This window comes from Rhinolophus sinicus, chromosome 1 (genome assembly GCF_057876585.1).
Source record: "Rhinolophus sinicus isolate RSI-liver-muscle chromosome 1, RSI-T2T, whole genome shotgun sequence".
Classification (NCBI taxonomy): Eukaryota; Metazoa; Chordata; class Mammalia; order Chiroptera; family Rhinolophidae; genus Rhinolophus; species Rhinolophus sinicus.
Genome location: NC_142501.1, coordinates 26,476,991 through 26,621,169, shown reverse-complemented (window position 1 = coordinate 26,621,169; position 144,179 = coordinate 26,476,991). Strand labels below are relative to the sequence as shown.

The window sequence follows — 144,179 nt, the reverse complement described above, 5'->3', positions numbered from 1 at the left end:
AGATTGTAGGAACACTGTGTAGGTAAGGAAAACGTTTTCTTGACCCTGTTAAAGTCCCTGGCTGGGTCTGAAAATTAAACTGACAAAGACAAATTAGTAGGAGAAAAACATACAAATCTATTTAATGTGAGTTTTACATGACACAGCAGTCTTCATAAGGAACCGAAGACCTGAGAAAATGGTTAAACCAGAGTGTTTCAATGCTAGGTGTGTGTTTTTTTAATTAAATTTATTGGGGTGACAACTGTTAGTAAAATTACATAGATTTCAGGTGTACAATTCTGTAATACATCATCTATAAATCCCATTGTGTGTTCACCACCCAGAGTCAATTCTCCTTCCATCACCATATATTTGACAATGCTAGGTTTGATGAAGAATGGAAAGTCGTGGAAAGATGATAGGACAAAGAGTATGCACTAAGTACAGAAAACTGGAAAACTGAGCAAGGCTGGTCCATTCCAATTCTTTTCAGTGTCCCTGTCTTGGAGATAAGCATCCTTCCTTTTAGATATAGAGAGGGTTTTATGATATGCCTCAGGGGGAAAAGGTGGGGAGGAAGGTCAGAAGAAGATCAGAGAGACTTTCCTGCTTCAGCTGTTTTCTCAAACTCCTCAGCTTAAAATATTCAATGTGCCAAGGTACCACATTTTAGGGTAGCAAGTCTTGAACCCTATCAACTGCATATCACTTTAACTTGGGAAGTAAGATCCACCTAGCTTGTATCCTATTCTCAAATATCAAAATTCAACTGACTAAATTTAAAAGATCTTATTGGCTTTATTCAATGATTCATGAATCGGGCAACACCCAATCTTGCAGATAGAAAAGAGCTCAGTAGAGCTATATAACAAGAGATTTTATAGGCAGAATGGAGCAGGAATAAGGAAATTGTACTGGACCCAAAAAAGCAGATTGTTTATGGCAAGTTTACTTGCCCTTATGGCATAGCTGGGGTCCACCAGACAGATTATCTAACTGGTGCTGATCAGGATAATCCTGATTGGTTTAAGATTCCGTTTCCAGGAGAACTGAAACTGTAATTAAGTCTAGGTTTGGTGACATGAAGCTTAGCATAAACAACTCCATTTTGGGCTTGTTGTCTTGTTTTTAACATTCTAAATCTGTTAGATTACCCCATTCCTTTCCCCTTGCTTTTCGCTCTGTGTTTTAAATTGACTTTAAAAACTGAGTGATACGAATTTTTTAATATAATCTCTGAGCCTTTCTGTTTGAAGACCTTTGGAATAGCTTCCCTGGTCATGTTCCTTTATCAAGTTAATTTGCTACCAGACAAAGGAATCTATGTAGGTAGTGACATTCTTGAGAAATTGAATGTCTAAAAATGTTCCACATTTGCTCAATAGTTTGGCTGAATACAGAATTCTAGGTTGGAAATCATTTTCCTTTAGAAATTGGAAGGTATTTCTCCATTATCTTCTAGTATCCACTGTTATTGTTTATGAATCTGAAGCCATTATATTTCCTGATCTTAGATTCTCATTGTCTTATATTTTATCTCCTGTTTTACATCTGCTTGTGGTTTCGCTTTACTTATTAAGGGACTATCTTTGATTTTATTTTCAAACCCTTTTTTTGTTTGTTTCTAATTTCAAACTTCTAATCTCCAGGTACTCTTTTTTTTTGCTCTCTGAGTTTTCCTTTTTTAAAAAGAGCATATGTTTATTTCAAAAATATGATTTTATAATCTCTGGAGAAATTAATGATTGTTTTCTTGACATGTTCTTTTATACTCTGTTTTTTTCATGTTGCTTCAATCTAGTTTGGCTTTTTAATCTAATCTTTCACACTGAAAAGGAAAAACACGGTAACCAGAAAGGTGTTATCATTTTTTTTTTTATTCATCTTCTAAAGCATATTTAGGGATTGTGTTTCTCAATCATCCTCTCAGTATTATTTTTACCTTCTGTTGCTTTGAGATCAGCTTTCATCATGTTTAAGCAAACTGAAACTCCACCACCTGCATACCACACCTTCCTATAGCTATGGTGCTCTCACCTTTTCTTAAATCTGCATTTCTTGAGTGAAAGTTTATGTCAGTCCTTTTTACTATCTCACCTCTTTTTTAAAAAATTAGTTTCAAGTGTACAAAAGAATGTAACAGACATTTACTACCCCTCTGATATCGTATATACGTGACTCCACTGATTCTATTTCCTATGCTGTACTCCACATCCCGTGACCATATATATATAATTGTAGTTGACATTCTATATTATTCAGCTTCAGCTTCGGGTATACAGCACAGTGGTCAGACATGTACACAGTCCATGAAATGGTCTCCCTAATCACTGTCTTACCTTGATACTTGCCTTCACTTCTCCAATGGGAGTCTCAGAGACTGTTGTAGGAGAGGGTCCCAGGGCGAAAAGAAGAACAGCTGAGAGACGAACAACAGAAGTGGAAAATTAACAGAGCTGTAAAGCAGAGCTTCTTAAACTTCAGCACATATCAGAACCACCAGGGAACCTTATTAAAACTATAATTGGGTGCCCAGTGTTTGATTCAAGAGGTCTGGGTTGGAGCTCAATAGTTTCTAATCACATCTAAAGTGACCAGATGCTGTTGATGCTGCCTGTCTGGAGGCCACACTTCTGAGAACCACTTGAATAAAGCGTTATGTCATGATATATATTTATGGCTACTCCTCATCCCCTACAAAATTTATGTTTGTTTGTTTCTTCTACAAAAATATTTCTTAATCATAACTTCAACTCTTGCTTTTTACTAAAAACAAACAAGAATGCCTTTGAGTATTTTCTTGTAGTTTCCAGCTAAAATGGGATGAGGGAGGATGCGCAATGAATAGGAGATGGGAAACAAGTCTGGGCAGCTGGGGACTTTTTCTACTGCCTGTAGGAAATCAGCAGTTAATGTTAGTGCTCTTTGTTAGAATTCAACACAAGTATTGGGGGGAGTAGCAATAAATTTAATTTACTTCAGTTGCTTACAAATGCTAAGTGCATTTAAATTTAGTCTATAAAGCTAACTAAAATTACAGATCCAAAATACACATCCATAAAATATCAAGCAATTAAGCTGTTTATAACAGACACTTATTTCTCCTCTACTTGTCCTTACTAGGAGACTTCCCCTTACAAGCATCCAAAGGTTTAAGATGAATCAGGCAAGGAAAACTTTAAGGAAACTTTCTCAGTTAACTTAATTGGGAGTTAATCCAAAATGGAGGAGAAACTGCCCTTCTCTCTGCATTAGAACACTTCAAATCCCGTTCCAGTAGCATCTCCAGAAATAGAGCTTGAAAAAAACAACAAAAAACTGAATTTTAAGGCAGCCTTAGAGAGCCACAGCCACAGAGCCTCTTTATAAATTTTCCAGCCTACTTGACAGAGGGCATGATTATTTTAATGCAGAGCAGATGAAGAATTATCCTATTACTCCACTAATAGGACTACTCCCACTCACCTCATTCCTTTAATCATCAGCATTTACATTAAAATAGGCTGGCTGACGGGCTTATCTGTACTTTTTAAGAGGAAACCAGACCTAAACGTTTAGGTTAGCTCTTTCTTTCACCACGTTTCGTCGGAATTGGGGGTTTTCTCGCTATTTCTGGGCTCTACGGTTCTTTCCAGGCTACTTTGTAGCAACTTCAGAGTTTTGAGCGTCACCTTCCGCTCGAACCCTTTGGGGGATCTTGGAGGAGCTTCAGGCTGTGACTAGACTTCCAATGGACTCCCCAATGAAGCTTAACCGAACCTCCACCCCGGAGTCTCCTCAGATGCCCAGTGAAGAAGATTCAGGTAAGCCAGACTGTCCTTCCAAACTACAGGGGTTTCAGGAAGTGGAGGGGCTACACTCCTTTCTTATATTGACTTCAGTCTTTTAAAGAATACAGTTAAGTAGGCCTCTCCAGTGAAAAAACACAGGACCAGTAAGTAAAGGTGGGGAGGGGTAAATTGCGTTGCTTGCTTACTATGCTCAGGAATACTTCAATCTTTTAAGTCCCTTTTCTGGGGAAGAGAAACCGGAATTCCTCCTATAACCGTGGCTCATAGCGTCTTGTGATCAGTATTTCCGTCAGGAGTAATAAAAGCGAACAAAATACAAGAAACCTAAATTTCAGTTTAACCTAAAGGTTTTCTCAACCTCACCAACGTTTTCGGGATGGGCTTTCCAGCTGAATTTACCCTTTAGGAATGTTAATAAACAGGGAAATGGCTTTTCAGGAAATTGAAGGAAGGGGTGGGTCGATAAAAGCCAGTGAATATGCCGTATAATGTAAATTTAGTAGGACTTACTCTGGAGGGGCTGCTCCTGGAAGCAGTGCTCCTGGAATACTGCTAATCAAGGCTCCACCTTCCTGCGTTCTTTCTGTGGCCTAACTTTTCTTGGAGCCGCACCCACTCCCAGGTTCGGCCACGGAGAATTACGCACTCAGTTTGAAACCTTAATTACCCTAAGGGCGGGACTGAGTGGTGTAGGGTGGTGGTGGACGACCTGGAGCCAATACTTCCAACTACCCACTGGTGACGTCATCTCCCGATCCCCCAAGGTCCAGCCTGCCTCCCCTTGAATCTTGAGCAAAGAACCCTGGTTGATATATACAGGGGCGGGGGGGGGGGGAATTAATGAAGAGAGTATCTGTATAATATACCCAGTCTCTCCTTATCCTTGAATCTGCCCTATTACCTGACAGTTCCGCAGCTAGGGATCTTTATTTCTATGTGCACAATCCATAAAAGTTGAATGGATCTTGACTCAGTCGTTTCACATACAGGGAAAACTAATGTTAACTGCCTTGTTCTATGAGATATGAGAGCATGGGACATGCATAATGGTTTGGATGGGAAGAGGCAAGAATAAGTGGTTGTTTCCCATAATATTGGGTTAGAGTGGAAAGATTTAATACCATGAAAAAGCTGGGTATAAATGGAGAGGATAACAGCTGCGTCGACTTTCTACCTAGTTCTGCTTAAGAATGGGAATTGGGTTTCTTTGTGTATTTCACAGGCGTGGGGGTTTTTTTCCAGTAAATTTTAAGAAGTTTATTTTTAATTGTTATAAAGTTGAACTACTGAGACTTGTTCAATGACACATTTTGACTTGTTTTAATGAGTTATGTCCCCTCATTTAGATGAAAAATTCACACATTTACAAATGAAAATGGAAAAACTGCCCATACCTGATTTCTGTTCCATATTTTTCCATTTGGAATCATACACTTAACTACTTTTTGACCCCTCATGGAAAAAATTTTACATCTATCACATCAGAACTACTAATAACAGAAAAAGAAGGAAAGAAATTTTTTGAGAATGAAATGTTACCCGCAATAGTGGATTCTTATGCACCTTCTCAATGTATGCTCTTATCGCGAGCAGCGTGCTAGACTACCACAGTGGGTAATGCACAGTTCCTCCACCCTGAGCAACCTCTCATTGTCCATTATTCACCTGTTTAAGAGCGGACCTAGTTTAAGCCTGAGACTAGTGAGTTTCAGATGATGCAATTCACCCTAATGGATCTTAACTTTCTCTTCTTTCAGCTAGCTCTCAAGCTGTCTCAGAAGTACTAGCAAAGAACCTTAGTAACTTGACTCTCAGCCCTAGTACCAAATTCCCTTCCCTTCTACCAGAATGTTCACCCCAACCGCAGGACAGAGAAAAAAACTTACAGGGTCTTGGACTGGGGCTGGGTCAAGGCATAGTCCACAGGAGGAGACGTGGAGTAAGGACTCTGGCAACTGCCCGGAAAGAAAGGATGCAAAGGATGTTACAAGTTATTAGATACCGCACCCTGTCTCTGGTGAGTTCATGTGATCTGGGCACTGCCCAACCGGGGGGATGAGGGGGGCCCTCATAGATTAAGATGTAAGTAGTGATGAACAGCAGTCATTCCTCATTAACTGCACTCATGAGTACAGGACGTAAATAACACATTTAAGATTTTTCAACTTCTCTATGGCAAGCGTGTAACATTAGTAATCCTTGTGGGCAGTCTGTTAGTTCAGTTGGTTAGAGCACGGTGCTCTCAACAACAATTTTGCAGGTTCCATCCCCACAGTTTTGATCCCCACACAGGCCACTGTGAGCTGCACCCTCTACAACTACATTGAAACCACTACTTGACTTGGAGCTGATGGGTCCTGGAAACACACACTTAAAATAAATAAAACTTTTTAGAAAAATTAGTAATCCAACATTTAATAATTTTCAATAAATGTATGTATTTTTTTTCTTCCCATGAAGCTTCGAAAAGACCCACAGGAAAGGAAAATTGAGGTAAATAGAATTTTCTTACTATACATGTGTGTGGGTATCTGGTTTGGTTTTGGTTTGGTTATTTTTGAGAGAGGGAAAGGGAAATTGGCTTTCTGAATCTCCAAGAACTATGAAGAAATCAGTTCATTTTTGCACTTTTTAAAAAAAAACTGTTTTAGAGCAGTTTTAGTTTCACAACAAATTTGAGCAGAAAATACAGAGATTTCCCATATACCCCTTGACCTCACATGCTGACAGCTTCCTCCCCTGTCAACATCCCACACCAGAGTGGCACACTGTTACAGCCGATGAACCTACATTGACATATATCACCTAACGTGTGTAGTTTACATCAAGGTTCCCTCTTGGTGTTAATGTTTGTACTTTTTCATGTGCTGTCACAAACATGATGCTCAGGACATACTGTGTGGTACTGGACAAACAGCTGAGCAGTGTCCAGCAGCAGGATGAGTTGCATAATGCATTCAGAGAACTGACACTAGAATATATTTTTATTGATTGGCAATCAGCAGCTGTAACCATTGCAAAATGACCCACACTCTGGCATTCTTTGGTACCCATTCATTTCAATCCTGCCTCCTTCCCCCAAAAACAGTTTTGTTTTTTACTTTTTTTTTTAAGTGTGCCATGTTCCTAAAGCTATTCTTATTCTAGTAACATTAGATTTGAGGGTTGTTACATCTCTTTGGGATGCAATTAATCATTTCATTAATTTTATTAACTCAATCCATTTCATTATTTTTTAGATTGAATCACGATTCAGAAGATTTAGATGTAGCTGTCGTTATTGCCTATATCATGGAGATCCTTCTGATAATATTAGCATGGAGAATAATGATGACATGGAGTCCATTTAGCCAACAGTACCTTATTCTGGTACTGTTTTATTTCTTGCTAGTAATTTTAGGGTCATTATGCAGCAGCTAGGAAAAGCTGTTCTATGCCAGGACAGACTATACCAATATTTTGATAACCTAAGATATAAATTCTGAGATGTCTTTTTTCTTGCATTTTTTTCCTGTCTACTTTGATACCAGTAACTTCTAAGGAATCTATGTAGTTTGCATTTGAATGACTTCAATATACTTCAGTTCCACTTTTTTATTTGATCTAAAGAAGCACTAATAAGTCTTGTATTGCCTATGTATTTTCGAAGCCTGAAGTCAGTAAGATGAAACCCAACGTCAAGAATTAGAAGCAAGTAACTTTTGTGTGGAAAGAATGTGAAAAAGAAGGCATTGGGTGGTTTGGCTAGAGCGTGATTAAGGCAGGGTGCATTAGATGCTCTGGTTTTCAAAGTTTTGATTTGTAGCAAATTTTTTTGATGTGCTATTTCAATTTTCAGTAGCAAATAAATGTGTATAGGGGATTTTATTAAAATTTGAGGCATATTTGAGTAACTTTTACAATTGTTCTTTATTCTGAGTATTTTATGCTTGTTTTTGCTAGCAATGAACAATAATTCTTATCCTCATCACATTCCCAGGATGTAAATATCTGGCATTCTAATTTTGTGATACTTTCCTACTAGGAAGGAACTATATACACTTGGGTAAGTTTAGAAAACAAGGACACAGATATTTGCACGTCAATTTCCTGGAAGAGATGTCAAAAAATGGAGGTAGGAGGGAAGTGGAGCTTAAGAGGTTGTTGATTGGAGGGAACTGAATATGATAGTGGTATACAACACTAAGGGAAGATGCCATCCAATTGTGTTTTACTTAGGTTATTTTCTTTCATGACCCATCATCATCTACACAGACCTCAATTTCTTTGGGATAGAAAAGATACATAAAATTTGTCATTTACCCTGTAACTGTCATTTGTTTAAGTGTTCTTTTCACTTCGGTACCCAGTTCTTAGATTTTTTTTTTTTTCCCCTAAGAGAAAAGCAGCTAGAGACCTGGGGTTAAGAAATAAAAATGCCATGCTGATAATGAAGATAGGTAAGGAACAATAATCTGTTGGTATTCGGCATGGAGTTGAAACAGAAACAAAGCACAAACATGGAGGATTGGTTGCAACAGAAATGGCAAAGAAATTGAACAGTGATGTGCTGTAAAGGGATATAAAATATTAACATCCATTGCCAAGTTAGGTTTTCAAAGGTTGTTTTACTTAGAAACTACTGAAACCGTGGTCTACCGACATGGGTAAATGTGGGAGTAGTTTTGAGGTTGTTAAACTTGCAAGTTCCTAGTAGCACAGCCATCTCGACTACTTTCTGTGTGAATGTGAAAAATCATTGACTAGTTTTTAAAAAGCCAACTTTTATTGTAATGATGTTAAATTTATAAATTAATGAGATTTAATAATCCAAGAACATAGATGAACAAAATACATTCTGCCTGTCCTTTAGTGTCCTTCAGATGTATTTAAATTTTTTCTTCATAGTTTTACATTTATTGAATGCTAGGCATTATTCTTAAGTGTTTTATATGCGCCAGCTCATTTAATCCTCACTTAGAAAGCATTCTACTTTTAGTATCTTACAGAAAACCTATTCAAGGCTACACGAAAGTGGTTTATGAGATAGAAATTGAGTCAAGTCAGACTTTCAGCCAATATTCTCTATTTTGTACCTCTTAAGCTTTCCTCTTTAGTTCCTTTCTTAGATGGTGTTTTATTTCTATTGTATTTTTGAACTGGTTGCCTATCATTTTTCATTTTATGAACTTTGAAAATTTTAAACGACATATAATTTTCAAGATTAGCTGATTGGGGGGCCAGCCCAGTGGTTCAGGCAGTTGGAGCTCCGTGCTCTTAACGCTGAAGGCTGCCGGTTTTCGATTCCCACATGGGCCAGTGGGCTCTCAACCACAAGGTTGCCAGTTCAATTCCCCGACTCCTGCAAGGTATGGTGGGCTACGGACCCCTGCAACTAAGATTGAACACGGCACCTTGAGCTGAGCTGCTGCTGAGCTCCCAGATGGCTCAGTTGGTTGGAGTTCATCCTCTCTACCACAAGGTTGCCGGTTCGACTCCCACAAGGGATGGTGGGCTATGCCCCCTGCAACTAGAAAAACGGCAACTGAACTGGGAGCAGAGCTGCGCCCTTCACACAACTAAGATTAAAAGGACAACAACTTGACTTGGAAAAAGCCCTGGAAGTACATACACACTGTTACCCAATAAAGTCCTGTTCCCCTTCCCCAATTTAAATAAATAAATGATAAACGTCTAAGTATTACTTTGTCTTGTGTACCAGAAACTAATAAAAAAAATTTTTTTTTTTAATTAAAAAGATTAGTCCAATGGGCTTCTGTATACACCTTACCTAGAAAACACCAATTGTTAACATTAGCCACATTTACTTTAACACTATTTTTTACTGAGCTATTTGAGAGTAAATTTCAGATATAACCCTTTGTCCCCAAATACTTTAGTTTGTATTTTAGAACGTTCTCATAATAAAGGAATCCATTTCAAGAAATTGATGAAACTATATCTTTGCCTACTTTTTAAAACTTTCTGAATCACTTTTTTAAAATCACGATTTTATGTGTAACTCTTCTATATAGTAAATGTTTGAGTTTTGTTGTATAATACAATCTGAAAATATATCCATTTATCTCATATTTCATTACATGTCAGCTATGTTTGTATATATGTGTTCTTCAGGAAGTTAGGAAGAGTCACATTTTCTTCCTAATGGTAACTTTTATAAATTAAACCTCTTATCTTTAGTACCTATTTTCCTAATATGAACAAAGATTATATTGTCCCTCTTCACTCTTCAGTCTCCTACTTCTTAGTTTGAGTCAATAAATTTATCTTTTAGTGTTAAGCTTTGTAGTGCTGAACTGAATTTGAATTTTATTCTTTATACCCCAACTTATATATGAAATTATTCTATCTCCTAACATCTCTTCCCTTTTTCTTCTCAATTTTTTAGTTGTCATCTTTACATTATTAGATTAACATTATTTGTTACTATTGCATGCTTGCTTTTTATTTTTTTAGTTTCAGGTGTACAAAGTAATAGTTAGACATTTAAACCCCTCATAAAGTGATAACCCACCCACCCCCACGTTACTATCCCTCTGACATCTTATATAGCTGTTAAAATACCATCAACTAGGGCAACTGGTTGTCTCAGTTGGTTGAAGCGCAGTGCTCAGAACACTTAGGTTGCCGGTTCAATTCCCACATGGGCCAGTGAGCTGCGCCCTCCACAACTAGATTGAAAACTTGACTTGGAGCTCATGGGTCCTGGAAAAACACTGTTCACCAATAAAATTTATAAAAATAAAATACCATCGACTATCTTCCCTATGTTGTACTCCACATCTCGTGACTATACCTATATATTTAGTTATAGTTGACATTCAATATTCTACTTAAGCCCTTCAGGTGTATAGTGCATTGATCAGTCATATTGCATGCTTTTTAAAGTTTTTTTCTACAATTAAATATATTTAATGCTCATTGCCCTCTCTTGTTGTAGTTAACAAACCCTAGTTCTCAGTTTTCTTGTTTGTTCTCTAGTGCTTTCTTCAAAAGACTGTATGCCCTAAGTTCTTTCATGTCCAAAACTTCTCTTTTTTTCTTGATACACTGCTTGTGTCACTTTTTCCTCAAGGGTATTGTAAATAATGTTGTAAATGTTGAATGTTGAATATTAATGAGATCTGAGGCTAGCTTGCACATTCCCCCCACCCAAGTGTCGGCTATTCTGCCTGACTGCACAAGAGTCTATCTTTGAAGACCATTAAGTTTGCTAAAATAGCTTTGTTTTGACCATTCTGGGTCATTTCCTTTTGGAACATGGTGTATTCTTTTAGTTATTTTTCTTGAATGGTATTTTCAGAATTGTTCTTTTCCTTTTCTTTTTTTTTTTTTTGGAAGGTCTAACTGTGTATTTGAGATTGTTTTTTGCTTGTATTTTCTTTTCTCTTAAAATTACTTCCATTTTTCTGCTATTCTGCCTTCCATCTTCTATTTAGCGAGTTTTCCATAGTTTTCCCTTTTGCCTCCCACATTTTGTCATTTTTGCTGAGCTTTGCTAGCTCACATTTCCTTTACTCTTGTGCTCTTGGAGTCTCTCACCTTGGTCCCCACGTTTGATTTCTTTATAGTTAGGGGTCCTTCATGGTTTTGCATAATTATTTTGACACTTTTTTGCTTAGTGTTCATCCTTTCCTCATTTAAAAATCACATTTGGTAGTCTATTAGGGGGCAGTATATGGTGGTTAAAATGTGAACACCTGAGCTCTGCTGCTTACTAGTTGTGTGACCTTGGGCAAATCACTTCTCAGATATCTTTGTATTCCAATAGATTTGAGCTTAGTTCTAGGACATGGTTAAGTTACTTGGAAACAGTTTGATCCCATAGGCTTTTTTAGGTAGGATCAGAATAGCTTCTAATCTAGGGTTAATTATTCCCCACAACAGGGACAAAACCCTTCTAAGTCCTCTACCCTTAAGTTTTTGTTGTTTTTCATTTTGGCTGGTGGGAACAGGAACTGTTCTTGGCCTTCTGTGAGCACTGTGTACTGTTTCCTCTTTTTGTTTTCCCCCTTCTTCCATCTCCTCCCTCCCCAGTCCAGGTCAAGCCATTGTTTCTCAGTCTAGTTATTTAGGACACAGCTCTCTAGCCCATGCTGGTATTATGAAACTTGCACTCACCCCCCCCACCCCCCACCCCGCTGAGGCACTTGGTCACCAGTCGTCAGCCGGTGGCTCACGGCAGCAGCTCTCACTGGCTGCCAGCTACTCATGCTGCCTGTCATGCGGGAGACCCTGCTCGCTGCGCCATTTGTCGTGCGGGGCAGCCTTGGGGGTCTCTGCTCCCACTCCCCACATAAGAACGCAGGACATGGTGAGGCCAAAAAGGAACACCCACGGAGCCATAGGTAGGGGAGTCATACCACTATATTCTCTCTGGCGGCACTATACTCTCACTGGAGGCTGGATCCACACTGTCCGCAAACCGCCATCCACGGTTGCCAGCCCAGCCACTATCTTCTTGCTAGCCCCCATTTTTCTCCATTCTTTCTCTTTTCTCTTCTCTCTCTGCTAGCGTAGCCACAGCAGTTATATTAGTGGCCAATGGCTCACTGGTTACAGCTGACGGCCAACTAGCCACAGCTGATGGCCATGCAATCACAGTTGATGGCCATTTACTACCTGAGCCAGTACCTATCTATGTGAGGCTGAGAGCCTGGAAACTTCTTTCTGGGGCTCTGCCCCCACACTGCCACTCACGCTGGCTGCCAGCCACTCACGTGAGCTAGGTAGCCCAGGGCAGCACTCAGCAGCCCATCGCAGCTCACGCCAACCTCCGACTGCTCACCGCAACCCAGTTCCAGGAAGAACTCTTGTTCCCAATCTTAGCTGTAGAGGGCGCAGCTCACTGGCCCATTTAGGAATCACACTGGTGACCTCGGCGTTCATTAGGAGCACAGCGCTCCAAACACCTGAGCCACTGGGTCAGCCCCTGTTTATTTTCATAGTACCGTGTTTCCCTGAAAATAAGACCGGTCTTATATTAATTTTTGCTCCAAAAGATGCATTAGGGATTATTTTTCAGGGGATGTCTTATTTTTTCATGTACAACAATCTACATTTATTCAAACACAGTCATGTCAGCTTCTGGAACATTGTCATAACGTACTAAATGCGTCCATCTGGCTGGTATCTTAACAGGCTTATTTTCGGGGTAGATCTTATTTTTGGGGAAACATGGTAGGGTTATAAATAGGTTGGAGTCACAACAATGTGAATATTTTGGTAATTACCAGCATGATTGCTAACCAACTGAGCTAATTGGTCACCCTCAGCGTGAATATTCTTAACAGTACTGATCTGAATACTTAACAGTTAAAATGGTAAATTTTGTTACGTGTTTTTAACCACAAATGCATAATTTTTTTTAATTAAAATTTATTGTTGGGCTGGCCCGGTGGCTCAGGCGGTTAGAGCTCCGTGCGCCTAACTTCGAAGGCTGCCGGTTCGATCCCCACATGGGCCAGTGGGCTCTCAACCACAAGGTTGCCAGTTCAATTCCTCGAGTCCCGCAAGGGATGGTGGGCTCTGCCCCCTGCAACTAAAATTGAACACGGCACCTTGAGCTGAGCTGCCTTCCGGATGGCTCAGTTGTTGGTTGGAGCCCGGGCTCTCAACCACAAGGTTGCCAGTTCAATTCCTCAACTCCCGCAAGGGATGGTGGGCTGTGCCCCCTGCAACTAGCAACGGCAACGGAACCTGGAGCTGAGCTGTGCTGTCTACAACTAAAACTGAAAGAACAACAACTTGAAGCTGAACAGAACCCTCCACAACTAAGATTGAAAGGACAACAACTTGACTTGGAGAAAAGTCCTGGAAGTGCACACTGTTTCCCAATAAAGTCCTGTTCCTCTTCCCCAATAAAATCTTAAAAAAAAAAAAATTTATTGCGATGACAATGGTTTGTAAAATTACATAGGTTTCAAGTGTTAAAAAGAAATTAATGAGATGACAACACAATAAAACCAAAAAGTCAAAATTTGGTTCTTTAAAAGGACTAATAAAATTGATAAAATTCCAGAATGACTGTTAATTATATATGTATAAAACAACAAGGCAAAAATTCTGATTTTAGAAATGAAAACACATGACATTCCTATTCATTTTACAAGCTTAAATACAATAAGAAGCCCCCACCTGTTAGAATGAATATTATCAAAAAGACGAGATGAATTTTGGAAAGCATGTGGAGAAAAGGGCACCCTCATGCACTGTTGGTGAGAAGGTAAGTTGGTACAGCCACTATGGAAAACAGCGTGGAGTTTCCTCAAAAACTTGAAGATAGAACTAGCATGTGATCCAGCAGTTCCACTTATGGGTATTATTCAAAGGAAATGAAAACACTATCTCCAAAAGATCTGCACTCCCATGTTCATTGCACCATGATGTGCAATAGTCAAGACATGAAAACAACCTAAGTCCATTGACAGATGAATGGATAAAGAAAATGTGAGGGTCAGCCCAGTGGCTCAGTTGGTTGGAGCGCGGTGCTCCTAACCACCACAGCCAGTGTGAGTGGCCGGCTGCCAGTGAGAGCTGCTGAGAGTGGCCAGCCAATGACTGGCGACCAGCTGCCTCAGCCTGGGGGAACGCAAGGCTCATAATATCAGCATAGGCCAGGGAGCTGTGTCCTACACAACTAGAATGAGAAACAACAGCATGAACTGGATTGGGGGGGGGGGGGCGGGAGGCGGAAGAAAGGGGAAAAAAGAAAATATGAGACATAGATGTAGATATACAGTGGTACCTTGGTTTTCGAACATAATCCACGAGTTCTGAAACTTTCACAACAGCCAACAGCTAGACCTCAAGATCTTGCACTCAGCGGAAGCCTTTTGACATGTTCGATTTCTGAGTCGTGTTAGAAAACCGAAGCATTTACTTCCAGGTTTAAGGCATTCATAAACCAAAATGTTCGAAAACCGAGGTACCACTGTACATGAATATTATTCAGCCATAATAAAGGAGAAAACCCTGCCATTTGCAACAACATAGATGGACCTTGAAGGTATTATGCTAAATGAGATAAGGGAGACAGAGAAAGACAAATGCTGTATGATCTCACTTACATATGGAATCTAACAACGTACAATCTTAACAACTCATGGAAACAGAATAGTGGTTGCAAAGGGCTGGGAGAAATGGGGGTTGTTGGTCAAAGTGTACAAACTTATCAGATGAATAAGTTCTGGGAATTCATACAGCATGGTGACTATAGTTAACAATACCCTATGGTATACTTAAAAGTTGCTAAGAGAGTAGAACTTTAATGTTCTCACCATAACAGCAACAAACAAGAAAATGGTAGTTTTGTTGACACGAAGGATGTAACTAACCTTACGGTGATATTTTGCAATATATACATGTATCAAATCACATTGTACACCTTAAACTTATGCAACATTATATGTCAATTTTATCTCAATAAAGTTAAAAACTAAGAATATTATGTAAATCTTTACACTGATAACTTTGAAAACATAAAGATGAAAAAATTCTTAGGAAATCACAACATACCAATAAAGTCTGAAGATGGAAAAAATCTGAAGAGTTATATAGTATTTTCAGTTGACTCTAAGTAAAACCTTGTCACAGAAAAAATAGATTGGAGTATTATTACTATAATAGCAGCTACAGACTTAAAATATAAACAAACACTGAGCCACAAATGCTGCTCATTCCACAAAACAGGAGGATTCTGATTAAACAGCAGCAGCAGAAGGCAGATTCATACCGTATTTCCCTGAAAATAAGACCTAGCAGGACAATCAGCTGTAATGTGTCTTGGAGCAAAAATTAATATAAGACCCAGTCTTATTTGACTATAAGACTGGGTGTAATATAATATAACATAACATAATATAATGTAATAAAATATAGTACTGGGTCTTATATTAATTTTTGCCCCAAAAGACACATTAGAGCTGATCGTCCGGCTAAGTCTTATTTTGGGGGAAACAGGGTAGTTACTACTGATGGCTCTGTCCTAAAATGTGAAGGATGACGACATTCCATTCCTCTTCCTGGCAGCAGATGGAGCCATTGGGACACATACGACTTGCTAGAGCGAAAAAGCTAAACGCATTTTAAGAGATTCTTCTATGATTGATCTTAAAGAAGAATGCAAGGGATCCTTCATGATCGAAACTGTCACCATTTCTAATTCAAATGTGTCTAACCTAGTAAAAATTTTAAATCCTGGCTTCGGAGCTCCCAGGCAGGGAAAAGCTAGGGTAAGTTGTACATACTGTAGAGAAGCAGGAATTTCATTTAGGTTTCAGGAGCTGAACCCAGAGAAAACTTAACAGTGAAGCTTTCTTCGTGCCTCTGATATCTATCACTCCTATTCAGGAGAAACATAAAGAGTGGGCAGAGAGGCTTAAATGGCCAAGTGAAAATACAACTTTTAAGTAAAGAGACACGCTCCCACCACTACCTCCACCAGTGCTGCAAACCACCCATTGGAATCAGGGCTAAATTTTGCAAAAGAGAATGAAAACATCTGCTTCAAGTAAAGGAAAATCATCTAAAACACCTGTCTTTGAGTTGGGTAAAAATTCAAATATGAGTTGGAGGTGGCCGGATGGGTCAATTGGTTAGAATGCAAGCTCTCAACAACAAGGTTGCCGATTCAATTCCCACATGGGATGGTGGGCTGCACCCCCTGCAACTAAAGATTGAAAACGGTGACTGGACTTGGAGCTCAGCTGCGACCTCCACAACTAGATTGAAGGACAACTACTTGGAGCTGTTGGGCCCTGGAGAAACACACTGTCCCCCAATATTCCCCAATTTAAAAAATTAAAATAAAATGAAATAAAGAAATAATACAACTAATGTGTTTAATAAGTAGCTGTTTTACTTTAGACATAATCGTGTTTAAGTAAGATTGGTCTCCATAGATTGTAATTGTGAGAACATGACCTGAGATTTAGATTTTGCCAAGATTTTAAATCATGGTGTGGGGAGGGGAATTGGGGGTAGAGTGTAGGGGGATTATGTCAGTTTGGGACCTGGGCTGTAACCATGTCTTCTCTGACTTCAAAGCTGGGAAAGACAGGGGGCATAACTCCCCAGTCCCTTCTCTCACTAAAAGGTAAAGGAGAGTGTTAATCAAAGGGAAAAATCTATCAAAACTAACTAGGTGTCAGGAGCTTAGTCACTGAGAGGAGCAGGTGATAGGATCAGCCCCCGCTGGGAGCTGAAAAGTCAGGTGCACAATCTGTCAGTGTCCTTGTTCCTGTGATGCATAGCCCAGAATCAGTCACATCTGAAGGGACCACTAGAGAAATGGGGAGAAAGTCAGAGCTATCTGTGAAAAAAGCTGTGCCCTAAATGGGAGAGAGAGCATGCAAGCACAGAAGATGAGCTCCACAGGGGCTGGGCTAAACTCTGCCCCTAGACCCACTAAGTCAGGCCCAAGTGTCCTGGCCTCCCGACCTGGGGAGGTCAGCAGCCCTTCCCAAATTTGACAGTCAAATAATCTAAGAGTCCATCCACACAACATCCTCGGGTAATGGTGGTTTTTCTTCAAAAAAGGCCCTATTTAGACATGTAAAATGAGAACATCTAGTGTTACCTGCCTCTACCAAATTAATATAAACCAGTTAAATTCCTGGGAATCACTGGTTGCTTCTATACTGACAAACCTCAGGCCTGGAAAAAATAATTACTGATCCTAATCAGAGCCATACAGGAAACTAAGTGTTTAGACTGACTAAATTTTGGAAGAAGCATATCTTATAACTTCAGCTCATGTTCTAGGACTCTCTCCACCAGGTAAGTCAAAAACATTGGCTTTATGTTTCTATTTTGTGGGGCTGAGCAGATATCACAGACAGTCGAGAAGACTGAAGCCTTTTATAGCTATAACTTAATAGAGCCTCACCTAATTATGTGTGAAATAAAACCTCTGGGGATGGGCCAAAAATATCTGAAGGTTATTTTTAAAGTTGTTGGATGATTACAAAATATAATGAAAATACATAAGACAAATGAAATGTGCTAATTTCTTTTATGAAGTGGTTCTCAAGGTCCCTAGAACATGTTATAAAATGTGGACCTACAAAATTTGTTCCATTTAAAATTTGGTGCAAAGTTTAAAAGTATATGATGATTATTTGACAATTAATGTGGTGGCAGTTTTAATTGTCCTTAGGGTCAATTCTCTATTTAAATAATAATTAAAGGCACAGTTTAACAGTAAACCTACACTACTAAGTGACTAACAGGCGGGGAGCATATACCGCATGGATACATTGGACAAAAGGATGACTCACCTCTAGGGCAGGATGGTGAGCGACCATGAGAGAATTCATTGTGCTACTCAAAGCAATGCACAATTTAAAACATGAATTGTTTATTTTTGGAATTTTCCATTTAACATTTTCAGACCGCAGTTGACCTTGGGTAACTGAAACCATGGAAAGGGAAACCAAAGATAAAGGGAGAATTACTGTAGTTTAAAAAAAAAAAAAAAAAAAAAGCTTAATAATTTCTCACTGGAGACTGCCTTTTTTCATACCTAGGGCAGAAGAAAATGTCATAACTCAGTAAATTGTACTATACAATAATTTTTCCTCAACCTTTTTTTACTTCATGTACAGACGTTTGAGAAAAGCAAAAGGACACTAAAGAGCAAAATAGCTAAAATATGTAATAACACGAATGTAAATTGGCCCTTTTGAGAAAGGGGAGAATTTCCCCCTCTACTTTAGTTATTACAACTGTAGTAATAATAAAATAATAAAACTGACACAAGACCAGATTAACGGGAGAAAAAACAATTTAATATGTGTGCACAGGAGAATCACAATATGATACTCAGATCATAAAATGAGGTTCAGAGAAATGATTGAACCAGGCACCTTTTTATACTCTTTAGACAAAGAAACAATAAATTTTTGAGCAATGGACAAAACAAAAAAAAGTTAGTTCACGTTAAAAAGGAATGTAAGCAAAGTTTTGGTATTCGTTAGTGAGGAATTCAAACAAAGTTTGGGCTTGGTTAGTAAGTTAGTAAAGTCTTACAAGGCTTGTTCATACAAGTTTTTGACCCTGGAGTCTTTTAACTCTTGTGATAAGGTTATCTCTCAGACCTTCGGAGCAGGGAGGGCGCTTATCACATGGAGATTTATCTCGTTTTATGGGGACAGACAGGCCAGTGTTTTCCTCTTGTATGGGCAGTTTCTTAAGTAACTTTAATTCAATATAATCCATATGGCACATGGAATATCTTGGGATGACCTGCCCTGGGTCCCGAGGCTTAACTTTTGCATTAATGCTTGTGAGAGCCACACCAAATAGGAAAACGGGATTAACATATTCAATAATTATAGTCAGGCCCATGAAATTGTTTGCTCCTGCCCCATGACCTTCATCAAATTACAGTACAGGGAACCAGTGATAACATCACCTCATATTGTTGAGCTCTTAGATGTTGTCTTTACTCTTTTTCAGGACAAGTTCTCCTTCCTGTGGAGTTCCACACAATTGCGTCCCCATGTCTAACCGATCAGGGCTGATCAAAGCCTTTCTATAAACGCTGCTTGGGCAAGTGTTTATTATAATTCACACTACCCAAACTGCCAGGAATGACCATCTGGACAACATAAACACTTGTACCGAGAATAACCCAGTGGACTGCACCTTCTCAAAGCAAGAAGTCGTCATACTCCTACAGCCAACACACAGAGCACCCACAAAGGCCTGTGCACACTGACACCGCTGCTTCACGTGCACCTTCCTGGTCTCTGGTTTATAACTGGCTTTTCTGGTGTTTCAACTTACAAGCAAGGAGACAGGTGTGCAATGACGGGAGCTGCATATGAGCATTCCTGCTTGCTTTCCAAGCCAGTGCCGTGTGCTGCTGTGCCAGTTTAGACCATGTCTAGGGGAATGTGATGTTTAAGCCCAGGAATACTGTCTAAACCATAAGGCAACACCTCTCATTTGAATTATAAAGTGACATAGATAATAATGTATGTGATAGGTAATGATACTATGTATAAAAATAAAACATTGTAAATAACACTAATATCTTGAGGAACCGATGGATGAGTCTAGAGATTCACAGAATAGATTAATACACACCCATTAAAACTCATATATTTTGAAGAATATTCAGTAACAGGAAATATTCTTTTTTTTTTTAATTTATTGGGGTGACAATTGTTAGTAAAATTACATAGATTTCAGGTGTACAATTCTGTATTACATCATCTATAAATCCCATTGTGTGTTCACCACCCAGAGTCAGTTCTCCTTCCATCACGATATATTTGATCCCCCTTACCCTCATCTCTCACCCCCCACCCCCCTTACCCTCTGGTAATCACTAAACTATTGTCTGTGTCTATGAGTTTCTGTTTCTCATTTGTTTGTCTTGTTCTTTTGTTGTTTTTGGTTTATATACCACATATCAGTGAAATCACATGGTTCTCTGCTTTTTTTTTTTCTGATTTACAGGAAATATTCTTAATGTAATCTGTGAAAAAAATCAGAGAAAATTGCTAGAAGTTTTAAGAAGGTAAAGAAGTCAGGACTCAGTGGTATTCTCAAAACACAAATTTAAATATTTCCCAAAAAGCAGCACATAAGTCAGCATATATATGGTTTTCACAATTTTGTGTATATTGCACATATAAACAAATGCATACCTAATAAAAATAATGAAAAAAAGAAACCTCCAAATTAATATTTTTGTATCTGACTGGCGGGGCAAAAGTGATTATAATTTGCTTTTCCCTGTGTTCTCCCTATTTTCAAACCTCAATTCCTTCAATATGCATTTTTTTTTTTTTTTAATGTAGCAATGTTTGGTCTCTGGATAAACAGCTTTGACATTGCCTGGGAGCTTGTCAGACATGCAGATTTTTGAGCCTCACCTCCGAACTACTGCCTCAGAACTCTGGGGGTGGGCCCCAGGAACCTTGGTTTTACAAGGCCTCCTGGGGATTATTATGCATGCTAAAGGTTAAGAACCACTGGTGAGGTGGAGGGTAGAGGACTAGGGACTGGGAATGGAGAGTGGTAGAGTGTGTTGCCAGAGCAGTTTTGCTGGCCCCATTTCAATGATTCCATGTCTTATCATTCCACAATAACCCTTTGAAGCCCCCTGGGCACCTTACCTCATCCCTAACTCAGAATGTCTCATACCCATGTTCCCTTCTCATCTCTGAACGTCTCATACATGTAGGGTCTCTGCCTCTCTCATGTGTGGGGTTCCCATACATATGTATGTATTAAATTTGGTTATTTTCTCTTGCTAAAAATAATATAATAATTCCATGCCTGTTCCACTCTAATAGAATAGCTAAAGAAGCTTTTGTAAGAAAATGTACTAGCAAAAAACCTCTCTGCACAAAACTTCTACCACCCCCCTGTGCCCACCCTTAATCAGGCTGTTGTGAAGTAGATTTGTCCTTTGAATAAATGTGCCTCACAGAGTTCAGGTTTATTAATCTGCATTTTGGCAGCATTTCCCTACAGGCTGAAATGGTTCAGACACACCTCTTCTTTTTATCATTTACCTAGACTGTTCCTTTTCTTCCTGGCAGTGCAAAACCTTCTGTTGATATATTAAGTACAGAGGGTTATTATTCTCAAACAGCTAGGTAGATCAGAACAGAAATACCACGCATCACAATTCTTAGACACCCCCCCCACCACCAACCCATGATCTCTTTAGTTTTCCTGGGTGATATCAGGCTTACTTTTGGGATTTGGTGTCAGAAAGCCTTTCTTCCTCTCCAGGCTTTGCCACTTAACTAAGCTGTGACCTAAGACAAGTTACTGACAAGCTCTAAGCTTCAACTTCTTCATTCATAAAATGAATGACTGTAGTAGTTTCTATCTCACAGGGTTGTTTTAAGCATTAAATAAAATTATTTAATATCTTAATAGCATGTTATTAAATAGTAAATATTCAATAAACAGTTAATACTGTTATACATTAATCTTCATAGCACCCATGGAACCCAGGCGCCCTTTCTATAAACAGATATCCTCTTTCCTAACTCATTGAGAAAAACCAAAGCCATTATGTGTGATTTCCCTCAATCCCTTCCCCCTCCCATAAAGTTACCTTGTCCACTTGCATCCCGACCTGCTACGGTCTAACAGAAAGGCTGAGGGACTTCTCTTTTTCTTATCTCTGTTCAAGGTCAACCACTCACCTGGGCCTGAACTCTTTCCCTTTGTCTTCTGCCTGGTCTAGAGACTTTTTCTTTATTTCCTTCCTTCCTTTTTCTTCCTTTCTCTTAAACTTGCTTAAGTCTGTTCTAATAAAAGCTTCAGCCATCCCTCTCCTCCTCTTTGCATTCAAACTTCCTAAAGGATTACCTGTATTTTTTTGTCCATTTCCCCCCCAATGCCACAGAAAATATGTACATTAAAATTGCCAGTGATTATCTTCAAACAGACCGATTGATTTCCCCCCCCTTTAATGTTGTTGCTTCCAAAACATGCATCTTCTGATCACCGGTCTTGTCATTTCAAGCAGTTTCGTTGGTTGTTTCTCATCCAAACTAATCGGTTCAGTACCATGTTGATGACTTCCAAATTTACTATCCTGCTCCAACCTTTCCTGAAGTCTTTAAACTCATCTCCAACTGCCAGTGATGTGTCTTCATTTGTATCTGCAAATTTATGTCTGAAAGTAATTCACACACCCTCTTGCTTCTCCTACAAATTTGTGTTTCCATTGGTGGAACCAGCATGCATCAAGCTAAATACCAGAGAATTTCATCATTAGCCACACTGAGGTAGGACTATATGCAAATAACTAAGAGATGTGTCCCCTCCCCTGTATATCCCTTCAATACCAATTCATTTAGTTGTAGAGGGCCTTTATCTTCCAGCTCAGGCATGGCAAAACCAAAATCTTGGCTTCTTTTTTTCCTTTCTTTTTTTTTTTTTTAATTAGTTTCAGGTGTACAAAACAATGCAGTAGACATTTCACCCCTCACAAAGCGATAACCCCCCTCCCCAATCTATTGCCCCTCTGACATCGTATATATCTATTACAATTCCATTGAATCTATCCCCTATGCTCTACTCCATATCCTGTGACTATATATATTAAATTATAGTTGACATGCAGTATTATTCAACTTCAGCTTCAGGTATACAGTACAGTGGTCAAGAATCTACATCGTCCTTGAAGTGGTCTCCCTAATAAGACATGTTCCTATCTGACACCCTACAAAATCTTTACAACATTATTTATTATATTCCCCAAACTGTCTTTCATATCCCTGTGGCAATACTGTAGTTACCAATTTATGCTGTCTAATCCCTTCCCCTTCTTCCTCATCTCCACCTCTCTCTCTTCTAGCAACCATCAGTTTTTCTTCTATATCTCTGAGACTATTTCTGTTTACTTTGCTCATTTATTCAGTTCTTTAGATTCCACATATAAGTAAGATCTTATGGTATTTGTCTTTCTCCAACTGACTTATTTCACTTAGCATAATGTTCTCTAGGTTCACCCATATCGTTGCAAATGCTAAGATTTCATTCTTCTTTATAGCTGAGTAATACTCCATTGTATAAATGTACCACAGTTTCTTAATCCGGTTGTCTACCGATGGGCATTTTGGTTGTTCCCAAGTTTTGGCTATTGTAAATAGTGCTGCAATAAACATAGGGGTGCATATATTTTTTTCAAATTAACATCTTGGATTTCTCTGGATAGATACCTAACAGTGGAATAGCTGGGTCATAAGGTAGTTCAATTTCCAATTTTTTGAGATACCTCCATACTGCAAAATCTTGGCTTTTAAGTACACAACATGCAGTATCGTTTAAGATACAAAAGATTTTAAGTGAGATACAATTAAGTAGAACTAGCTTTGCCCACTCCTCTTCTCCACTACATATAGATCAAAGACCTTTGACATATGGAGGAGTTTGGAATCTAAGCAATAGAGTGTAGGAAAGGAAAAAGCTTTCCACAACTCTCTTAGTGTCCCTGGATAGCTCTAAAAATTAAACTTAACAAAGAGAGATTAACAGGAGTAAAGCATAAATTTATTTAATAAGTTTTATGTGACACCAGAGCCTTCATAAGGAAATGAAGACCAAAAGAAACAAAGCAGTGTATTTTATGCTGAGTTTGATGAAGAGTGGATAGTCGTGGAGGAATATCATGGGTTAAGGAGTATGAGGTAAGTGTAGTTAACTGGGGGAAACTGAGTAAGGCCTGTTTGGATTCTTCTACACATCCCTTGGTCTTCAGAGATAGACATGTTCCTTACCTCAATGTATAGAAAGGGCACCACTCACATGACTGTTTATGACCTGTTTCAGAGAAGAAAGGCCACGGTGGAGGGCAGGTCAGAGTGACCTTCTTGTTTCTGTTATTTTCTCAAACTCCTTCAGTTTAAAATATTTAATATGCTAAGGTACCATATTCTGGAGTACATTATACCCCATCAAGAGTATAATGTAAGTGAAGGGGACCTGACATCTTGACTCTGCCTCAGATAAAGTCTAAGATTTGGGAATATAAGAGTAATGCCCTCTTTGAAGAAATATGAGAGTAGAGACAATCCCATGCCCCTTTCTTTTTTTTCCTTTAAAGATTTTAATAGGGAAGGAGAACAGGACTTTATTGGGGAACAGTGTGTACTTCCAGGACTTTTTTCCAAGTCAAGTTTTTGTCCTTTCAATCTTAGTTGTGGAGGGTGCCGTTCAGCTTCAAATTGTTGTCCTTTCAGTCTTAGTTGTGGAGGGCGCAGCTCAGCTCCAGGTCCAGTTGCTGTTGCTAGTTGCAGGGGGCGCAGCCCACCATCCCTTGCGGGAGTCAAGGAATCAAAGTGTCAACCTTGTGGTTGAGAGCCCACTGATCCTTGTGGGAATTGAACTGGCAGCCTTCGGAGTTAGGAGCATGGAGCTCCAACCGCCTGAGCCACCGGGCCGGCCCTCCATGCCCCTTCCTAAGTAAGTTCTTAGATATGGCAAAACATTAAGTAGAACTGGGTCTATTCAATGTCTGTACCTTGGAGTACTAAAGTACGCATAGCCCCTGGAAGATCACAATCAATATTTCAAATTAAATTAATAGAAGACAATGCTCACGGTACCACTCCAGACTGCCTAATGCTCCCCCTCAATACAAGGTCAGCAAAACATAAACATCAGTTCATTGGAAACCACAGTTCTTCTAGGATGCCTATAAGTTCCAAGGGTCTCTAGCCAACTTTCATATTTTAATTGCAACAGTTCAGTTTTTATTAAGGTTTCATGGGTGGTTGGTGGGACAATATTTTGCTTGAAAATAACTGCCTATGTGGAAGAGGGGAAGAAAAAGGAAGACACTGGCCACAGGTCAAGATGGAAATGGTGATGATTAATCACCAGTTAGAAGTAACTCCTAAAAATCCAGAATTTCTGTTGGCTTTTATACTTTGTCAAAAGACAAATCTCAGCTTAATTAACAAAGGATAAAGTATGTAAAATATGTGAAGTTAGTTGATTCCTTAACCTTACTATGTAGCGGATATTGTGACATTGCAAGATTGCAAGGATGTGGGCAGGCCTGGAGAAGGGAATGGTGCCTGAATATGTTGTCTACTTGTGTTCCCAAAGATGTTGGACCTTAAAGATTGAACTTTTAAAGAACGTGCCATTTAAATCAGTGGCTTATTAAGATTGTCAAAAGAGTTCTTTGTTTAAGGTTCAACGTGTTCTTCAAATAACAGACTGGTCAGCCACAGAAAGAACTTTTATAATAAAAAACAGTTTCAAAAACATCACCATATCCTGGAAACTGTGAATGGCCAATAAAATTCTATGTATGATATTTTGTCAAATGGGTGAAAATACTCTGGAATTATGGAAACTGAGAATCCCAAAAGAAATCAATAATGTGTTTCCTTAAAAAAAAAAAAATCAATGGAAATGCATTTTAAAATTATGAGAGCACTTGTGCCTCCACATCCTGACAGGCAGCTGATAGGCAGATTAAAGAAAAAGGACAAAAATCTTACATTACTGGTATAATTGTAACTCTGACAAGCATGCCTTCCGGGGACGGCAGAAACCATGGCTCTGGATTGGTTTTCCCATAGCATTTTCTATGGTTTGATAAAATATCTCCCTCTTTGGTGCCTTTTCCATGAATTTTCTTTATAAGATCTATACCTTTTACATCTATTCTGTGGGACTCCCTCCTTAGCACCAGTCTTCTGGTAGTCAGTGTCACTCTCAAGAAAAGCTGCTAGGATGGATAATCTGGGAAGCCATCGGTAGTAGCCCTGTCATGACAGACCAAAGTTAACCCCTCTCAAATGGTTATACATCTGGTTTACCTACCCTTGCTCGGCCTGCTAAAGAAGCCATTGCGTACTGTAAGACCTTTTGTTCAGACTTAAGTACCATGGACAGCTCCCGATTGTCTCCCACGTTTAGATGTTGTCAGGCTTGTGCCAGTCCCTGTGCATCCCCAAACGCAAAAGTCAAGTTCTGTGAGTGATTCTGAGAAATTCTGCAATTGACTGAGATTGACCAAGTGGAGTTTAGGGCCCTGCACAGCGGCACATGGATACATTCTGGTTCCCTAACCTACAAGCTCTCTGAATGCCATCCTTTTGGGTTTTTATGGAGCCTTCATTATAGGCATAATTAATTGAGTCATTGGCCATTGGTAATTGAATTCAATCTTCAGCCCCACTTCCCTCCCTGGAGGTCAGTCAGGGTGGGACTGAAAGTTCCAAACCTCTAATCACATGGTTGATTTCCCTGGCAACAAGCCCATCTTCAGATTACCTAGGGACAGTCCAGTCACCTCAGTAACATAACAAAACAAAAGATGCCTTTACCATTCTCATCACTTTAGGATATTCCAAGGGTTTTAGGAGCTCTAGGGTAGGAACAGGATGAAGGCCAAATATATATTTCTTATTATAAATCACAATCTCATACATAGTTTTCTGCGAGACCAGAGCACCAGGTAGCAAAGGTGTCTGGCTCCTTTCAACAGAAGCAACTGAAAGCCCACATTTACCCTATGGTCCACTAGAATAGGAAGCAGAGTTGTGTCAGAAGAACCTTCTCAAAAGATTGACTCCTGACAGACATAGTTTTCTTTGGCTCATCTCTTCAATACCTTTAGGAGTGACAGAAAAAAAACACATGTTGGAAATCTAATGGACTTTTATACCAGTTTGCTATTTCAGCAATTTTGCCAACTACATGGTAAGTGGTCAATAAATATTTATTGAATTAATATAAATATATTTCTAAAAATTGCATAATACTTCAAATAACATTTTTCATATCAGTATACATACATCTCATTTAAGATTTAGTTTCCTTGCATCTTGATTAAACTGAACATCTGTCATATGCCTATTGGAAATATGTTCTTTTTGTGAACTTGTTCTTTATACTCTTTGCCCACTCTACCACTGGGTGCTCACTTCTGTGGCTCGCTGACATCCAAAATATGGATGACATCTACCTTCTGGTCACCACCATCTCTGTAACCTCCACTACCAGGGAAAAATTGGTCTGCCTCTAAATCTGCTTAATCCAATCTATTTTTCACCCTACAGTTTATCTCTCACTTACAACCCTTCAATGGAATCTAATAGTCTTAAATATTTAGTACAAAATCTTTAGTTTGAGTTGGAAAAATCTTCAGCCTCCTGACTGGTCTCCAATTTAGAAGAATCTAATCGATTCTACAATTTAAATTTTATCTGTTTACAATCCAGATTAAAATTTCCCAGTAGCTTCCATTTACCCTCAGACTCTAATCCAAAAACCCTAATTGTGTACTCAAATACTGACTCAAGCCTCATTTCTGGTCACTGCCTCACCAATAAATGTATATATTTGGAGAGTAACCTGAAGGTAAGAGAATAAGTCCTCCTTTTATCTGAAGAAATAACTTCCTAGGTAGAGCAAATACCGTGTTTCCCCGAAAATAAGACCAGGTCTTATATTAACTTTTGCTCCAAAAGACACATTATGTTCAGGAGATGTCATCCTGAAAAATCATGCTAGGGCTTATTTTCCAGTTAGGTCTTATTTTCCGGGAAACACGGTAGCAAGTTCAAAGGCCTTAATTAGGCCCATGCTTTGCTTGTTTACTAAAATGCAAGGTGACCAGAGGAGATGCAGCAAAGTGAGTGAAGGGAAGTGTTAGAAATCAGAGAGGTACCAGCAGACCCAATCCTATAGGATTTTGTAAGCCATTGTGAAGTCTTTGGCTTTTACTCTGAAAGAAATGGAAAGACACTGTCAAGACATGAAATGACATTATCTAATTTACGTTTTAAAATGACTACTGTCAAAAAAAAAGAAAAGAAAAGAATAGAAAAAGGACTACTGTCTGCTATGTTGCAAATAGACTGTGGGGTAGGAAGAACAAAGGCAAAAGCAGAGAGAGTTATGAAATATGTCTAGTTTAGAGATGATGAGGGTAAGAATTGGTAGTATTCTGGGTATATTTTGAAAAATGGAAAGCAAAGTTTTCTGACAAATTGAATTTGGGCTATGAGAAAAGGTGAGGAGTCAAAGACGCTGCCAAGGTTTCTGACTCAGTCAACTGGATTAACGGAGTTGGCGTTACTAAAACGGAAAGAACTAAAAGGGAGTGGATCAGAGTTCAATGAAGGGGATCATGACTGAGTTTGGGAATTTTAAGTTTGACTTAAATTACCTATTAGAAATCCAAGCAGTGATATTGAATTGAGAGTTTGATAGACAAGCCTGGAGATAAAAATCTGAAAATAATCACCATTTGAGTGGTATTAAAAACCTTGAGATTGGATTACTGAGGCTTGAACTATATATATATATGTACATAGTAGTGTGGAGGGATTTAGGGATTTAGTCTTGAGTGATTCAGTAAGACCAAGGTCAGGGAGAGGTAGGAAGAAAGAGAAGAAACAAGCAAAGAAAACTTTGAAGGATTGGCCATTGATATAGATGGAAACTCAGGAAAGGATGGTGTCCTGTAAACAATGAGAAGAAACTTTTTCAAGATGGAGAGAGCTCCTGATATTTCAAATGCTCCTGATACTTCAAGTAAGATGGAATTGGGAATTGATCATTATATTTTTGCAATGTTAAGTTAATTAATTTGTGTCTTTGATAAGAGGAGTGTCCATGGAGGTTGGATGTGAACATTGGATTGGGGTACATTCGAGAGAGAAAGGAAGGGGAAAATCACTAACATGGAGACAGCGAATATGGAGAACTCTTGAAAAGAGTTTTGCTGTAAAAGAAAATGAAGAAATGGAGGTAGTAACAGTAGAGGGATATGGGATTCAAGAGAGTATTTTTTAATAGCTTGATAATAATTACAGTGTGTTTATATTGTGGATGAAAATGATAGAAAGGGGGAAATGATGTAATTAATTAATAATTTGAACCCAACAAATCTGAAGTTGCAAATTTTAAGTAGAATTAGTAAACCTGAATTTAAATTTAAATAGTTTTTTTTATGTACCTAAGCAATTTAACTGTAGTGTGGTCTATACTCCTGTGCTCTGTGAGCACTTTTTAAAATTGAGATAAACTGTGGAAAACATTAAAATTCTGTTTTAAAGTGTAAAATTCAATAGGTTTTTAGCATATTCACAATGCTTTACAACCATCACAACTATTTAATTCCAGGATGTTTTCATCATCCTAAAAAGAAAATTATTAGCAGACACTCCCTATTCTGTCCTACCTCAGTCCCTGACAACCACTAACCTATTTGCTGTCTCTATAGATTTGCCTAGACTGGACATTTCATAAATGGAATCATACAGTATATGACCTTTTGTGTCTGGCCTCTTTCACTTAGCGTGTTTTCAAGATTTATGTTGAACATGAATTAGAAATTCATTCCCTTTTTGTGGCTAGATAATATCTCATTGCATGGATATGCCATACTTTGTTTATCCATTGATAAGTTGATGGATATTTGGGGTTTTTTTTTCACTTTTTGGCTACTATGAGTGATGTTGCTATGAACATTTACATAACAGATTTTTTATGTGGATGTGTGTTTTCATTTCTCTTGCCTATAGTACCTAAGAAAGGAATTACTAGGTTATATGGTAACTCTATGTTTAACTTTTAGAGAAATAGTATTTTCTGCCTCTGTTGAGATGATCATATGGTTTTTGTCCTTTATTTTATTGATATACTACACTGATTGATTTTCATGTATTAAACTAACCTCACATTCCTGGGATAAGTCTCATTGGTCATGGTGTATAATCTTTTTTATACGTTGCTGTATTTGGATTGCTAGTACTTTGTGGAAGATTTTTCCCTCTATATTCGTAAAGAATATTAATTAATAGTTTTTCTTTCTTGGAATATATCTGGTTTGGGCATCAGGGTGTGATGGTCAGTTTTATGTGCAACTTGGCTAGGCTATGGACACCAGTTATTCAAGCACTAATGTAGGTGCTACTAGTATTTTTAAGGTATTTATTTTTTAGATGTAATTAAAGTCCATGTCAATTGATTTAAAGGAGATTATCCTAGATAACCCAAATAAACCTGATCCAGGTGAGCTGAGGCTTCCCTGAAGAAAACAAATTCTGCTTATAGAAAGCAGCTTCAACCTGTGTGGAAAAATGCCAGCCTTCCTTTTCTGATGGCTGCCTTGAGGATTTCCAACTTGCCTGCACAGTTCCTAAAATCATGTAAGCCAATTCCTTATAATAAAGCTCTTAAAGGGCTGCCAGATAGGTCAGTTGGTTAGAGTGTGAGCTCTGAAAGACAGGGTTGCTGGTTCAATTCCCACATGGACCAGTGAGCTGCACCCCCTGCAACTAAAGATTGAAAACGGTGACTGGACTTGAAGCTGAGCTGTGCCCTCCACAACTAGACTGAAGGACAACGACCTGACTTAGAGCTGATGGACCTTGGAGAAACACACTGTCCCCCAATATTCCCCAATAACATATATATACATATATATAAAGCTCTTATGTATATTTCCTACTGGTTCTGTTTCTTTAGTTGAACCCTGTCTGATAACACAGGGTAATTAATCTGGCTTCATAGAATGAGTTGGGAAGTGTTCTTTTCTTAAGCAAAATTTTGAATGCATGGTTAACATTTAAAAATCAAGAGATTCAACACAATATAAAGAAAAGATGTCTGCTGCATTCTGCCCACAGCTGCCATTTTGTAACCTCTCACTTAGTGATCTCATCCATTTCATGGCTTCAATGATCTTCAAAGGTGAAGTAAATTCATTCTATCCATAATCAATAAATTTAGTGTTCACTATCTTCATGCGGCACTACTATTGATGCCCTTGGACAAAGCCGGGAACTTTTTATACTTTTTACGCTTAGTGTAAACTAGTTACGCTTCCTTCTCAGTCACAATTCTCCCCCAATTTTCAGATGTAACCTCAATCTCTCTCTATGCCATTTACTTCTCCATTTTCTCTATCACCCTCCCATTTCCTAAAACCTAAGTTCATTACCATTCTAACTAATACCTATCTAACTCATGCCCCCTTATCTGCTGTTACTCCCTTCTCAGCTATTCTCTCTTGGTAGCCAGAAGAGTCTCTTTAAAATACAAATTTATTGTACTCGCTTCGGCAGCACATATACTAAAACACAAATTTCTTTATGTTACTTTCTCTATTTAAAACCTTACAATGACTTACTATTGTCCTGAGATAAAAGACCAAATCCTCTAACTATATAGAGAATTGCCTGGCATGTGTACAACTGTTCAAATTATAGTGAAATTAATAAATATATAATAAAACAAAAATTATGAAATCAAGAAAAGAAAAATTCCAAATTGCATAGATTAAATGATGAAGAGGAATAGTGTATAAAAGTGCAAGTTATTTGATCTTAGTTACTAATTTTGAGTCAAAATTGATTCAGAATTATTGATTTGGGTCTCTTGATTGCTAAAGCTGAAAGGGACACATGATGAGTATATTGAAAGAATATATTAGTTTTCTGGAGAAAGTAAAGATTTTATACTTTGTTTTAAATAATATGCTTTTAATCTGATTATAAATTTAACATATGTTTGGTATAGACAAGCATTTTAATTAACCAATAAAACAATCTCTGAGACATAAAACTGAAATTACTTCAATTGTGTAGAGAAGAAACTTGTCTTCCTATTAACTATATAAGGAAAATGCATATATCTGCCTAAAAAAAAAATCAGTTTTAAGTACTAAAAACTTGAAAAGAAGGAGAAATAAAACCAAAATACTTTAGAGCAAAAGCTGGTGGTAATAATATTAATATTAGTAATTATGCCAGGAGATGGGCATATGCCAAAACAATCCTGGGAAAACTGAAACACATGGATAAATTTCTAAAAACTATCTATCTTACTAACACTCTCTCAAGAAGAAACAAAAAGCCTAGCTAGTCCTTTAAGTAAGGTCACTCGTAACTTACTCATTTCAAAGTAAGTTATTCTTTATGAATATTATAAGATGTATTAATTTAATATCCCTTTTCCTTAGTATGCATTTAAATCTATAAGTAAATTATTTTTAAATTGTTCTTTTCATGAAAATCTTTATTGATTTTGATTAACTGCACTTTTTCTTTCCTCTCTGCTTTCTACCAATGTGCAACATTGCTATTTCATGAAAATCAAATATATTGTCACACTGAAGAATGTTGAAATCTGGAAGTCAAATTTAGCTACAGTTTGATTTTATTCAACAGATCTTGCTGTACAGGAACAACCAGTTATGCCTTGTGATCAGAATCCAGAGCAATCAAGTAGGAATCATAGTGAAGATGAAAGAAGGGAAAAGAAAAAATGGGAAGAAAGAGGAAAAGAAGAAAAGGAAAATGAACTAGGAGAGAAACTGGAAGACGAACAAAAAAAAAGAAGGAGAAAAAGAAGAAAAAACAGAAAATGGGGAAGAATATCCAGAGAAAAGATTAGTCAGTAAACCCTTCATGGATACTCTCTGGGCAATATTTAAGTCAAACAAATGCCCCACAAAAGGAAGTAATTTATTGCTTGCATTTGAATTTAACATGACAAAAAGAAAACAGGTATGACAACGTATTTCACTTGTATAGTACTACTACCCGTATACATCAATATCCTTATTTTTGAATTGATCACTCCCTTACCTCATTTTTTTTTGCAGATAAATAAGTGTTTTTTTTAAAAAAAGAGGAAGAAATTCAATAAATAAAAGTATAAGTGGAAATATAAAGAGCAAAAGAGGTAAGAATGTTTTATATGTAGAACATTAAGTTTTAAGGAAGTAAAAAACTATATATGTTGACTTTTGGAGACAAATTGTATTCACATAGTTATTGGATATCCCATAAACATTTTCATGTTTCTAGCCAGTGGCAAAGAAACATTTACTGCCCTACTTTTCACTCTGCTTAACACAAAAATGCATATGCACACATAGACATGCCCTTATTTACCATGCAGTCATATTACCAAATATGCAACTACAGCCATTAGATTTTTATTAATTGCAGTGTAGAATTAATAATTTTATTTTTTTACTCCTTAAATGTTCAATATATTTGGTCTTTTCTTTTTATTGGCAGAACCTCACACAATTGAAAGGCATTAAGAAAAGAACATCAATCTTTTTAATAGCTGTATTCTATAATTTTTATATATTATTTATGTATGTTTATATACATATATTTATGTATTACCTCACTTGATCATCACTCTGAACCATAAATGAGAAAACTGAATTGCTGGGAAATAATGTGATTTCATCAAGTACCAGCTCCTAAATGTCTAAGCTTGAATTTGTACTTTCATCTCTCAGCTGCAAATGCTACATGTTTTTAGTTATAACCTGGGAAATAGTCTATGTTATATCAATTTGTGTTTCATATGTTTGTATACTCCCTATTACTTCTCTATTAAAATACCTACTGAAAATATTTCAAATTTCTTGTATTGTCACCTCTATAACTTCTTTACATCTTTGAATTTTTTAAATGTGTTTTGGGAAGATCCCCTTGTTTTTCACTGGAAATTGTTTTCAAAATTTAACATATTTTGATATATGTGAAACACGTGACTATGTTGTGAAACATTTTATATGACCCCATTCTCATGTAGAAATGGAGTTCTAGGAGGATAAACAAGAAAATATTAACAATTGTTAATTCTGCGGAGAACTGGATGAGGGGAATGCAAAGGAGTTTCTAAACATTCTGTTTTTACACTACTGTGGAAGTTTCTTTAATGTAAGTTCATTGATTTGTTTAAGAAAAAATCAATGAAGAAATTACTAACTTCTATAGCACTATTCAGAGAATGAAAGGGAAATCCACTGTAAAATATTATGGGTTTAGTGCATCCTGCAATCTGTCAATATATCTCTAACCTGTCCATTCTGTCTTTTGTCTACAAACCTGACTGTGCTCCCAGAAGAGTGATTTTTGTCTGTGTATGTTGACTGAATGAGAAGAGAGAGGTTAGTGTTTTGCAAGAGGGATTTAATGTATGGGCCATGGCTAAGGAGAGAAGTGAAGGCAAGAAAGTGATACCAATGGACATGAAAATAGGAGATAATAAGTTGGAGGTTAAATGGGAGTATGGAAAATGATTGATAAAGAAACATGATTGGGCAGATGGGTGGCTTAGTTAGAGTGCAAGCTCTGGGCAATGGGGCTGCCAGTTCGATTCCCACATGGGCCATCGAGCTGTGCCCTCCGCAACTAGAATGAAGTCAATGAGCTGCCGCTCAGCTCCTGGATGGCAGATGGCTCAGTTGGTTGGAGCGCTGGCTCTCAATCAAAAGTTCGACTCCTCGACTCCCACAAGGGATGGTAGACTCCCCCCATAACTAAGATTGAACAGGGCACCGTGAGCTGAGCTGCCCCTGAGCTCCCGGATGGCTCAGTTGGTTGGAGCCTATCCTCTCAACCTCAAGTTTGCCAGTTCCACTCCTGCAAGGGATGGTGGGCTGCGCCCCCTGCAACTAATAAGGGCAACTAGACCTGGAGCTGAGCTGTGCCCTCCACAACTAAGATTGAAAGGACAACAACTTGACTTGGAAAAAGTCCTGGAAGTAACACACTGTTCCCCAATAAAGTCCTCCTTCCCTTCCCCAATAAAATCTTTAAAAAAAAAAGAAAGAAAGAAAGAAAGAAGGAAGGAAGGAAGGAAGGAAGGAAGGAAGGAAGGAAGGAAGGAAGGAAGGAAGGAGGGAAGGAAGCAAAGAAAGAAAGAAAGAAAGAAAGAAAGAAAGAAAGAAAGAAAGAAAGAAAGAAAGAAAGAAAGAAAGAAAGAAAGAAAGAAAGAAAGAAAGAAATCCGATCGTTATCTATCACTACTCTGGTCATCAAAGATTTTGACAATTCATGTGGATGAACCATCTAACATCTAAGCCTTATAGTTTTTGAACTTTCTGAAACTCACTGACCTTCACCCACTTATGATCAACATCTAGACCTTGTTATCTAGTTTATTTCACACCAGAAATCTCAAACTCCAAAACCCTTTCCCTAACTTTTCTGTTCTTCCAGCTATTTCCTACTGCCTTTCCAGAGCTCCAGTGCAACCTCATAGAAACTTGTGATTTGAGACCTCAGTTTTCTCCTCCCAATCTCATTCCATTCTTTAAAGTCTGGATTATGTGGTTAATAATCTGAATTACCATCTTACTTCAGTTGTCTTGCCCTTTTGTTCTTCCACACACCTGGCAAAATTTTAGCCTTTTGTGAGTCTCAAAATGCCCCTGTACCAGGGTGGTTTAATACTGCTGGTAAAAATCTATTTTAAAAAATCACAGACAAGAAAGACAATATAATATAGGGCTTTCTGGCTGTCAACGCTAATGCCTTAAGGGTGGGATAGAGTTATAGATGAGGTCAGGGTTTCTTTTGTACATACACGTATTATTTGTAATTCAGAATAGTAGTTTTGTAGTTCATATTAAAAGTTATGAATATATCATTCTTCCATCTCTTGTTTTTTTAATCTCATTTTAACTCCTTTCATCATCTTATCTCCTTCAACTCAGACTTCATCAAAGTCCACCAAAGACTTTCTCCTCATATTCTCCTCTCAGTCTACAAACATGTTCAAGTCCCTCTGATCCTAAAAATTAAAAAAAAAAAAAAAACCTTGCCTTGCTCTACTACTCTGTTGGTTTGTAACCTTGGGGATTTCCTGGGTGAGATCTGAAACAAGGGGAAGGAGAGACTGAAGACAGACCACTCCAAATTGGTAGGTGGCAGGTTTATGAAGAAAGGAAACTCAACTTACACAGTTTTTTTTGTTATGACTGGCCACGAGACAAGTTGGTCTCTGCATCCATCCACCAGAATCTTAAAAGTTTATATAAAGGCCTTAACTGGGTTCAATCATGTACACTGTCCAGATCGTCTCAACAAACACATTGCTCTCTCAAGACATTGTCCTTGAAAATAGCTCCTACTGTGTGAACAGTGGGTATAGTATACATTCCAAGGACAAGGAAAGGGGTGAAGAACCTCTGATTACTCAAGTCCAGCTCAAGGGTCAACCAGCAGTCACGTCCTCTAATACTACCCTTCATGACTGGCTCTGATCATCTTATATGCACCACCTCTTCCAAAATGTGCCCTGAGTGGTCAGCAAGGGGGTTCAGTAGCATGGAGGTGGCTCATTTGGCCACTATCTGGCTGCACTGCATGCAGATACCACAGCAACAACTTAGGCACATGCAAGAGAAAACACAGATTAAGATGATTCCCAAAACAAGTAACAATTTTCTCTATCAAGAGCCACATGATACAAACCACTGATTTACTAAATCCCCTAGGTTAGGGGTCACTCAGGGCCTTTACTTGTATCCATCCTCATGTGATTTAGTAAAGATGACACATTAACAGACTCGTCAGGTATGAACACACAGCATTCCATTTGGATAATGGTGTCTCCTTGTGAGGTAGTAGTAATGTCCAAGGCCATCCTATTTTGGAGGACAGCTTTTCTCATGAGGGACATTTCAGTGTTAGCTAAGGACAGGCTTCATCACCTATCATTTAAAGCTTGCTGGGTGAATTTAGTAAGGGCTTCTCTGTGTGCTATAATGACCTCCAGGCAAACAGAGGGAAAAGGACAGTGGCCAAATGGCCACACCAGTGGAAAACAGAACATGGCCAACCTAGCCTTGAGGAGACGAGGTTGGAAACTTTAAGAACTTGATCTGGGGGCCGGCCCAGTGGCTCAGGCAGTTAGAGCTCCATGCTCCTAACTCTGAAGGCTGCCCGTTCGATTCCCACATGGGCCAGTGGGCTCTCTCTCAACCACAAGGTTGCCAGTTCAATTCCTCGACTCCCACAAGGGATGATGGGCTGTGCCCCCTGCAACTAGAAATGGCAACTGGATCTGGAGCTGAACTGCGCCCTCCACAACTAAGACTGAAAGGACAACAACTTGACTTGGAAAAAAGGCCTGGAAGTACACACTGTTCCCCAATAAAAAGTCCCCAATAAAAACAAAAAAACAAGAACTTGATCTGGTTGTGCATACCATCCATGCTGGCCAGGGGAGAGAGCACTGTCAGGAATGAGGAGATGGACTGGGGGCGGCATAGCCAGACCCCACCTTCTCCCCTCTTTCAATGGTGCATGTTCCATTGCAGGTGTAGTGCATTCCAACAGGTCCAGCGTAGAGCAGGACAGAGGGATCCCTGTGGAGATTGAGGGGTACAAAGTAACCCACCCATTTCAGTGGGATGTTCCATTGCAAATCCCAGTAGATAACGTGTCTCCCACGCCTGATGGGACTCAGTGTTCTCAGAAGCATAGCACGTTGATCCATGCTGGGACTTGAAGCAATGGCTGCTTCCCTCAACTTCCATACCTTCATGGAAGGTTCATGGCAGGGGTCCCCAGGCTGGCACGAGAGGGCAACAGGGCCTACTGGTTGATTATTCAAATGTATTAAAGCCCGGAATAGTACTTTAGTCCACCCGACCAAGGTGGTTTCCCCTGTTAGTAATTTGATCTGCTGCTTTAATATTCCATTTTTCCTTTCTACAAAACCTGCTGTTTGCAGGTTATAGGGGAGATAGACCTTTCATTTAATGTCAGGTTCTTTTGCTGTCTTGCATATCATGATATTTGAAATGTGACCCTCAATCTCTAAATATTCCATATGGGTACATAGTACTTAGCTTTTCTAATCCTCTAATGGTGGCAGTCTGATTCGCACTGTGACAGAAGAAAACATGGATTAGGCCAGATGCGGTATCTACAGAAATGAAGGCATATTTAGAACCTTCACTCAGAGGGAGGGGGCCAATATAATCAATTTGCCAATCCCTCATATGTTGGGAACTCTGGTGGATGGCCCCTGACTCCTTTGGCAGCCAATACTCTACAGGGCCTTATTGAGAAAACACAGGACATGCTATTACTTCATTAACCAAGCCACTGTGTTTCAAGGGCAATCTGGCATCATTGCCAAAATATGCCATTTCCACCGAGGCACTACAGCAGCCTCTATTCCCATGCACCCCACCTGCTGTATCTACTAAAGGGTCAGTTGGTCAGTGGCTTGGGCTCCTACCCCGGCTAAGGCATCAGCTTCCTGATTGCCAGGCGCTGTCAGTGCCTTATGAGCCAGTGAGGACAAGCGCAGGCTCTTGAGGGTGAACCCAAATGTCCCTCCATACACCCTGATCCCACTGGCTGCTGTGGTTCATTCCATCCAGAGGGTGTCAGTGTTGGGCTAAATAGTGACTACAGTCCTTGTGGATGGATTGCCCCAACTACTGTTTTCAATGTATTGAAACAGTATAAGACCAGGTCTTATATTAATTTTTGCTCCAAAAGACGTATTAGGGCTTATGTTCAGGGGATGTCATCCTGAAAAATCATGCTAGGTCTTATTTTCCGGTTAGGTCTTATTTTCGGGGAAACGCGGTAGACCCATCTGAATACCAGGCGTCAGTAGGAATTTTCCCCACTCCCTCTCTATAGGCTGCAAAGGCTGCCAAAGGAATAGGAGCAAGGGCATCTGGAGGGTCTACATACTCTACAGGGCCTAGTAGCACCCACATTTCTAAAGACAGTGGGCTGGAGGACAGAGTGATCTTCTGCTACAAATAGACGTGCCAGTTAGTCAAAGTGGGAGTATGAGCCATGGCAGAGATGGAACATATTCTCAATCCACCCCTTGAATGGAAAGGAAGTTCTTAACATGATATGCTCTTCATTCATGACAGGCTCTACACCGCTAGGAGCTATTGCTCTATGGGGGTATATTGGGTTTCTGTCCCCTTCCAGACCTGGGACCAAAATCCTAGGTATACTCTCTCCTTGTGTCATCTCTGCCACACTGCCCAACCGGTACCATCAAGAGTCACAGAAACATCTACCTCAAATGGCATTTCTGTGTGGGAGATGTCCAGAGCTTTAATCTGCTTCACTAGTATGTTTGTCTTCTCAGAGGCAGCTTGTTGCTCTGATCCCCAGTCCCACACATGCCCTTTCTTTGCCAGGCAGTATGAAGGATGAAGGCACTGTGTTAGGTGGGGAATAAAAGTTCTCCAAAACCCTACCATGACTTGCATCTCTTTCATGTTCATAGGAGTTGAATAGGCTTGCATTTTATCTATCAACTTCTGGGACAACATGCATCTTATGTGACCATGCGACTCCCTTTGCAATAACATGCCTCTTACCTGACCATGCGGCTGACCAAACTTTACAGTGGTGCGTGGGCCTTGAATTTTCTGTGGGTTTACCTCCCATTTTCTCCCTTACAGATGTTTCAGCAAATTCTACAGTGTCCTCAGCAGAAGCAAGTTTTCACATGTTAACATTATATCATCAATGCAATGGGCTCTTTTTACTGATGTGGGGAAGGAGAACAGGGACAGGCCTCAGGCTGCCATTCCATGACATATTGTGAGGCTGTGCAGGTAGCCTTGAGGAAGCACTTGAAAGGTCCGTTATTGCCTTATGCCCCTCCCACGTGAAGGCAAATTGATCTTGTGACTCAGTGGCCAGAATTATACCGAAAAAAGCATTTACTAAGTCCAGTACAGCATGGTATGCTCCTAGGACCATGGCCAAGGTATTTAAAATGGTGGCAATATTGGGCCCTGCCATATGGATGGGGGCACCACCTTGTTCAAGTCTCGGTAATCTATGGTTATCCACCATGAACCACCTGGCTTTTTTACTAGCCATACTGGGTTGTTGAAAGCATTGTGGGCAATGGGTACAGTACCCACTCAATAAAAGTCTTGGATAGTTTCTCTCATTTCCTTATGCCCACCAGGCAATTTATATAGTTTGACAGTTACCACTATTCTTGGGGGCAGTAGACATTAGTTTCCAGTTAGTATTTCCCCTCAGCAATGGTTTGATTACTCTCATCTGGAGGTAGAACTCACTGATGGAGGTTTGCAGAGTTTGATCTTGTAGGATATCAATGCCCAATATGTTCTCTGGTATTACAGAGATAAAAACCTCGTATTCTCAGGGGAGGCAGAGGAGAATTTCCAATTTTCAGTGTTAAAGGGTACTTCCTGATTATCATTTCTCTCCATAACCACTGATGGTACTGAGGGGACCAGAAAAATTCTGAGGGTCACCATGTATTAAAGTACATTCAGCTCCAGTGTCCCCAGAGCCATCACCTTTTATTTTGGGGGGACCAGTAAATAGTAAGCTCAACGTGAGGGCTCTGATCACCTCCACTGACCCTCACCTGGAGGCAATCTTGTCCTGCATCCTATACCTGGGATATGGGAGGCTCCCAACCCAAATAGGATTGTATCCCTGAGGCCTCTGCTGGAGCAGATGGAGTATCAGGGATGGTGGGGCAGGTGGGGCAGGTTTTGAGGTTTTTTAAGGCTTTCCACAGGCCAAACACAACTTTGGGTTGTTGGTCTATCTTTTCAGGTGGAGACCTAGCAGCAATGAGGTCAACCCACATATACTTTTGGGTTACTTTTACCGAACCCTTTACAGCCAATTGGGAGAGCATTTTGGCTTTTTAAGTTCTCTCTGTCTCAGGTTTTTCCTACAACCCATACCCATTCTTGGGATTTGTTTCCCCCAGGTCAGCAAGTAATTGCCCAACGTCATAAATGTCTTGTCCCACAAGTGGACTCTGCATGGACATGTCTGTCTGATACCAGGTGCTGGGGTAAACTAGAGTGTCTTGGCTTTCATTACTGCGGTGAATGTGGCCAAATCAGGGCCTTCGAAGACAGAGGCATCAATGGCCTGTCTCATTCCCAACTCCTTAAGGATTTGTCATACCTTCCTCTATAGATTTCCAGGGTTCCACATGCTCAGAGATTCCCCCTCATTGGGCCAAGCCTCCCTATAGGCTAGAATTATCCAATCTATAAGGCAGTGAGTACCTTGAACCCCTCAAGCACCATGCAGGTGCTGCCCGAGTGCAGGCTGTGTGGTGATGTTGCTCATTTTCTCTGCTTCCTGCCCAGTTAGAGAAATGCCATCGCTCCCCCCGACCCCATATCCCATAGCCACATTAACCATAACACTTTCTCTGGCCTTTTGCTGGAACTTGGCAGCTGTATCAATCAGCTCAGTGGGAGTATATTCTGTCATCATGAATGTTTTCTGAATTGGGGGCTGCCCGGCTGGCTGGGGTTGTTATTGCTGAGCTTTTGTTTTCCTTTGTATTAGGGATCGAGGACATGGGGCATTTCATCTGTCCCACTGTCGATCACCACAATATCCTCCTCTTTGCTCACCTCACTTTCCCAAGGATTCTACTTTTTAGTGTCCCAGTCAGGCTTTGTCACAGCACTTAGACCTTAATCCAAGGGATCTTGTGCCCTCCTACCTTTGTAAAACAGCACACTACGATCTCCAACTTATTATCCTGCTCTCCTATCTTGTCTGCCAGCCCCAAAGCTGGCAGACTAGTGGACATCCTTCTCTAACCTCAGCTCTTCTTCCAACCTTCTAATTCGAGCTTCAGCTTCTAGTTGGGCATCGGTGGCCAGCTGAACTGCCCACAGCAGAGGCCATCATTCGTTCCCCTTCTTTGCCACATGCAATCAAACATATTAGACCAGCTGGCATTTTCAGAGCATCTCCTTACGAGATGGTCCACAAGTGTTTAATATATGGGCCACTCCTCCTCACATAAAGGTGGATGATCACCTTAGGATTTCTCATGTGGAAGTCTCTTTCTCAAGACCCATTTCTTTGGTCACCTGGCTGGCTAGCCAATTGTTAGTTCATAAACTTGGGAATTTCCCAGGTGAAAACTGAAACTGGCCCCCATACACAGAAGTTAAGGAGAAATCAAAGAAAGAGGCAGAGCATTCCAGATTGGTAGGTGGCAGATTTAATAAGCAAGGGAATTTAAAGAAAAACCTTATCTTGAGTGGCCAGAAGACAAGTAGATCTCCACCAGGCCACCAAAATCTTAAAAGTTTATGTAGAGGTTAGTTTTAGTCATATACTGTCCACATGGTCTCAACAACACATTGCTCTTTAAAGGCTGCATCCTTGCAAACAACTCCCATTGTTTTTTATTTTAAGTAGATAATTTAATTATCTTTAACATTATTTCTCTACTTATAATTCAAAATTGAGTGACTGGCAACTCTATTCACTCAAAACTCTAGCTAGAAATGTGACCCCTGATCTCTACCTCTTTGATATGTCCTAGAGATCTCTTCTTCTTGCTTCCTATATTAAATGAGTAGCCAAGCCCTATCAATTCTATTAATGTAGTTCATATACATCCACTCCCACTCTTCTCTGCATGGTTCCCACTTTCATAGAGACTCTTGTCACTTTTGTCTAACTCCCAAGTTAGCAAATTTTATCTGCAAAGAACCAAGTAGTAAATATTTTAGGATTTGCAAATTATATGGTCTCTGATGACTACTAAATTCTGCTGTTGTAGTGTCGTGCGGGAGACCCTGCTCACTGCGCCATTTGTCGTGCGCGGAGGCCTGCTCGCCGCGCCATTTTTCAGGCGGGGCGGCCTGAGGGGTCTCTGCGCCTGCTCCCCACACAAGAACGCAGGATATGGTGAGGCCAAAAAGGAACACCCACGGAGCCATAGGTAGGGGAGTCATACCACTATGGTCTCACTGGAGGCTGGGCCCACCGGACGCGCGACCTGCCGTCCGCCTTTCCGCCGACCGACCGACCGACGACTCTCCTCCACTGTCTCGACTCTGTTCTTCTCCTCTCTTCCGCTCTCCTCGGCTCTCCTCTTCCGCTCTCCTCGGCTCTCCTCTTCCGCTCTCCTCGGCTCTGCTCGGCTCCTCGGCAATCCTCAGCAGTCCTCGGCAGTCCTCGGCTCTCCTCCGTAGCCGCAGCAGTTATACCAGCGGCCAATCGGCTAACCGGCCACAGCCAACAGCCAATCAGCCACAGTCGAGCCAGCACTTTTCCACGTGAGGCCGAGAGCCTGTAAACTACTTTCTGGGGCTCTGTCCCCACATGTAGCATGAAAGCAGCCATAGACAAAAACATAAACAAAGTATTGTGGTTAAATTCCAATAAAACTTTATTTAAAAAGCACTGGAATTTGAATTTCATATACTTTTCACAAGCCAGAAAAATGTTAATCTTTTGACTTTTTTCCCCTAATCATTTAAAGATGTAAAAATCATTCTTAGTTTTTGGACCATAAAGAACAGATAGACAGCCAGTTTGCCCACCCCTGGTCTAGTTTATTGTATTAATCTCTTTTTTTTTTTTTAGAAGTAATCTTTTTTTGTGGGGGGACAAACAGGACTTTATTGGGGAACAGTGGGTACTTCCAGTACTTTTTCCAAGTTAAGTTGTTGTCCTTTCAATTGTAGTTGTGGAGGGCTGAGCTCAGCTCCAGGTCCAGTTGCCGTTAGTTGCAGGGGGTGCGCAGCTCACCATCCCTTGCAGGAGTCGAACCGGCAACCTTGTGGTTGAGAGACGCGCTCCCAACAACTGAGCCATCTGGCACTGGCCCATGTGGGAATTGAACCAGCAGCCTTTGGCATTAGGAGCACGGAGCTTCAACTGCCTGAGCCACCGGGCTGGCTCCATGTATTAATCTCTTAATGGATCCTGCTCTATCTTCTTCCTCAGTTCCTCTATAGGTGTTCTTATAAGACTGATTATATCAGTCCCCATTAAACAACCCTTTAGTGGCTCCAATGCCTGTAGTACAAAACCCAAATTCTTTAGCATGGCATAGACCTGTATAAACTGGCTCGTACTATTAATAATTTTAGCATCATCTCTATCCATACCTGCACCAAACTGCATAATCCCCAGTAGATTTCAGGCTTCCTCATGCTTGATGCCTTTTTTCCTACTGGCTACTCATCTTTCAAGACCGAATTCAAGTACCATCTTTTTATGATGATATTTTTTTTCTAATTTCCCTCTGAGATAAAGTCCCTTCTTTGTACTCCTGCTTTATCTTACATATATTTATACCACAGTTCCAGCAACATTTTAATGCACTCATTTGTTTGCATGGCTTCTTCACACTACACTATAAAATACTTTGGTACATGAAACGTGCACAATTCATTTATTTCTAGCACGTGACACTTCAGAGATGCTTCATAAATATTTGTTGAGTGAATGAATGAATTCACTTTGAATGATTTCCCAAAATATAGCATACAAAGAGAATGTAATAACAGCTAACATTTATTGGACACTTACAATATGCCAAGTACGTTTCTGATCAGTTTGTGTGTATTACTTCATTTACTTGATTCTTACATGAAGGAAACTCATAGAAATGTGAAACTACTTGTCACATACTAGTGGGTAGAAAGGGGATTCAAATTCAGGTTGTCTGACTCCATGTCTGAAACACAAAAGAATTTGACAAAGGTCTAAGAAACCTGTATTTTAAGATTCCTGTCTTTAATAAAAATGCAAGCCGGCCTACAGAGGTGCTGGAAATGCCTGATCTGGATACTTGTTACTTGAGTTGTGTAAGTAAATAAAAATTTGTTAAGCTGTACACTTGAGATTTGTTCATTCAACGTATGCTATTTCTCAGGGGATTTTTTTTGTTTGTTTTTTATTGGGGAACAGTGTGTTTCTCCAGGTCCCACCTGCTCCAAGTCGTTTTGTCCTTCAATCTAGTTGCAGGGGGCGCAGCTCACCATCTCATGTGGGAATTGAACCGGCAACCTTATTGTTGGGAGCTCATGCTCTTACCAACTGAGCCATCCAGCCACCCCTCCAGAAGCTTAGCGTCAGCTCCTTGTCTTCAATCTAGTTGTGGAGGGTGCAGTTCATTGGCCCATGTGGGAGTCAAGCCAGCAACCCTGATGTTACAGAGCTGAGCCATCTGGTCACCCCGCTATTTCTCAGTTTTAATTAACAAAAAAAGACTTTGCCATACTTTCTCATCTTCTTGCCCTAACCTTTTCTAGTACATTCAACAAATGCTTTCTTAAATTTAAATTCCTTTTCCAACATCATGCTATTTGCCTTAGCTTTGAACTTTTTCTTTTACATGATTAAACTTACTTACTCCGGTGAGAGAGGAACCTCTTGCTACCTCTTCCTCTAATCCAGGGGTGTCCAAACTTTTTTCAACGTTTTTTACCAAGGGCCATATGCGGTAAAATACACAAACAGCTGGGCCACTCACTCGAGGTGACATACGTATTGCCTCACCTGGTTTATTTAGGTAAACTAAATATATTTTTGGAATTTGCTGCGGGCCAATTAAAAATGGATTACGGGCCGCAGTTGGCCCACGGTCTGCAGTTTGGACACCCCTGCTCTAATCCCTTAATAATATTAGAATGTTCTGGCATCCTGAAATATTTTAAGTACAATATTCAGATGCATTATTATTAGGATGAACAGCTTTACTTCGTCCTACTACCAGCAAATTAGAACAACTAAGGTGTTAGATTTTCCCCTTTATTCTCCCCACCACCACCATCACTTCACCTTACTCAACCCCCACAATAACCTACTTTTTGAAGTTCTTCTTCCACATTCTCTAGCACCTACTGAGAAACTGAAAAGTCTATTCTCTTCTGGGCCAATAATAACATCTTGTTCCAGAGCAATTTTAAATGTTTTGCTCGCCTTTGGTAGACTTTCCAAGATGATCTTCCCCTCCTGTGGGGTTAAACCTAATAAGGGGGAAAGAAATCCCTTTTTACATTGGGTCAAAGATGCCCCGAGGGTAGGGTGGGAAAGAGGGAGTGAGGCCCTGATATCTGGAATGTTGCTCAAGGTCAAGACTGACTGTTCATTCTGATGGTTTACTCTTCTGAACTCTCCACTAGGAGACCTAAGAACTTGGTACACATATAATTTAGTCCTTAAATATTAAAAACATTTAGCTAGAAGAAGATCTGACAAATCTAAAACTGAACCACAAGGGGGAAATTTGGGGTCATTTGTTTATTTTGGGGAGTTCTTATAATTCTCCAATTTTCAGAATATCAGTGTTTCAGCCACTGAAGCTGATTTAATTTAATGAATACGTATTGGCGTTTCCCTACAGTCTAGCCCATATTCCAGAGCAGTGCTTCTCAAAATTTAGGGTGCATAAGAATTAGAGATTCTTAAAAGACAGATTCCTGGGCCCCATTCCCAGAGATTCTGATTCAGTAAGTCTAGGGAAACACCTAGCCCAATAATTTGCATTTCAAACAAGCCCCGAAGTGATGCTGATGGTGTTGCCAAGAAAGTGGAATTCTGCAATGCTAACATTAGGTTATATTAATAAGCCAGGTCCTCAAGGAATTTTCATTCCAGCCAGGTATCCAAACACAAAAAAAAATGGATTAAAATGCCAAGTGATAACTGCTGTGGAAGGAGTTGGGCACACTAGAGGGACACCTAATTCATTGGGAGAAGGCAGACTATAGAAAGTGACACCTGATCTGTGTCTTGAAAAATAACTAAAATGAACTAAGCAAAGAGGGGGGAGGGGAGAAAAGCATTCAGGACGGAGGGGATTGCTTAGGAAGAACAGTTGGCCAAAGCTTGAAACCGGCCTGAGAACAGACTGTGAGCTTACTTAGAGAAGCCTTAAGCAGAGGGTAAATATTGCTGAATTTGGGGTAAATCACTCCGCGGAACAACTGGTTCAGTTTATTAAAGATTTATGAAAGCTACAGAGGTCTGGGCAAGAGATAATGCCTGAACAAGAGTAAAAGGATGGTATCAAACATCCAGGGGACAGACTGGAGAAGTATTAGGCAATAAAACTATCATGACATAGTTATTGATTAAGTAAAGATTTGGATGGTGGGAAAAAAAGAGTCAATAATGTCTCACATATTTTCCTGTTAGATGAAAATTTCTTTGAACTTCAGAACTTGTGCTTATGGTAAGGTCATTGATGAAAGAAGATTGGCCACAAGTAAATTACTAAATCTGGACAACATATTATGAAGGTTTATCATACTGTCAAATATGTAAGTTTGAAGTTTTTCATAATAGGAAGGTTGATTTGGGTGGGGGAAGTGTGTTTGGGCTCCTAAGGCTATAAAAAGCAAAATAAGTGAAGAATACGCTGTGTAGTTCCATTTATAATCTCTAAACCAGCAGTTGTGGTGGTTGGGTGGTTCATCTTTGTATCACAGGTAATTTGAGAGGAGTCTATCTCCTAGAGGAGCAAATTGGAAGGATTATTTGATGCAAATTAAAATGAACTCTTTTAAAACAGCTCCAGGCTCGTTGAATTCAGTTTAGGGGACCTGAGGCAAGGAGCATTGTGCTTTTTTAAGGGTGTGAATGAACCTTAGAGTGACAAGAGAAAGAAACTGTTTATTCAAATAAACAGTTTGCAAACTGGGGAGACCTCTGGAGGAAACAAAGTAAGCTCCCCCAGACAAAGGAAAGGTCACCTTTTATAGAGAATTTCCCCACCCACAGTTCCCATTTTGGTCCATTTCATGTAATTGGGGTGTCCAAACTGTACAGCTCCGATTGGTGTATAATTTGTGTGGTTTGATTGGACAGACAAGTCTCAGTACATTGGCCAAAAGAGGAAACCAGGGTTTCCCTTCAGTAGTTGACTCAGACAACATAAACAAGCGGGGCATAGTATGGGAAGCGATAATTCAGTCTGAGGTTCTTCCTAGCACACAGAGTACATGTGAAGCTCCTGCCAGCAAATGGCTATTAGACTCTCATTATTTGTAAAATGTGGGCCCACTGTTGACCATGGGAAGTCCATCTCAGAAGATAAATTCCTTCCTGGGGTTCACATCAAATGAATTTTGCTTCTCTGGGTTCACAGGTTTATTCTGTATATCACACTGAAGTAAAATTTAATACTTAAATGTAAGGAAAGGGCTCCTACCCTCTATTTGCTTAGTAAGCCCTAGATCTCATTTAAACCCATTCCTTTATTAAGAAATAACATGGAGGGGCAGCCAGTTAGCTCAGTTGGTTACAGCGCAATGCTCATAACACCAGGGTCACTGGTTCAATTCCCACATGGGCCACAGTGAGCTGCGCCCTCCACTACTAAATTGAAACAACTACTTGTCTTGGAGCTAATGAGTCCTGGAAAAACACACTTAAAATAAATAAAGTTTAAAAAAAAACAGAAAGAAATAACATGTAGCATCTAGTACTATTCTACAATAGTAGTTCTCAAACAACAACATGTGAAAAAATCAACTGGAGAACTTTCTAAACACAGATTCCTAGTGACCCCCACCAGAGATCCCTGTTCAGTAATTCTGGTGTAAAGCTCATCCACTTGTGTCCCTAACAAGCTCCCAGGTGATGCTAATGGTGCTGGCCTATGGACCACACTCTTCTGGGGCTGGGGATACTACACTAAACAAAACAAGCAAAAATTAAAATACTTGCCTTCATAGAACTTATATTTTAGTGCTACTGGGGAGATAAAAGATGATGATAGTTGAGAGAGAGACAGAGACAGAGAGACAGAGAGAGACAGAGAGAGAGAGAGAGAGAGAGAATATATTATTCAAGATGGCGATAAGTGCTATACAGAAAAATCAAGTGGCGAAGGATAGGCCATGAGAGACATCCTTCAGAAAGCAATATTAAAGATTTAAAAGAGGGGAGAGATCAAGCCAGTTAGATTTCTAGGGGAAGAACAGGTCAGAGAGAGATACAAGTAAGGGTGAAAGCCCTGATTCTGGAGCTTTCCTGGTGTGTTCTAGGGTTAGCAATGAGGCCAGCTTCATGGGGTGGAGGAGAATACAAAGAGACAAGCTAGAGGTCCAGTACAAGGCTGGAGGAGGGCTTGTGTAATTCAGCAGTTTGGTTTGTTACTCTGAATGCGAGAAAGCCAAAGGAGGATTTTGAGCAAAAAAATAGTTTGATGGGGCATGTCTTAAAAAAAAAAAAAATCATTCTGGCCAATAGGTTGAGACTAGATTATAGGAAGGCGAGGGTGCAAACAGCGAGACCAATTGAAAGGCTATCGGAATAATCCAAGTGATGGTAGTTTGGATAGGGAGGCAGTATTGTAGATACTTAGCAAACATCAAGTGCAGCTATTGTTGGCACACTTGCCAATGTGAGCTTACTCTTTTGCCAGAGGATGCAGATAATTTCAAGCCCCCAGCTCTCCTGTGACACAGGCAATAACAAAATAAATACACATTCTTTAAAAGAAATAATCATTTCTTGCTATTCTGCAGGTTCTCCAAGCCCTAGTCCGTGTGAGGATCAAAAACTCAAACAGTGGAAAAAGAAAATACGTGAAGGAAAAAAATTTAAAAGAAAGAAGCAATTGGATTCTAGATTATTTTGATGGCATAGTCAACAAAGATGGCTTTAAGATTTTGGCCTGAACAACTAACTAAATAGACAGATGCAACTGTCATACACTGAGGGAGAAGATTATAGGAAGAGCCTGTATAGGGAGGAACATTGGGAGTTTAGTTTTGGAAATACTAATTTTGTGCTGCCTATTAGAAATCCAAGTGGAGATGCTAATGCTAAGTAAGGAGTTGCATATATCAGACCTGAGATGGGGAATAGGTCCGAGATAAAGATATACATTTGAAAGTCAAAAGCATATAGATGGTATTTAAAGTCATAAGACAGAATGAGATCCCCACGGTAGTGAGTATAAATAGGAGAGGTGGAGAACTAAGCTCTGGCACATTTTAACTTTCAGATATACAGGGGATAAGGAAGAACCAGAAGGAGACTGAGAGGGAACCACTGGGTTAGTAGGAGGAACACCAGGAGAGTATAAACTAGAGACAGGAGATTTAATTCAATAATAGGGTTTTTTGTTGTTGTTTGTTTGTTTGTTTACTATCCATAGTTACTTCTTTACCTCTCAGGTCTCTCGACTGTAATTTCAATAAATAAGCAATAAATAAATAAATATTTCCTGGCCAATAAATGTTTGTTAAATCACTATATATATATATATATATATATATATATATATATATATACATATGTGTGTGCATGTATCGACAAGTTACTTATGGAATGGGTTTATTAGGTAGAGTGAAACAACATAAAGAAGAAATAGGATAAAAAGGCTCAATTGTATGGTGACAGATGGAAACTAGGCTGTTGGTGGTGAGCGTGATGTAGTACATACAGATGTCGATTTATAATGTTGCACACCTGAAACTATTATAATGTTATAAACCAATGTTACCTCAATAAAACATAAATTTTAAAAGAATTTTTGAAAAATTACGACTTGCTGAAGACTCAGGTGATGATTAACATTGTTTAGCAATAAAGTACTTTTTAATGAATGTGCGTACACTGTTTTGTAGACATGCTATTGAACGCTAAATAGACTAGAGTAAACAATTTTTATGTGCACTAGGAAACAAAAAAAATCTGTGTGACTTGTTATTGAGGTGGTCTGGAAGGGAACCCTCAGTATCTCCGAGGAATGCCTATAAAAAAAACAAGTGTTTTACCGAATCACTTACATTTGCGGCCCTTGGACTCTAGCACATTATAACACACCCCTCCTCCATCCATACAACCTACCCAAACAAACCCAAGGTCTCCGACAGCTTCTAAAGCATTCTTAAACTTATTCAAATTGCTTTCCAGGGCAAAGAATGTAGGAAGTCTGCCTTCTAGCTACCAGCCCCCCATCCCTTTGGTCTTTCACTTTGGAGGCTCTTATACTAGATACAATGAGACTTGTGTTAGGGGGATGGGGTGAATTTGTCCCGAGGTTTCCTGCAAAGACCCCTGTCAGCAAAGAACAAAGCAGCTGGTACCTGCAGTTTAGAGAGCTGCAGGAAAACGAAGCATGGTGGCCTTGACTTCTCTCGTTCACCAAACAGTGATAATTGAGAGCCAGGAAGTCAAGTTTTCCCCTTTATTTATTTTCCCCCCCAGTTTTATTGAAATGTAAATTGACATATAATATTGTATTAGTTTAAGGTTTACAACATAATAATTTATGTATATGTTGTGAAATTATTACCATAAATTCATCCATCACCTCACATTCTCATTTTTAAAAGACATCATATTCTATTTCTAATGAGACAGACTATTGCCTGAAACACAATGTATTTCCACCCACCCTCACTTTGACTCCCCTCTTCCAAATGCTTCCCCTCCAGAATGATGGTCTGCAAAGACAAAAGTTATGTAGAATTTCAACTCCATTTGGACCCAGCAATATTCCTCGGCTCACAAGTTGGCATCTTTGCATTGTGAACAAAAATCAGCTTGCAAGGGCACAAGGCCAGCAGCTCTAGGTGGAGACTCAAGTAGCTGAGTGCATGAGAGGATTAGTCAAGTTGTATCTTAGAAAAATATATAATTGGGATTTGCTAAGGGTTTACTTATAGGGGTGGGAGACTGAAAAAAAAAAAGGAAGAAATCTTAAGTTTACTGAATGTTGAATTTGGGAATGGGAAGGAAAATTGAAAGCTGTAGACTATTATCTTTTCATAAATGTTAGTCCTGGAACCCAAATCTAAAAACGGTTCCTCTGGAAGATGTACCAAAAAGGAATAGTGTGGGGATGGAGTAAGGTTGAAGGTCTTGACCGGATTACCAGGCCAGAGAAGGAAAAGCTGCTTAAAGAAAGAGCCAGAGGGGGGAAAAAGCCAGAAAAAAAGATGACTGCTTGGGAAGAAGGGATGGACAGGAGGAGAAACATTGACTCTAGAAGGAACCTATCACAAACGCTTACTTTGGCAAGTCCACTATAAGAATATAATTTGCTTGAAAGATGTTCTTCTTTACTTTTCTCCTTTCAGTTGTGTTGGTCAATAAATTTCAGTATTTTACACCTAGTAATGTCCCAGGCAAAATTCAAAGGTAGTGTTTAATTCTATCATGTTGTTCACTGGATTAAAATAAAAATCACAGCAAAAGGCAATTTCAAATTTGGAGAGTATGGACATCGACTCCTGACAGCATTTCTATTAACAGCCAACCTTTGTAGGTCACTGACATGTCAGCTATTGCATTTAGCACTTTATCTTCTTTAATTCTTACAACACAGAGAAGGTTCTTTTGTCTCTACTTATGGATGAGAAAACAGAGACTTCTTAAAGTGGCTAAAAGTCTTCCATAGTAATGGTATGGTATATGCGTAATTACTAACAAGGAACCAAAGTGCCTTAGATCAACTCCTTTCCTCTGACTTTTGTTGAAAACTAGCTTGTCTTTCTGAAAGCTAAAAAACAAGAAGGAACTCCAGCAGAAGTTGAAAACAAGTACTATTTTTAACATCAATTGATGCCTTAGCAACACAGTGTGTTTTATTGTGACTTCAGGGTGAATCAAAGACGAAAATGCAGCAAGTTTAAGTATCTGCATAATTAGCTTGATTTCGAGACCCTAAGGGGGTCTCGAAATCAAGCTAATTAATTGTCCTAGTGGGAGTTTCAATCACCTGAGGTAGCCTGAGCTAGTGAAGGTACCTACATCTTTGATTTTAAAAGGTGGAAACATTCTGAATCTTGAAATATTTCATTGTTTGGTTTATTTTATCTCCAGGTTCCAAGGCCCCAGTTTTCTCATTCTCCACCTAGACTGGGTTATTCCACAGCTACCTTTTGCATTACAATGGCCTTGGTGAGACTGGCAGACGGGATTAACTGAGAATTCGCAAGGGTGTGTGTGGGTGTGGGGCTGCCAGGAGGGGCGGGTCTAAATTTGGTTGAGCCTTCCTTATAAATCTAGAGTCTACAAAATCCTTACTTTTTGCTAGATAGGGCTGGTTGGGTCCTGTTACTGCAAAGGTGACTCACTTCATTCCATCTTTTTTATACTTCCACATCTGGAGACCTTCATTATTTCTTTAAGCTTTTCCACCTAGATACTTAAGCCCGGGCATTTCTTACAACCTAGGTTGTTGGTTTTTTTCTCTTTTCTTCAACTCCGCAACATGAGTGTGGATCTGGCTTGTCCCCAAAGCCCGCCTTGCCCCGAAGCATCCAATTCTAGGGACTCTTCACCAGAGCCTGAGATTTATGGGCCTGAAGAAAATTATGCATCCTTGCAAATGTCATCTGCTGAGACACTCCACACGGAGAATGGTAAGAAAAAATTGAATTTTTGAAAGCCTCAGTTCCTTAAGAAAAAGAGAAAGAAGGGAAGGGGGGTACAGGTCATCCTTTTCCCTCTTGACCAATTATAGCCCATTCGTAGAAGCTGGTGTCATCTGTTAATCTTTGCAATACCTCTCTTTCAATTGTAATTTAGTGGCGTGTGTCCTTTAACCTATGTCCTAAGTGTCAGTTGTAGTCTGAGACTAGGGACACGGGACTCAGCAAATCAAATGCATACCGTATAGAGAGGGTGCCAAATTATATACACATTTTAAGAAAGGAAAAAACTTAAAATTGTAATACTCAATGTATACCGATAACAAAAGATGAATACAAGTCACGTTTGACTTCTGCAATTACAAGAGGTGCTCTAAGTGGTTACCATCAGTATCCAAACTCTTCTGATTACAGTGAACTATTGCTTGAGCAACGTTGACCAAAGTGTCCACTTGCATACATTTTTTTGGCACCCCCAGTATTTGAGACGTTAACGTGTGTAGGCACTGTGGAAACACAAATGTGTTGTGATAAATAAGCTGATGTATAAATCTTGACTACGTGTTGGGCACACAGTAACAATAAGCATTGCTAAGCCAGAAGTCATAACATCACTCGGGATGAGGGGCGAGGTGTCGGGCGGTGAGCATCACCTTTCTTCCAGAAGTGCCAGAAATGGCATGGCTAATTACATGAATGTTACTTTGTTGAAATGTGTAACTCTCTACTACAGTAGCAGTTGGCTTTTCCCCCACCCTTTGGATGTGTGGGTGTTATTGGGCAGCTCTGTGAGCACATGCAATGTTCCAATGTCCTAAATCAACCCTTTGGTTTCTAAATGATAACTGGGGATGTGGGGGATGCTGAGGATACTGTAAAGCTGGTACTACTTTTTTGGAAATCAATTTGGCAAGAGTTAAAAATAAAAAGATAAATCACTTTTTCCCCTAGAACGCCATTTTTAACCTAGTAAAAAATAGCTTTAAAACTATTTACATTATTACAATGAAACTTAAGTTGTGGAGCAGGAATAAGTAAACAAAATAACCGTTATGTTTGAGTGTTAGATTTTAATGTTACGCTGCTTTCCTAAACTTCGTGTTAATGTCCTTTGGTAATTTCAAACATTGAAAATACAGCGCTGGATTGTGAGAAATAGCTTGGGAATGAGCAAGTGAGCATGTCCTCGTTAGCAAGCCAAGTGCAAGTTTGTAGAGATAATTTTCAGGACACACCCCACTTAAATGTCATTAGTTGAGGACTTTCTTTCTTAGATCTACTTGTAAGAAGCACAAGACTGTGAATTTTTGCCTTCTAAAGCCTGTGCGTTCATACCACGACTAGGGAAGACTTGGAGTTGCGCACTGAGAATTCTTCAGTGCAAGTAAGAATTGAAGTGCCCACTCAACCTAGGTAGTACAGGAAATTAATTTTCTGTTACCAAGTCAATATACGCCAGGTCCTGTGCTAGACAATTTTTATCTGTGATCTCGTTTTAATCAATTAAGAAACTCAGGGAGGAATAATTTTGGAGACAGTCACAGAGCTAATAAAGGGAAAGTCTGGCTTGAAACGGAAGTCTATCAAAATTCATATTACCTGTTAGCTTTGGTATTTAGAACTGGGCAGTAAACTGTTGCTTTTATAGAATTCCCAGAATCTGATCATTAGTTTAAAAAATTAGGTAATGATTAAGATTACAAAAGGAAGTTACGGAAGGAAACAGTAGGTGGGAGTCAAGTAATCTGTTTTGACGTTTATGAACAGCTGGAGAGTAGTCAAAGAGGTTTGAGTCCCAATCTGTCCCTAGCAAATTAGCCATGTCCATTATATACGTAAAAGGGAGACACTGATACACTTACTGGATTGTACAAAGATTGGCAAAATATTCAGAATGATTTAAGAATTGTTACTATCTTGCTCTGATGTTGTGAGGATTTGAAAAATGCTTTGAAAACAATAAATTTGCAAGTTTATTATTTGAAAAGTTTTAGAGAAAAGTATCATTTTATTCCCAGCAGTCTCTCCTCTTCCTTCCTCCATGGATCTGCTTATTCAGAACAGCCCTGATTCTTCCACCAGTCCCAGCGTAATACTACCCACTTCTGTAGAAAACACAGTGAAGAAGGAAGAGAAGGTCCAGGTCAAGAAACAGAAGATCAGAACCGTGTTCTCACAGACCCAGCTCTGTGTACTCAATGAGAGATTTCAGAGACAGAAATATCTCAGCCTCCAGCAGATGCAAGAACTTTCCAACATTCTGAACCTTAGCTACAAACAGGTAGGGTTGTTTTGTTGGCTTTGGAATAAGAAATAAAAATGAAACTAATTTGCAGATAAGCACTGCTAACATCTTTCTGTAGATTCTCCTACAAATAATTTGTTTTAATATGAAAACTGAATGTTTTTGTAACATGTTTCATAACCATCTTTCTTTCATTAAATAGTCTATTGTGTGAATGTGTCATAATTTATTTAACATTTTCTCCTATTGCACAAACCAAAATTGTGAAAACATTTTCAGTTTCATCTTAATCAAAGGAGGTGTGTATATACTCCTGTCTTCAGGTTACGACAGTCCCTAACCAATACGGACCTCATTAAAATAAAAATTGCATCTTTTGTTTTTATGTGTGCATTCGGTTGCTAATGAGGTTAATTATTTTCATACATTTGTTGGCATTTTGTTCAGTAAAATATTTTATGGTTTTCTATTACTGGTGCCGTACTTAGAAAGTCTATTCCATGATTTTATAATATATATTCTTGTGGTCTTCCCATGTTCTAATTTTCTAACTTAAGCTTATAAACCATGTGGAAATTTTATTGTGTGCTCCAATATAACTTGATGTTTTCTAAAGAGTTGTCCTAATGGTGTATTTCATAATTCTTGAAGTAAAATACCACCAGTATCATGAAATATGTAATGTGCTTACATAGGGGAGGCTTTTTTGCAAACAGATTACCTTTAACTGACAAACAGCATCATGAGTAAACCAAAGGGAAGATGGGTAGACGTTTAAATGTGCACTTCCTTGTCAGTAGATTTGCAGTGTGTTGTCTCTAACTGGTTAGTTTTATTAAAAAGCAAACAACTGATTTGAGGGGCTTGAATATTCATTCATAGTGTATTGGTTTGAGATTTTAAAAAGGACTCTAGAAATTAAAATTTTGCTCCTGAGCTTTAGATAGTTGTAGTTAGGGGTAAAAATGTTAATAATATTTGTTCCCTAGCATACCTGTATTTGTCGTATTTTACGTTTTCCTCTCACCTTTTTCCTGCAGATTAAGACCTGGTTCCAGAACCAGAGAATGAAATGTAAGAGGTGGCAGAAATACAACTGGCCAAAGAACAGCAGCTATATGACTCGGGTAACAGGAAACTTATTTTTCTTCTCTATCCTTTCGATGACTTTTTAGTTTTGTCCATTGCTGAAGCATACAACCCCAGCCACAGACAATTCTGATTTCCTTGTACCCTTTCAGTTGGTTAACCCACCATTCTCTTTCAGAAGGGCTCAGCAACTGCAGAGTACCCGGGCCTCTCTTCCTGTCACCAGGGATGCCTGGTGAATGCTTCTGGAAACTTTTCAATGTGGAGCAACCAGGCCTACAATAACCCAACTTGGAACAACCATTCCTGGAACAGCCAATCTTGGAGCTACCATTCCTGGAACAGTCAGACTTGGTGCCCTCAATCCTGGAATAACCAGTCTTGGAACAACCAAGCCTGGAACAATCAGGCCTGGAACAATCAGTTCTACGGTTATGGGGAGGAAGCCCTGCCACCACAGATCCAGTTCCAGCAAAATCGACCTGTCAGTGATTTGGAGGCCACCTTGGAAACTGCTGAGGAAAGCTATGATGTGATACAGCAAACCCCTAAGTATTGTGGTACACAGCAAATCATGGATTTATTCCCAAATTACTCCATGAATATACAGCCTGACGATGTGTGACGATGAGTATATTATGCAATCAATTTGGGCAGTGCCTGCGTCACTTCTAGGATTTTTCTATGTATCTCTGCCTTGATATCCTGCTTCTTTCTCATTATGCCTATTGTGTTAATTTGGAGGGGTGGGAGTGTAGGGTATGACTGGAGTCTAATCAAAGAGGTTCCTGTAGCCTTACTGCTATAAACAAAATGATGATAAAAAATGTCTCTGGCTATAGATAACTAGATATAATAATATTTTGGATATCTTTAGGACCTAGAATCTTGTCTCAAGAACAGAAAGTAAAAGTATAAAGATGTGTGATGAAGGATTAGTCACATATTCTGGGGTTGGGAGGCTTGCTTAAAAACCTCAACTCAGGTGAGAGGTTAATGAGCTATAATATGCTTCATTGATTTCCTCTGCCCCTTTTGCTGTTTTACTACAACGTTTAATTTGTTAATTACTTAAGTATTTGTAAAAGATGTTTTTGTACTTTGCTGTATCACGATAATAGTACCAGTTTGGCTGGTTGGTTTATAAGTTTAAGTGCAAATAAATACAACGTCTATTTTACCTTTAGTTGTCTCTACTATGATTTCACCCAGTGGCCCAATGAGTAAAAATTCGCTAAACCTGCATTTTTGATGTGGGGGGAAAAATTAATTGAAATCTTCTCTAGTCATTGGGAAGACTATTATCTTAGAAATGAGTAAAGGAAAAGTAACCACAAATACAATGCTAGGTGACTGATTAATTAAACCTGAACAAACTTCCTCCTTGTGTGTGTAATATTAAAACAATTTGTAGTTACTTGCGGTTGAAGAGTGCCACATCTGGAAGACTTGGAATAGAGAAGCGATAAGCAGAGTTCCTAGGTTTCTAAAGAGGTTGAATGAAGGGCAGCTGGGGGAGAGGTAAATAATGGAATCTCACCCTGTAACTCAGGAAAGGTTCTGTGACTGCTCTTCAGTACAGTTATACTCTGCTAGAAAGAACTATGTTGAAAAGAGATTATTTTTAAACATTTAAAAAATAAAATGCCAGCTTTTATTTGTGTGATCCTTAAATTTGTAGACAGAACAATTTAATGTCATTTTAATATATGAATCTACAAATGTATTAATGTTAACATTTTTAAAAATTGGACCAGCAACCAAAGTGTAGGTAAATTCTAGGGCTAGTTTGAAATAGCTTTCCCCCCCCCCCAGGTAAACTTACCGGCTTAGAAGGATGTAAGCAGCCCTCTATAAACTATACTAACCCCTTTTCTACTATCCTTTTCCCATCTTGGCTTGCCCCAAAGTGATCTGATTGGGAGCACTTTAGTTCTTCACTCTGCCTTCTTGCTCCATGGAAACTCCGGCTTTCTGAAGCAGCAGAGATGCAGAGAATAGCGAGAGCAGTTTCTTGGTCATTTTCCTCATGGTTCCTCCAATTTTCCAATGTTGCTCTATAATCTTATCCAATACAATTTATAGACATTTGTCAAAAGAAGAATGAAGTCAGGGATAATTTCTGCCAAGACCTAAGGACAACACATTATTCATTATTCCTTATTCCTTTTCAACTGTCAAGATATTTGAGTTGTGTGCCAAGCACTATATTACAGACCAAGTAGGTAATGGAAACAGCATTCATTGAACAATGAAAATGGTACAGGAAATGCCATTCTCTAAGTCACTACTTTTTAGTCTTATAACTCAAGCAGATTTGAGTGTGACTTAAAAATCCAATCTCACTGTTCCTGCCACCTGCCTGTTTCACTTCTATTTTAAATGTATGAGTGAAGGGGGGGGGAATCTTACAAGAGATTAAACTAGAACTTTTTAAAAGATAAGTCACTAACATGTCTACAAAATTCTTGGTTCTAAGTTCTGGACAACAAATCTGAAGAAATAACTAAAAGGTGACCCAGAGCCAAGATATTTTGGGGAAAATAGCTATAAACAAAGTAATAGAGCCCAGGAAACTCCAAATTTAGCTCTCTAGTACTGAATCATGCCATGGAACAATTCTTTACACCCCTTACTGCTGTTTGTCTTTGCTTTGGATTAAGATTGGTTTGTAAAACATTGGAAATAAGTAAGGAATGGCAAAGAATTAAGGAATATTAAGAGTGGCATAAAGGAGGGGAACACTTATTACCTTGAAAGCATGCTAGACCCTGGGAGGGAGGACGGGGGGGGGGGGGGGGGGGAGAGGAAGAAAGATTGATTTCTGATATTCATGGCTTAATTTTGGAAGTTAGCCCTTCATGGAAATGCCATTCATTTATGGTTTCTTACAACCCACAGATGGATATTAAAGGTGAGTAAGTAGAGTTAAAAACGTAAGGCAGAGGATAGTAAAATCCACAATCAACAAAGAACCAAAGAACATCTTGATTTATCTTTTTAAAAGATTGGACATTTTGATGGCGAAACTAGAAGAAATTTGCTATTAACAAATTTAAGCAATAGAGAAATACATAATGAAGTGAATCTAGTAATCACATCTCTTCAGTGATAAACACTATTCCGACAGATATTTTATAATATATATAATATGGGTGGTTTTATGTGAATTTTAACGGAGACAACAGGATTATGCCATACATTGTTTCAAAAGCCATTTTTATTTTCCCACTTAGCATTACACCTTCAACTTCATTGCATGTCAGAATTTAGAGACATTTATTGTGAGGATCCTAAAAATTACTACATTCAAAAACAATAAGATTCCCTATTTTCCTTAAATATATTAAGCCAAGGTTTAGACGGTTTCTTAAATATTCTCTACCAAGACATTTCTGATAGGAAGAGAATGAAATTCAGGTAGTTGAAGACGGGAAAAATTAAGTTTTTTGGTTCTTCCTAACACCTCAGTGTGACTTTTGTCATTACCTTTTAAAAAAAGAAAAAGCTATTTGTAATACATTAAAATAAGATCATTATATACAGTTAACTTTGTTATCATTAACTTTGGTGTCTTCCCAGACATTTTCATGCATACACACGACACAGAATTAAAACACATTTCTCCCTAACCAAATATGAAATTATATCGTGCATTTTGTTCTGCAGCCTGCTTTTTCTACATAAAAATGTATCATATATATTTTTCCACATCAGTATATTTAGATCTGACTCATTTTAATTGCTGTATAATGACATCTTACGGATGTACTACAATGTAAGTTATTTGCAATTAATGTTTTGTCACTTAATATAAATATGTTAAGATATGTTTTAAAATATAGAAAAATGTTTTCATAAACAATGGAAATTGAAATTCATACCTGAAATTGCACACTATTTTTGGATTGGCCATTCCTTTTGTTCTTGCTGATTTCATGGTTAGATGAGATTTCATTAATTGGCTAATGTATTATATTAAAGCACTACTAGATAATAGTGATTTTAAAAACAAGTTATAGTCTATATGCTCTTAAAAACTTTTTAAAAATATATAGTGAATATCTAAGAATGTAAAAAATTGCTTTTTGAGAATTAAGCTAATAAAACCTAGAGCCAAATTCACTATCTATGTAAGTAAGCCACCATAAAAGCCGGAAGAGGTTGCCAAAAAAGGATTCAGAGAGGTACAAACCCAATTTAAAGCACTTCAGCTTATCCCTTTGGTTACAGGATCACCACGAATATATAAACTAGCATAGAAGATAAGGTGAAAATGAAATTAATTATAAATTCATCTGCCAGTATCTCCATCTTTTCACATCCCTTAAAAAATCTGCTCTCTCCATTCTCCTCCCCAAAAGAGGTGGTTTTTACTTCCAATGCCATATTTTCGTTAATTTATTATATTTTAACTTCTAAAAATTACTTTGTGTTGATTTTCAGCTTGTATTTCCATTTCAGTTTGTACTTGAAGGGGAGAAGCACACTGAATTGAATTGCCTAGATCTTCTGAAATCAGTCTGGATTCGAAGCTCAGAAGTGGGAGGAATATATACTTTGCTTAGTGAATTTCAAGCATCCAATTCTTGGGGTAAAGGACAAGTTTAATTCTGCACTGACTGATACGCTCTTCAGAAAACTTGGTATCTGCTGGGGAAAAAACAAACCATAACTGCAAACCCAAGGTAAAGGCTGCCAGACAGAGGCAGGAAAGTGGGGGAGGGCATTTAGTAAATATTGCTACTAGGGCCAACTGAGCTTTGCCTCAAGCAGGAGATAAAGGGAATTTGTTAAAGAAAGAAACCAGTTGGGACAGACAAAAGCTTCTGGCACAGGAAGTTGGTTGACTAAGGATACCGAAATGTAGGCATTTGAATAGGTTCCTTGGTGTGAGGTTGAAGTGTAACCTGACTGAAAAGAAGCAGAAAAAAAAAGAAAAGAAGAAGCAGCTGGTGGCCAGTCTCTCTTTAAGTGATTCCTGGTTTCTGGGTGGTTGATTTAAACTCCTAGAAGAAAGTGTCCTTGAGAATTTTAGAAGGTTGAGTTCCTGCAAAATGCCTTTAGTGCAAAGGTAGCACTACCTCCATGTACACAAGCAAGTTACCGAACAGAAAAACTCACGGATCAAATCAAGATGCTAGAATCAAATTAATTAAACACGTGGCATGAAGCATGGAGAACAAGATGGGGTCACGCTAATGCACTTTGGATAGGGTGCAAGTGGGGTAGAAAGGGTCCTAATGTTCATATGACCCATCTCTCTGACGCATAATGTGGTGGTTACAAGAACCAAGGACAAGGATTGAGGACAAGAATTTGTGGTTTAATTAGGGCCAAACTTCTGCAGAAGGAAGGTATGTGGACACAATCACACAGGCTTGCTCTATCTGAGACACCGAGGGCAAGTACTTCTGGCTACAAAAGTAGCTTTCCTTAGTCTGATCAGTCGCTATGGAATTTATTTTCACTAGTTGGTCACAATACATGTGGGGCTAGAATGGGTATCACCAATAGATGGCCAGTTTAAGAGTTACAGATTTAGAGTGCCTCTGGTGCATAAGGATATTTAGTGTTTGACTAAATAAGAATATTATGTGCCTCTTGCTCCTTCCATCCCTTTCTGTGTTGTGTGCACGTGTCTGCTTATCTAAATCTAACATGTTTTACTGGTTACTAACTTATCTACAGTTAATGTGCCTTATGTGTTACATAAATTTCATTTGTTTTCTCTTCCATTGTCAGAATGAACATTCTCAGAGAGTACAGTAAATGCACATTGCACTCAATAAGCCACACAGTTCTATTCTTTCTGCAACTCTAAATCTTCTCTAATTCTTAGCCTCCCCTAGATTCTGTATCTCACTTATTAAGTCTTTTACCCTTTGTCAGCCACTTAACCCTACAATCATACTCAGTAGTCCCCAAACTGCAAGGCTTTGCAGAGTCCTTCAGTGCTGTTCAATGAACCATTAAACACAAGTGTGTTCATTCCCACTGGTTCCCTGATCAATTCCTATCTCATTCGGTCAATAAAATATGGTTCCTTTTATCTATCAGGACTACTCTCTATGGAGAAAAAGCCCTTGTTTAAATATCTGTTACATCAGTCTTCATCAGGATTAGAGAAATATGATTATTCTTAACTCTGTCAATGGCTCTTTCCTGTGTCTTTCCTTATGCTACTCGCAACTTTGAAAAGAACAGTGAAAGGGCGGCTGGATGGCTCAGTTGGTTAGAGCGCGAGCTCTCAACAACAAGGTTGCCGGTTCAATTCCTTCATGGGATGGGATGGTACACTGCACCCCCTCCAACTAAGATTGAAAACGATGACTGGACTTGGAGCTGAGCTATGCCCTCCACAACTAGGACAACGTCTTGACTTGCAACTGATGGGCCCTGGAAAAACACACTGTTCCCCAATTAGAAAAAAAAACACTCATTTTATCATCCTATTATTCTCTTTTTTTGTTTCTATTATTCTCTTTTTATACTCCTTTTCTCAAAGTATATTTTATCTGATATCCTCCCAATCTATTTTGAACCCAGGATAATCAAATTTTCAACATCACTCGACCAAAACTGTTCCTGTCAAGATCACAAATGATCCCCATATTGCTAAATCCAATGGCAATTCTCAGTCCTTATTTTACTAGACTACAAGGCAGAAATCAGCCTTTACATAATAAAGATAACTCACGTATTAAGATAAAAATTCAATTAACAGAAAAGATGGTTAATATTTAACTCCCTAGGACAAACAATCATAATATCTTTATAGATAGTCAACATTATACTCTTCTTTGTTCTTCTAAACAGTGTTATTCCTTTTGTTTTCAAATGTATATTTGAACTCTCTTCTAATATATGTTATCAGTACCCTTTTTGCAAGTATGTTATCAGTATACCTTTCCAATAACCTTCTTGGAGTTTGCTAATTTATGTGTGATAAGGTCCACCTTTCCTTACATGCTAAGCATCAAATGTCTAATCTTCCACACTGGTATCACGAAACCTTCTTTCTCTACTTAATATTAGGCAGATCTTGAAATGGGTTTTTGGTATATTTATGTATATAAAGGAGAGCCTATAATTTTAATTTAAAAGGTTGAATTGCTGGTACCTAGCTTCTCTCTGAAAATCGTTTTTGTTTACCTCCTATACTATAGTTTTGACAAATGACAATGTTTTATTTCTCATTTGTTTCTGTGGTCTTTTCCCACTGAAAAACTGGCATTTCCTTGGAGGGATCTAGAGGAACATAGATTCTGAAACCAGAAGAGGTGGGGTTCCAGTATTTGATGAAGTGTACTTAGTGGTAAAACCCCTTATACCTTATTTCCTTCAGATGTCGAGGAAACTTCATATTTGAGGTGTTGTCAGAAAGAGGTATTGTTGTTTTCAAGTAGGAATCATAAACTGATCTGGTTTGTCTGTTTGCCTCTCTGTATGTCTAGCTTCATTGTTACTGTTTCTTATTTGGACCCTAGAGAAATCTGGTCCACTCTTTTTGGACCTAGGATAAATCCACTTTAGTATATTAGTGGGGTCAGGATAAGAACCTACTCCCATTTAGTTCATTTTAAACTATTGTGTTTTCCTTTCTGCATAATTTGGAATTGGTACACCAGAAAAAAAAAATGGTGGGTTTTTTTTCTTGATTTGTCTTAGCTTCAACTTTTTCATTTTATGGGGTAAATTTCCCAGTATGTATAAAGGTCAAATCAAATTCCAACCACTTATCTGTACCCTCCTCAGAGCTCTGACCAGCAGAATGGAAACTGTGGCACTAATTAAAGATTTAGTAATTTAGCAACAAAATCTGCTTTAGGAGCTATTAGGCCCCTCTAATTATCATGCATGCGCTGTAAGCTGCAGGTTATTGATTCATGGGGCACAAGCCATACGAAATCATCATTGAACCCAAGAAGATTCCAACAGCAGTTCATCTTTAACATCTAGAGGACACATTGTAGTCCTATTTTCAAGGACTCACTTCTAGTCTAGGTTCCTTTTCAGAGTGAGCACAGGCTGCAATTGGCTATTTTCTAATCTGTCTTCTCTAATGGAAAATGGCCATAAATAATTGGCAAACTCCTGGAGAGCAAGGCCTTGTTCGCCATTGTATACCGAGCATCAAGTTCAAGTTCGGTGCTTGACTGAAAAGCATGTGCAAAGCATTTGTGGTAAGGAAAAGAATGAAAACAAACAGAAGTGAAAGGAAAGCGATAAAGAGAGCAAGAAAAAGGCAAGACAGAAAGCATTTTCATAAATGGCAGGCATTTTCAGCAATAACGAGCCTCCCAATCGGAAGAGGAAGTGTCTTACCCAGAGAGAAGAGGGGAATGGAAGGGTCCAGGGACTCAAGATCCTCCTTGGAAGTACAGGTAAAGTTTGGGGTATGTGCATGTATGTTTTGCTCAGTAGAGCCCCAAATTTTTATCAGATTCTTTAAAAATTTAATTACTGATACAGAACATAATAAACTGTATTCAGAACCAGAGGTTACCAACATCTGACCCTACCCCCGCCAATCCCACCTCCATGATGCAGTGATGATTTCACGCATGTATACATATGCCAAAAATTACTGAATTGTACAATTTATGTGCAATTTGTTGTTTGTCAATTAAACCTCAATAAAGCTGGCTTTTAAAAACTCAATAACAAGGACTCAAACAAGCCAATTCAAAACAGGTAAAATATTTTAACAGACACTTCACCAAAGAAGACACACAGAAGGCAAATAAATACATGAGAAGGCGATCAACATCATTGGTCATGAACAAACAACAAATTAACACTACAGTGAGGTTCATTGTACATCCACGGATGTCTTTTGACTAAAATAAAAACAACTGACCATATCAAATGTTGGAGAGGCACTAAGACCATTTTATTGGGTTCACACATACTTACAATTATATCTTCATGGTGAATTGGACCTTTTGTCTTAATGAAGTGATCTTCCTGTATTCCTCATTATGATTTTGGTCTTAAGATCTATTTTGGATATCAATATAGGTAAAATAACCCTCTTTTAATTAAAACTTGCACATCTTTTTTGAGTTTCTAGATCTTTAGACTTTTAGGTGCATCTCTTATAAAAAGCACATAGCTGTTCCCCACTTCCTCCACTGGTACCAAGCTACAATCATTTCTTACCTGGATAATTGCAGTAGCTTCTAACTGGTTTCTCTGCATTTATCTTTGTCTACATGCAGTTCAAATTTTGTTTTAGGTATAGGGCTAAGGATGGAATTATTGGGTCATCAGGTAATTGTATTTTATCAGTTACCTTTTGCTCATAACAGCCCCCAAATTCAATAACTTAAAATAACAATGCTTCATTACCACTGCCATATTTGTGAATGGGCTAGGGGTCAGTAGATCCAGGCTGGACTGGGCTCTGCTTCAAGCTACACATCTAGCTGAGCTAGGCTTCTCTAAGGTTTGGACTAGGTATCTCCACCTGTTTATTTTGGAGGCCAGGCTAAGGTTGCAGTAATTACCCCTAGGAAACTCTTCCCCTGGCAATGGTAAATATGCAGGAAGGCAAGTGGTAACAGGCATGACCTCTAAAGGCCTAGGCTCAGAACTGACACACTACTACTTCCGTGTTATTCTATTGGCCAAGTCAAATCATATGGTTGAACCTAAATTTAAAAAGAAGTCTGACCCTCCCTTTTAGTAGAATGAACTTGTCTCAGTCCCTTTGGGCTGCTATAACAAAAATACCAGCTCAGGTGGCTTATAAACAACAGAAATTTATTTCTCAGCTTTGGAGGCTGGGAAATCCAAGATCAAGTCACTGGCAGGTTTGGTGTCTGATGAAAGCCTGCTTCCTAGTTCATAGGTAGCCGCCTTTTTGCTGTAATCTCACATGGAGGAAAGGACAAGGAAGTTTTTTTGGGGAAGATTTTATGAGGGCACTAATCCCATTCATGAGAGCTCCACCTTCATGACTTAATCATTTCCCAAAGGACCCACCTCCTAATACTATCATCTTGGGGGTTAGGATTTCAACACATGAATTTTTGGGATGAGGGGCACAAACATTCAGACCATAACAGAACTACAAAATCACTTGGTAGAGAGCATGGAATTGGGGGTTGGGTGGGGAGGGTAAAGAATTGAGGCCATGCATGATTAGATAAAGCCAAACTGCTTTCTACAGTGGTGGTACAATTTTATACTTTTTTTTTTTTTTTTTAGATTTTATTGGGGAAGGGGAACAGGACTTTTTTTTCCCAAGTCAAGTTGTTGTCCTTTTAATCTTAGTTGTGGAGGGCGCAGCTCAGCTCCAGGTCCAGTTGCCATTGCTAGTTGCAGGGGGCACTGCCCACCATCCCTTGAGGGAGTCGAACCGGCAACCTTGTGGTTGAGAAGACGCGCTCCAACCAACTGAGCTATCCCGGAGCTCAGCGGCAGCTCAGCTCAAGGTGCAGTGTTCAATCTTAGTTGCAGGGGGCAGAGCCCACCATCCCTTGTGGGACTCTAGGAGTTGAACTGGCAACCTTGTTGTTGAGAGCCCACTGGCCCATGTGGGAATCGAACCGGCAGCCTTCGGAGTTAGGAGCACAGAGCTCTAATCGCCTGAGCCACCGGGCCGGCCCCAATTTTATACTCTTACTACCAGTAAAGATAGTTCCTATTTCGCATTCTTGCCTACAGTTGATATTTTACAAATATTTAAAGATTTGCCAATCTAGTAGGCATAAAAAGCAAAAAAAAAAAACAAAAAACAAAAAAAACAGGTGAATTGGACTTAATCAAATTTAAAAACTATTTTAACTGTTATGATCTGAATATTTGTGAACCCCCCAAATTCATATGTTGAAGTTCTAATGCCCAATGTGATGCTATTAGTTGGTGGGATCTTTGGGAAATTATAAAGTTATGAGGGCAGAACCCTCATGAATGAGATTAATGCCCTTATAAAGAGATCTGAGCGAGCTCCCTTGCTCCTTCAGCCATGTAAGGATGCAACAAGGAGTCTGCAACCCAGACAATGGCCCTCACCCAACCAACCTGGCATGCTGCTCTTGGACTCCGGCCTCCAAACCAGAACTATGACAAATAAATTTCTATTGTTTATGAGCTACCCAGTCCATGGTATTTTGTTAAAGCATCCCAAATGGACTAAGACATTAACCATTGTTAAATGTGCAGTTCAAGTAGTGTTAAGTACAGTCACATAGTTGTGAAACAGAGATCCAAAACATTTTCATCTTGCAAATATGAAACTCTACGCCCATTAAACAACAACTTCTCATTTCCCTTTCTCCCAGCCTCTGGTAACCAGCAATTTTACTTTCTGTTTCTATGATTTAGAAACTACTTTAGATAACTCATACAAATAGAATCATACAGTATTTGTCTTTTTGTGACTGGCTTATTTCACTTAGCATAATGGCCTCAAGTTTCATCCATGTTGCAAACTGTGATAAGATTTCCTTCTTTTTTTAAGACTGAATAATATTCCCTTAGATGTATATGCCACATTCTGTTTATTCATCCAATGATGGACATTTGTGTTACTTCCACTTCTTGCTTGTGAATAGTGTTGCTATGAACACAGGTATGCAAGAATCTCTCCAAGACCCTGCTTTCAATTCTTTTGGATATATATCCATAAGTGGGATTGCTAGATCATATAGTGTTCTATTTTTAATTTTTTGAGGAACCTGCATACTGTTTTCCATAGTGGTTACACCATTTAGTAAGCCCATTAACAAAATTTAAAATCTGTGCTTCAAAGCACACTATCAAGAAAGTAAAAAAAAATCTATAAAATTGGATTTGTAAATCATATATCTGAGAGCAGACTCACATCCAGACTATATAAAAGATAAAGTAATAAATAAAAAAACTCTTATAACCCAATTAAAACACAGACAAAGGAATTGAATAGACATTTCACCAAAGGAGATATAGGAATGGCCAATAAGCACATGAAAGGATGTTCAACATCATTACTAGGGAAACGCAAATCAAAGCCACATTGAGGTATCATTTCACACCCACTAGGATGGCTACACTCAAAAAGGCAGATGTGAACAACTGTTGTTAAGGATATAGAGAAATCAGATCCTTCATGAACATACAGCACAAAAATATCTATCAGTTCAATTATGTTGAATGTCTGCATAATATTCCATTATAGGATGTTTCAGATTGTATTTTTACCAGTTTCCTATCAGAACATTTAGGTTTTTGTCTCACTTAATTACTTCTCACTCTTATTTTCATTCTTGCTTTAATCTTTTTATTAAACAGCTTTATTTTTACATAATTTATACATTATAAAGTGCACCCATTTAAAGCATACAATTCAATGATTTTTAGCATTTTTACAGAGTTGTGGAACCACTGCCATAATCTAATTTTAGATGTTTCTATCACCCCCAAAAACTCTATACCCATTAGAAGTTATTTCCTAACCCTTTGTGTCCCCACCCCCCTTCTAAACCCTCTTTAGTGTCTAGGCCACCACTAATTTACCTTCTCTATATAGAGTTGCTTACTCTGGAAATTTCATATAAATTGAGTCATATAATATGTGGTCTTTTGTGACTGGCTTCATCCACTTGTATCCAAAGTTCATCCATATTATAGGATGTATTATAGGATGTATCAGTACTTCATTCTTTTTTATGGCCAAATAATATTGCATTGTATGGATATAACACATTTTGTTTATCCATTCATCTGTCATGACTATATGGGTTGTTTCCAATCTGGGTTATTGTGAATAATGCTGCTATGAACATTTGTGAACAAGATTTTGTGTGAACATGAGTTTTCATTTTTCTTGGATAATATATCTAGGAGTGGAATTGCTGGGTCATATGGTAACTATTTTATTTATAAATTCTATTTATTTTGTCTTGTTCCTTCTCCAAAACATATCCTTTTCAAAATATTCCTCATCTGATTCATATAAATGAGTCACAGATAAGGAAATACAAATAGCTCCAAACCATGTGAAAAAATGCTCAATCTCATAATAAAAATGCAAACGTAAAGTACAGGATCCCTTTCTCAGTTTAGATTGATAGAGATTAAATGTTTGATAATAAAACATTTTGGTAAAAGTGTGTAGAAATTGGCATCCTTATAGCTTGTTGGCTACTTTACTCCAGTCCTTGGGCATTTAGTCAAAATCAAGTGTGCCAGTTCCAGTTTTGCCAATTCATTCATTGGGCTCAATTTCCTCATTAAAAAAAAAAAACACGAAACTTGAATTTAATCTCTGAAATCTATCTCAGATGATTCAATCCTATCATTTAAGTCACAAACCCTACACCAATCCAGGAACGGTAAATTCACTCTAGAATAAGAAAGGAGGGTAATATCTGCACTTGAAGATCTGCTGGGTTCCAAGCACATCCTGTTTAGATCTAGAAATGTGTTTCATGATCTTGAACAAAACCGGGTAACAGGTTTCTCCGGCCTTCTACGCCTGCGCAGTGAGGGGGTGCTCGCGGGAGACTCAGTGCGGCCAAGCCCGGCTTCCTGCAGCGTCTGCGGTTTCTTTCGCAGCCGGAGGTGGCCTCCAGCGACTTCCCTGTTGGGGAGATGGGTAGTCGCGGCCGCCAGGCTACGTGTGGGCTGGCCAGGCTGTGCGCCCCCTGACCCCCCGCGCGCTCTGCGCTCTCTGGAGGCCGCTGCCGAGGGTGGAGCAGTGATATCGCAGGGAAAAGGGCGGAGACCCGCAGGAGGAAGGTGGACGCCTGGTGGGACTCGCAGCTACAGTGGTGCCCCGGCAACCATGGCCTACATCAAGGACACAGATTTGTTGCTGCGTGATTCGTTGGTGCCACTCTTTGGAAATTGACACCCAAGGTTCTCCATGGTGATGGGGAATGGCGTGGTGAAGACCCGGAACGTCGTTGCACCGCTCTGAGGCTGCAGTCTGAGGCGGTTCCTCTGCCTTTCCCGTTCTCACTTTCCCAGTCCCGGGCAGAGGCCACTGGCCGAACCTCAGTTGGAGCCACCCAGTTGGAACTTTGGCCAAATTTCTGCAGCAAACATTTTTGGTTCAAAAAAAAAGCAACACTTTCAACTCGAGTTTTATTTCAAGTCCAGGTGGCTTTGGGAGGGGTGGAAGGAGAAAATCCTGTCAACCAAAGACCACTTCATCCAGCCAGCTATGTAACAATTATTGTGCCAGTTATCAATTTCTTGCCTCTCAGCTCCAAATTCATCCTTCAATACCTGCTTGGTTGTAATGGATGGAATTCCTTGAAATCATTTAAGAATGTTAAGCACAGTGAAGGTTTCTCAGTCGGTGGTGCTGGATGTTGTAGGAGGAAGCTTTCTCCTGCTGATTCCGGTGGCTACACTATAGGTCAGCAGTGAAGATGACATTTGGTGGTGCCCTGCCCCAGCCATGCACCCAGAATGCAAGCTCCCTCAGCCACCTCACAGCCCCATTCCAGGTCTGGTGATCACTTTCCACGAGGCCTCAGGCTTCCCACCCATACTGGTGCCCTGACTCCCTCTAAACATTCACGTATCTGCCACCAGTTGTGGCTCACCTGAAAAGTTGTCTCCTGCTTGCCTGGGGAATGGGCACCAGCTGACTCACGCAGTTCAGCAAATTTCTCTGCTATCTAGTGGACTGCAACTATACCTTTTTAAATAAGAGCTGAACCTTGGCATTGGAAGGTGGCCTTCCTTCCAAGTTTGTCCTCCCTTGGATACTTCCCCAACTCTAGGGTGCCATTTTGTGTTCTCTTACATCTTTTATAGTTTACTTACTCTTATTATAGCTTGATATTCTTTAATCGTTCCCTGTTTATATCAATGCATGATTTCCACCTTCAAATAGGATCCAGACTGACACACTTAAACATCAATTATATGTAAGGCAATGTTCTAGGCATGACCAAAACAGACAAGGTACTTGCTTTTAGGGAGCTTACATCCTAGAGGTTGTTAACTAAGACCTTAACTCACAAGATAGACTCAGTCATGCAAAATTCTAAGCACAAGGGGACCAATGTAAAGAACCCAATAATGAACTTGACATATAGAACTAGAAAGTCCAGTGGGGCTAGACTTTAGTGAGCGAGAGGAGCAGTAAGAGATGAAATTGAAGCAACAAACCTTCTGGTGGGATAACTAACTTATTTTCAGGGCAGTTTTGTCAACAAAAGCAGTATACTAAAAGTTACACCAGGGTAATAGGAGTAAACTGGGCCTTATGGTCACCCAGTTTATAGGCCACATTGTAGTAAAGGAGTCTGGATACTATTTTAAGTGTGACAAGATGTAATTGGAAGGCTTCAAGCAGGGAGTGACATAATCTGATTTTTAAAAGACCTCTCTGGGAGCAGACAGCCACAATTATGGAGAACATAGTGTACTCACTGAGACTCTTTTGGAACAGTCAAGGGTGGTTCAATTTTTCATTCCTTCTAACATATGGAATACCACAGTGTGAGGATTATGTTGGGAGTAAGAAAGGCTGTATGGGGTTCACACCAGGGCTGAAATAGCCATGTAGAATCTTTAGTAAATAAACGGAAACAGAGGAGGGTCAAAACTACATAAACGAAGGCATAGAGGTTTTAATGAGTCTTATATAAATGAAAACTAAGAAATTGTAAATCAAACTGCAAAGGGGTTGTGTGATCCACCAGGGGGCTTAAGTTTTTTTTGTTTGTTTGTTTTCTGTAGTTGATTGGAAACTACTGAAAGATTTTAAGTAGGATAGTGATATGTCATATGGATGCCTTGACATTAGTGTTGGATGAATTTTATAATCAAAGAGTGGAGGAGAAACAAAGTAGGAAAGAGCATGAGAGAGGAAAAACAATTCTCAGTGGGGAAAGAAACCAACATAACTTATTAACTATGCAAAGGAAAGCACTAAGGAATTTTCATTTCATCTGCATAATAAAGTATTTTCATATGTACAAGACTCTTATAAGAAAATTACTCAACGTTACAACAGGTACTGAGTAGCCAAACTGGGATTTAAAATGAATTTTGTTTTTAGAGGAAGGACAAAAATGGAACAAAACAAAAAAACAAGCTTGTGATGTCGTATGTACATTCAGAATTTTTATTTCAAAACAAAGAACCACAGTAACATTAATAATAGAAAATCTATTTGGAAATATTCACAATCTAGTTACTGAGAAAAGGGAAAACTTCCACACTGCCTTACTGCTAACCCACAGTTTTTGAGGAGCCAGAAATGGAGGTGCAGTTTGTGGAAAGTTACCTGTCCCAGCAACACCCCCATGCCATAGCTCTGTGAGTTTTCATCCAAAGGCTCAACGACAAGAGGGAATGGAAGAACTGAGAACTGAAATACTGTCATAGGCAAAGGTTTGGCTAAAGGGCCTGAAATGTATAAGCACCAAGGAGGGAAAAGGAGAACAAGCAACATATGACAAAGAGAAGGGAGGGAAAGTATCATTGGGGTCCAATCTCCATTTATAAAAATACTGGGAAACTAGATTGCGAGGTGTGCGTGACCTGAGGCAAGTGTAAAAACCTCCATCTCATCTAACTCTCTGAACCGTTCCAGAGTTACAATTTTCAGTGTGTTCCTTATCCCCTTAAAAAGTATGTCTCCCTCTCCCCCATGACTCTCCTCTAGCTTTCCCAGGAGGCCACATGCCCTGATTTCACACTCCTGTTCCTACTCCCATTGAGTCTGGAGTGACAAGGAGTCCTCTACACGTTAGGAAGAAAGCCATAGATGCAAATTCCACCCAACAGAGGCAGTGTTACTTATATATACATAGGGATGAGTTTTAACACACTCTATGCAAAAGGTGGCTGTAGGAATGACCATAGAGGAAACAAGTTACCAATATACTACTTCCACCCAGAGCAAAGTGACAATGCATATACATTCATACTCTCAAGTGTGGGCTACACTGCACATTTATTCATACTATCTCAAACATGGTCTATGGGAAAGATTCAAGTCCCTTAAAGGCACTTGACATAATACCATAGTAACATGGTAACTTGACATGGTAACAGACAAAAACAGGCATGCGCTGACCCTACAGCAACAACATACGTCAACTAGATAATAATCATTCAGAAAAAAATCCACTCCCAGGGCTGAGGTTACAAATTCCAAGTTAGCTATGAACACTCTCCTCTGAATTCTTTTAAAGCTATAGGTTAAAACAAAATAAGAATCAATATCTAAAATCTCCTAAAAAACAAAATGGAGAAATACCAAACTTTTACCAAGAACCAATATTTTAGGTTGCTCATCTGGAGGGTGGCAGGAGCACTTAAAAAAAAATAAAAATGAGTCTACTACAAGAGGAAGTTGTTTGGTCCAGGGTGGGAAAAGAAGACTGATTTCTACAAATAACTTTCCCTTCTCTGGACTCCATCCAAAATTAGAACCAATTAATCACCACTAACTACAATACCCACCTTAGTAATAATCCTAAATTTCAAGTAATACTACATAAAATCTTAAACAAAGAAAAATGTTCCAAAAGAAACCAGTAGCTTCTTTACACAGGCACACGACTTTTCTGAGAAATTGACCTTGAGAGTTTCCATCTGAAGGACAGAAATTAAGAGGCAACATGCATACCTCACACACCACATCATATACCTGCCAATAATGAATTACATTTCTGCCTAAATTCTTCCTTTCTTATTATACCACAACCTCTCCAGTATCAAATCTTCCACCCTATAAACTCTTTAAACACCTCCCTCTAACCTCAATGTCCTTATGTTTTCATTATTTGGTAAAAATTACTTTACACTTAAAAAAATAAATATTTATGCAATAAAACCGGAAGCTAAAATAAATAAAACTCAAGTTGATTTGCTCGCTGAGCTGTACGGAAGTGAGGAAGATGCACTTATGTAACCCTTCTCTGCCCTCCACACTTATGTATGTCTGTTTCCTGGTGAGTTGGATGTTGCGGGAACTGCACCCTTATTCTTACTCCCCTGTTTGCCCCCATGAAGCAATATTAGAACTTAAGGGAGGAAGAACTGGCAAAGTTGTCAAATGCCAAGTGCCAATCCCTCCAGAAATGAAGGTAGGTTCACTTGGTCTCTCCTAAACAGAAGAGAATGTCCAAGAAATGAAATGTTTAAAAAGCCATTGAAGATACAACTAACCCCGGCATTGGGTTCCTCTGAGCTCTCATGGAGTGTGGGAATGAGAAAAGAATCAAGTAGCAGCACTCAGAAACAGTCCTGGGTTACAACCTGATGAGTTCTCTCCCTTATTCAGGGAGAGGTTGCTTTTTCATGTTGAGAGGGAGGTGGGAAGGAGGCATGGCTTAGACATTGGTGTCGGTCTCCTTAACAGGCTGGATGCTGTTCATCTCCACGATGGGGCCTTTCTCAGCTCTGTTAGCTCCCTGGGCCTGCCCTTCAAAGGCTCGTGTAATTTCCTCAAAAGTTCTGCCACGGGTCTCAGGGACTTTGAAGAAGGTGAAGACCAAGAAGATCACAAGGAAGCCAGTGAAGACAATAAAAACGTAGGCTCCTAAATAGAACTATGAAAGGATACAAAAAAGGAGTGTTGATATAAAAATCTGGTCACTGGCAAACTCGTTTCCTTCACAATCATATTTCCCAGACTTCAAGCCATAACCCTTCCATATTTAATGAGAACAGTAAGGTTTATTTAGGGATTCATTTATGATGCCATTGCTAACTTACTGTATTTCTCTGTAATTCTGTGTCATTCCTTTTTCTATTCATTAAAGTTAGCTGCTTCCAAATATCTATTGAATATTTCAGGATTTTTTATTATTATTTTTAAAATCTAGGTTTATGAAAGACTGGCAAAAATAGGAAGTGCATTCTAGATGCCCATTGCACGTCCCTTTATTTAACAAATCAGCTCCAGATCATTTTATTCATTAATATCCTATGCTTAGTGAGCCTTTACGATCATGAAGCCATAATGCTAATTCCAATGATGAATTTTAAGTATTAGTTTGGAATCCTTTGAAGCTTATCACTGTCATTCTGTTCCTAGGTAAAACTATGCTATGCTTGTATCATCTCAGACTAGAGGTCTTTTAAAGTTTTACCCTCCTGCCTCAGTCTTTTCTGCTATCATTCCTCCTTTTTCTACATTATTAAAAATGAGGGAAAACATCTGAGTTAAAGCCCTTGCGATCTATAATCCTTCACGGGATCAGTAATCATATTCATAAACATGGTGGCTTAAGTGGGCTGATTTCAAGATAGGCTAGGTGAGTTTTGCTATAATTTACTTACTGCAGCAGAGGGGAAGAGGAGTCCAACCAAAAAGTTGGAGGTCCAGTTGGAACAACCAGCCACCGCCATTGCAGCTGGGCGGGGACCCTGGCTGAAGAGTTCAGCCACAATAAACCAGGGAATGGGGCCTGGGCCAATTTCAAAGAACGCGACGAAGACCAAGATAGCCCCAATACAGACAAAGCTCATCCACTTATAGGCATCCTATATGAAGAAGGAACAGAAAAAAATTAGTATTAAGACAGCATGACTTAAAAATTAGTATTAAGACAGCAGGATACGTATTAGAGTCACAATTCCCCTCTGCCAGCATCCCAGAGATGAGTACTGACTGACACTGAAAAGCTTCTTCTGTCCTGTATGTAGTCCAGTGGAGATTTGAACCCTAGCCATGTGATCAACTTACATCATTTTGCACCAGATCATTTCATCAATTGTAAAATGGGAATAATAGCCTCAGGATTACTTTAAGAATTAAATTACAAAATGTATTTTACAACCCATATGTTTTATAGCTGTATGGATCATAGGAATTTAATTACTTCCCTCTTTAATGTCTACTTTTCTTAAAACTCTGGGCATGCTGCTTTTCCCAAATTTGACTTTATCCATCTCCAGCTTCAACTACCAACCTATCACAGAGTCAACTGTAACCTCTCCCTTCTCCCTCCTCACTTACCTTCACTCAAAGAGCTCTCACCTTTAATACCAAAGAAACAGTCATGAGGATGGAACAAGCAGCCATCCCTCCAAGGCCAATCATATGTAGAGTCCTCCTTCCTGCCTTTTCCACCAGAAACAGCTAAAAGAAAAATAATATTGAAATCTATGTAATTTTACTAACAATTGTCAACCCAATAAATTTAATTAAAAAAAAAAAAAGAAAACAAACAAACAAACAAACAAAAAATAATATAACATGAAACTTCTGCTTTCCCTTCCATGAAAACACTGTATGGGCTACCTGAATCTGCCATACCAACAGCAGGATACGTATTAGAGTCACACTTCCCCTCTTCCAGTTTGAAGCTTAAAACATCCTATATAACCCCTTTATACCTCCCTCTTTCTTATCCATTCCATATTTGTGTCGAGAGAGTGAAGACTATTTCAGTATCTCTTTTTCCCCAAAGAACAATTACACAACAACAACAAAAAAGGTTTAAATAATGGTAAGGAAATGGAAGGACAGGCAACCCATTTTGAATATGTGTAGCCAAGAGCTCCTCTTCTTCCTACCGTCCCCACCTCACTCTTCCCAAAATGATCAAACCACCCAACTTACAGAAACTACAGTGAAGATGGTATTAACCACACCAGCACCAATGGTGGCATAGATCGGCTCCTTAACACCCGCATCTTTGAAGATTCCTGTTGAGTAGTAGAACACCTAGGAGAAAACAAAAGAAGATGCAACTTCCAAACAGCAATTGTGCATGGCAGCTAAATAGAACTGTCGAAAAATAACCTCAAAGTCCCAGGAGGTAAGGAGTCCCTTTCAGAGTTTTTGTTGTTGTTGTTCAATCACAGTATCTTTTCTGCCAATGAATTATCTTCTGTATCTTATCTCTATTCTCTTCTTAATTCTCCTCAATTCTAGCTATTCATTTGCAATTTTCTTCTATGCTTATTCCTACCATTCCATTTAGTCTCTTCCTTACATCTATTTTATTAACTTATATCTAAAGGTTTGGTTTAAGTCCCAGTAAGTTTTTAAATTAAGCTTTTTCAATGGACAATTCCCGTAACCCCCAAAATAGTGACAGGCACATTGAGGTCCCAATTTCACAGTGATGAAATCAAGTAACCTCAACCTGCTCATGTAATCAGAAGTGGAACTAGGGCTGGATTTCCTAGCCCTAAGTCCTTTCCAAGTGTTAAGAAAATAACACCAGCTACTATTTTAATAAGCCACTATTAAATAGTAAATAAATAGTAAATAAACTACTATATAGTTCATATATACTACTTATATTATTTCCAAAACAGTGTGCTAAAACAGGATTGCTGCAATTATCATAGTTAAAGAGATGTCAAAATATTGGACTCAGATCTCAAGGTAACAAGGGAATTGTATCTACCAGCCAGGTTCAGTCAGTCCCTCAGGTCTGGTTCAGGAGTTTACTATTTCACCCAGAGTATTTGCTTCTATAATAGTATTCGTCGGGTTTTTATTTTTGTTTTTAACGAATATATGCCTCCACAATGGGATTAATTGTCACAAGAAACAACTCTTCAAATCCCTAAAACATAAGATAGCAACTACATACATCTGCATTTAAAAAAATAAGGTTATGGTTGTGCTTTTTGAAACAGGATTTTTAGTGTCATCCTGATTGAAAACTACTGCTCTAGAAGAGAAGCGAGGGTGAGTAAATTAAGACTGGATAAAAAATTCCAATAATATTTAATGATATAAAAAGCTCGTGAGGAAAGACGTTTGAACAGTTAAAGCCAGCAATGAATAGTTATGCCAATTCTCTTCCTTATATAAAAGAGTATACACTATCAAAAACCTAATGTATACAGATACATCCCAAGGAAACTTTTTACAGTAAAATTACCTTGCTGTCTGGTGCCATCAAGCCAGGTGAAGCTAACCCTTACACCATCTTACCTAAAAGCAATTTACTCTGCTAGGTAAATACCATCCAACCTCTTATCCCTCTGCCTTTCTTAAGGGAAATTAGAAAACATCAATTACTCCAAGGTAGGCTGGAAAAGTGATTTTCACACACCATTTCCTGAAGTGGGAGGAATCTGTCCTACAGAGTGCTCATTGATCATTTATAATTTTCTGAGTGTTCTTTTTCTGATCTTGTTTTGCAGGGCCCAGACTGGGATCTAAATTAGGCATCCCAGGCACTAGTGAGGTGCCTAGGGAGTATAATTTAAAGAAGCGCTTACTATCAGGACCATGCACTTAAATTAAACCTAGATGCCTCAATCTAGTCCCAGCCCAGCTGCTCCAGAAAGTTTTGAGAATATGTTTTATTGTAGTGATATTTCAAATGAGGAAATTTGAGACCGGGATCCATTAAATCACCTGGGAGTCTTTTTCAAACTCCCTGTACTTCCAGGTTCTAATGTAACAGCTTCTAACCCCTCCTGAGAAGCACTGTTATTTCAAATACAAGTACAGTAGTCCCCCCTTATCTGTGGGGGATATGTTCTAAACCCCGCTGCGGATTCCTGAAACTGCAGATAGTACCCAAAACTATACCTTATATGTTTTTTCCAACTCGTATACATATATACCTACCTTAGGTGATAAAGTTTAATTTATAAATTAGGCACAGTAAGAGATTAACAGCAATAAGTAATAATAAAATAGAACAATTATAAAATAAGGGTTACTTGAACATAAGCACTGTGATACCAATATAGTCGATCTGATAACCCAGACAGTTGCTAAGTGACTAACGGGCAGGGAGCATGTACAGAGTAGAGAAGCTGGACAAAGGGATGATTCATATCTGGGAAGGCATGAGATTTCATCATGCTACTCAGAACTGTGTGCAATTTAAACCTTATGAATTGTTATTTCTGGAATTTTCCACTTAATATTTTTGGACTGTAGTTGACCATGGGTAATTGAAACTGCAGGAAGTGGAAGTACGGATAAGGGGGGACTACTGTATCCTTTCTGGTGTGTTAAGGGAGGAAAAAAGGCAAAGGGCCCACTTACTATTTTGAGTATCAAGTGTATTTTGCAAAATGGTTTGTCACAAAATGATTTAGTCATATCAAAGACTGATGAGAAACACTCAGGACATGAATCAGTATTTTAAAAGGTGAGACAAGGGTGTTCTGCTCTTCATATCCAAATATTTTAACTACAAATGGATAGGAGGTAGTAAATACCCTCTCTTCCCACAACAAAGATTCAAAAGCAGGAAGCTGATATTTGCATAGACTAGAAGGGCCATTTGCCAATTGCTAGCTTCCGTTTTGCCCCCCACTTTAAACTATCAAGGTCTCTATTCTAGCTATAAAAAATATGTGGAATGGCAAGGCCACCTCAGTCTGAAGTTGCCAGTGTGCCCCTAGACCTCTTGAACTGATTTCCTAATTGTTCCCCAGGGCTTTACACTGATTTTAGAATGTAAAGTCTGGGAGAAAAGCCAAAACATATGAATTCTCAGACCTACTTTGGTTGCACTGCCTACACTATTATTGATGACATTATATAAGGTAGATCAGAGTTAAAGAAGACTGGAAATAAAAGAATGAATAAAAATTAGAGAAATTTGTGTTGGCCGATATATTAAAAAAAGTCTAGAAGAGGATAAATGTTAACCATCCACTCCAAGATAAGAGTGACACATTTTTCATTTTTATTTATTTTCTCATTTTCCACATGGAAAACATGTACTATCGGTATAATTTTAAGAAATAAAAACAAAACCAAATTAAAACCTGGATAATCAACATTTTCTGAGTGGCTGCTATGTGGCAAGCATTGTGAGGCACTCTCTGTGTAAGATGGTGAGCAAAAACTAATGCTATTCACCTTTGATCAGGTGTTTTAAATGAGGTATTTCAAGACACCTTGGACACAAAAACCGATACTCACAGCATTGATTCCAGAGAGCTGCTGAGAGAGCTGGAGCATGATGGAAATCATAAGGGGCTGTTGGTAGCTGCGTACTCTGAAGAGCTCCAGCAGAGTGACTTGCTTTTCTTGTGCCATCCTAGCACTCTCATCTTTCATCTCCTGGATGTCCTGAGCTACATCCTGGGTACCCCACAATCGCTGGAGGACTGGTGAAGAGAACAAAGAAGAAAGGATATAGATAAGGTGCTGTCCTGAGTTCATTTTTCCCATAAGACAGCTGGAGAGAAGCCACATGAAATGAGCGCTGGACATGGCTAATCAATCAGCATCTGTGCCTTAACTTACCTTCTCACCTCATTCTTCAGGGGTTGAAAGCTCCTGACTTAACAGTAATAAACTCTTCATTTGAGTTCTGAGGGGCAAGGAAAGGAGCTGACACAAAACAGATCCAATATCCTCATCCTAAAATAATCAACAACCCTAAAAGGCCTATAGTGAAGGTGTGAAGGCTACTCACTCTTCTTAGCATTTTCCTCTTCCTTTTTGTTGATGAGCAAGAATCTAGGACTTTCAGGGCAAAATGGAAGGGCTGCACTTTGTAGGAGAGCTGGAAGGATGGTGAATCCCAACAGCACAGGCCAAAGCTCTTCAGTTCCCAAGATGACTTTCAGACCAAAGATCTAGAAACCAGACGAAGATAATAGTATAAATAAATCCTATACTTTAGAGGCCACAAGTGGATTAAAACAAACAAAAAAAGTTCAGAAAATCATCCATTCTTTCACCACAGGAAAGGATAAATGTTTCTTTTCCTTTCTCTACCCTGTCTTTTTCTTTAGCTGTGGGTGAGTTATAATAATATCTGAAACTCATATATGGGTGAATCTATGCTAGACATTCTTTTGAGTGCTTTATATATGTTAACCCATTTAATGAGCCATGAAACTAACACTCAGTAACTTTAAATTCTAGAGTACCTGGGCCACCAGAATCCCGATGACGATTCCCAGCTGGTTGAGAGTGCCAAAGGCCCCCCGCAGGGCAGTAGGAGCTATCTCTCCAATGTACATGGGCACAAAGCCTGTACAGAGTCCGCAGAAGAGGCCAATAACCAACCGACCCAGGATCAGCATCTCAACTGAATTTGCTATTTTGCAGAATCCCATAAGGCAGCCACCAGTGATAGCCAATAGATTGACGATAAGCATTGAATTGCGCCTGAAAGATTAAACAAAGCCAAGTCAAGTTAGCAAAACAGGCCTTATCTTTCCCCTTCTTTCCTTATTCTACTCTCCCCAAGCTCATGTATCTTCTCTTTTGGTCTAACTTTTCCATTTTCTGTCATCAGAACATTTCTAGTTGAGATAATCAAGATCAATGGTTCTTACACTTCAATATGCATAAAACTCACCTAGAGAACTTGTTTAAGATTCTCCTCTCTAAGTACTAGCTATAGCCTAGTATTTTTTTCAGCAAGCACTTTAGACCAGTAGTTCTCAAAGTGGTCCACAAACTAACAGATTCAGCTAGAAATTTGCTGGAAATTAAAATTGTCCCACCCACCACAGATTTATTAAATCATTAGGCTTGGCTCTGGGGTAGGGCCCAGCAATTTGTTTTAAAAGGCCCTGCAGGTGATTTGGTGCAAGCTCAAGTTTGAGAACTACTGCCAGAGGCAATTCGGACATAGTTGGTCCACGAACACACTCAAGAGAAATTTTTGGACCAGTGCTTCTCAGTGCATTTAGTTGTAATGTAGTTGCTTAGATATGTCACCAACATACTAATGATGATAAATTATTTCAGACAAGTTTTTGTATATTAGAGAAAATTTTATGCAAAAAGCAGTCAGCTTCGGCTCTCTTTCTCTAAGCTGGACTGTGGTGATACCATCAACAATTAGTATTGATAACCAGTATCAAATAATAAATTACTGCATTTATGCACTACAAATGTGGGAGGCAGAGCCACTGAAACAGCTGATATAAGACAGAAGTAAAAGATTAACACTGAAAAGTTACTAAAGCTGTTTGTCGGGAAGAACCAGCAACACGATACTTCCACAGTGACTCTCAACTGGGTGGCCCATTGGAATTACTGGAGGAGTTGTGAAAAATACTGATACTCTAGATCCTGTCCCCAGGGATGCTGATTTAATTGGGTTGCTGTGTGGCCTAGCACTGGGACTGTTTAAAACTGCAGCCACAGTAGAGAACCCTTTTTAAGAGAAAAATCTCATCCCTCATTCTCAATTTTACCTTTCTCTGCATTCCTTTCCCTGTTCCCCCCCCCCCCCTCTATTGGTTCTTTTGCTAATAAAATAATAGGAAAAAGCGATGTCAGTTATGGGAAACCCTCGTTAAAATTTTAATGACTTTAGTAGACAAAAGGTAGCCTCAAAAATAAAAACAAACAGGGGGCGGCTGGTTAGTTCAATTGGTTAGAGCTGGTTGCTCTTGGCAACAAGGTTGCCGGGTTGGATCCCCACGTGGGCCACTGTGCGCTGCTGCCCTCCACAACTAGATTGAAACAACTATTTGACTTGGAGCTGATGGGTCCTGGAAAAACACTTAAAAATAAATAAAAATTTAAAGAAACAAAAACAAAACAAAAAACAAAAAGAAAAACAAACATTATTAAATAAAATAGGTTGTTTTCATTTTAAACTTAAATTCCATTTATGCTTCCAGAACATCTAGTTAGCAACTAAATGGTTCCTTCACCAGATATTCTACCCGCTAAGACATTTTATTAAGCTAGCACAGAGTGAGAACATTTAGTTTTCTTTTTTCTGGAAAAGACATATCAGTTCAGTTACATTTGCCAAAGACCAAGGATTACAAAATCCAGAGGGTGCCAAAAAAATGTATACATTTTAAGGAAAGAAAAGAACTGTATTAATATTGCAATACTCAATACACACCAATAACAAAAGATGAATACAAGTCACGTGTATACATTTTTTTGGCACCCCTGTTATTTCCACCCAATCCTGCTGTGTAAAATAATGAAAACATTTGCATAAAACCCCAAAATTTTTAAGAAAAGCAAACAACTTCTAACCTTGTAAATAAAGTATGTTTCTGGGAAACTCCATCGTGAACTTACTAGAGAATAACTCAATCAGCTAAAACTGGACTGCAAAGGCCAATCACTCATTCACATGGCCCATCTCTTGATGGCTGGGTGGAAGCTATGCAGGGTAGGAGAGCTCTCAGCAATAGTCATATTCAGTGCCAGTTGGACTAGATTTTCCTTGATCAGAATTTGAGGTGCTCTCATCCAAATGTGTCATCATCTTCCATCTTAATTCTCAATACCTGTCCTCAGTGCAACCAGAATAGCCCCTTTCCTTGCCCAATTTTTGCAATACCTGCCAAAGCGGTTGACAAAGAGTCCAACGGAAAAGGATCCAATCATACCACCAATGGAGAAGATGGCCACCGACAAGGACCAGAGGGTCGTGAGAAACACTGTAGTGGGAGGGTTTTCTAACTTCTCTTCCATAGTGTAATTGATAAAATCCTTTATGATCTGCAAATTAAAATGGTTGGTGGGAGGGCAGATTGTTACAGTTGGATGAGAAAAGACAACAAGTACTGGGGATTTTCCCTTCCCTACACTACAATTACTACTTTATAGGTAGAGAACTAAGAAAATGACTAGATGGGGATGGAAGAGACAGATAACATATTGGAGTTAATGTTACTAACTCTGAAAAGAACCATTTGTTATTTGTTCTGAAAACCTCAGTAGGTAGTAGCACTGATATTCAGTGACTACCCCAGCCCTCTCCTGAGAGCACCCCACTTCTTTGCAACTAACCCCTAAGGGATAATAAAGGAAGTTTATCACCATAGGGTGAGAGGAAGAACAGGTATAGTCCAGGGTATGGGGAGCAACTGGGCTTTTTGTTTTGACTAACGATTCAAATAGATTTCCCTAATATTATTCTCCCTCTTCAGTCTTAAGCCAAGCTAGAACCAAGTTTGTCAGAAATTCTTAGTTCTTGAAACCCTACTTAAAGGATAATTTCCCGATTCCAAATTCTAATTCTAGTTGCCTGGCACTCACCATCTCAGGGGCATTGATGACTCCAGTGTTGTAGCCAAACTGGAAAGAGCCTATTGCAGCAATGGTGATGGCAAAGACCAGAGGTGCGGTGACCTGGCGGGGGTGGGAGGGGAGAAACAGTCCTTAAGACTCTTGACTGACGATTGTCTCTTATTAATTAAGGAGACATATTTGAATAACTTAGCCTATGAGTGGTACGAAAAGTACAAAAACTTAATGAGATTTACGTAATGAATGAGGAACACAAAAGAGCAGATTATCACTGAAGACTTTATCTGGAGATATATGGACAAGAACGTAGAATAAACTTGGGAAAGGGGGCAAGAAAATTTGGGGAGGAAACAGTTAAGAGGAACTGGGTTAGTCAGTTTGGGAGCATTCAAAAAACTGCCCCAGGTAAAATAAAAGCAAAGAGAATTTCACGGAGGAATGAAAGAACTTGGGAGGGCACAGGTAGACAGACTTAGGATTCCTAAGAACAGATGACTTGGGAAACAGCTAGATCCAGTGCAGTCTCTCCTGTACCCTAGATTCCACAGAAGACCCAGAGCAGTGGTGGTGGTGGTGGTGGTGTGTGTGTGTGTGTGTCTTCACTACCGAGCTGTTCTTTTTCTCTCTCTCTGGATGGTGTATCTACCCACCATATCCTGGCCCCATTTGAAATTCTTCCAGTTTACTTAATGCTGTACTGCTATCCCCCACCCAGCAGGGGGAGAGCACAAGTACACTCACAACCCACCAGAGAGGAGACATTTCTTGTGGAGAGTGGGCGGCAGAAATCAACCCAGTCATCTCAGCTTGCCAGGAATAATTCAAGTGGGTATTATCTTAGATATTCACCTTAAGGTAAGTCAATATTTATGCCTGAGGCCATCCTCTACAGCCCCCAACCATTCCTTAAACTCCTCTCTCCGGATCAGACAAGAGTGGCAGTCTGAGAATTTCTGTTCCCGGAATTGACCTTGCCTCTGAGGCAACTAGGCATAAGTCCCCCAGCCAGTTCATAGCTTTCTGTTTAATCCTTTTCCCTTTAGTGAAAACCTCTTTTCCCCCTTATCATTACTATCCTTTAGGGGCTTTTCCTCTTCCTTCCCATTTTTTAGTTTTTTACTTTTTAGTTACTAATTTTTTCCAGTAAATATAGGTTATTTTTATTATACACGCTGGACTTGGTTTGTTAATATTTTGTTCAGGATTTTTCATCTATATTTATAAATGCTATTGATCTGTAATTTTCCTTCCTTTTCCTTCCCATTTTTTAATCGTTTCTCTTATCTTCCTTTATTTTCAAATAAGTTTACCTTAGTGAAAATGCCTTTCTTCATTATAAATACCACATACATAACACAATATTACTAAATTGTGCACTCACAATCCTAACAATAGGAAGGACAACTGGATTCACTCTCTTTAGTATCCAGAGAATTCTATAGGTCATAGAACAGACCGCTGGACACTGACCCATGCCCCTAAACACATCTCAAGTCTTTTCAAGGTCTAATGTTTCCATAGAAATCCTCCTATTGCCCCTGAACCCACACTTGTAATCAGCACGACTGAGCAGTCCCTGATGCTCGGTACACTCGACCGGCTCATCCTCGGTAGTAATTATGTAAAATAAACCCGAGAAACAAGCACAACGTCTCCAGGTGACTTTTCCTAGGACAGAAAAGTGATGGTACAGATAAATCCTTTATAGAATATGACATTCAAAGAGAACTGGTGAAACTGTAGCATTGCAGGCTGGAGAAGAAATGAAAAGGCCTTAAGATGGATAGGTGATGACTTAGAATAAAATAGAACACAGAGATCACATTTACTGTTTGCCTTTCCCAGTGTACCCCAAACAAGCAAAAATAATTGGTAATTGTGTCATTCTTACCTTCTGTGTCCCCATGGCCCTAATTTAATTTTCCAATCTTCAAGAAAGATCTAGGAGTGTGATTCCAGGGACACCTCTTCCAGCCAACAAACCTTCAAAATGTCCTTCTCTGGCAGCAAGTTTTTCTTCAGATTCTGAGTAATGCTCTACATCTCACGCTGACTCTCACTGTTGAAGAGCACGCCAGGCACCCATTTATAATCTTTGCAAAGGGTGGAGTCTAGCAGGCAGACGAGCCCCCCCCAGCCCCTCCCCATACCCGCCCCCAAATAATCTCGTGACCTTTCGGAATTTTGTAACATCTAATTCAGCCCCCACCCTAGGCAACAACTCCGTCGGTGCCCTGGGTTAAAACCACATCCTGCACCCTTCCCACTACGGTTTTTTTAAGCTCATTGGCTTCCCTCTTCTAATAGCAGATACAGCCTCTTAGTTTCACAGACAAAATGTTACCAGAAAAGCCTGGAGGGAGGGCAAATACACTTTATTTTTTGCTCTAGCGTCTGCTCAGAATGGAACCAATCTATAAAGACATGAGAATAAATGCTATCTATGTAAGGCAAAGTCGAGTGAGTGCTACTATCTGAGAGTTAAGGTTGTTTGAAGGAGTATAAGCAGAAAATTCATGATCCTATGAATTTATCAGCTGCTTTGCGATTATCTCCTGAGTCTACAATCTTGAAGGGGAGGAAAGGATAGTCTGGGAAAAGAAAAGGGAAGGAAGAAGTGGGCCAATTTTTGGCTCTACTTGTCCTCTGATTAGCATAATCATTCCAGGTGGGAAACCTGAATATCCAGAAGCTAGACCAACTCCCCTAAGATGCAGGAAGGAGAGAATCAATTGCCTATGGGATATGATCTAAACTCCTCAATATGCCATTCACCATGCCACCCTTTCTGAATTCTACCCATTCTGCAAGTTTTGCCTCTAGTCTCAGATTTACAGCATTTAGAGATGGAACAATTATCAAATTCGGTTAAACAGGTATTTGCTGAGCACATACAAGTACTATGTATCAGGTACTCTCCAAGAAGCTGAGAATTCATCAGTATATAGGACAAAAAAGTCTTGGCCCTTAAATAATTTGTAGCTTTTCTCTTCTTCTACTTAAAAAAAAAAAAGCGGGGGGTGGGATGGAGATGTTAAACAAGGCCAAATGATTCCTACAAAACCAAAGAGAGTTATCAGTATCATATTAATTATGGACTGTGAATTTCTTGAAAAAAAAGTGTGAGATAAATATCTGATTACTAAACTATACAAGAAAACTGAGCAGATGAGTAGAAACAAAAACAGATTAAAAAAACATGAAGAGAAGAAGATGAAGGATAACAAAAGGAGAGAAGAAGAGGCTCCAGTGTGAAAGTAAACAGAGCAAAACAAACTACTTGTGGTTAAAGAGCTGAGCGAGTGAGAGATAGCATCAAGGATTCCTAATGCCCATTAATTTGTAGCCCAGCAACCCCTTCAGTATGTGGGGAGACGGTGTGGGTTGAGAGAAGCCCTGTAAGTGGACATAATTTTTCTAGGTAAATTGGAGGAAGTGCATATTTCTTTGGGGGTTTTGCTGAGGGCCTAGAATTCAAACTGAAACTACTGGACGTGAAATAAACCAGATTATGCTGTCTCCTTCCCTTAAATGAGGATATTTTCTAAATCTGATTGTTAGCTGAGAGAACTGAAGACAGGTGAAACGTGAGGTCCAAGAAAATCTTCCCAGAGGGCACACCTCCCCTCCCCCATCTCACCCTGCCTTCCAGGAAACACAAACCTAGAGGCCCCTTTAGTTACCACAGCAACTGAATTTAGCAGCCAAAGGACAAAAAATATCCAGTGTGGCAGCGCTGTCCAATAGAAATATAATTCGAACCCCTTATGTAATATTGAAATTTTCTAGTAGCCACATTAAAAATTTAAAAAGAAACAAGAGAAATTAATTTTAGTAATTATTTTATTTGACCTAGTATATCCAAAATAATATCATTTCAGCATGTAATCAATGTAAAAATAAGTTAGTCTACTTATTTTTCCTACCAAGTCTTCTAAATCCAGTATATATTTTACATTTACAACACATCTCCATTTTAAACTCTAAGTTTTCTACAGTTAAATATATTCTACCAAAAGTTGTGTTTAATGGGGAAATATTTTAAAGTGCTCCAATTTTAAAATAATTAAAATTAGCAATTCAGTTCCTCAGTCGCACTGTCCACGTGTAAGTACTCCACAGCCCATGAGGCTCATGGCTGAAGCTTATAGCTTACAGTAACATGACCCTGAAGCCCCTTTCCTCTAGTCTTTTCTCCATTCTTTTTTATCTTCGGTTTTATTTAGTATTTATCTCACAATGCCACTCTAGGCTTTAAATCACTTTGTTTTTTCTTTTTCCTACTCCCTAACCTTAGAATAATTATTCTTTCATTTTTGCAAGAGCAAATGGCACCAGTGAAAGTACAATGTAGGTCTGTCCTTTCCCTTTCACTTACTCAGAGTAGGCTCCAATATAATTCAGAACACAGTGTTTGTCTCAGTGTTTATTTGCCCAATATTAATTGAAAGAATAAACAAAATAATTGTGAAGAGTCAGGATTATACCTGCCCCAAAATAATTTGTGTAAAACCCCGATGGATAAAGATAACACTGAGGGTCAAGTTTTAGATGTTTGAGATCTGTAGAATATTTTCTTCTTGATAAAAAGAAGGGAGTGTGGGGGCCGGCCCGGCCCAGTGGCTCAGGCGATTAGAGCTCCGTGCTCCTAACTCTGAAGGCTGCTGGTTCGATTCCCACATGGGCCAGTGGGCTCTCAACCACAAGGTTGCCAGTTCAATTCCTCGACTCCCGCAAGGGATGGTGGGCAGCGCCCCCTGCAACTAAGTTGGAACAAGGCACCTTGAGCTGAGCTGCCGCTGAGCTCCCGGATGGCTCAGTTGGTTGGAGCGCGTCCTCTCAACCACAAGGTTGCTGGTTTTGACTCCCGCAAGGTATGGTGGGCTGTGCCCCCTGCAACTAGCAACGGCAACTGGACCTGGAGCTGAGCTGCGCCCTCCACAACTAAGACTGAAAGGACAACAACTTGACTTGGAAAAAAGGCCTGGAAGTACACACTGTTCCCCAATAATGTCCTGTTCCCCTTCCCCAATAAAATCTTAAAAAAAAAAAAAAAAAAAAGAAGAAGAAGGGAGTGTGAAAGAGAGAGAGATCTGAAACCTGTTTTCGCTAGCTAAACTCAGTCTGAGAAAATTATCTTTAGGCATTTAGGCTAGGCATTTTTGAGAGAGAGAGAGAGAGAGAGAGAGAGAGAGAGAGAGAGATATCTACTTTCATTAATATATATATATTTGAAAAGTTACAACTGCAATTCAGCTGAAATCTCAAGAATCTAAAAGTGTGCTAAAGCTATTGAGACACAGGCTTCTTAAACAAGTGGGACCTACCTAATCTTCTTACGCTCAGAAACCAGTTCAGTACAGAGTTCAGTACAGATAGGTCCAAGTTAGGCAATCCTCACCCTGGCCAATAGATAATAGTTGCTCAATATAACTGTTCGATGATGCATTTGGGGGAGATTGGTTGGTTGATTGGGGTTTTTGGTGCACCTTGGGAGTAGGTCCCACTAGATTCCAAGCTCTGGTTCAGTCAGGAGATCATAGCTCTGGTGATCAATCTAGAGGGAATATGTTAGGATAGGCCAGCAAGGTAAATGTCGTAAAAGTTGTATCCTGTGTCATTAGATTCCTGTGAGATGTTCTTCCATTTTTACTGAAAACAAAAGAGGAGGCGATGTAGTGGATAAATTTCTAAATGGAATATGTTTGGGGAGGAATGTTATGAATTCCTACCTAATGTAGGGTTCAGTAGAATGAAGACAGTGAATGGAATAATGGTCTGAAATGCCTTTGATCCAAATGTAGATATCTGCAGACGTAAATCTCAATCCTAGTGTCATGTTACTCTGTGGAAGGATGTCTGCTAGTGTGATAACCAAGCAGAAAAACAAACAAATCCCAAATCCTAAAATCAGGGAGTAACACAAGGTTTTAGCCACTTCAAGGTAAAGACAGGGAAAACCACCTTTTTCACAGAACAATGTAAGTGGCATTTCAAGGCACCCCAAAAAGCTACCGTGTTTCCCCAAAAATAAGACCTAGCCGGACCATAAATTCTAATGCGTCTTTTGGAGCAAAAATTAATATAAGACCCAGTTATATTATATTATATTATATTATACCCAGTATTACATTATATTAAAATAAGACTGGGTTTTATATTAATTTTTGCTCCAAAAGACGCACTAGAGCTGATGATCCGGCTAGGTCTTATTTTCGGGGAAACACAGTAGTGACTGCTCTAAGGTCCACCAAGGTTAATTCTACTCATCGCCTGTATTTGTAATATTCCACATAAAGAACAACTTTTGTTACAGTATTTTTTATCTTCCTTTATTTGTTTAGGTGTAGGTAGAGTGCATTTTGTGTCTGAAAACACTGTAGAAAATACACCCCCAGGGTGAAGAAAGAAAAAAAATTGACGGGGCAAGCCCGGTGGCTCAGGTGGTTACAGCTCCATGCTCCTAACTCCGAAGGCTGCCTGTTCGATTCCCACGTGGGCCAGTGGGCTCTCAACCACAAGGCTGCTGGGTCAACTCCTCGAGTCCCACAGGGGATAGTGTGCTCCGCCCCCTGCAACTAAGATTGAACACAGCACCTTGAGCTGAGCTGCCATTGAGCTCTCGGATGGCTCAGTTGGTTGGAGTGCATCCTCTCAACCACAAGGTTGCCAGTTCGATTCCCACAAGGGATGGTGGATTGTGCCCCCTGCAACTAGCAACGGCAACTGGACCTGGAGCTGAGCTGCGCCCTCCACAACTAAGATTGAAAGGACAACAACTTGACTTGGAAAAAAAGTCCTGGAAGTACACGCTGTTCCCCAATAAAGTCCTGTTCCCCTTCCCCAATAAAATCTTTAAAAAAAAAAAAAATTTGAGAAATGTTGATTTTCCTGTCTAAACAGGGTTGCAACTATTTATCACTAAAGGGTCTTCCCTCCACCAATTTCTTTCAAAAATCAATCCATCACACACCAGTGCAAGATGAATTATCCTAAATCAAAATTTTAATCATATCAATCTCCTATGTGAGTATCTTCAATGGGTATTTAAAAAAGTCAAGATTAGTCCTGCCCAACAGAAATACAATGTGAGCCACACATGAAATTTAAAATTTCCCAGTAGCCACATTAAAAAATAATAAAAACAAGAAAGTTGTTTATTTTAATATATTTTATTTAACCTAATATACCCCAAATATTCTCATTTCAACATATAATTAATATAAAAAATTATTAATGAGATATTTTTCTCTCCTTTTGGTACTACCGTGTTTCCCTGAAAATAAGACCTAGATGGACAATTAACTCTAATGTGTCTTTTGGAGCAAAAATTAATATAAGACCTGGTATTATGTTATATTATATTTATATTATATTACAAAAACCAGGTCTTATAGTAAAATACAACCGGGTTTTATATTAATTTTTGCTCCAAAAGATGCATTAGAGTTAATTGTCCGCCTAGGTCTTATTTTCGGGGAAACATGGTAAATCTTCAAACTCCAATCTGTATTTTATACTTAACAGCATACTAAATTTTCAATAATCAAAATGAAATGTAGTCTTATTAAAACAATAAAGTTCTGTTTAACAAAAACATTTTACGCTGCCTCAAAAATTTTTACACTGCTTCACTTTTAAAATACAAACTCAAATAAATTAAAATGGGATGAAATTAACAGATTCCTAGCCACATTTCCAATGCTCTATAGCCACATGTGGCAAGTGATTACCATATTAGATGGTGCAGCTCTTGACTCCTTAGCATGATATCAACTAGTTATTTCAATCTTACCTGGAACATGAACTAAACTAAACACCCAAGAAGTGTATCTTCCCTTTTCCCAAGCCAAACTGAACTATTTGTCAGTTTTCAAACAGGACCCATTTCCTGCCTTAACAGTTTTTACTTTGTTATTGTCCCAGTCTTACAAATTTCTGTCATCCCTACTTCAAGGGTCATTCCCATCCTTCAAGGGTCAATTAAAATGCAAAATCCTCCTCACCAAAGAAAATATATTTGAAGACCATACATGACTTATGATACGCCATTCTATCTTGAATTTTAGATATCTAAATTGGAACTCCATGGAAGGTCCATCTGGTTTGGTTGATTTTGTCTGGGCCAGAATAGAATAGGGTCCCATACATGTTAGCTGAATGATTATAGCAAGGTTTCAGGATACAAAGTTAATATAAAAAAAGTCAGTTTTTTAATATTTTATATACCAGCAATAAAAAATGGAATTTGAAATTAAAAACACAATGCCATTTATATTAGCTTTCAAAAAAAGGAAATATTTAGATATAAATCTAACAAATATGTGTAAGATCTACATGAGGAAAACTACAACACTGATGAATGAAATCATAGAAGAGCTAAATAATTGGAAAGGTAGTCCATGTTCATGGGTAGGAAGACTCAATATTGTCAAGATGTCAGGTCTTTCCAACTTGATCTATAGATTCAGTGCAATCCCAACCAATATCCCAGCAAGTTATTTTTGTGGATATCAAAAAACTGATTTTAAAGTTTATACGAAGAGGCAAAAGACCTGAAATAGCCAGCATAATATTGAAGAAGAACAAAGTTGACCCACAGAAAGCCCCACAGAAAGCCCCACATGAATATACTCAACTGTTTATTTTTGACAAAGGAACAAAGGCAATGTAATGGAGCAGATAGTTTTTTCAACAAATGGTGCTGGAGCAACAGGACATTCAAACAAACAAACAAACAAACAATAAATAAATAAAATAATCTAGACACAGACCTTACTCCCTTCCTAAAAATTAACTGAAAATGGATCATATATCTAAATGTAAAACAGAAAGCCACAAAACTCCTAGAAAATAACAGGAGAAAACCTAGATGACCTTGGGTAAGGAGATGATTTTTTGCATACAACAACAAAGGCACAATACAGGAAAGCAACAATTGATAAGTTGGACTTAATTTTAAAAATTCTGCTCTACAAAAGACACTGTCAAGAGAATAAGAAGATAAACCACAGCCTGGGAGAAAATATTTGCAAATATTCCCGACTAGAAGAATGTTATGCAAAATATAAAAAGAACTCTTACAATTCAACAATAAGAAAACAAACTTGATTTAAAAATAGGGCAAAAAAAAAAAGAGCAAAAACCTTAATAAACACCTCTCCAAAGAAGATATACACATAGCAAATAAGCATATGAAAAGATGGTCCACATCACATGTTCATGAGGGAAATGCAAATTAAAACAACACTGAGATACCATATCTATTAGAATGGCCAAAATCTGGAACACTGACAACACCAAATGCTGGTGAAGATGTGGTGCAACAGGAATGCTACAGAGTACAGCTACTTTGGAAGATAGTTTGGTGGATTCTTACAAAACTAAACATACTCTTACTATATGATCCAGCAATCAAGCTCCTTGGTATTTACCCAAAGGAGTTGAAAACATACATTCACACAAAAATTTGCACACACATGTTTGTAGCAGCTTTATTCATAATTGCCCAAACTGAGAAGCAATCAAAATATCCTTTAATAGGTGAATGCATAAATAAAGAGTGGTACACCCAGACAATGGAATACTATTCAGCACTAAAAAGAAATAAGCTATCAAACCATGAAAAGACATGGAGGTTCCTTAAATATATATTAGTAAGTAAAGAATCCAATCTGAAAAGGATACATGCTGTGTGGTTCCAACTACACAACACTCTGCTAAAGGCAAAACTATGGAGACAGTAATAAGAACACTTGTTGCCAGGGATTTGGGTAGGCGTGGAAGGAGGGATGAATAGGCAGAGCACAGAGGATTTTTAGGGCAGTGAAACTATTCTATATGATGCTGTAATGATGGATACATGTCATTACACATTTGTCCAAATCCACAGAATGTACGAGACCAAGAGTGAACCCTAATGTAAAGTCTATGGACTTTGGGTGATTATGATGTGTCAATGTAGGTTCATCAATTATAAGTGTACCACTCTGGTGGGAGATGTTTATAATGGGGGAGGTTATGTATGGGGGCAGCAGGTATATAGGAAATCTCTGTACCTTCTTAATTTTTCTGTAAACTTAAAACTGCTCTAAAAAAAAAAAAAAGTCTAAAAAAAAGACCAATTCCTTATATAAGCAATGTTCTCCAATCTTCAAAGCAGAGGCTGTGCTCATTTCATTTCTGTGTCTTTTCCTCTATCATTTCCATCACCCTCTCAATACTTGACACAGTACATTATTTAAAGTAGATACCTGATAAGTATTTTAGGGGAATTCAATAATTTCATTATGGAGGCAGACAGTTCTATATGGGAGAGAACATATTGATTGGACATAAACTCTTCACTCTTATTGGTAAACCAGAATGGCAGTTAAAAATTTATAATCTGTTGCATCAATTTCACTAGCCTAGTCAGTCAACTAAGCTTGCTTCTTGTCACCTCTTTAATGAAATCCAACTATTGTCTATTTATAAGAATATTCTATGGAAAGAACAGTGAACTTTGCTGTTTAATACTATACCCCTAAACCTCTTTGAAAATATGCCATTATTTAGTACTTATATCCTTAGAAACTTAATTTCATGCTTTTATGTCTGCCAATTCCAAGTAATTTATATATATATATATATATATATATATATATATATATATATATATATATATATATATATTACTGTTTAATACCTGGCAGAGATTAAATTGACTCTGCCAGGCCATAGCATCATTTATATTATACTTATTGTTAAAATCAATAATAATGCCAGAATATGCTCCAAATAATATCTACAAAGATAAATAGGTCATTACAGCTGATAAAGGAAGATCTGAAGAAAAAGGAAGAACCAGGTTACTAAGGGAAGTGAATGTCACAATACAAACTAAAAAAACCACTACCTATACAACAGCTGCCCGAAATTCAGCACCAAACTTTCCCCAAATATCCATATGCCAAACTATTTCTGAAAAGCAGCACAGAGGAAAATCTTTGGGCTTATATTTAAAGACTGTCTCCAGTGTTTTCTTAACTGGTTTTCTTCTAGGATGAGAGAAAGAAGATACACTCTCCTTGCAGAGCATCTCAATGCTTCCCAGATATGATCATCCACCACTATTGCAGAATCTCTTTCTCTGATACCTCCTCTTACTGAGCACAGTTGCCTCGGGTGTGGCACAAATATCCTTCTCACTCACTATATACCCTTTCTAACATCCAGCAGTGACTGGGCATTATTATGTTTTCTATTTTGTCTTATCATCAACACTAAGAAGAATAGGTAGGAGAGGGAATATTTTGTGTAATTGACTAAGCAAAGGATTGGAAGTCAAAAGAGCAAAATCTGAGCCCCAGCTCTGGAACATGAACTAGAGTTTAGACATCTGAATAGGTCATTTAACTTCTCTATCTCTCAATTTCAATATTTAAATGGGAGGCCATAATACTCAGCCCATAGAATTATTAGAAGAATTAAATAAGATAATGCAAGTGAAAAAAACCAACTAATAAACTTTAAAGCCCTAACAAATATTCATTCAGTCAATCAGTCAGTCATTTACGCATTTTTCATCAACAGTTTATTGAATACCTGCTGTATGCTAGGTACAATCCTAAATGCAAGCAATACAAATGTCACTAAGACAAAGTCCCTATCCTCATAGAGCTTACATGTTAATATGGGAGACCTATGTGATGGTTAATTTTATGTGTCAACTTGGCTGGACAACCACGGTGCCTAGATATTTGGTCAAATATTACTTTGTATGTTTCTGTGGGGTATTTTCAGATGAGATTTACATTAAATCAGTAGACTTTGAATAAAGCAGATTGCCCTCCATAATGTGGGTGGGTCTCATCCAATCGGTTGAGGGTCTGACTAGAACAAAGGACTGACACCACCCCCAAAGCAAGAGGGAATTCTGTCAGCATACTATCTTCCAATTTCAATGGCAATATCAGTTCTTCCTGGGTATCTAACCTGATGGTCTTTGTTCTTGAACTGCAGCATTGGCTCTTCCTGAGTCTCCAGTCTGCCAGCCCACTTTGCAGATTTTGGACTTGCCAACCTCCATAATTATGTGAGCAAATCCCTTAAAACAAATCTCTCTCTCTCTCTCTCTCTCTCTCTCTCTCTCTCTCTCTCTCTCTCTCTCACACACACACACACACACACACACACATACACACCCTATTGGTTCTGTTTCTCTGGAGAACTCTGACTAATACTGATTTTGGTACCAAAAAATACTGATTCTGGTACCAAAAAAATGGAGTTCTGCTCTAACCAATACCTAAAAATGTGAAAGTGGCTTTGGAACCTAGTAATGGGTAGAGGCTGGAAGAGTTTTGAAGTACATCTGATGATAGAGATGAGAGTTTGGACCCTGGAATTGATATTGGAATGGGTTAATTGGGGATTGTTGAGGGATTGTTGAGATGGAGTTGAATGTATTTTGCATGAGAGAAGGAAATGAACTTTGGCGAGGGGGGTTGCGGGGGGGGGGGGGTGTTATCGACCAAATTGTGTCCTAAAATTCATATGCTGAAGCCTTTATCCCCAGTACCTTAGAATGTAACTGTATTTGGAAACAAGGCCTTTACAAAAGTTATTAAGTTTAAATGAGGTCATAAGAATGGGGCTCTAATCCATTATGACTGGTGTCCTTATAAGTAGAGAAAGAGACACCAGGGATGTGCAGACAAAAAGCCATGTGAGTACACAGCAAGAAGGTAGCCATCTGCAAGGAGAGAGGTCTCAGGAGAAACCAACCCTGCTGGCACCCAGATCTTCAACTTCCAGCCTCCAGAACTGTAAGAAAATACATTTCTGTTATTTAAGCCAGCCAGTTAGTGGTACTTTGTTATGGCAGCATTAGCAGACTAATACACCAGACAATAAATAAGCAAATAAATGCATAATGTCAAATAACAATAAGGGAGCACTTTGAAGAATAATATAGTAAAAACTGGGGGTGGGGGATTATTTAAGAATTGGAAAAGGAGGATTATTTAAGATAAGGTAGATAGGGTTAATCTCACTAGAGATGGCATTTGAACAGAAACCTGAATGACAAGAGGGAGCAAGCTTTGGGAGCATTTGTGAGAACAGCATTTCAAAGAGAAGGCATTTCAAATACAAAGACACCAAGAGAAGGACGTGTGCTTGGCATAGTGCCCGAAAGGCTGACTTTTGCAAGAGTGGAGTGAACCAGGGGCACAGAGGTAGGAGAAATGATGTTGGGAGTCTGACAATGCAGGGCATTGTAAATAATGGTGAGGATCCTGAATTATATTTTAAATGTGACAGGAAACCCGGAAGCTACAAAGCCACTTTAGTTTTTGGGCAAAGGACTGACATCAGTGGATTTGTGTTTTTTTAAAAGTCCTTGTTGAATGGAGAAGATGTTGAATGGAGGAGAGCTAGAGTGGAAACATATAGACGAATTCGGAAGCTACTGGTCCAAGTGAGAAATGATGAAAGCTTGAACAAGAGTAAGAGTAATGGAAGCAGCAAGTTGTTGGATTTAAATATATTTTCAAGGGGCAACCTGTTAGTTCAGTTGGTTAGAGCATGGTGCTCTTAACAACAAAGTTGCCAGTTCGATCCCCACATGGGCCACTGTGAGCTGCACCCTCCATAACTAGGTGGGAACAACGACTTGACTTGGAGTTGATGGGTCCTGGAAAAACACACTTAAAATAAGTAAAAGTTTAAAAAAAAAAAAAAAGATAGAACCAACAGGACTAATGGAAAATCTAGATGCTGGGGGTGAGAGAGAAAAAAAAGAAGTCAAGAATAATCCTAAGGGTTCTGGCCTGAGCAACTGAAGAACTGGAATAACTGCCATTCACTTCAATCAGAAAAGCAGAAAGACTAGCAGGTTTGACAGGTTAAATCCTGAGTTTTGCTTTAGCCATGTTAAGTCTGAGGTATTGTTAAGATATGCACTAATAAGAGAACAATCTTCTATTTCATCCCTAGATTCTGGCAATAAAAAGGTACAAAAGAACAAAAGATACGGTTCTTGCCTTTAATGTCTCATGAAAGAGGAAGGAGACATATAAATCAGTGTGTGTGTGGGGGTTTTAATTAATAGACTCTTTTGGGGAGAGCAGTTTTAACTTTACAGAAAATTTGAGCGGAAAGTACATAGAATTCCCATATACCTCCTCAATTTCCCTGTTATTAATATCTTGCATTAGTGTAGTACATTTGTGACAACTGATGAACCTACACTGACACATCATAGTCACCCAAACTCCATTTTATGGGTTTTGGACAAATGTATAATAAGTATCCATCATTATAGTATCATACAGAATAGTTTCACTGCCCTAAAAACCTTCTGTTGTCTGCCTATTCATCCCTCTTCCCTGGCACCCAGTATTTTTTCTGTTTCCATTGTTTCGTCTTTTGTAGAATGTCATGTAATTGGATTTATACAGTATGTATCCTTTTCAGATTGGCTTCTTTCACTTAGTAATATACATTTAAATGTCCTCCATGGCTTTTCACAGCTTGATAGCTCATTTCTTTTTAGTGCTGAATAATATTCCATTGTCTGGATGTATCACAGTTTATCTATTCACCTACTGAAGGACATCTTGGTTGCTTCTAAGTTTGGGTAATTATAAATAATGCTGCCATAAACATTTGTGTGCAGGTTTTTGTGTGGACATAGGTTTTCAACTCATTTGGCTAAATACCAAGGGGTGTGAATGCTGGGTCACAAACAAGTATTTTAAAGTTCTTTTTTTTTTTTTAATTGGGGAAGGTGAACAGGACTTTATTGGGGAACAGTATGTACTTCTAGGACTTTTTCCAAGTCAAGTTGTTGTCCTTTCAATCTTAGTTATAGAGGGCACCATTCAGCTCCAGATCCAGTTGCCATTATTAGTTGCAGGGAGTGCAGCCTACCATCCCTTGTGGGAGTCGAGGAGTCGAACCGGCAACCTTGTGGTTGAGAGTCCACTGGCCCATGTGGTAATCGGATCGGCAGCCTTGGGCGTTAGGAGCATGGAGCTCCAACCACCGGAACCACTGGGCAGGCCCACAAACAAGTATTTTAAATGTCAACTTCTATACAGTGCCAATAGAGAACACAGACCATTGCTTGCAGAAAGCAACTGTCTTCCTCTGAGTTCCTTAAATTTACTCTAAAACTGTAGATGTCCTTTGTTCTCTGTGTGGCTATTAGTTGGACATTATCACCAGGATACCCCCTTCCTGGCTCATTTCCAGGAAGACAGCTACTGAATACTGATAACTGAAGTGTTCATGCTAACTCACATCTACTCTTTCAAAAAAACCATAAGCAAGTCTCAATCTGTAGATGAGGTAATGAGCAAAGCCACTTTTCAATACAATGTTTCACAATTAAAGGTCTATGTTCTCTTAGCAAGCCTCTTCCCTAACTTTGGTGACCCTCCACCCAGCAGAGACAAATTAAAAAAAAAACTCATCAAGTTCTCTAGGAGAAAAAAGGCTATTGAAGTTCTTGGTGGTGTTTATCAATGTGGGGTTCTAAGATGGACTAGGCAGATAAACAACCCCCTTGAAAGTGATGCAAAAAAGTATACTTTTTTCTGTCTACTTTTCTGAGGGGGGAGGAGGACCATAAGCTCTTATCACAGTCCCAAAAATGAGTACAAAACCCAGAAAACAGCCAAAGCAGCTGCCAAACATTGAGTGTAATAGAAAGGAGGAAGAGAGGAATCTGACCTCTCCCGAGTCATCAAAGAGGAAATGTGGTGTGGAAACTTTAGGTATTGTCTGCTTTCATATTGCTTCTTCTACTCTTAGAGATGATCTGGGCTGCAGGTGGAATCACAAAGAGCATGCTTTTTCCAAGCCAGAGGCTCTAATTCCCTTCTAGTAGGGGAGAAGAGAAAGCAGTCCTCTCTGAGTGCAGGAATAGTGCCACTTATTATTGAGGTGCTTTAACAAGAAGTACAACCAATCCTCAGAACAGGGCATAGTTTGAGGAGACTAAACCTCTTCACCCTTCCTCGTCCAAGTGGTCACTGTAGCACGTTAGCATTTGCCGCTAGTAACTAGAAGAGGCAGAGATGTGAAGCAGTGGAGGCAAAGCTCTCATGAGCTAAACTAAGAATTGTGTATTCTCATCAAAACTGTCCATACTACATGCATTCAACAAATTTTACCAGATGCCTAATTTCATGCTACACAATGTTGTAACCACTGTATTTGTAATAATTTTATATCTCAAATATATACTTCGTTTACAAGTGCCCCGTAATCTTTCTGTGTAGTAAAAAAAAATTGTCTTCCCTAATTCACACAACTTTCTCGCAAATAACAGAGGCCATTCATTGTCTTTCTTGTTTTCAGCCTCAAAATGAATCACGCAGTCACAGAAATATTTGGATGAGGCGGGCCCAGAAACCAAAGTATCTCTTTTAGTCTGTACCGACCCTGTAGGTTAACTCCGCCTGGTTTTTTCAGGGGCTACGTAAGCAAGTGCATACGTGCATTGTAGATCGTCAGCCAAATCTCCAAAACGACCAGTTCCATCACTTACAGCTGACCAAAGACTCCGTCCCTTCTTTATTCTGGTGCTTCTCCACCCCTCCCTACGGAATTTATTTTCAAGCTGATGCTAGCCAGGGATGCAGGCAATATCTTTTTCTCCCTCATTCTCCTGTTTTTCCTCATCTTCTTTGGTTCTTGGTCCCTTTTCACATGAATCTCATAATGTGATGGGTGTGTAAAACCCTGAGTGCCTCTTGCATGTTTGTATGCAAACTTATCGAATGAATATGTACCTATTTCAAAAATGTGTGCAATAATGTTGACTTTAGTGGCCTGACCCTATAATCCTATGTGTTTTAAGTGTTCAAATATGGAGAAGTTACTTTGATTACAATCACAATCTAAATTCTTAAAATATTAGGTTCCAGATGGACTTTTAAATCAAATTTAATTCCAACTACATGTAAATAGCTGCTTTAAGCTAATTGGAAATAAACAAGTTTAAACATGTTTTTAGAAAACTAAGAGGAAAGAGACAATCCATTCAATCTCACACCCTTGAGAAGTGGCCCTTTAAGGACTTTGGGCCTTAGTTTTAAGAGGAAGCATAGTTTGCCACCCTGAAATATGCCTTTGGGATATTGATTATTTTAAGCTCGTTATTTTTAAGAAACAAAAGACTCAGGAAAAACCTTTGACCTTTCCCCTTAGTGCCTAAAAGAATTTAGATAGAGGACCTGCACCAGAAATAGATAACTATCATCATAGATAACTAGTTTAATACAAGCTAGAGCTTGACAGACTGGGAGGAACCTAGCAAGGCCTGTTTGATCAAAGTCCTCTCTGTGCCCCATTGTTAAAGATGGCTCAGCAAACATTTATTTACCAAACATTTGCTTTTCTATCTCCATGTCAATTGCCTTCCTTCCCTTTGAAGTCCCTGTACCGCCCCTTCTCCTTAGCTCAAGATGGCGTAAAAACCTTAACTGCTCCATCTGTCCTAGGCCCCATATTCTTATGGAACCCCCCACACGCACATAATAAATATGTTTATTTTTTCCTGTTATTTTGTCTCATGTCAATTCGATTATTAGACCAGCCAGAAGAATTTAGAGGAGTAGAAGGAATATTGTTTTTCATCCCCACAGCACTGGCCTGCTCCCTCTCCCTCTCAATACTATTAATAAGTAGCAACAGAGCAACATACTGAAGATACTGTGGTGAAGGTGGTAGGAGAACACCATTCTTTGCTTGCATGGGGCTTAAATTCAAGTGGGGTGGGGTTACATACACATTTTTACTTTTTATTTCTACTTTTAAAAATTATTTTAGAGGCGACCTGTTAGCTCAGTTGGTTAGAGCGCAGTGCTCTTAACAACAAGGTTGCCCATTTGATCCCCACATGGGCCACTGTGAGCTGCGCCCTCCACAACTAGATTGAAATAACTATGTGACTTGGAGCTGATGGACCCTGGAAAAACACACTTAAATAAATAAAAGTTGAAAAAATTATTTTAAATTAAGTGTAGCTAAAAGCACAGATCCTGGAGCCAGACATCTTTGGTTTGAATCCTAGCACTACCAATTACATTGTGTGATCTTGGGAAAGTTATTTAGCCTCACTGTGTTTCTATTTCCTCATCTGTAAAATAAAGGTAATGATAGAGTCTACTTCATAAGACTTGTTATGAGGAGTAATTTAAATCAGTTAGTATTTGTAAAGTACTTAGAATAATGCCCAGTATTACCTCTGCTTTTCAACATAGTATTGTAAGTCCTAGCCAGAGCAGTCAGGCAAGAGAAAGAAATAAAAGGCATCCAAATTGGGAATGGAGAAGTTAAATTGTCACTTTTTGCAGATGACATGGTGCTATATATAGAAAACCCTAAAGACTCCACCAAAAAGCTATTGGAACAATAAATTAATACAGTAAAGTTGCCGGCTACAAATTCAATGTACAAAAGTCAACTGCATTCCTATATACTAACCATGAAATCTCAGAAAAATAAAAAAATAAAATAAAAAACAATTCCTTTTGCAGTTGCAACAAAAAGAATAAAATACCTAGGAATAAACTTAACCAAGGATGTGAAAGACTTATATACTGAAAACTATAAGACATTTTTAAAAGAAATTGAAGAAGACATAAAGAAATGGAAAGACATTCCATGTTCATGGATTGGAAGAATCAACATAGTTAAAATGGCCATATTACCCAAAGCAATATACATTTTTAAGGCAATTCCTATCAATTGGGAAATCCCAATAGCATTTTTTAAGGAAATAGAAAAAAAAGCATCAGATTTGTATGGAACAAAAGACCCCAAATAGCTAAAGCAAACCTAAGGAAAAAGAACAATGCTGAAGTATCACACTCCCTGACTTCAGCTTGTACTACAGGGCATCAATAATCAAAACAGCCTGGTACTGGCAGAAAAACAGACACACAGACCAATGGAATAGAACTGAGAAGCTAGAAATAAACCCACATAAATATGGACAGATAATTTTTGACAAAGAAGCCAAAAACATACAATGGAGAAAAGACAGCCTCTTCGATAAATGGTGCTGGGAAAATTGGAAAGCCATGGCAAAAGAATGAAACTAGACAGCTATCTGTCACCATGTACCAAAATTAACTCAAAATGGATCAAAGACCTAAATATAAGAACTGAAACAATAAATTCCATAGAAGAAAGCATAGGTAATAAACTTATGGACCTTGTGTTCAAAGAGCATTTTATGAATTTAATCTCAAAGGCAAGGGAAGTAAAAGCTAAAATAAATGAATGGGACTATATCAAATTAAAAAGCTTCTGCACTGCAAAAGAAACCATCAACAAAATAAAATAAAGAGGCAACCAATCGAATGGGAGAAGATTTTTGCAAACAACACCTCGGATAAGGGGCTAATATCCAAAATATAAAACAAAACAACAAAAAATACAAACAATCCAATTTAAAAATGGGCAGAGGAACTGAAGAGACATTTCTCCAAAGAGGACATACAAATGGCCAATAGACATATGAAAAAAAATGCTCAACATCACTAATCATCAGAGAAATGCAAATAAAAACCACAATGAGATATTACCTCACACCATTTAGAATGGCTATCATCAACAAGGCAAATGATGACAAGTGTTGGAGAGGCTGTGGAGAAAAAGGAACCCTCATACACTGTTGGTAGGAATGCAGATTGGTACAGCCGCTATGGAAGGCAGTGTGGAGGTTCCTCAAAAAATTAAGAATAGGGGCTGGCCCAGTGGCTCAGGGGGTTGGAGATCTGTGCTCCTTATGCCAAAGGCTGCCGGTTTGATTCCCACATGGGCCAGTGGGCTCTCAACCACAAGGTTGCCGGTTTAACTCCCGCAAGGGATGATGGGCTGTGCCCCCTGCAACTAACAATGGCAACTGGACCGCGAGCTGAGCTATGCCCTCCATAACTAAGATTGAAAGGACAACAACTTGACTTGGAAAAAGTTCTGGAAGTACACACTGTTCCCCAATAAAGTCCTGTTCCCCTTCCCCCAATAAACTTAAAAAAAAAAATTTAAGAATAGAATTACTATATGACCCAGCAATCCCTCTCCTGGGTATCTACCCCAAAAATCTGAAAACATTTATCCATAAAGACATATGTGCTCCAATGTTCGTTGCAGCTTTATTTACAGTGGCCAAGACATGGAAACAACCAAAGTGTCCTTCGATAGTTGAATGGATAAAGCAGTTGTGGTGGGGTGGCCGATTGGCTCAGTTGGTTAGAGCACAGTGCTCATAACACCAGTGTCGCTGGTTCAATTTCCACATGGGCCAGGGAGCTGCGCCCTCCACAACTAGATTGAAAAACGACTTGACTTGGAGCCGATGGGTCCTGGAAAAATACACTGTTCCCCAATATTCCCCAATAAAAAAAAGAAAAAAAAGAAGTTGAGGTATATGTACACAATGGAATACTATCTGGCCATAAGAAAAGATGAAATAGTACCATTTGCGACAACATGGATGGATCTTGAGATTATAATGCTGAGCAAAATTAGTCAGACAGAAAAAGTCAAGAACTGTATGATTTCACCGATATGTGGTATATAAAACTGAAAACAACAAAAGAACAAGAAAAACAAATGAAGAAACAAAACACTTATAGACACAGATAATAGTTTAGTCGCTACCAGAGGGTAAGGGGGGAGGGAGATGGTAGATGAGGGTAAACGGGATTAAATATATGGCGATGGAAAGAGAACTGAGTCTGTGTGGTGAACACACAATGTGATAGACGATGTATTACAGAATTGTATACCTGAAATCTATGTAACTTTACTAACAGTTGTCACCCCAATAAACTTTAATTTAAAAAAAAAGAAAGAAAAATAGAATAGTGCCCAGTACTAAGTGTCATACAAGTGTTTGTCAAATTAAGAGAGAAAGAGAGAAAGAAACCTATTTAATTTCATATTTAATATATAAGAGATAAAGAAGTTTCTGCTGGTCATGTATTAAAGGCTAGATCCCCATTCTTTTTAAGAATCTAAAGACTTTCCAAAGAATCTCCAATTACATGTGAGAAGCTCAAACAAATCACAGAAATAGTCTTCTCTGTAGCAGTAGTAATAATGGATTCTTGATAAATTGAAACTGTTTTTATTAAGTGACAAGGTTTTTACCATGTTAAGTCATTTAGAATTCATAACAGTAGTTTAAATTTAGTATTATCTTGCTTTACCATGAGAAATCTGTAAGTCATTTGCTTCAGTACCCTCTGTTTGGAGCAGAACTAGTTGTCTTACTGTATTACACTATATTCCTACAGATTAAGATATTCCTATAGATTAAGAGAAAGATATAGTCAATGTAGGTTCAGGAAAAAGTATCTGGGATAGCTGTGTTTCCCTCATTCCTTTGCTCCTAGAAATGGAGCCTCTAATTCTTTCCTCCTAGAAATGGAGGCTCTTTTTGTTCCCTTCTTAAGCAGGTGGTCATAAACAGGAAATATGGCTGGGGTGCAATAAATCTGGAGGCTGATGATAAATTGCTATTCAAGTGAAAAAAGCCATCCCACCAATTCAGTAAAAATCCTTATTCTCAGGCTATAGAGAGAAAACCCTCCTTGGTGGAGGGGAGATGAGGATGGCAGGGAAGGAAGCTACTCGAATGAAGGAAAGCTCTTGCTACTTACTTACCAGTGTTGACTCTGCAAGCAAGATATGGTATGTGTGTTACATGCCATTGAGTTAGCTCTGACTCCTGGTAGCCCTATGAATGAGTGATAGCCACATATCTTGCTCTCAACAGCCGCTCAGCTCCTTTAGACTCATGCTTGTGGCTTCTTTTATGGAACCAATCCATCTCATATTTGGTCTTCCTCTTTCCTGCTGCCTTCTATTTTCCCAGCATTGTGTCTTTTCCAAAGGACACTGCCTTCTCATGATGTAGCTGAAGTAGGACAGCTTCAGTTTTGTCATTTTTGCCTCCCGCAGTGTTTCAGGCTTAATTTATTCTAGGACCCACTTGTTCATGTTTCTGGTGGTCAGGGTATCCACAAAGCTCTCCTCCAACACCATATTTCAAATGAATCCTTTTCTTTCCTATCAGCTATCATCACTGTCCAACTTTCACATCAAAATACCAATGGGAAAAAAAAGGAAGCATCTCCTTCAGAAATGATTTGGAGTGCCCAACGCCTATTTTTATATCACATACTACACATACTATTACTAGTAGTACTATAGTACTACATACTATATCACATACTATCATAAACTACAAATAGCTTTTACATTTTTAAGTGATTGGGGAAAAAAATCAAAATAATAATAATTCATTACTTGTAAAGATTACATGAAATTCAAATTTCAGTGACCATAAGTAAAATTGTATTGGCACAGAGCCATGATCATTCATTTACATATCGTCCATGGATGCTTTGCACTACAATGGCAGAGTTGTATAGTTATGACAGAGACTATATGGCCCACAAAGCCTAAAATATTTAGTATCTGCCCCTTTAAAGTTTGCCAATTCCTGAGTTAGACAGTAGGTGGAGTAAATGAAATCGGGTCATAAAGTTGTGAGAACCATAGTATAGTGTTATACTAGGCCCAAGTCAGGGGAAGGAATGGAATGGGGCAGGGCAATAGGAGTAGGTGGTAGGAGAGAAAGAATGGAACACATTTGGGTGAGATACAGACATCCTGAGGAGTAAAAATCTCTAAGCGTTTCTTAGGGAATGCAAAAAAGTGGGTTTACCAAGATGAAGATGCAAAATGACAGAGGCTAGAAAATATGAATTTGTTCTCCAAATTTCTCTCACTCCATGTAATAGGGAATGGGAGAAAACCTTACCAGTGTTGAGAGTGCCCTCTCAAACTGATTCCTTAGATTCATGGAGGGCTGATAGGTTCACCTGGTTGTTTTTACTTATCTAGAAACACAGTGTAGATATTATAACACCTTAATACCTAGTGGCCACCTTCAAGATATTGCTGCCCTCCAAGTTATTAGGGAGAGGAAAACTGAGGACTGGATTAGAGAAGTGGCTAATGAAAGACGGGCTGATGGCTTCAAGTCCAGTCTTCCCATCTTCCTTAGTTCCATGGTTATTTTCTGCGACTCTGAAAAGGTGGCAGACACACTGCATTTTATATAAACACCAAAGATGATATAGACAGGAAGGCCAAAAGGATGGCTGAAGTATACAGTAATGCACTGATAACAGTCTTAGGCTGTTGCCAGAAATTTCCCCATGTTCTAACTTTCCCGTTTCCGGTTGGAGAAGTGGAAGTCTCAAAAGTTGGGAATGGAAATTGGAGCCATCCCCCGTCTATATAATGAAGTGTTGAATGAAGAAATGGGATGTAGAGAATAGCAGAGGGAAAAGAACCTTAGTGGAATTAGGTATCTGAGTAAATCATTATAAACAGAATACCTTATTAAACACAGGTCATTAATTTGATTATTCTACACTTACTGATTTCTATTACTGCTAGACGCTGTCATATTTTTAAATATACTATGGGAGATTGTTATAAAAAATAAAGTCAAACTCTACATTAGTTTTAAAAGCCCTGCATTATTTTATAATGTAAATGATTGTTCTAATTAATTTATTTGCAAAGGCAGATTTTCATGTGGCACAATAGGTGTGTTGTGCAGTAGAACATGCTTGAATTTTCTAATAATTGGCTTTCTCCAATATGTTGAATACAGCTTTGAAGACACATATACTGAATGTGTCTACTCAGGGTCTTAAAAAGTTTATACTAAGCGGCAAGAAGAGGCACTACCAAGTGCATAATTAAAATATAACACACAAATAGAATGTCATCATACATATATATCACCTTGTTTTAAAAGTGAGGCTCTTTTATTTTTTCCACCAAAGCATGAAAAGGGAAAGATAAACACTAACAGAGGAACTCATTTACATCTGAACAGTAAGGAAAATGAGGCAGGAAATGGAGTCTTTGATTTAGATCCCCCCACACACACACTCCCTTTCTGGTTTCCACTAGTTTCTCCTCTCAGGCACCAATTTTGCCGCGGCAAGCAGCGTGCAAAATAGCTCTCCACGTGCCTGCAACTTACTTTTTCTCCATTTCCCTCTACAAGTTTATTCTCGTCTTTAACGCCTCCATTACTAGGTTCTTACTGCTCTTCTATTCCCAGTCTTGCTGCCTGTTTTTCAGCCTCTTGATTAGTTCAAAATTATCGCTTCTCAGTACCCGCTCTATCCATCCCTTCCCCTAACCGCGCTTTCTCCCTCTCTTTTTCGCATACAGTCCTCTATCCAGTTTCCACGTCTCCTCTTTCAATGCTCTCCTGCACTCTACTCAGTCTTTTTCTTGTAGGCCCTCCCAACCCCTTTCCATTTTCATTCTTTTCTTTTGCCCTCCGTGGCTAAACACTACTCCTAGTCTGCAAGCACCACTCCTCCGTGGCTAAAACTGGTCCAAGGTAGAGACCGAGAGCAGATACGGAAGAAAAAAATTGTGTGCACGTGAGAATGTGGGGCCAGGATTAAGTTGTGAGAACTCAGCCAGCCCTCTCAGCGTCTCCCCCCGGGGATTCCTAGGTCGGGGCGGGGACAGGACGCGAGCGCGCCGTGGACGCCGTGCGACCCAGCACGTCCTCAACAGTGACGGAAAGGCATTGCTCAGGCTTCCAGCCCGCGGTCCGCCCCGCCTCCCCGCCTCCGCTGGGGCCAGATGCTGAGAGGAGCCTTCCGGAGCGCTCCGCTCACCCCAGTTGGCCAGAGAAAGTCGTTAATTTCCAGGAATCTGAGACATCTCTACGGAGATGCAAAAAGTTATACTAGGGTTTTGCCTCAAGGGCATATGTTTTTGTTCTAGACAACATAATCCCCAAACATCCCTTTTAGTACCACTCAGCTGTGTCAGTCTGCAAGCACCACTCCTACCCTGACAACCAGGCCTGCCTCGCCGCAGGTCTTGCCTTCTCTTTTCTTCTCCCCTCATCTCTTTTCTGTGTACATTCCACATTTCACACTTCCATATGACCTCGGATCTTTACAAAATCTTCCCCTTCTTTATGCTCCTGCAGCACCTGATTCTATTTTTTAAAGTCAATTTGTTTTTGTATAAAATACGTACAATAAAATTCATACATTTTGTGTACAGGTCGATGACTTTTTTTTTTTTTTTTAGAACAACTCAGCAAAATAAAATTCCGGTTTATTGTTGGACAACAGGTCGATGACTTTTGATAGCTGGATAGATACCCCGTGCAACCATCACGCCATAGATTTGCATCTTCTCAGAAATTTCCCTCATTCTTCCCTCAATCAGTCAGCACCCTGATTCTTGCTGACTGTCGTTTTTCAATCACACATTATAGTTTTAGTTTCATGCAGTCTCAAGCACCCTGATTCTTGCTGACTTTGTCATTTTTCAATCACACATTATAGTTTTAGTCTCATGCAGTCACCTTTTTCATATATTGGCAACTATTTACTAAGTACCTTCTATGAAATAGATGTTACAGAAATAAATAAGAAATCCGAGCCACTCAGTTTAAAGGGTAGGCACATAAATGTGACTCCTGTTTTCTGCTCTGCCTCCACCTATATATTTCTGATAATTCCACCTTTGTAGTCCCTCAGACTACTTGGTCAGGTGACTAATCTTTCCTGAGAAGTAAATGCTTTGTTTTCTTAAAGAAACCTACGAGTGACAAAAACACAGTAGACTCAAAATAGCCAATGAAGAGAAAGCTGGGTAGGAAAGTACTAAAACAGGGGGAATTGCCTGGAGGCCTGGGAGGGAGGCATGCCCTAATGAGTTTGGGAATGTCACAGGCACTGTTTCAAAAACAAGTAGATAAAAGTCTGACAATGCAGCTGTAAAGGCTCCTGGGGCAGGGGACAGGATGTTGGGTCCCTGGAAAAGACTCATAAGAGAAAATTTCAGCATGAATCATTGAGTTTAATGAGACGCATCAGAAAAGATGGCAAAGTAGGCTACTGAGGAGAAAATGTGAAGGCCCCCCCTCCCTTAACGGTATGTTGTATGAGGGGAGGGTGAAAAATCTAAGAAAAGTAGGCATAAGAACACAAAGGTGAAAAATAAGAAGAAAAGGAAGAAGAAAAAAAAAAGATTTGTTGCAATGTTGATGTAAACCTAGCCCTCTTCCTGAACCAGTGACACAGGGTTTCCATTTCCCCTTACGGTCACATGTTGCTCAAGTCTAGAAACCTGAGATATCTGACCACCAACAATGAAATGAGGAGATAATCTTTAGATCCACATTAGATGTTCAAATTATAAAACTGAGCCTCTTCAATAGTGCTGGGACTGTTAGAATCGAAACATTTTAAGAAAAAGAATTTGTCTTCTAGTGGTGTTAGAACTGAAGGGGAGTTCTTTCTTCCTTTTATGTCTTTTTTCTTTTTCACTGAAGTATAATATATATCCAGTAAAGCAAGTAAAAATGCACTAATGTTAAGTGTATACCTGGATGAACAGTTACATCTGTATTAACTTGTATAACCACTACCCAGGTTAAGATGTGGATTATAGAACACTTCTAGCTCCATAGAAGGTTTCCTTGTGCCTATTCCAATCTATGTATACCCTCCCTCCCCAGAGGTAACCACTATACTGACTTCTATCACCATCAATTAATTTCATTGTTCTTGAGCTATATATATATGGAATCATATAGTATGTACTCTTGTGCTATGATTTTTTTTCATTCAGCATAGTGTCTATGAGTATTCTGTCATGTGTATCAGTAGTTCATTCCTTGTTATTAGCTGAGTAGTATTCTATTTATGGATGTACCAAAATTTATTTATCCATTGTGCTGTTGATGCTCACATTATTGTTTCCAGTTTTGGGCTATTATAAACATTTTTGTAATTTGCTATATGTATGAATTCTTTTCTTTTGAGTATACACTTAGGAATGGAATTGCTGGGTTGATTTTTTGGGGCAATAAATCCTAAATAAAAACAAGTGTCTTTGACTTAATACATGTATGGTATTTTAATAAAAACCTTGTATATACATCGTTTCAATTGATCTTCAAACATTTTTGTGAAGTGAGTAGATAATACTGTCTTCATTTTACAGGTGTAGAAACTGAAATGGAGAATTTAAATGCCCAATTTAAAACCATAAAATTAATAAGTTGTGAATTAGGAGTAGGAACCACCCTTTCTGATTCCTAATCAAGTTCATTTTTCCATTTATATTCCTCTCAACTCACTGGCCTCCTGAGACTAGAGTGGTCACCCTGATGTCCAGTTTGCCTTGGACTGTCCCAGTTTTAGCACTAAAAGGCCCTGGGCAAACTGGGATGGTTGCTCACTCTACAGAACAAAGAAAGGAGTCAAGTGACTATCAAGGCTTCTCAATGGGCAGAGAAACATACAACCTGTCTGATTTAGCTCATTCATGCTCTTCCATTCCCAAAGAAAAATATATTTTTAATTAAAGAACAATGGAATGGCCACACATTTATGTACCACGTATGACAACATATTCCTTGACTTTGGAAATCCTCTAGTCTAGTGTTATTCAAACTGTGGTCTATGAACCAACAGCATCAGCATCTCCAGGGAGGCTGCTCGAAATAGAAATGCAAATTCATTTTCTGTTGGGCATTTTAAAGAGGCTGAGGTGGTAGCAGCTGCTCTTCCAAATTCTCTAGGCAGCCCAAGGACAATAAGAAGGAAGATGACGGTAAGTCAGCTAGGAAAGGCAGAGACCCAGTTAACAAATCTGGACGTAAGGCCAAAAAGAAGTGGTCCCAAGGCAAAGTTTAAGACAAGCTCAATAACCTAGTCTTGTCTGACAAAGCCACAAATGACAAACTCCATAAGGAAGTTCCCAGCTATAAGTTTATAACCCCAGCTCTTGTCTCCAAGAGACTGAAGATCCACGGTTCCCTGGCCAGGGCAGCCCTTCAGGAGGTCCTCAGTAAAGAACTTATTAAACTGGTTTCAAAACACAGAGCTCAGGTAATTTACACCAGAAACACCAAGGGTACAAAGTCATAGCGCCTCCACCCTACCCCACAATCCCCAACCCCAGACAGACAGAATCAGAATCTCTAAGGGAGGAGCTCAGGAATTTTTTAAAAAGCTCTTCAGGTTGGGGTCAAGGGAAGCAGTGGGAAAAGGAGCTCAAGTTTGAGAAGCACTGATCTTTAAAGCCAAATTCCTTTGCAGATACGTGTTTACCTACTGGTTTTAAAGACCTTGGGGGCAAAATGATTCCATTACCTCCCTGAGTAAACTTTCCCTAGGTAAAACAAATTCCATTGTTGGTAAAATCTTCTTTCTTGCTCATTGACTCTCTTGTCCTAAATAAGAGTGTACAATATTATTTCTAAGTTGATTTTTAAAATTATTTTCTAAGGCCATTCCAAGTGTTTATTATCACTTAAATTATGGTGTCCAGAACAAATCCTAGTGAAATACTCTAGTACATTAAAAGACAGCTCTTGTGATTCCAATGTAAATATTCATGAGTCTTTAAGAAAATCGCTTTTCAAGGTACAATACATCAGAAACCATACATGTATAAGAATTATGAAGGCTAGAAACATAACAAAAAAAGTTAATCTGGATAACAAAAAAGAAAAACAGACGACAAATTGGCATAAAACATAAGGGATTTGCTGAATGAGTTTTGCTAGCAAGGGCTGGATTTGGGCCCAATTTGTGTTCCCTTAGGGTTTTGTGTAACTTGGCTGGCAACTACCTATATAGTTTGTCCATTCTCTGTTCCAGAACTCAATCCCAAAGATTGCTCTCCAACTCTAATCCAGCTTCTCACTGACCATCTATTCTAGGCTCTCTCTTCCTTCTACTTCCCCTCATTCTTCCCCAGAGAGGTGTTGCCATGGGGATGAAATCATACTAAACCAGCTGGTAAAGAAAAGCAGTGACAGAAACAGAATGGGAGAGAGTGCAGAGAGAAAAATAAAAGACTAAAGCAAAAGGAAAAGGCACAGCCCTATGAGACTTAAGACAGTCAAAAGAGGAAATGTGCAAGTGAGAAATGCCATAAACAACTTACAGAAATGGGTGGAGACATACTGCCCACAGGAGTAGAGGTACTAAGGCAACAGATAAAAGCAAACTCAGGGATTTGAAATATATGTAGAGAAGCTGAAGGGGCGAGAGACACAGTCGGGTATTGAACCAGATCATACAGGATTCTGGAGAAAGCAGCTGCAGAGAGAACCTTGCTGAGAACAGTGTTTATCCTCATATGCCTCCTGAGTCATTCCTATTTCCAAGGAAAAGACCAGTGGGAGTTTAAAAAGAGGATACCATTATTTCAGTATTGTTTTCCACTTCCTTTTCTTGCCTATGGACTTCTGAAGTATAAGAAAAGGACCCTCTCAAAGACAACCAAAGGCACCTGCCTTAGATATAACCCTTTTAACCTCTAGACTCTTTCCATCTCTTCAATATTCATATTTTAAAATTTCTACAATTCCTTCTTTCTTGCTCCTTTTTCTTTCCATTTTCACCATCTTAATACTTCCTTCTGTCTACCCCATTCTCTTTTCCAATATCTGCCTTTACTTAGTCATACTTGTCCCCACATCCTAGCCAGAAACTTTGTTTCTTACAACTCCATTCTCTATTTTTGCCCATTAGCTGCATTCTTACTTAAATCTCTCAATCTTTGGAAAAGATAACCTCTAATAAAAGTAATAAAAAAACAACAATTTTCTAAATGCAGGAAGATTTTAATGAATTTTTCTTTTAAAGGCAATGTTGAGAAAACTTAAAATATATCTAGAGAGGCTACAAAATCCATAGCACTTTGTAGAACCCAAAGTACCTGCCCTGGAGTTGATTATAAAGTGCTGAGGGAAGCCAAAGAATAAAGAGATTTTATTCAAGTGGAAACAATCCAGAAAGGCTTCATGAAGTTAGAATTTGGAATGGATCTTGAAAGATGGGTAGGAAAAAAAATAGGCAGAGATTAGAGAAGGGCATTTGAGAATGATGGAGTGGCCTGGTCAAAGGTGTGGTGGTAGGAAGTTTGTGCACAAGGTTGGGGGATAGTGCTTTGTCCAATTTAGATGAAAAGTAGGGTACTCACAGGAATTTAGTAACAGCTAATGCTGGAGAAGCAAATTTGGGCCATGCTGCAGAGTCTTTGAACACCAGATCTGCTATTTGAAGATGGGGAATAAAACAAAATTTTGTTGCACTTTTTTCTTTTTTACAGCACCAATATACCACCAGTACTCCAGAGATGCCAAATGCATCACTTTTTACCTTACATGCTTTGCCCAAATGAAAATGTTCTCCTTGTTCTGTGCTTTTTCTAATGTCCCCTTTCCACAGCTTCCCTTAGTCCCAACCCTGAACCCCAATCTCCATTGCTTCATTTCACTATTCTATACATTGTTTCCAGAAGGTCAGAAGGCTTTCTGATAGAAAATAGTGTACCTACCAACTGGGTACACTGGTGGAAAGCATGTTCTGCAAACAATCTTTTCACACTTCTATGTTTAGAACAAAGGCAGGGCTAAAAGTTAGAAAACTCAGGTATCACCTCAGCGTACAGTGCTCACTTGCTGGGCTACACAGTATGCTAACAGTTAAGTCATTAAACATGTCTCAGTTCTTTAATTCTAAAAGGTGGTCTTATGACTGAAGGAGAAAGACCCTAGCTGTTTCAGTCTCTGCAATCTCTAGGGCCCCCCCTACCCCCGCCAAATACTCGGCCTATACAAATACTTAGTGATAAAGCAATCATTACGCCATTGAAAAAAGGTGATAAATTATATACATATTTGCCTACTAATTATGTATTCACTTATCATTCCTCTTTCAAATACACACTTGAAATTTCCAATTTTTTAGAATCTTTCCCTGGTTCATTTACCCACCTAATACATAAATAATTATTTGAATGAGTGACTGAATCTCTAGCTCTGAACATAAAGGTATAGGGGAAGGATTATTTTTGCGACTAGATTCTGAGTAACTATTTGGAATGTGAAAAATCAGAAGCATCTGAAAAGACCTACCTAGTTGTTTCTGGGTATGGCTGAGGAAAGAATTTGCTTTTCCCCTTTTACTTTAATCCCCATCAGAATTTGCTTCTTTCAGGTACTCTGAGAATGAAGCTATTTACTCCTGTCTCATTATTTCCTCTTTGATCTTGACAGCTGCAGTCAATACCAAGAAGAGAAACAGCCCCAGGTAAAGACTCACAGGTTCCCACCGTGGAGAACGTGCAGTCAACAACATTCTTCTTTGTCCCCCACACCTCTATCTCTAAGTACAACCAGTGACGGGGCGGTGACTTCTGCCTCCACCTATCTCACTAATAACAAACTAGAGAACATTATTAGGATAGCCACATCCCAAAATAGCTGCATGCTTCACTGAGGCACCTGCAAGATAAGAACAGTGTCTAGTCAAGTTGTATTGTATTTATCTACTATTAAGAGATGCCAGAAGAAGAGCAGCATTATTCCTCTTCTCAAGGAAGATGAACTTTCAGTGGAAAGAATGAACAAAGTCTGGGGAAGGGAAACTAAGGGTCAGACAGGACAATGAGATCAGTGAGAGCATATATGTATATATTTTAAATTTTAGTGAGAGTATAATTTTGCTTTCAGTAAAAGCATATGAAAATAATGTCAAAATTTGATCGCTGAACATTGTTAATATTCTAAAAATTATGGCGATTAGGAGAGGTGACAGAAAATTAGAGCCATTATAACATTTTCGTATTGAAAAAATTAGTGCTTCATTATTTTCCCATTAACTTCTAGAATGATTATTAACAGATGGTTGGCATGCTATAAAAGGAGAGGGAAGTGATTAGTTGGAAGCAGAATTAATTCACTAAGTTTAAATCATGTCAATCTTTTCATATAAGCTTGTACTAACTGTCTTCAATAAGAGTAGTAAACAAAATCTTGGAGATACCATGGCCCAGGGTTTCCAATCCAGGTACTATTGAGATTTTGGGACAGATTATTCTTTCTTATTGGGGCTTGTGCTGTACACTGCAGGATGTTTAGCAGCATCCCTGGGCTCTACCCACCGATGCCAGTAGCATTCTCTTTGCCACAAGTCACGGCAACCAAATATGTCTGCAGAAAAAGCCAAATGTCCCTGGGGAGCAAAATCACTGCTGGTTGAGAGCCATTGCCGTAGACTGAAAATCTCTACTGAAATCCTTGTGTAAAAGACTGAAATACCTCACCCATCTGGAACACAACTATTTGAAAAAGTCACGTATTTTGAATATACGTTAGAAAAACAAAGTAAGGAAAAAAGATTTTCTCGCTAGAGTTCAAAGCTCCGTTGGCCCCTCTCTGAAAGCATATAGTCTCGCTCTCTTTTTAATTAGTATAAAATATTTCAAACATAGAAAGCAAAATGTTTATATCTGACACAGAGCATAAGTTGGTTATTTGACTTCCAAATCAACAACAGATTAGATAAAAATTATAAGGGATGTATGCCACGGGCAAGCATATTAACACACTAGTGACAGCAAGAAAACAACAACAACAAACGAATTATAAAAAGTGAATATATTTCTGAAAGGATAATAAATCAGAGGGATAATAGGCCTACATTTATGGTGTGTTAGTCAGGTCACTTTGGTCCTTGGCATCCAGGATGATGAAGTATTTGGCAACAAGGGCATGAAAGGCAGCTGGGGAAATAGAGGTATTTAGCTTATCGAAGAAAAGACATTGGAGAACATGATAACTTTTTTCTTTTTCTTTTTTTAAACAGAACTTTATTGGGGGAACAGTGTGTACTTCCAGGACATTTTTTTCCAAGTCAAGTTGTTGTCCTTTCCGTCTTAGTTGTGTCAGCTCCAGGTCCAGTTGCCGTTGCCAGTTGCAGGAGGCGCTATCATCCCTTGTAGGACTCGAGGAGTTGAACCAGCAACCTTGTAGTTGAGAGCCCACTGGCCCATGTAGGAATCGAACCGGCAGCCTTCGGAGTTAGGAGCACGGAGCTCCAACCACCTGAGCCACCGGGCTGGCCCACATGATAACTTTTTTCAAATATTTAATGTGCTTCCAAAAATATGTGTTTTTCAGTAGCCCCAGATGGAAATGGGCATCATTTATATTTGCAAACATTTCAATGTAATGGAAAAGAACTTCCTGGTAATTAGATATATCCAAAATATAATGGGCTGCCTTGTAAGGTAGAAAGTTTCTCACTGCTGACTTATCTCCTAATTTCCAGAGTCATATATCTATAGCCTGTGTGATAGCTCCACTTGAGTGGCCAAAAAGCATCTCAAACTAAGTATAGCCAAAATAGACGTACCAATTTCTCTTTCAAACCCTCAAATCTTTTCCTTCCTTAGTCTTCTCCCTCTCAATAAACATTATCACTATTCACCCTTTTACAAAAGCCAAAATGCTAGAAGCTGTTTAGGTAGGATTTCTCTCTTTCCCACATCTTCCGCATCTAATCCAACAGCAGCTCCTGTTAGCTTTACCTTCAAAATACACCCAGAATCCTTCCAGTCTCCCGTTTCCACTGCACCACTAAATTAGATTTCCAGACTCAATTCCACCATGTGCTGGGGGGCAGGGGGGGGGAGCGGAGGAAGGAGCTCCCCCACACCAACAAACAATTCTCAGCTACCAGGCTATTGGAGAATTCAACTCAATCCTGACACTATCTACCAGAGATAGCATCAGATTCCATAGGTTAAGAGTTCAGTCCTACAAGACTGCCCCACCTCAACATACTTCAGATGCCAAATGCAAGCCCAGGTTACTTGTGCCTCTGACCAACTGGCCACAGATTGGAGGTTCCAACCACCACCTCTAACTCAGAGTGTCAGTCACAAATCCAGGTTGTCACCTGTACTACTAAATGACTAGCTATAAATCAGAGGTCCCCACAAGCCCTTCCTTGGGTTTCATTTGCTAGAATGGTTCAAAGAATTCAGAGAAACATGTTACTTACTAGATCACTGGTTTATTGTAAAAGAATATAACTTGGGAATAACTAGATGGAGGAGATGCATAGGGCAAAGCATGTGGGAAAGGGCCCGGAGCTTCTACTCTCTCCATGTGTGCCATTCTCCCTGCAACTCCATGTGTTCACTAACCAGGAAGCTCTCAGAACCCCATACTTAAGTGTTTTCCAAAAGTCACCTTATTAGCATAACAAAAGACATCTTGTTTTCACCCAAAAGTTCAGGAAGCTGTGAGTCAGGAATTGTGGATGAAGACCAAATACTTATGAGAGGTAAGGGCTGTGAGGCCACAGATTCCACACTGTTCCCAGTTTTCTGAATCTTTTCTGACCTCTGAAGTAAGGGTTGTGCACCCCCATTCTACAAATGAGGAAACTGAGGATAGGAAGCTACGGAACTGGACGAAGATTTCATATATTTGAAGGAAAGGGCTGTAAGTCAAGGGTCTTCTCCAGAATCCCCCAAAGGGCTTATCCCTCCTGGGCCCCTCCAATCCCACTTTCCCCATCGGCGACCCCAAGCAGCCAAGTGAAGGGTTTAGGGGTCCATGGCAGGACACACCTGGGCTCCATGACACTGGCCCCAAGGTGCCAGATTGTTATTATTTTTTTTTTTATGTTGAGTTGTATGAGTTCTTTATATATTTTGGATATTAATCCCATATCAGAGCATTTGCAAATATTTTCACCCATTCAGTAGGTTGTTTTTTCATTTTGTTGATGGTTTCCTTTGCAGTGCAAAAGCTTTTTAGTTTGATGTAGTTCCATTTGTTTATTTTTGCTTTTGTTGCCTTTGCCTTGGGAGACATATCCAAAAAAACATATTACTAAGAATGACATAAAAGATTACTGCTTATTTTATTCTAAGAGTTTTATGGTATCTGGTCTTACATTTAAGTCTTTAAACCATTTCAAGTTTATTTTTGTATGTGGTGCAAGAAAATGGTCCAGTTTCATTTTTTTGCAAGTAGCTGTCCAGTTTTCCCAACACCATTTATTGAAGAGATTATTTTTATCCCATTGTATATTCTTGACTCATTTGTTGTAGATTAATTGATCATATAAGAGTGGGTTTATTTCTGGCCTCTCTATTCTGTTCCATTGATCTATGTGTCTGTTTTTTGTGACAGTACCATACTCTTTTACTATAGCTTTGCAGTATAGTTTGAAATTCAGGAGTGTAAAACCTTCAACTCTGTTCTTCTTTTCTAGATTTCTTTGGCTATTTGTGGTCTTTTGTGGTTCCATATAAATTTTAGGATTATTTGTTCTAGTTCTGTGAAAAATGTCATTGGTATTTTGATAGGGATTACATTAAATTTCTACATTGCTTTGGGTAGTACAGGTATCTCAATGATATTAATTCTTCCAATTCATAAGCATGGTATATTTCTCCATTTATTTGTGTCTTATTCAATTTCTTTCATCAGTGTCTTATAGTTTTCAGAGTACATGTCTTTCATCTCTTTTGGTAAATTTATTCCTAGGTATTTTATTCTTTTTGATGCAATTGGAAATGGGATTTTCTTAATTTTTCTTTCCGATAGTTTGTCATTAGTGTATAGAAATACAACAGATTTCTGACTATTAATTTTGTATCCTGCAACCTTGCTGAATTCATTTATTATTTCTAATAGTTTTTTTTTTTTTTTGGTGTGGAATCTTTAGGGTTTTCTATATACAGAATCATGTCATCTGCAAAAAGTGAAAGTTTTACTTCTTTTCCAATTTGGATGCCTTTTATCTCTTTTTCTTGTCTGATTTCTGTGGCTAGGACTTCCAATACTATGGTGAATAAAAGTAGTGAGTGGGCATCCTTGTCTTGCTCCTGATCTTAAAAAGCTTTCAGTTTTTCACTACTGAGTGGCGCGTTAGCTGTGGGTTTGTCATAAATGGCCTTTATAATGTTGAGGTATGTTCCCTCTATACCTACTGTTAACAGATTTTATCAGATATGGATGTTGAATTTATCAAATGCTTTTTCTGCATCTGTTGGGATGATCATGATTTTTATCTTTTATTTTGTTTATATGATATACACACATTGATTGATTCGTGAATATTGATGTGTCCTTGCATCCCTGGAGTAAATCTGACTGGAATTCTTATTTATTTTATTAAAGTAATGGCCACACCTTTGTGAGAAGATATATGCACAGGAAAAGATATGGATGGAGCATTATAGCAAATGGTTAACTCTAGTGAGTGGGATTATAGAAAACTTTCACTTTATCTGATATATATTTTTCTGGAACAAACTTTAAAAAAAAGAATAGCATGTTTTGTTTTATAGTAAAACATATTTTAAGAACAGATCTGATTGTAACACTGTTGTGCTCAAAACTCTTCAATGATTTTCTGCCTACAGAATAAAATTCATATTGATTAATGAAACAGTCAAGGCATTACACAATTTACCTTAATTTCCATTCTCATCATTCACTCCTATCTAATCTGGTCACACAGATGACCTCTATTTTTATTGTGATTTCCTCTATTTGAAATGCGGTTATTTATCTTTTCTGCGTGTTGCCATACCTTCAAGGCCCAGCTCAAATATCTCTCCACTTACCTTCTTTCCAATCATCAGCAACAACTATGTTCTCCTGAGCGCTTATACGGTAACTTTTTTTTTTTTTTTTTACAATTCTATTATAGGAGGACTAACCATAATTTTGTTATGTGTTATTGTTGAGCACAAACATTAATGCCTTTGGTTTCCCTTTGTTTTATTTCCAGTACTCAGTACAGGGCCTAGAATTGTAAAGTTTTCAGTTATATAGGGGAAAATGATAATAGGCAATGTCACTAGAGTATTAGTCTTATGAGAGACAGAAGCATAGGAGACTTATGGGACTCAAATTCCAGTGGGGATGCCACATAACATTGTGCAGATTGCATCTGCACACCCCAGATTAACACTCATATCAGAGTTTATGTGAATGGTGCTCCCTGGTAACCTGGTGCTGCACAACTTCCTGTTATGCATGAGTTGGGGGTTAGGGAGGGACTTGGGGGAAAGATACAAAAGTCAGGCAGGAGGAAGGGGTGTAGTAATATCCGGGAAGCCTTCCTCTTTGAGAAGGTAAGTTGAGAAAGAAGTGAAGGCTTGGTAGTAGTTGCCCTGACAAAGTAGGAGGGAGGGAGAGAATAGGAGAAAACAGTCTTCTAGGTTGTGTGAGAAAGGGCTTGATCTTGCAAAATTTTCTGCATGGCTAAAGTGTACAGGTGAGAAGAAGCCAGGAAATAAGCAGAGATTATATCATAAATGCCTTAAAATGCCAGGTTAAGGAGTTTGAACATTATTCTGAGTACAACAGAAAACAAGTAGGTTAAGTATATTAATAACAGAAGTAGATTGGAATTTTAGAAAGATTACTGACTGTACTAAAACTAGGTAGGGGCTTTATACTAATAGGTGATGATGACTTGAACTGAGGTAATGGCAATGGGCTCAGAATGTCTGGTATCAAAAAGAATTAAAAAATACACCTAATGCAAGTTTTCAAGTAAATTTCCTTGAGAGGCAGATGTTATGATTTCTAGTTTGATTTTGTTTTTCCTAAACTACTGATGGGAAAAACAAGACATAGCAATAGTTGTGACAAAGCAGGAAAAATAATACAGAACCTAACTTTGGAGAACTCATTAGATCCTCTTGGCACAATTCTCTGTATATCCACAGAGAGATATCATGCTGTTATGGCTTAAAGCTACTGCTAAGTTTCTAGATATGTGCTATTTAATCATGGATAAGTGACTTTCTGTAAGCTGGTGGCCCTCCTGGAAAGAAAGTCATTTAGAAATATTTCAGCTAATCTATTTGTTTCTCTAGAACAGAAGCAAGGTTATATATTCATTGGAAGATCAGGTGCTAACTAACTTGGCATTTGCTCCTCTTTAGCATTCTTGACCTTGGATTCTATTTATTAGGAGAATAACCTTATGTTTATCCACTGCAAGAAGACTGTGTGGGTTGACACTTTCCTCTCTTTCTTCCATATTGGAATGAACTATTCTTCCTCAGGCTTGTCACAATGTTCACTTAAGGGACTTTCCCTATGTCTGGGGCTTGTTTATTGCCATCTCTAATTGTTCCATATCACTTTCCTCACCTGCTTGGCTTTTATTGTCACCACTTTGGAGCCATAAATAACACTTTATAACCTAAGAACAAAAGATATATGGAATGTCAGGTACTCAGAAAAGGAGAGGTGTCTGGGAGGCAGCATAGGCAAGAAAAGGGGAAAGGTGAGGGAGTTTCACCCCCGACCCTACCCTTGCAGTGGTTACAGGAATCCTCATCTACATTGCCTGGAGACATCCGTTCTTGGTTAAGATTCAGAGTTAGATTCTGGAAACTCTAAAAATAAGATAATCTCTAAGGCCCCTTCTGGTTTTAAACTTTCATAATTTTTGTTGTAAGATTTCACCAACGTATCTATTCACAAGGTTGATTTGTAAAGAAAACTAAATAATTCTTGAAGCATATCCTGCCTTGAGTAAGGGGGTACTGTTTGCAATGTTTGAGACATACTTATACCAAAAACCTATTTTATCTGGCAACCCTAAACAGAGAGAGCTAAAGTTCTGTCCCATCTCAGTTGTTAGGAGGGTTAAATCAGATAAAGTGGAGAAGTACCTAATACAATATCAATAAATAAAAGTTATTTTTGCCTCCTTCCTAGGTTAAGGAATATGATATTGATAATTTTCAATTATCCATATGTAGATTGTCCATAAAAACGTTAAATCTGTCTCTCAACACACTTCTGGTTCATTTTTCCCTGCTGTCCATGTCTTAGCTACAGAAATGAAAAAAGACAGTATTGGAAGAAACATAATTAGAAAGAAAATCTAGTGGATACTGAAATAGTCATAAATTATTGTGGTTTAGTCCTACAGTAGCTTCCATTAGCACAAAGAACTGCCTTTATCGTAGGTAGCTTCAGATTTTAGAAAGAATGTATTATATAAAATAAAAGGCTATTATAAAATGTATGACTTTGGGTGAGTTGTGCCTCAAGGTCCAGATCCGTGCAAAGTTGAGTGATAGAGTTACTGGGAAGATTAGATAATACATGTTCAAGTTCTTTGGAAATTATCAAGTACTAAGTTTTTACTGCACTGAGACCCACACAACATAGAAAGTTAGGATTCCTTGAACCAGAGGTCATGCAATAGCTCACCCTACAGGCAGATTTTCTTCAAAGGCATTTCTCTTGTGTGTAGCTTGGAAAATCAATGTGTGTCATTGCTCAATAAAATGACTTTATCACTTCCCAGGGTAACCCCTAAACTCCCAATCTGGACATTAGGCAACCTATATTTACACCCTCTTAAGATAGTTATGTCAATTTCAGCTCCATTTTGTTTTCTGAAAACTGGTGCCTCTTGTTCCCCAAATGGCTACATCAGTAATGTTGGGAACAGAAATCTAGATAGGTCATGTAATACATGGACAGCTTCATATTCTCCTTCATCAGGCTGTGATGCCTTCCTTACCCTAAATATTTACCATTGTCCCATCCAATCCACAAATGTTCCTCCTTAATGCACCAATCTAATAACATGAAGTAGATTTGTCAAACAATTATATTATCCACACCATTTTGCACACAATTTTACATTTTTAGTGTAAAATCTGACATGCAAAATTTGACAACTTTGGTCACATGTTTTTTAACCTAATAGCCTACAAACAGTTTTTTAAGATCCTCTACCAACATCCCCACCAGTGAGCAGTACAGTTGTTACAGTTGATGAACCTACATTGACACATCATTATCACCCAAAGTCCATAGTTTACATTAGGGTTTACTCCTGTTGTTGTACATTCTATGGGTTTGGACAAACATATAATGACTTATATCTACCATTATAGTGTCGTTCACTGCACTTAAAATCCTCTGTACTCTACCTAGTCAGCCCTGCTGCTCCCTCCACTCATTTTTAATGAAGGAATTTTTCAGATCTTAAACTTTTCATGTGTTTTCTTTCCTAAAATTGTTTTTGTAAAGGTTGTGCCTGGTTTGCTCCTTTTTCTTTCCCACCTTTCTTTTTACTACTATCTTCCTACTTCACAAAAGAAAAACTAATCTCTAACCCACCTTACATTTTTACTATGGTTCCATAGCCACAATCTGAGAGTGCATAGCTCTTGAGGGAGAGTGCTATGACAGCATATGGCACTGACACACAATATTAAAGGGGCGGTGCCATATTTTATCCCGTGTTACTCAAAGTGTGCTCATCCATAGATGAGTTGCACCTCCTGGGAGCCTGTTAGACGTGCAAATTTTCAGCTCCACCCCATACCTGCTGAGTCACAATCTCTGTAGGGTGGGACCAAGAAATCTGTATTAACAAGCTTCCAAGTGACTTTTAAATGTATGAAAGTTTTGGAAGCATTAACTGGCAAAGAAATCAAAAAGCAAAGTTCCATAGCATCTGTATATCTTAGAATTCAGAAGTAAGATGGTTGACACAGGGACACATATTAACATTTTCATTTGAAATAAAAACGGAAGTCAGACTTTTTCTGACAGAAAGGAAGTCTGACTAGTTTATTGGTTTGATGAACAATGACTTTGTCATTTCATTTATATTTCCACAAATTGAATGAGTTCTGTCTGAATTAAAAGGTTTTTACAATACAATACAATACAATAAAAAAGTCTGCAAGAGCTTTGTGTGTGGTTGTGAAGTTTAGGGGGCAAGTGTAGGCTGAAACCTAGTTGTGCAGTCTCTTTGGTTAAGTAGCGGCTGAAATACAGCCTACAATCCACTGGTCAGGCCCTGCTCCTCAGCTAGGAGGGGCACCTTTTTTTTGCACAAGGGTACTTGAAGGGAAGCAGAGTTTGCTAGCTCAAAATATGCTTTTGGGGGATATTCACTATTTTAAGCTAGTTATTTTTAAGAAACAAAAGACTCAGAGAAAAACCTTTGACTTTCTCCCTAACTGCCTAAAATAATTTAGGGTCTCTTTCTTTCTTTGCAGTTCTTTCAGCTTTTCCTTAATACCCCGTCAGACTCCCATTCTGACAGCTTCCTTTCCCTTTCCCTTCCTTGTCTTTTGCCTAAATGTTCTCAAGCTTATTCTCTTCTCTTAAGGACTTTGCTACTTTATTGCTAGGACCATGACAACACTTTCAGGCCTAACGAGATATACCAATCCACACGTCACTTGCCTCACCTCAGCTATAGCTATGGTTGAGTCTCATTTCCAGTTGTCACAAACCAACAATACCAGGAAGGGTGCCTCAAAGATATAGACTGCCACCTGGTGGCCTACTGTGAAAGAGGTCTGGCAACATCAACAGGCCTGAAGGTGGATTTGCAAAAGCATTAGATGTGGGCGGAACCAACAGTGTTAACTCCCTTTTCTTTGGTGATAGCTTTTTCTCTGACTGAAAATATCTTCCCAAATCTACTTCTCTCGAAATTCTGTTTATCTTTCAGAGTCTAGCATAAATGCCACTTTTTCCATGATCCCCTTTCTGATCTTCCAACTTAAGAGTATCTCGCTTCCTTAAAAGTACCAATGAATAGGTTCAACATTTCATTTGTACCTCTTATGGAGCTTCTCATTGCCTTTTCCAAACTATTTCTCTTCTCTAGTCCCTCAAAAACCCAGCTCTTTTAAAGTACTTGGCATCAGGATACTACAATCATCTACTGATCTCCTGGGGCACTTCCCCTCATTCCCTGGAAATTAAAAAACCTGATTCATTCTCTTGGTTACACCACTCCTACTGTTATCATTGGTGACTCATCATCCATGGAAATAATTTGTCCCATACGCTGGCCTCTGTTTCTTGTCCATTTATTTCAAATCATCTTGTTTTCCTCAGTCACTTATTCTCATGGTGACACCCTCGCTCTGGTCATTAATAACAAATGCACTCCTTCTAAAACCTGTATTTCTTGCATCTCACACTGATCACCTCTTTCCATCAATTTGATAGTAGTAGGATCTCTAAACTATTAATACCAATTTTTCACTGCCCACCACTCTCCGTCAACTTAATTTTTTTTTTTTTTTAAGATTTTCATTGGGGAAGGGGAACAGGACTTTATCGGGGAACAGTGTGTACTTCCAGGTCTTTTTCCAAGTCAAGTTGTTATCCTTTCAATCTTAGTTGTGGAGGGCACAGCTCAGCTTCAGGTCCAGTCGCCATTGTTAGTTGCAGGGGGCACAGCCCACCATCTCTTGTGGGAGTTGAACCAGCAACCTTGTGGTTGAGAGCCCACTGGCCCATGTGGGAATCGAACCAGCAGCCTTCGGAGTTAGGAGCACAGAGCTCCAACCGCCTGAGTCACCGGGCTGGCCCCTCTTTTCACTTTCTTGTTAGTGTCTTTTGAAACAAAAATTTTTAATCTTAAATCCAACATACCTATTTTTTCATTTGTTGCTCACACTTTTGGTGTCATATCTAAGAAACCACTGCCGCATCTAATATCACAAATATTTACATCTATGTTTTCTTCTAAGAGTTTTATGGTTTTAGCTCTTATATTTAGGTCTTCTATCTATTTTGAGTTAATTTTTCTATATGGTATGAGGTAGGGGTCTATCTTCACTCTTTTGCCTATGGCTATCCAGTTGTCTCTGCACCATTTATTGAAAAGACTGTTCTTTTGCATTGTCTTGGCATCTTTGTTGAAAATCAGTTGAACATAGACACATGGGGTTTATTTCTAGACTCAATTCTATTCCATTGATCTGTATGTCTAACTTTGTCAATATGTGGTTTGTAAATATTTTCTTTGCAGCCTGTCTTTTGCAGAGTAAAAGTTTTTAATTTTGGTAAGGACCAATTTATCTATTTTTCTTTCTTTTTTGTTCTTATTTTTCTTTTTTTGCTTTTGATTTGAAGCCTCTGCCTCTTTTTGTATTAGGTTGGTGCAAAAGTAATTGCGGTTTAAAAAGTTAAAAATAATTGCAAAAACCGCAATTACTTTTGCACCAACCTAATAAATAAAGTTTCACTGTAGCACAACTGTGCCCATTTTTGTTCATAATGTCTGTGGCTACTTTAACTTATAAAAGCTGACTTGAATAGTTGAACAGAGACCACATGGTCCACAAAGCTTAAATTATTTATTATCTGGCTCTTTAAAGAAGAGTTTGTTAACCACTTGCTCTAATTTGATGAGCCTTTATACTCCAGGGTCTTTACATATGCTGTTCCCTCTGTCTGAGATACTTTTTATTCAGATCATCTTCTTATGGCTGGCTTCTTATTGTCATTCAGCTTAGAGAGGCCTTCCCTGACCACATTATTTAGAATATTCAACCCTCCCCCAAATTCTACAATCAATGGGTTTACCTTGCTTTATTTTTCTTCATAGAACTTATCACATCATGGGCTGGCCGGATGGCTCAGTTGGTTAGAGCGAGAGCTCTCAACAACAAGGTTGCCGGTTCAATTCCTGCTGATGGACCCTGTAGGAACTTATCACATCCTTCACTAGAATATAAGCTCCATGAGGGCATTCCCTGGACCAATAGTGCCTGTCATCTAATAGTACTCAAGAAATATTTGAATATATAAATGCATCATAGAGAACAACCACATCTTTCCAGATAAAATAATTCTACTTATTACCCCATAAGTTATTTTGTTAGAGGAACAATACTTGAATAAAAGAACAATATGTCTGATCCCCATCATGATTTGTGTCAGTGATGTTTATCTTTATGTGTTATTCATCTTTATGGTATTCTCTAACATATCAAGCTGAGGCGTGATGACATAGGGCTAAAGAGCAAGGATTTTTGAAAGTCTTTGGATTTGTTTTCTAACTTTGTATTCCTTTCTGATCTCCTCTTAAATCTGAACTGAAATCCAATGGGTGGATAATAATGCAGGTTATCTTTTTCATACTATAATCAAATTATCTCGATCCCTTGAATTTTGAAGTTCTCGATGTATGTACTAGGGGAACAATGTAGAACAGAGGAAAGGAAAGAGTTTTGGTATAAAAACATTGGTCATAGGTCAGCTCTAGCATTCACTAGTCGTGTGACCTTAATAACTTAAAGTCTTAAACTTTGATTTCAGATAATATCTACTTCACAAACCAATATATGTAAATAATAAGAAATTCTCAGTTATTTAACATCTTCTATGTGCCAACGTGAGGTAACAGAAAATAGATACGTTGGTCTCTGCCCCCATTTCCTGGCTCAGAGCTCCTAAAACCCTTGTAAATTCCTAAGTGATGAGAGCACTAGGAGCATCTTTTGTTACAATGAGGTGACTCTGGGTGGGTTCCTGGATGGCTCCTTAGAGCGGCCTGCTCACCAGAAAGGCCAAGCAATGATCAGAAGCTTGGAATTTTCAACCCTGCCACCCATCCTCCACATGATCATGCCTACATAAGGAAGCTTCCATAATATCCCAATATTCAGAGAGCTTCCAGTCCAGTGAATACATCCACACTGGGACTGTGACATACCTCAGCTCCATGGGGACAGAAGCTCCTGCTCCTGGGACCCTTCCAGACCTTGCTTTATTTATCTCTTCATCTGTATCCTTTATCATATCCTTTAATAAACTAGTAAACATACATGTTTTCCTTAGTTCTGTGAGCTGCTCTCACAAATTAAGTGAACTCAAGGAGGAGGGTTATTGGAGCCTCCAATCTTTAGCCAGTTGTTCAGGAAGAAACAGAGGTGATAACATGGGCTTGTGACTGGCCTCTGATGTGTGTGTGTGTGTGTGTGTGTGTGTGTGTGTGTGTGTGGTGGGAGGAAGAACTCTTGTGGGGCTGAGCACTTAACTTATGAGAGCTGATGCTATCTCTAGATAGGTAGCATCAGAATTGAACTCTAAAACACCTAGCTGGTGTCACAGGAAATTGCTTGGTGTGGAGAAAACCTCCATACAATTGGTGACAGCAGTGAAGTGCTTTGTGTGAGTAGTAAAAGAGATTCACAGGATAGAAAAAAGTAGAGAAGCACTGGGTTTTTCCTACATAGGGAGAGAAAAAACTGAGCTTTTTCCGTTTACACCAAATACCTTACTGAGTGCTTAGAATATATTATCTAATTCAATTGTCACAATAATCAGCAAAGATAAATGTCATCCAAAGAGCTAATTATAGTGTCTGGCTAACAAGTATGAAATAGGACAAACTTTCACAGCCGTTTGTATATGGCTGTGTCAAAATGGCCTTCCCAAAAGTAAATTCACTGCTTTTAATGCCAGTAAAAACAGCAACAACCATCTTAACTTACACTTAAACTTGATTCCCACCAAAAGTAAGGGGACTCTGTCCTTTAATTTCTGTGTTATTCGGATTTTCACAGGGTTTTAAAATAAAACAATAACAATGATATCTGATATCTTAATAATGATAAGGTTAGCATAATTAGGAAACCCACTAATTACAGAAGTAGAATATCCTATAATTTTTGAAATGGAAAACAAAGTAACTCTAGTCTTAAGTTGTCAAATCTAATTATTAACTTAAATAAATATGCAGCAGGGGGAACTTGGTGGGGAGCTGGCGTGGACAGGAAGCACAGCGGCTTTGGTCTTGACTGGTAGAGGAATGAACACATTTTAATAAAGGATCACTCTGACTAATTTCTGTTTCGTATCTTGCTCTTTCAGTGGTTCCCCTAAACGCCTTTTCAAGATAGTCTTAACAATTGTCATGTAAAGGTATCATCTTTGAAACTGTGACTTTTTAGATTTTCCAAAAGATGGAACTTTTGCAAAATGTGCTAGCTAAGGAAGAGCAATTGTACCATCTGCACTTCCTCCAGCTCTGCTTCCCTTAGTATGGACCGTTAAAAGGTGCGGGAAAAAATCTGGCTGTCTGAGAAGACTGCCATTCAAGATACCAGTGAATTCCCAAAGAACAAGCTTATTTAAAGTCTTTCTAGATGTGATCATGTGTAGGCAAACCCCTGACTTCTGGCAACATGTGATTCAGCCACCAGATGATGCCTACCCTACCCCTATCCCATTCCAAGTCTCACACATTAGTTAATACTTTTCTGTGGATCTTCCTCACAATGCTTTGCAAGTTGTATGACTCAGTTATACTCCAGTGTTTGCTCTGTAAGAACAGTTCTTTTCCCCCCCTTTCTTCCAGAACAGTTATTATTATTGTGCATTCATGTATTACTCAATATTACTCTTCACACCTATACACCAAGGAGATTCCCTCAAGAGCAGTTGTGTATGATTTTACTGAGGCCTGTTTCCAATTATAATGTTGAACCTGGATATTTTGTCATTCTTATTATTCTTCATAATATTAAAGCACAAAATGCCACAAATAGCAAGTACTAATTCATTGTGAATAGAATGTGGGGATGTATACAGTCTATTAGTTGGAATAGTTTCTCCCACCACCATTTATGTATGTATGTGACACATTATCAAGACAACAAAAGTTGAGGAAGATGATAGGTATTGTGATTAACACAACTATGACAAAAACAATTTGATACCCATCTGACATACATTCTTAATACTCACATCCTGTTTGTTGCTCTCCATCTCTCTGCAATACTAAGAATTGACTCTCCCTCCAATTCCTCTTCAAGGTACTGCTTCCTGTAAATTGTAATTGGCTAGTTATTTATTTGCTCTATGTACTTAAGCTCCTTAAGAGGTTGTGACTTAGCCTCCTAACCAATGGGCACACCAATAAATGCTTATGGAAGAAGGTGAAACCTCATATAATTCTAATGATGTCTTAGATTAATGCATTTCTGAGGTCCTCAACAAAGCTCTTTCCATTTCTTTAGAAGCCAGTGTAAAGAATTCTATCAAGTTACAGGTTCTGGGGAAAGAAAAGGAAAAGAGCTGAATATGTTGAAAACAGAACCTCTATATTTTGATTTATTGCTCTGTCACCAACTAACACAGTCTCCCCATCAGCAAAATGAGCAGGGACTGGATTAGGTGATCCTGCCATTATAAAATTCTGTGACTTAATGTGGCTTATTTTGCCATATAAAGTTTAAAACATTTGAAATAACCCACCGCCTCATAGCTTTACCTTAGCCTAAACTCCTTCAGTGGAATGGGAACTCACGATTCTGCTTAACCAGTTATCAAGTCTGAGTCTGTTTCCTCCTCTACCAGCTCTCCTGACTTGGTTGGACAGTTCTGAGGATTAGCTCAGATGCTGTATGTTGAAGCACTAGTATTATTTCCCAAGTTTGCTTGGAGGAGAATTAGAACAGATCATTCCTCTGAATACTCCACAGCCTCCTTAATACTCTGTCCTTTGCATTTCTCTCTACAACGTTCCTATTCCCAGTTTCATCTCTCTTCTTTCCTTTGTCTGCTACTTCTTGTCTTCTAGGTCATCCTCTTTTGGGAAAACAAAAAAACTCCACAACTCTTTCAACTCACATAAATATACTTTTCTTAAAAAGTGAGATGCTTCTTACTTATTTGTAAAATTAACTGATCTGAACTATTCTTGAAAACCAAGTTAAATTCTAAATTTAGCCAATGTATTAAACTGGGACAAAATTTGTAATATTTTGCCAAGGGCACTTGGGCTTACTCCCGTTCTCTCATACTGCAGGAATAAAGCACCAAATGAATTCAACACTGACCAATAACTTTCTAAGAAAATCGCAATTTTCATCTTGCAAAAACCTACAAAGCTAATTTCATCCGCATAATACTTAAACTTCTGGTAGACATCTTTCAAGGCCAACAGTTTCCTCTTCTTTAGTCCAGTTTCCTCTGCCTGGATCACTCTTCTGTATGACTCCCTCACTTCCTTCCTTTTGACCAGGTCTCTGGTCAAAATACACTTCCTCAGAAAGGACTTCTCAGACTCACCCCTTCTCCTTCCCCGGATTTAATATACCGGTCTCTTCTCCATTCCCTACTACATATGTATTTCTTTCATAAGATGTATCACCGTCTGGCATTTTATGATATATCTATGCATTTTCTTGTCTGTCCCTTTCTTAGAATATAAGCTCTAGGGAGGCATGGACATTGTCTACCTCGTTCACTGTGGGATCCACAGCACCTAGAGCAGGGCTTGGGACACAGTAGGTGCTCAGGAAGTAACAAATATTCTCCCCAATACCCTGATGCTACTTGTTAATTTCTCCAGAGCCACAGAACTCCTCCCTTCGCCCCACCCAACTCTGAGTCACCACACCTCTACCTGAGCCCAGCTCGGATGCTCTTCCTCCCACCGGCCGGCCACAGGGACAGCGCTGCGCACCCACCACCCGGACCTGGCAACTGCGGTTGGGCCCTGAGGCTCCGCTCAACCGCCCATCTCCGAGGCCACCCACCCCTTTCTGATGGTTCCCGGCCGCCGCGCCCGGGAGTGACAGTGACCGCGCCACTGCGCATCCGCCTGCCGCTGAGCAGCCGTTAGGATCCCCGCGCTGCTCCGAAAAGCTAAGGATTCTGTTTGGAATGATCCGTTGACGTAGTAGGAAAACGTGACTCGATTTATCCGGCTCCCTTAGTAAGCAAGGCGCATGCGCCGCCCGCGGTATGAGCGAGGGTGCGGCTCGCAAGTCGCGGCCCCGGAGCGCCCGCCTGACTTCTCACTTTCACACCCAAATGACCAGGCCCTGCCGCAGCCGTTCGTCCCACCCAACGCCCCCTCAGGCGTCTTCCCGCGAAGAGACTGGAGAACCCAGTTCGGGGAACCAGTTCTGGGCCCCATCATCCTTAACATCGCCATTAAGAGGATGCTGTCATTTCTGCTTTAAGAGATACCCATTCCCCCACACAGCCCTCCCCCCCAGCCCCTCACCCTTCCAGCCTCCCTGCCATGAGATCCGGAGATAGTGCCTCCAGATATCACAGTGGGGCGAGCCAGAGTCAGGACTGAGAGGCCAAAGGCAATGTCTGGTAGTCCTTTTGAACCCAGTAGCTCTTTTATGATGAAAAAACCCAATGCCTTTCTCTCCACCTCCTGGAAAGGACTCTTTAAGGTGTTGGGGTTAAGAGGACTCTTTAAGGTGTCCTCTGCTGCCTCGTTGGTGCTGTCCAGGGGAGGGAAGGGCCCCAAGAGACAGAACACAAAGGTATTTTGGAGGGATTGTTCTCCCTTGAACCTAATTATTGGGAGCCTCACCATGATAGCATGGCTCTTAGTAAAAAGTTGAGTCAATAGTGACAGGGTTTTAAAAAAGGTCTACATTGCACTTCTCAAAAGAGACTATTCCGGGGCCGGCCGGGTGGCTCAGGCGGTTAGAGCTCTATGTTTCTAACTCTGAAGGCTGCAGGTTTGATTCCCACATGGGCCAGTGGGCTCTCAACCACAAGGTTGCCAGTTCGATTCCTCGAGTCCCGCAAGGGATGGTGGGCTTCGCCCCCTGCAACTAAGATTGAACACAGAACTTTGAGCTGAGCTGCCTCCCGGATGGCTCAGTTGGTTGGAGCACATCCTCTCAACCACAAGGTTGCAGGTTTTGACTCCCTCAAGGGATGGTGGGCTGTGCTCCCTGCAACTAGCAATGGCAACTGGACCTGGAGCTGAGCTGTGCCCTCCACAACTAAGACTAAAAAAAGACAACAACTTGACTTGGAAAAAAGGCCTGGAAGTATACCGTTCCCCAATAAAGTCCTGTTCCCCTTCCCCAACAAAATCTTTAAAAACAAACAAACAAACAAAAAAAGAGACTATTCCGGTGACCAGTGACCAATACACACATCAAAAGGTGTGCAACTTGTCATCAGGGAACTCCAAATTAAAATGAGATTCCACTGCACACCCACCAGAATGGTTCAAACAAAAGAGGAGGAAAAGGAAAGAGAATGCCAAACAGGGGAGGAAATGTGTAATATCCCACACCCTCCCACACTGTTAATGAGAATGTAAACTGATAAATTGGTGCAATCACTTTGGAAAACTATTTAGCAATATTTATTAAAACAGAACATATGCCTACTTTATGACCTAACAATTCCACTCCAAGGTATATACTCAACAGAAATGCACACATACGTTCATCAAAAAAATAGGTACTGGAATATTCATCTCAGCAATATACATAATAGTGTCAAATTGGAAACAATCCAAATGTTCATTAAGAGAAAAATGGATAAATACATTATGGTATATTCACACAATGGAATACTGTACAACATGGTGAATGTAGTACAGTGACATGCAACTATATGGATGAATTTCACAAAATTGAGTGAAAGGAACCAGGTATAAAAGAGAAGATACTGAATTATTCCATTTCTATAAAGGTCAAAAACAGGCAAAACTTATCTATGATGTCATAAATCTAGATTGTGGTTATTCTTTGGGCTGTTGTGACTGGAAAGGAAAATAGAGCTTCTGCGGTATGTTCTGTGAGTTGGTCTGGGTGCTGTTAACTTCGTAAAAACAATCATCCAACTGAACATTTTTCCATACGTGTTTTAAGACTTTAAGGGGAAAAAAAGCCTGGAGTATTAATTTGTTCAAGTTCTCTACTATTCAACATAACATTCCTTTTATAATCACAATACACAACTCATTAGTAGGCACTATGGAGTCCCGGAAGGATATTTCTGCTTCCAGGAGTTCATAATTTAGGAGGTAGCACAAACATAAAAGTCATTTCTTGGGAATCGTCTTTGATACTATGCTAACTGCTAGGGAAGTCCAAAATAGTTACTTTGGAAGAACGTTGGAGTAAAGAATATGCATCTGGGAAGAGTTTCTGAGTTAGAAGTGATCTTAAGATCCGCATAATTACTTGTGGGCAGGGGCTAGGGTGATCAACTGTCTTAATTTCCCAGGACTGAGGGGTTTCTTTTTATGCTAAATCCAAGATAGTCCTAGGCAACCTAGAATGGGCGGTCACTCTAGCAGGAGACGCGCCTGATTCAATCTTTGAACTTGCTGAAGTATCTAACACAAAGTCTGGCACACAGAAGATGCTCAATAAGCTCAATGAATATTTGTTGAAATGAAATTGCGAAAACGACAATAGAAATAAGGGCACCTACTCAAGTGATGCCAGTTGTTTTTAGGAGAGGCAGAAAATTGTGATAAATGTGGGTTAGGACCAGGTTGAGGAGGGCCTTTTATGAAATGAAAGTCATGGTAGACGGTAGTAATGTCTTTATCTGACAATATAAAAAGTTCTCTGCTCTCCCCTTATGTCCCTATTGGTTTACAAAATGAAAAAGTCTGAAATAGACTTTTGCTTCATTCTTGTGCTGCTTCTGGCTAAGAGTACATTCATTCTACTTGTTACCAAGGAAAAATTTTAAATGTAGTATGTATACACTTGTGAGGGATATGGCTGACCCACATTCTATATCCTTTTTTATGTGCCTTCCTGTGCTGTAGAGGCTGGAAACCCAAAAATTATATTTCCCAGACTTTTCCTGCAGCTAGGATTATTTATAAATTTTGATCTATCAATAATTTGCACACCCAAGAGGCTTGAAAAATAGAAGTGAGGCAGGGGCCACCTCCTGGCTGCTTTGGTTGTGGCTGGCCAGCATGGTCATGGGATGTTGGGTTTTTCTGCAGCAGTCTTCCAGCATCCCTTCACATGGCCACTGGAGGATGTTAAGGTAGTGATAGCAACAGTAGCTTCCTGATTCCTGGATCACAACTAGGGCACTGTGTTCTTGAACTCAACAGTTTCAGCAATAGTCTTCATTCCTCCCCTTTATGAAACTTCCCTGGTGGGAGAGTTTTACTAGTCTCATTCTTGGAGCCATTTCTGAGATCAGCAGAGACCATGCTCCTCCAGTCCTTCCCATGATTTTTTTTAAAGCATCCATGTCTCTGTATTAAGGTGTTTTCTGTTTAAAACAAAGTGGTTTCTGTTTATTGCAACCAACCCTGACAGAATACCTGACTGGGCAATAGTAAGTACATTGTACCTTCTATGCCTCTACCAGCCCCTCCTATACTTCTGCCCTCCCTTTTCCTCTTCTTTCCATAAATGCAAAATGCAGTATGATCTGGTACTTTCATCTCTGGTTTTCTGAGGCCTTGTAGCTGTTCCTTGGGGTTCTAGAGAGGAAAGAAATGCTTGATTACTGTTTCACAAGGGGGTGTTAGGGGAGGGGGGAGCAGCTAGGGTCCAAGAGGTTGAAGATTCTTTTAAGGTCTAAGATTCTACTATCTGACTCAGTGTCTCATAAGTTTTGCAGCTTCTTTTATGCATTTGAGATTAAGGATGGAACTAAGGAACATTACATGGTAGGAGAAAGTAAGGCGGGATTGGATTACAGGATAGTTAACAAGATTATGTGGTCTCATGAGGGTGGTTATAACTTATTTCAAAGGTGTATTAACCTAGATGCACAGAAACAATGGACAGAGCTTGCTTAAGACAAAGATAAAACTTTTACTAAAAGGTTATATGCCCAGGGTGTGACTACCCACCATAACCTGCCCAGTTAGTAATTTATGATCAGATCAGCCTGTGAGACTACTTACCATAGAACCCCTTTTTACATCTACAGTTTTTACATGCTGGAGGGTTGGGATCTGTGATTAGGAACAATGACAGGTTTTTTTTCCTTCCTTAGATTTGGAGCTGGGGTTTAACTTCCCTCAGAGATAATTTCTGCTTTGGCTTATTGAGCATCATCAAAGGGAAAGTGACTGCTATCTGTGCATGAATTATTAACCTAAAAATCACTTTGCATGTTTCCATATAATTCATGTAACAGTAGGAATGTGGATGAAAAATGGGGTTCTGTGGAAAGTAACCTCACAGGGTAATTTGATCATAAATTACTAAGTGGGGGGTCCTGGTGCGTAGTCATGCACCCTGCATATAACTTCTGTAATAAAAGGCTTCTTTTTGCCTGGGTTAACACACCTTTGAAATGCCTCTTTTCAGACCCCTTCTTCTAAAGCAGGACCACCCTCAAGAGATCTTAACCTGTAATCAGATCTCTGCCTTACTTTCTCCCACACTCATGATAATCTTCCTTACATTCCCTCCCTAATTTCAAATGCATAAAAGAAACTGCCAACTGTTATTCTCTGGAGTATTTGATATCTTGCTCCCAGGCATATGTCCTCAATTTGGCTCAAATAAACTTATAAAAATTCTCTACATGTTTGGACATTTTTCACATTGACAGGAACAAAATGCACATTTCTCTCATGAACACAATCCTTAAAAATTTTCTTAACAGCTCTGTCTCTCCCCACCTCTGCCCTTTGGCATAAGCAACATATACCTTATTATGCAGAATTATTTGTAGCCTACTAATAATTTTCCCCTGGTACTTTCATTATTTCAAATATAGCTGCCTCATATTCCTCCCCTATTTCTAAACAATTGTTAAAATGATACTGAAGAGCCAGGGTGATATATTCTCTTGTAAACAATCTGGCTTAGAAGATCATAAAAAGATGGGATCACTTGGGGTAAACACAAGACATCTGTTACTGAATCTTGACCCACTGCTCTTGCAGGGTCCTGTAGTGGGGATAGTTATTATGCTAATGGGAAGTTCTTACACTGTTCACTCAGTTTCAGAGCAGAACTTTTATACCATGTTAAAGCATTACGAAGTCTAGCTATAAGGAAAAATCTAGATTTGGAAAACAAGTGTACACCTATGCTGGGAAAAAAGTGATTCCATAATTTATAGTATAGATGGTATTTCTCAACACTCAAATAGTACGTCCTTCCTACCTTTTAATCTCAGATTGAAGGTTAAACACGCTATTTTCCATTCATTGCTTGTAGAGGACATCTTTTCATCTAATCCCATCTGTCTTTTCAATCTTTCTAGGTAGGCAGGTTGAGGGGAAATCCGCTTTCAAATTTTAAAGGCCTTAGGGTGTTAAGGAGAAAATGGTAGCATTTTCACAGGTATGTAGCTTCCCAGGTGGGTCTGAGAAGTATATCGACAGCACAATTTCTGGCTGGATTAACCCAGGTGGTGAGTGTGAAACATTTCTCCAGGATCATAAAATTGGCACAGATACCTTTAAAAACATATTCTAAAGGTCTGGCATTTTTAAAATTTGTCCAGCGTATTTTATAAAAGTCTTCTCATTCCGGTTTGGTTCAGATCACCTACTACGTACCCCATACTGCCAGGCACCAGATATACCATGAATAAAATACACTTTGTTAAGCCATATTTAGGCCAGGAGCAGAAACCTTATCTTAAAAGCCATCTTGTCTTGATCCTGCTATGCTTTATATCCTACAGGCCTGTGATCAGCAAGCTGGAGGGCTAGGTCATGCCCTGAAACCCCCTTTGTCAACAAAAACCCCCTGAAGCATTGAAGGGGGAACAGCCTGGTTTACCCCCTCCTATAAAACTCCATAACCCTCTTTGCTCGGGGAGGTTATGGTCTTTTCTAACCTGACTTCCCACAGTTCAAACACGCCAAATAATTCTAATAGACCAATTTTGGTCTCCCGCAACTCATTCCTCTGGCCTTGCCTAACATACTTTCTATCAAAGAAAGTTTTTGTATGTGATTAATGCCCGTCCTTCAGACAAATTTTTACAGTGCCTTCACCTCACCCATCCTCTCCAGTTATTTTATGAGGTTTCTTTAGGAACCCACCTGCTTGGATCCTGTGATCCAGGGTTGTCATCCTTAGCTTTCCATCAGAGGGCCTCAGTTTCCCTAACCTTTCCTAAAGGCAGGGTTAAACCCTGTGCTTTTCCTTTCCTCTGTCTCATTCATTCTTTTAGGTAACATAAGTAACTAGAAGTCTGGGACCAAAGGCGCATAAGAATTTAACTATCATGCATATTCCAGAAAGCAGGGTATACTCAGACTTCTTTGAGTAAACAGGAAACTATCAATCCCATGCAGGAAATGACCTTCTTTGAGGGCAACGAAGGTGCCGCCGGTTTTCCTCTTTTTCCTTCAGTTTCCTTCTAAACTCATTTCCGGGTTTCAATCAATTTGGTCCTCACTACAATAACACAGTCCAGCTGGCTTTTCCAAGTCCCACCCTAGATGACGTCCCTGCCTTGTTTTACATCGCTGCAAAGCTCAACCAATCAGTTGTTGGGGTAGGAGGTACCAAAATAATCTTCACTTCCTTCCCAAATAGCCACCCCCCCACTCTTGCGTCATCCTGATAGATTACTTAGGTAGCCAATCAACAGGCAACCTTGGGCCCAGCCTACCTTAAACCCAATCAATTAAAATGAAGAAGGGGAATTGGGGCGGAGAATGAAAAACTTGCCCCTCTTTTGGAAATGGTTTGAAGAGGTGCGTCCGCACTTCGTGAACTTAGATTTTTCGACTAGCGATCATAGCTTACTATACATCTTAAATGCCCCAGTTCTGTCCCTCTTCGACCCCACCACAAGATGAGCCCCACCCCTCACAGCCTGCCCCTCCCCCCCAATTCAGCAGAACACATCCCTATCCTGAATCCCCCGGAAAAGAACCAAACCCCATTGCCCCGGGCTTTACACGCTCCTCCCCGACTCGGTAGAGTAAGGAAACGGAGAGACCCTACAGCCACTGGCGACAGTCTTTCCATTCAGTGCGTCTCTCCCTTCCCCACGTTCCCGGGTAGAAGCTGACACGGGAGTGGGAGGAGCTGAGTGCTGGCTCTACTAGGGGAGCGGCTAAAGCTTCTTAAGGTGGAACGGAACTGTTAAGTGGCTGGGCCTCAAAACAACTAGGGTGTGACGTCCTCCTGCCTCTCAATCTCGCTTCCCACAGTTTCTCATCTCTGTTCCCTCGCCTTAGTTCTAGTCTTATTTGTTATGAAGAATAAACAGGTTAGGTAGAGGATATAAAATTAAATTAATAAAACAAAATAATAAACAGTTAAGTAGAGGAAATACAAACCACGGAGAGAACTTTTCCTTTATCATTTAATTTCTTCTGCTGTGTTCTACTCTTTTCCCCCCGAGATTGCCTTCTAAAGTAGCTAGCTAGAATTTCTCTGATGTGCAAATATAAGTTCAAATTTTGTCTAATAAATCTAGGTGAATCGTTTTGTATATTGTTTATTATCTCCCCACTGAATCTGACTACAGTCATTAAAGGAAGCGAGGGCCTTGTGTATAGTGGCTGGAGGTATCTTTTATCCTTTTACCACTGGTCCCTGTAGCTGAAAGAGTGGAGGTGGCCTCGCAGTGTTGGCTCTGGCTCTGTGTTCTCATTTGTAAAATGGGGATAATAAAACCTACCTCCTAGGTTTAGTGTGAATACCAAAACACATAGTGTAAATGAAAATACGTTGTGATCTGAAAGGTGTAAATAAACATTAGATGATATAAATACAAATCATATAATAATAAACATTTACATTGTCCTTGCTATGTTCCAGCACTTTTTGAACAGTATTTTAAAAAACTTTATTTTGTAAAACTTCAGATATACAAAAGTAGAGAGAATAGTATTATATTTTGTAAAATGCTGTAATAAGCAACACGTGGCCAACCTTTTATCATCTATGCCTTTCTCCCCCATTACTTGATTATTTTGAAATAAATTTCTGGCATTTCATGACTCCCAAACGCAACTTTAAAATATAAAGATTCTTTTTTTTTTTTTTTTTTAAGGTATATATTTAACTTTATTAAAAACTGTTGAACAGTTTTCCATAGGATCTGTACCATTTTGCATTCCCACCAGCCTATGTATGAAAGGTCAAGTTGCTCTGCATCCTTGACAGCACTTGCCACTGAAAGGTGTTTTTGTTTGTCTTTTTAACATTAGCCATTCTAACAAGTGTGTAGCCATTCTAACATGTTATGATTTTAATTTGCATTTCCCTAATGACTAATGATGTTGAGCATCTTTTAATGTGCTTTATTTGCCATTTGTGTGTCTTTTCTGGTGTGGTGTACTCATATGTTCAAATCTTTTGCCCAATTTCTTATTGGGTTATTAGTTTCTTTATTATTTTTAAGTCCTTTATATATGTAATGTGGTTACCAGTCCTTTAGGAAATATGTGTTTTGCAAATTTTTTCTCCCAATCTGTGGCTTTCTTTTCATTTTCTTTTTTCTAATTTATTGGGGTGACAATTGTTAGTGAAATTACATAGATTTCAGGTGTACAATTCTGTATTACATCATCTATAAATCCCATTGTGTGTTCACCACCCAGAGTCAGTTCTCCTTCCATCACCATATATTTGATCCCCCTTACCCTCATCTCCCAACCCCCATCCCCCTTACCCTCTGGTAACCACTAAACTATTGTCTGTGTCTATGAGTTTTTCTTTCTTACTTGTTTGTCTTGTTCTTTTGTTGTTTTTGGTTTATATACCACATATCAGTGAAATCATATGGTTCTCTGCTTTTTCTGTCTGACTTATTTCGCTTAGCATTATACTCTCAAGATCCATCCATGTTGTCACAAATGTTCCTATATCATATTTTCTTATCGCCGAATAGTATTCCATTGTGTATATATACCACAACTTCTTTATCCATTCATGTGTCAAAGGACATTTTGGTTGTTTCCATGTCTTGGCCACCGTAAACAAAGTTGCAATTGAATATTGGAGCACACGTGTCTTTATGTATAAATGTTTTCAGATTTTTTGAGTAGATACCCAGGAGAGGGATTGCTCTCAAGTTGTCAAGTTGTTGTCTTTTCAATCTTAGTTGTGGAGGGTGCCATTCAGCTTCAAGTTGTTGTCCTTTCAGTCTTAGTTGTGGAGGGCGCAGCTCAGCTCCAGGTCCAGTTGTCATTGCTAGTTGCAGGGGGCACAGCCCACCATCCCTTGCGGACTCGAGGAATTGAACTGGCAACCTTGTGGTTGAGAGCCCACTGGCCCATGTGGGAATCGAACCGGCAGCCTTCGGAGTTAGGAGCATGGAGCTCTAACCGCCTGAGCCACTGGGCCGGCCCAAGATTCTTAAATAATCACACAATTCCATTAGCACATCTAAAATATAACAATATTCTGTGATATCACAAAAACCAGGACTGAAATTTCACCAATTGCTTCATATTTGTTCCAGCTGCTTTGTTCAAGTCAGGATTCCCCCCAACTGTCTACATATTGCATTTGATGGATATGTCTCTTGATCTGTATATATTACATTTGCTTTATGTGTATTTTAAGCCTCTTTTAATCTCTAGGTTCCCCTTCTCTGGTGCGCTTATCTAAATGCATCACATGCATGAAGTCACACAAAGCCTCCACAACACAATGAAGTAGGTACTATTATTATCCCCATTTTACTAATGAGATGTTGAGTAACAAAGCAGTTAAATGACTTAAATTCTCAGTTACTGAGTACCAATACATGATTTGGATACATGAATCTTATGCACTATACTATGTTTCATATAATACACAGGTCTTTAAAAAATGCTAACAAAATGTATATTGTGGCATATTCACCAATATTATGAAGAAGCATTTTGCTCAAGGTCGGCTAACACTCATGTAGAATTATATAATGTGTTCTGTTACAGAGAAGCGTGGATCCTTACATTTTGATTCCTTGCATGTTTCAGTGAATACATTTTTGTTCTGCTTCATTTCACCCTCCTTAATAGAAAGTAAAGGGAGAATGCATGCTAGTGGTCCCCCGTCTTAGGGCAAAACCAAAACCAAACCAGCCTTATAGTTTGTTTTTTTTAATTAAAAAAAATTACATTAGCAAAAAACATACAAACACTAATTACAGATATAGTAGAAAATGAGGTATAAATTAAAATAATCTTTAGGCTCACATCTTTGGTGTCTATCCATCTATATATGTATATACACAAATATATACATACACATATACATATTTTAAAGAGCAACTGTGTGATTGTATTATACAAACTTTTAAAACATTATTTTCTCACTGGAATATATTCAGATAAATGAAAAATAATTGGTTCTTTAATATAACATGTGCCTATCGCAAAATATCTAAACGGTGAAGAAGATATAAAAGAGAAAAGCAAACTCCTCACTAATTCTACTTTCCAAAGTTAAATACAATTACTACTCTTTTAAAAGCCAAGTAGTATTCTACTATATAGATATACCATAGTTTATTTAACAGTTACCCTATTATGGACATTCAAGTTGTTTCTAAATTTTTACAGTTGCAAACAATGCTGCAGCAAATATCTTGTATATATCAAATAAGTTTTTGAGCTTTTTATTTTTCTAAATTTCCAGAAAAAGGGACTCTAATCCTTCCCTAGCTTTTCCATTTTTAGGACTTCCACCTCTCTACTCTTGCCCCCCAAATTCCATATACATACATAGAAAATGTCAAAAAGGGTTGAAAAAAGAAGCAAAACATCTTAACGCATACTAGCAAGAAACATTTGATGCCAAATTATCTGTGTGTGTGGGAGGAATATGTTGATGTTTCAAAGAAGGGGGGGAAAATACAGCTTTAAAACCTGATATTGGAAGGGTAGGGAGAAAGAAAAGGCTTGACTGGGATTCACTTCTTTTAAGTTTAAGGATGACTTTTCGCCCCCCCTTTTTAAAAATTAGTTTCAGGTGTACAAAACAATGCAATAGACATTTATCATTTATATTCCTCACACAGTGATAACCCCCCTAAGGATGACTTTTGATTCTGACAGCTAAGGACAATGGAACAGAAGTGAAGCGCTGGGTCTTTAGAGTCGTTTGGATTTGTTAGTTTAAGTCCTGACTTTGCTACTTATACTAATTATGTTAATTTAGACATAGTCAATATCTCTAAGTTATAGTTTTCTCATCTATAAAATAGGTATAATAGTGCCTTACTGGACTTCCAGAAGAATTAAATGTAGTAATACATGCAGAGTGCTTAGCTCAATGCCTGGCATATTGTAAATATACTGTAATTTTATGTATGTATAATTTAGATAAAATATCATATTTAGCCAGAAGACAAAATACTTTATTTAAATGTGAAATGTAGTCAAGCTGTAATCT

The 144,179-nt window shown here is 39.0% G+C and overlaps 3 protein-coding genes and 1 long non-coding RNA gene across 6 annotated transcripts; 2 read left to right on the top strand and 2 right to left on the bottom strand.

Annotated features, from left to right (window-relative positions):
• Window positions 1-3,686: 3,686 nt before the first annotated feature.
• Window positions 3,687-9,363, top strand: DPPA3 (developmental pluripotency associated 3). Its single transcript, XM_074324911.2, has 4 exons — window positions 3,687-3,785; window positions 5,531-5,790; window positions 6,234-6,266; window positions 7,013-9,363. Exons 1-4 carry the CDS (start codon window positions 3,713-3,715, stop codon window positions 7,121-7,123), a joined length of 477 nt encoding a protein of 158 aa, XP_074181012.2. The 5' UTR covers window positions 3,687-3,712; the 3' UTR covers window positions 7,124-9,363.
• Window positions 9,364-53,036: 43,673 nt separating this feature from the next.
• On the top strand, window positions 53,037-57,221 carry NANOG (Nanog homeobox). 2 transcript variants are annotated; one of them, XM_074319545.2, is made up of 4 exons: window positions 53,037-53,187; window positions 55,218-55,477; window positions 56,482-56,568; window positions 56,757-57,221. In XM_074319545.2, the coding sequence occupies exons 1-4, from the start codon at window positions 53,037-53,039 to the stop codon at window positions 57,153-57,155; spliced, it is 897 nt and encodes a 298-aa protein (XP_074175646.2). In that variant the 3' UTR covers window positions 57,156-57,221. The 2 variants fall into 2 exon arrangements, with proteins under 2 accessions (XP_074175646.2, XP_019569025.3); XM_019713466.3 differs by having other exon boundaries at window positions 56,709-57,221.
• Window positions 57,222-72,584: 15,363 nt separating this feature from the next.
• On the bottom strand, window positions 72,585-132,830 carry SLC2A3 (solute carrier family 2 member 3). Of its 2 annotated transcripts, none has more exons than XM_074326072.2 (11): window positions 132,651-132,830; window positions 130,855-130,932; window positions 84,408-84,500; window positions 83,707-83,867; window positions 81,311-81,551; window positions 80,851-81,013; window positions 80,352-80,539; window positions 77,061-77,165; window positions 76,476-76,577; window positions 75,776-75,979; window positions 72,585-75,042 (listed from the first exon to the last, which is right to left on the bottom strand). In XM_074326072.2, exons 2-11 carry the CDS (start codon window positions 130,873-130,875, stop codon window positions 74,824-74,826), a joined length of 1,497 nt encoding a protein of 498 aa, XP_074182173.1. In that variant the 5' UTR covers window positions 130,876-130,932; window positions 132,651-132,830; the 3' UTR covers window positions 72,585-74,823. The 2 variants fall into 2 exon arrangements, with proteins under 2 accessions (XP_074182173.1, XP_019569073.1); XM_019713514.3 differs by lacking the exon at window positions 132,651-132,830 and adding an exon at window positions 86,290-86,457 and having other exon boundaries at window positions 130,855-130,871.
• A 1,386-nt stretch (window positions 132,831-134,216) lies between these two features.
• Window positions 134,217-139,600, bottom strand: LOC148759025 (uncharacterized). Its single transcript, XR_016021078.1, has 2 exons — window positions 138,878-139,600; window positions 134,217-136,342 (listed from the first exon to the last, which is right to left on the bottom strand). It is a non-coding gene; the product is annotated as an uncharacterized LOC148759025 (long non-coding RNA).
• Between the last annotated feature and the right edge of the window lie 4,579 nt (window positions 139,601-144,179).

Bases quoted from the DNA above. Each gene is read 5' to 3' on its own strand.
- SLC2A3 (XM_074326072.2), bottom strand. From the start codon at position 130,875: ATGGAGAGCAACAAACAGGAT. The intron at 80,540-80,850 runs GTGAGTAGCCTT...TCTCTTCACCAG, and splicing joins AGAGGAAAATGCTAAGAAGA to TCCTCCAGCGATTGTGGGGT. The intron at 75,043-75,775 runs GTAAGTAAATTA...ATCCTTTCATAG, and splicing joins TCCTCTTCCCCTCTGCTGCA to TTCTATTTAGGAGCCTACGT.
- NANOG (XM_019713466.3), top strand. From the start codon at position 53,037: ATGAGTGTGGATCTGGCTTGTCCCCAAAGCCCGCCTTGCCCCGAAGCA. The intron at 53,188-55,217 runs GTAAGAAAAAAT...TATTCCCAGCAG, and splicing joins GACACTCCACACGGAGAATG to TCTCTCCTCTTCCTTCCTCC. The intron at 56,569-56,708 runs GTAACAGGAAAC...ATTCTCTTTCAG, and splicing joins ACAGCAGCTATATGACTCGG to AAGGGCTCAGCAACTGCAGA.
- DPPA3 (XM_074324911.2), top strand. From the start codon at position 3,713: ATGGACTCCCCAATGAAGCTTAACCGAACCTCCACCCCGGAGTCTCCT. The intron at 3,786-5,530 runs GTAAGCCAGACT...CTCTTCTTTCAG, and splicing joins GCCCAGTGAAGAAGATTCAG to CTAGCTCTCAAGCTGTCTCA. The intron at 6,267-7,012 runs GTAAATAGAATT...ATTATTTTTTAG, and splicing joins CACAGGAAAGGAAAATTGAG to ATTGAATCACGATTCAGAAG.